The sequence below is a fragment of the Tachysurus fulvidraco genome, chromosome 12 (assembly GCF_022655615.1).
Source record: "Tachysurus fulvidraco isolate hzauxx_2018 chromosome 12, HZAU_PFXX_2.0, whole genome shotgun sequence".
NCBI classification, from domain to species: Eukaryota; Metazoa; Chordata; class Actinopteri; order Siluriformes; family Bagridae; genus Tachysurus; species Tachysurus fulvidraco.
Window position 1 is genome coordinate 15,712,898 of NC_062529.1, and position 144,179 is coordinate 15,857,076.

Genomic DNA, 144,179 nt, shown 5'->3' on the forward strand with positions numbered 1-144,179 from the left:
TGTGTGTGTGTGTGTGTGTGTGTGTGTGTGTGTGTGTGTGTGTGTGTGTGTGGTGTTGATTATACTGCAACCTCTCTGAGTGTCAATGCTGTGCTGGTGGATAATTAAATCTCCCCGGTGTGCTCCACTTCCCCTCCACCCCCCATTCTGCTGGGTTGGCCGTAATCCTGTCAGACAGGGAGCACCTTTGTTGCTGATTAAGGTTTGTCGCCCAGAGATTTTTATTGGCTGCCCAATGGTGCGTTGCATATACATTTATCAAGAACAATTGGCTAGCTAGCCAACGGTGTCCACCCATCCTGCAAACTGGAACAACAGTGCGAGAGAGAGAGAGAGAGAGAGAGAGAGAGAGAGAGAGTATACGGGTGAGGTGGGAATACGACTGGCACAAGCAAGCAAAATATTATAGATATTATCAAAGGAAGTAATTGAATTAAATGTATTTTTTCAGGCTCTGTAGCACAGGTGATATAACTGGGGGCTGCCTGCTTGACAATTGTTTGAGTGTAATGTCTTAATAACATGGTTCTGTGTAACTAGATCTCTCAATTATACAGTGTTGTGTTCACATTTACAAGCACATCTAGCTGGATTGGATTTCAATGATGCGTAGTGGCAGAGCTCTTTAAAGTTTTAAAGTAGATACAAAGAGCAGCTGGTGGTAAACTGCTCAAGTATTTACCCCCACACCTATGGAAAGAATTCTTTTACTGGAAACAATTCATTAAAAAATCAGGATTGTATTTATTCTCCCAGACATGAGATGTATTTGTAAATTATAATGTACTTCATAGACTGTCATATTATATATGTATATTATTATATATGCATATATGTATACATTATATATATAAAATGCCTTTTTAGATAGATAACCAGTATATTAGCATTTGAAATTGTTGGTCCAGACATGTCCCAGACATTAATTTTATTCTTTCCAGCTCATCATTGAGCAGAGGCTTTTGTGTGCCTGCAGTAATAAAGAATAATAAAAACAAAAAAAATCCTTCTGATAATAAATTTTCATTTAATAGAGAGAGAGAGAGAGAGTGTGTGTGTTGTTTTTTAACTATGGTGCAGGTCTAAGAAGGCAGATTAGGTGTACAGAGGTGACATTGGCTTAAACACTTTTCCTTTGATGCACGTAACTTCCTTTTTTAGAGGATATCTGGAAAAAAATTATGAAGAAATGAGGTCACCAAATCTGTAGAATACTGAGTTATATTTTATAGTGATGATAAACCTTTTGCATATAGCAGCAGCTGAATTTTGTCGTTTTTGCCACGGGTAATATGTCATAGTGTTCATGGTGTGACTAAACTGTAAGAAGACTCATTTTATAACATCTGAATTAAAAAGTGTATTCAGCATTTTCTTCTGCCTGCATGTCTCATTTCATTGCAGTTCTCTAAAGATGCAGATTCAAGCTTTGCCTGCTTCTGTGCGTGTGTCTTTTAAAATGGGACGTTTATTTTAGGACAGGTTGGTTTCAGCTGTAAGTTTTCATGGGGCTTATTGTGTTTTTTTGATTTTTCAAAGGTACAAGAGCTTTTAAATGCTGTTAAATGGTAAGATAAATGAATCTTAAATGTCACTGTGAATATCTAGAAGAGGGAAATTAGTTGTCCTTATAACATTTAATTAATAATGTCTGTTAAGTAATGAATAACCATGAATATTAATACCTTACCAGGAAAATAGCTGAAACTTAAATATGTATCTGTAATTCTTAATATCTTCACGTATATTGCAGTAATATTTGTCAAAAAAAAGCATATTTGTACTGCTTGGAAATCTTCTAGTACCTGACACACCAGTTTCTGCTGTTTTCTAAACTAAATCGATTATCAGTGTGCATGATTGTGAAATCATGGTGGCTCAATAAAACACCATAGTCTGTACTGTAATGTAAACAGAAATGAATAAAGGAGCAGATGTAACTGGATTTATTATTCTTATGTTTATGTTTATGTTATAGAAATCTTCTATACCTATAATGTAATGCACACTGTTTTCAGATGAGAAATGACCTTCAGTAATGTTACAGCTGCATTTCAGGGCTTTAAGAATAAAAGGTCATTTTCAACTCCCTACTAGCTTTAAGCCTCAACATCTCATTTTGGCGTGTTACATCCAATAATATAATAATGAAAAGAGTTTCAATATAGCTGCGTCTGCATTAGATTTATGATCATTCAAAATCTGTGTCTTTGATGGACACTATTTAGCATTGACTATAAACTATCCTTTAATAAGAAAAAAAAGTAATTTTTAAATTAAATTTGTTGCTAAGTCTTTCACCTTCAGGAAGTTATACCTTGAAAAATTATTTAACATCCATGTGCTTATATGTAAGTCATTATTTCATTTGAATTTCTTTTCAGAACCATCAAATATAACTATGCAATAAACTACAGCCACTATGATTTAAGAATACTTTATAGTAAATGAGCAAATAAGAAGATTGAGTTAAGTCCACAGATTTATATATGCGTTCAGTTGTACAAAGGTATAAAAGGATTGAGCACTGATGATTTGAAAACGGTGATAAATCAATAGATTTACAGATTGATTCTTGGGTATCACATGCTCCAATATGCTCATCTAATTCTATTCGAATGGAGTTCCTTTAATTTATGAATTTCCTTACTGTTTTATGCACCTGGAAAATTCAAGTAAAATTGATGAATGTGTTTGGAAATGGTCATATTTTATGAGGTTTATATCTTTATGCCTTTATATCTTTGAAGTATGTATGTATTTTTTCTGGAATGCTGTGAAAACAAATTTGTCTCTCAATATGGATGCAGAAAAACAGTAGAAGCACTATATGTGTGTAGCCAGAATGAATATTGCCGCAATCTTACCACATGCAGACACAAAGGAGGAAAGGGAGAGAGAGATAGAGAGAGAGAAAAAAAGCAGAGGGAGGGAACCAGAGAGAGAGACAGGGAGAGGGGGGGGGGAAGAGAAATGCTGAGATATTTACATATTTTCACATTCAGCAGGGAAGGTTTTTTATTAAAGCTTTTTGTGTGTGTGGATTGCATACACAATCACAATGTGCTCAGTTCAGTGACATCTCGGTTTAGAGTTGTGTGGGCTCTCATGACAGTTTATTAAAGTCTGTGTGTATCTCACTGATTCAAGATAAATGCAGTTTTGGAATGTTGGTCATAGGACAGAAAGGGGAGGAGAGAAAAAGGCTGAGTGTTGCATTGCACTGTCCGGCCGATCAGGCACGTTATACTTTTCTTCCCTGTAGCATTGTTTATGAGTTTAGGAATTAGTTTCTGAGCTTTGGAAACCTGAAACATCTCTTCGGAGTTGAAGATTGATGTGAGAGTTACCAGCTCCTCCATCTTCAGTCTTGCATTGCAGAGTCATTATGGCAGATGCTGCAGTGAGCGAGTCCCTAGATCATCCTTGATGCTCAGTCCCCACACTGCGGTCAACATTTTTCTTACCGTTTCTATTTCCTCCTGACCTTCAGGAAGAGCGAATATCTGAAGACACTACATTGCACTATTTCTTACGCAACAAATAAAGACAGGAACGGAAAAAAGGGAAAGACCAACTCCCAAGCAATAGCAGCCGAGACCCCGCAATTCCTCGACAACATCCTAATGCTCTCTAATATGCTTTCTTAAACATGCAGCTCTTTACTTGACCTTAGAATTCAAAGGGTAAAAAAGTCCTAATAACTGGAAAATACTGTGTGAAATTTTGGATAGACTCAATCAAAATATTTCCCAGGTCACAGTTATGAAGCGCATTCAGAATAGATGGAAACAAACGTTATTTAAATATAGGAAATTCCTAACATTACTGATAAGGAATGATATTTCATTCAAATCAGTTTTCGTACCTCATACTGACACTTAATGCAGCACATTTCTTTCTTAGTGCCTGAGATAGACGCATGCCAGGTCACAGAGAGATGCAGAGAAAGCCTCAGGGCTCCAAACGGCTGTGGTGTACATTTCTTTCACTTGTTTGCTCTGATGAATTTTTTTTTTCTTATTTTCCTGGGTTACACAGACAGCTGTTAGGTGGGAAAAATGTAGCACCAGAGGAAGTTCTCATTGTCCATATTTTGATTTTCCGTTATATAATATATAATTTCTTATAAAATATGTGTGCTATCATTTTTTTATCACCTACTGTGGCGAATAAAGAGATTATTGTGTACAAAAAAGACCAGCACTTTGTTTATTTCTCGGTCATTTTTCGTTTTCAAGTTAAAAGAGAAAAATGCCGAATATCTGTATATTTATATATATTTATATTTTTTTAATTTAAATCACAACGAATAGACTTCAAGCAAACCTGGGCGGTGTTTAGCAATCCGAGCAAGGAATCCGCTTTCATAATGTCTATAATAATAATTATTATTATTAGAGATTTTTTATATATATATGTTTGTATACATATGCATCTTATGTACAAGTATGGCACTTAATTACACGAAAAAGATAAAGAACACTTAACAAATGAAAGCCGTGGGCGCTTTGGTGGGTTTAAAATTAAGGTAAGCGTTTGCAGCAAATCCACTAAAGCTCTGGAATGGTTACATACATTAAGGTCAGCGGTGCAACACAGGCAACAAAAAATAAAGTATTTTATATATTATAGGAACATATTCGTCCCTCATATTATTCTATCTTATTTTATAGGGTTAGGCTGAATGTGGACTTAGTCGAACTGTTGTGCGTTGTACCTACAGTATAGCTAAAATGTAATGATGTGGGACAAAAAGCCGGTGGAAAATCGCGTAAAAACACCGATAACGGCACAATGAGAGATGTGCGTGGCCCGGGTTTTATCGTTATTTAGTGCAAAACGCATTTACTCTCTTCAAGTACCTACAACTAAGCGGCCCACAGGAGAGTAAATGCGCGGTGTACACTGTCCTTGTGCTCCAAACGGCACGGAGAAAAGTCGCATCAGCGCAAACGTGTCAGCCATCCTCCACGCCGTCCTTAAAGGACAAGAAAACAGAAAAAATTACCCACTCCTTTAACTGATGACACGTTATAGCGGCGAGCAGAGCCGTCCATCTCGTCCATGTGTGCTGGATACTTGGTTATACTGAACTACACATATGCAGAGTCACTGGACTGAGTGCGGCCGAAATTCGGTACGCTCAGGCGGGGCAAGTCCTTGTTTCTGATCTCGTAGATGGACTTTCTTCGAGCCTGCACTCCTCTTACGGCCGTTTTGATTTTCCTCCAGCCCAGATGATTGAGCTCGGCCAGATTGAGTATAACGCAGAAGCCGCTGACAGCAAACATGAACACCAGGAAGACCGTTTTCTCCGTTGGCCTTGACACATAGCACTCGACCTCTTTGATGCACGGGTACCGGTCGCACTCGTACACGGCGGGCACATTGAATCCGTACAGGAAGTACTGGCCCACTAGGAAGCCAATTTCCAGGACGTTTCTGAAAACCACTTGAATTATGTAAAACCTGGAGATGCCCTCCTGACGCCTCATTTTGGACTTGCCAGGCCGCAAATTTGGGTTGGGCATTTCTTTAACCTCCAAGCAGTCGGGTTCAGCCTCTTTATTGGAGTTCTCAGCATTTTGCAGAACTCCGTTCCCGATCGTGTTCTTTATCTTTTTGCTGTCCTCTCGCTTCAGTGAGTCTTGGTCCTTATCCACGGTGAGATACACGGTGGAGAAGCGGCGGTCCTTCTGTTTTGCAGACTGATGAACCGAGTAGGTGATGAAGCAAAGGCTCGGGGTGCAGACCATGATTATTTGAAACACCCAGTATCTTATGTGTGAGATTGGGAAGGCCTTGTCGTAGCACGCTTGGTTACAGCCCGGCTGTAAAGCGTTACAGACAAACATTGTTTGTTCGTCGTCGTAAACTGTCTCTCCAACTATGGCTACGATTAGGATCCGGAAGATCACCACCACTGTTAATAGGATCCTAAAGCATACAAGCAAATAAAGAAACAGAACATGACTAAGCGTCTGAACTTAATTATTATGTTAAAATGATTTTTTTACGATATAAAAAATATTTGAAAAAGCAAACAGCAGCACGAGATCTGGGAGCTGTCCAGTGCTGAAACTCAAGCGCATGTTGAATGCGGTGCGCGTAAAACTCGCCGCTCATGTGGTTAGGATGGATTTTCTTTTTTAACTCCCTAAAATGCAATTAAAATATTGTATAGTTTGAGCAGTAAATAAAATGTTATTTAGAACGGAATTATATTTATCTTTTTTTAAAAGAAGTAAAGTAGGCTGTTGCGCCCTTCTTTGCGCACGCCCAGTGAATGATGTTCACCTATTAAACCAGCTCCAAAACCTACTATAAATGAAATGATACTCACTCTCATCGACAAATATAGATGGCTTTTTGACTTACCTTCCGATCATAGTAGAGTGCTGCTGGACAGCAGCCTCTAGGAGCCTCTCGAGTATGGTCCATTCCCCCATTTCTGTTCATTCGGAGACGAGAGCGCACAGCACTTCGCACTCAATCCGCGGGGAAAAAACACTAGACTATTTCCTTTTTATTGTCCAATGGGCCCGATTTTTTCTGCCCAAAACATTGATCACGGTTCTTGTGCCCTGCGCCGTGGTCAGTTGTTATGCCAGGGGATCACCGGGCGATCCTACTTTTACTTGTCTTCCAGTCCGAAGTGCTGATTAAAATATGAGCCCTCCTATTTTCGATCCTCAGATCAAGTTGATAGGTCGCGCGGCGTGTGACTGGTGGGAGGTTGGATATAATGCCTCGCCAGTGCTAATCTCCTTTAATAGTTCTTCCTGCGTCACGGGGCACAAAGGTCTGCAAAAAGCTGTCCAAACACGAGACAATTCTTATTTACAATAATTGTGTAGATGATGGACCGCAGGAATGGTGACTCGCGTTGAGCTCTGCAGAAGCACCGGGTAGAAGAACAGAGTTTTGCACAATGATGCTGAAACTAAATAGAGTCAAGGATGCAGAGGGGGTGGCCAGTGAAGTGTTATTGGCTTAAACACAGGATGTGTCCTATTTTTTTCTCTGTCATACTTGTTGCTATCACGGCCACGAGCGCCTTCCCTGAGGAATTCCCCGTCCTCTTGGACTGTACTTCTCTAAGCTGTTTTTTTCTTTTTGTTTTCACTGCGACCATTCCTCATTCCTAATGCTTCTTAAGAAGCTACCGCGAGCTGCTCAGCGCGAGGAGCTCTGAGACTCTAATCGCTTTATCGCCGTGATGTGGATAAAAATAGGAACGTCATCTCCGGCCCCGCCCTTTGTTTCACCCTCAAATCCTGCACGATCACACCCAAATGTATTTAACGGCACTTTATTAAGGTACAGATAATCGTATCGGAAAATCCCTTTAAAGATTGGTTTGAAGATATCTTGGGTCATCGCCCATGACATGCGCATGCATGATACACCCAAAAATGTTACTAAACTGTATCTATCCGTATCGCTGGAATAATGGCGTCGAAGGTACACATTGTTGTTCTGTGAATATATTTCTTTTACGTATAAAAGGTGTATGCATTGTAACTTTACCGCTTTAAACTAAAACCATTTATAATTCATTTATGAACCTCGTTTATAAGGCTTGCGTTTCCAGATGAGAGGTACAGAAGGTGTATTCTCAAGGGTGTCACCCCACTGACAAGAGAAAGGAGTCAAATAGACTGTTTGTCTTAACGTTCTTTAGAGAAGCCTTACAAGGTATTAATCCATGTTTTTGTTTTGTGATCATCTTCATTGGAGCACAGTGTATGCAAACTGACAATCACTGACTACACAACTTCTGTGTCAATCTACTAATAGGACAGTAAGGCTGTAAATGAAGAAAGCTGTTTACTGAAACTTGTTTTTCCTTAAAAAGAATGAGATATAATTGTCATTAGATGACTTTATGCCTGAAATATTTTGTTACAGCCGTCCAGTGAACTCTCATATACTCTCGTATTAAAATATTTGTTTTAAATATATGAAGAAATGTATAAGATGCATATATTCATATTCTCCTTGTTGGTGTAGCCCATGGAGTGCCACAGGCCCCTCCATAACACTGCAGTTTTCATTTCACACAAACAATAAATCCAGATCATTGTTTAATAGGAAACCTGTACCTATAAATCCAGTGCAACATAAAACAGCATTTGTGCTTATAAATAATGCACTCTTTAGTATTTGTGCAGGTGACTGAGTGTAGCAGTTGATGATGTTTAAAAGCACTTTTGGTGGACAATGGAGGGTCCAGCGTCATCATATTCCTCTTTACTTATCCACATCTGCTTGGAAGGTGGAGAGGGAGGACAAAATGGAGCCTACAATCCAAAAAGATTACTTACATTCAAGAGGAACAATTATCTAAAACAGACAAGAGAGCCAAATGCTTACAATCTATAGAACAGGATAGAATAGAATAGAATAGAATAGAATAGAAATTACCTAAATTTTCATTGTGCTAGGGGCGAGAGGATTCACGGTGGTGCCACCAGAGAGGACATTGTTGGCATACAGATCCTTACGAATGTCAATATCACACTTTATAATGCTGTTGTATGTTGTTTCATGAATTCCAGCAGATTCCATTCCTGTGGCAATAAAAAGTAAGCAGTTTTGTGAGTCTAAACAAAGGAAAGCATCAGTGACTCTAGACCGAGAAAAAAAAATATTGTCCATTATCTTAAACAACCCTAAGCATATAACAGTTAAAATTGCTTTACATTCTCAGGTGTGAAATACATATTCAATATGTAGTACATATTCAGTGCACTACAATATACAAATTATATACACACTTCTTTGGAGCAAATATTATAATGATCAGCAAGCTTGAGCAGCTTATCAACTTAAAAACCCTCTTAGAGCAGTGCAATAGTCCCAGGCAACTTAAATGATTGCATATTTTTTTATTTTATTTTGTCATACCATTAGATAAAAATAACAGCACACTAGGTTAAGAATAATGACATCTTGTTTCAAATAGTTAATCCCATGACTTTAAAATTTCAAAATTGGATATTTTAACCCATAATGCAAGAATGATGTAAGATTGTACCTATAAAAGAAGGATGGAACAGAGTCTCAGGACAGCGGAATCTTTCATTTCCGATGGTGATCATCTGTCTATCAGGCAACTCGTAGTTCTTTTCCAAAGAGGAAGAGGAGATGGCTTTAGCCACCTCATTCGCAAAGTCCAATGCCACATAGTATAGCTTCTCTTTAATGTCCTGCACAATCTCACATTCAGCTGCAGAATACATTGTGATAGTTGTATTTCTTCATGCAAAATCTGGATATATTAAAGAGTAAGGTCTGATGCAAACATTCATGACATAAAGTGTACCTTTCAAGGAGTAGCAAGGAAGTTTCCAAAGGAGTACAAAGGAGTAACCACACTCAGTCAGGATTTTCATAAGGTAGTCTGTGAGGTTGGACCAGCTAGATCCAGTCTCGTGATGGCACAAGGAAGAGCATAACCCTAATAAATGGGCACATTGTAGATCACCCGAGTCAAGCACAATACCTAGAAGAGCAAGTATTTTTAGCACGATTAGACACAGCTATTAATGACATGAATCAAAACTTTTTCACTCGCATGAAAAACTGAAAAAGACCAAATTTTTCACTCATCAGATCCGCTCAGGCAGAGGAGCCTGAAGGCTTTTCTTTATACCGGGCAAGTGGCACACGCTTCTTGGACAATTGTCCTTATTTGGTCGATGCTCGTCCATCAGAAGGTGATACTGTGACTGAAGGGGAAGGGAGAAAACACTTGTTTCCCTTTTATGGCAATCTGTGTTAACTCCATCTGCCACAAAAGGGGCCAAAGTGGCTCAGCATATATAATAAATAATAAATCAAGCAATGGTATCACTTTATTCGCTTCATATAGTTTTGTCTGAATTTATGATTAACATAACTGTAACAATATTTAGGTGTTCTGCATAACTGTAATTGTTAAAACTATAGTTCTGTACAGTAGTTATGTCATATTTGAAGTGATTTATTTCTGTATAAATCTGTTTAGAGGAGACAATACTAACTTATATAAAAGGAACACTGACTTTTTTGATGTTGTAATATGTAAGATGTTCTTTAATAGCACAGGAACAACAGAGAAATGTTTTACTTTGAACTATAACACATTTATATGTGTCCCACATTGGGAACTCTAAAAAGAAGATAAAACCATTCAAGTCAAGTCAAGTCTAGTTATCCACTGGACACTTTTAGGAGAGTTAAAACTTTTTCTTATGTTTTGCACAAACGTTTTAACGTTTACCATCGTTGTACTTTTATGTAATTGTATTTCATTTTATTTTTATAACACTATACCGATATGTAAAATGTTAGGGATACATAATGTGGATAAATGCTGTGAAAGTCCTGTGAAATGCTGTGTAGTTCCTCTCTTTGCTCTCTAAACAACATCAAAGTTCATAGCAAATATTCCACAAGATTTTGGAAAATTCCTGTGAGATTCTGGTCCATGATGACAATTTTTCAGGTACAATTTTATGCTGCAAATGTCTCCTCTACCACATCCTAAAATCACAGAGATCACATTTTCCCCCATTCTGATGGTTGATTACTTGAAGCTGCTGGCCTGCATCTGCAGGATTTTATACATTGCCCTGCTGTCATATGATTGGATGCTTAGGTGTTGATAATAAAGTGCTCAGTGAGTGTATCTATGTATATATGTACTGGCATCACTAGGAACCATTGCTAGGACACACCTGACCATCTTCTGGGCACGGCAACTTGAGGAATGAATTTTATATGGCACTGCACATTTAGTTCCACTGTATCCTGTTCTGTGGGTTTTCTTCAAGGCTCCATGTAGGTAAGTCTAACATCGATTTATATAATATTTAGAGACAGTATATAATACACACACACACACACACACATATATATATACATACATACATACATACATACATACATAAAAGTACATAATAAATGAATGTACTTACACCACTGTGCTATAGTAAGTCCTGAGATTCCCTGAGCCAGCAGTACAGGAGAGTCCACTCCCTGTCCAGTGTGTGAGAGCCAAATTAGAAAAGCGGTATGAGGTTAATTGGATGCTCAGCATTCCATATCCTCTCTGAAAATCCCCCACATATCAGCTCAGCAAGACAGGCGGCCCTGTTTCCTCTCTCCATCTCACACTGAAATAGAATATTTCCAGCCTGGGCCCAATCTCAGCCCATGCCACATTGCCATCCCCTATGTCCCACTGTGTCCGCTCAGCCATGTCTGTCCACTGCCAGCTTTGCTTTACAGTAAGGGAAATGGAAAGAAAACAAGCACACACTTGAAACTAAACTAGATTTGGTCCAGTATTGCCTTTGTCATGAAATCTCTTTTAAAAAATATTTCCGCTTGAACATGTGCAGTTTGTCTTGTTTTGCAGTCTCATAAATATTGCATTTGCAGTTATCAGACACAGCTATAGCTATACATTTTCCTCAAAGATTTGGATTTACTGTGTCATTTCAATGAATTATTGTCACACAATACACCAGTCAATAGTGAGCATAATGAAGATAAATAGCATTTTGGAATGATCATGAAATATGCATGAATCAATACGAATGGTTTCACCTACAAATGTCAAGTGCTGCTCATATTTGTTGCTTCATATTCACCAATATCCTGGATAAGTCAGAATTAGGATTTGGAAGCTGGGTAGCAGTAAATGTTCTTAAAATAAATGGCTGAAATGTCTCAGAATAATGCATGATCTTTACTTTTATACTTTACACTAGTTCAAACATATTCACATGCCTTTAACCATGGATATAATCACAGTACAGGACATCTGTCACATATTAAACCATAATGAACATGCTATACATGCAAAGCATTACTCACAAGCTTGGTTACATTGTGCATACATTCCTATGAATACATCTTTACTAAAGTAATTCTGGAGAATTTATGAAAGGATTAGATTATGTAAAACTTGTGACAACATTACATGTTTTGTGACAGAAGAGAACAACACTTTGTTTATGTTTATGTTTTTGCTTGGGTCACTTCATGGGAATGAATCGATGGTACGAACGCCAAGTCACTTACAGTACTACATTAATTTGAGGGCATTCAAATATATAAGATACTTTGGAATGATGCTTTATAAGAGTTATATAACTTCTATGAAATGTCACATAATTTATATACTCAATTACTGCTTAAAAAGATTTATGCAATGCTTATGCACATCTTGGTCCAACATTGGTCTTTTGGAGTGGATGAGGAGAGCAGAGTCAGTCCATAGTAACTTCACTGCATACTTGAATGCCCTCAAAATTAAATGACAAGCCAACCAGACACCATCTAGTAGATTAACATAAGACAACTGGCTAGTTCAAAATTGGTTACATATAGGCCATACTTTATAATGTGTATACTGTGATAACCACTTCCTAAGTGTCTGGAGAACTCAGAAAAAATGGAAGGATAGAAATATAATCCTACTTTTCCAATGCAACTATGCAGGTGATTTAAATTCTGATTGCAAGAGCTCATTATACTTTGTAATCTGTTCTACATGTTCCTTCAGTACCCAAGCTAAGGATGTTGTATAGATCTAACCACATGGGCCAGCACAATGGCCTTCAAATAGAAGAATGGATTAAATATAGGTTTTTGGTGTATTCACTGGGTTTCTCTGTCACAAGCACAACAATTATAGGTTCACAGCCTGGCGGAGATATTAATATTACAGTCACTACTGCTGCCTAAGCCCTATGTGTGGGAAGAGAGCATGCATGCAGTGCATCAACATTGCTTGAGGGTGGGGTTGTCCCCCCTTCCATCTCAACCATTCATTCATTCATTTATTCATTCATTCTTCCAGTTTTCCTTGAGAGAAAAGAGTTTCAACAGACTGACTGTCAATCTATATTTTCCGATCTCTTGCCACTCATTCCAACGCCTTCTAGACATTTTGAAGGCAAGTGAATAAAATAATCCCTCCACTGCATCCGGTGGGACATGCCTCGTACTGTTCCACTGCTGCCCAAAGCACCTTAATCAATGTCAATGTCAACTGAGAGTATGCAGAAGCTCAGAAACTCTGGCGGAATCTAATTTCCACCATATGTAATTGTGACCTCATTTTGTCAGTCACTACCCACAGCTCATGCCTGTAGGTGGGGAGCAGGGAGCCTCATCCACAAACTGCTGCTTCACCAACACAGACTGGTGCAAACACAGTAACCAATCAAACTTGGACTGTCTTCCATTACTTGTGGATTTAAAATCAAAGCAAAACAAAAAACCTCCAACCTATCCAAAGCACAAATAAATAAAATAAAAGTAATTTCTGCAAGTTAAAGAGTTAGCCATGTCTCACCGTCTCTGCACCGACTGCATGAAACTGACTGTGTGTAAGTGAACAGTGGCAACAAATTCCATCTGCTCAACACTAATTTCTAAGAAGTGCTAGATTTGAAATTGGGGATAAGTGAAAAGAAAAATGTACTGCATTATGAAGGAGGAAGACTTTTAGAAGATCATGCATTCATGAACAGCTATATTAAGAGCAAAAAAAGGGAAATAAATATAAAACAAGCAGGAAGTTTATAATGAGAAGTCGGCTGCATGTAGGAGACACTATATGAGGAGAAACACTCTGGGAGAAACTTTTCAGTACCACTCACACACAAACACAAGTTTCTGTAAATTTAACTTCTTTAATTTTTATTACAAAAGTTTCCTTACAAAAGGCAATTGTTGGTCAAGAAACCAAATCAAGGTGAGGTAAAAAAAAAAAAAAGGCAAAAATATAAAATAAAAAAAAATTAATCACAGCCTGGTGGATGGTGCAGTGGACCCTGGCCAACAGAGGTGTGGAGTGTGGGTGGATTTGTCCTAGGGCTCGTCCTCCTCACTGTCCCCGCTGTCACTGTCTCTACCTGGGTGTTCAGGCATTTTAGCGTGTTCCTCTGTGTGCTGCTCTTCCACACCAGACTCCATCTCTATCTCCATCTCAGACTCTTTCTGCTCGGCCTTATCTCCAGTCACATCTTCCTTTTTCTCTTCTATAGGTTGACCTTCTTTTTTCTCTTCTTCTTCCCTCATATTCACATCAGACTCTTCCTCTGTTGTTACTTGCTGAGGGGGTGGAAGGATCTGCTGCTGCTGCACAAAGACAAAGAGAAAGGACATGGCTATTTAGAAGTTTCCTAAACATGGATAAAGATACTACAAGTTTGCTACAAACAAATCTAGTGCTACAGAAACTCCTGTAGAAGCTCTGCATATCTAAATAGAGGTTGCCCAGATTCTCCTCATGGTTACCCACATTACACTAGTGTGTGTTGCTAGTGAGATCATTTGATCATTTGTAGTTAATCTTTGGAAATTATGTTTATTGCTCTCAGATGCTATTGTGTAGAAAATACACACTTTTCCAGGTGTGAGCATATGAAGTGTGTCAACACAAATGTCAGTGTTTAAATACTATTTCAGCAATGGACAAATGATACATTGGCCTGGAAACCTAATTGACTATGCTGAATAACTGGAAGCCTACATAATATATAAAGATATAAATATATAAAGTATAAATATATATAAATATATACACAAATATATATATATATAAATATATAAAGCTAGTTATACCTTTAAGTGCATCATACAGACTAGGATTCAAAACTTTGGGGTTGCATCCCTGCTTTTCCCTGCTTACTGATCTCCATGACAAATACTTTTATGCATATGAACTTGACTTGTGAAATATTTATAAAGAATGAAATCCTAGATATGTATTAAAATGCCATTAGCACTCATTCAATTTGGAGGTCATCTTAAGCCCATTTTACTCCAGACCACCAAACAACTGTATTAATCAACTGTGGCCTCATGGTTTCTCGCTAGAAGCATGACAAAATACAATATTAATGCTGTACTTTGTACTGTATGGCAATAATCTAAATCAGTGGCTTCACAAACCTGCATGTTCCTGATTTTGGTTGGAAATGAATCTAACAAAATATTGGTCATTGAAGGCAAATATACATATGTGGATGTTTAAGATGGAAAGATGTGCAACTGTTGATTGATGAAGAAAAAAGGCAACAAGTTAATGTTATATTAACTGCTCCACACTCTGCCTTTGCTGATGCATGGGTCTCTCTGCTTCTCGTGTAAAAGGGCTTTAACAGGCCACATAAATTAAAGCAGCTCTAAAACTGACATTTTGCTCTGGTTTGGGAGTTTGAGAGCAGAGCTTGAGTTCACTCCACAATTTAGCTCAGCAGGTCTTCATTAGCAGCAATTTATCTCTCATTCAAAACACTGCATTTATGCTCACTGCTTAGGTTTCACCATGAAGAACTAAACTGAATATATTACAGATAAATCACATTTTTCAACAGAAAAAAGAATTCAGACGGTTTTATAATGAATAATATAGAATAGTGTTTTGAAAATGAAATGACCCAGTCGAGTGCTCACCTGTCTGTACTGCTGTGTTCTCTGCATCATATGCATGTACATGTTGTAGACCAGGTTGGCCATTTCAGGCATGTCCTGTATTACCCGAGCAGGCTCTTTGGAACGTTCCTCAGTCTGTAAGGAAAGATGGAGACAGAGAGGAAACTTTTAAATCATTTCCCCTGACATTATTGTCAAAGTGTTCTCTGCACTGTATGAATTTGATGACTACTTTCTCTCTATGCACAGTACTAGACAGGGCCAGATGCCTATTGCATTTATTTGAGTCACACTGGAAAAAATTATATTCTGTAAAAAAGCCAAGAGCTCTTGGAATTGTAGTGTCTGCTATTCAGCGCTGCAATTTATTAACAAAATGACATCCATTTTTTGGAGGCTACTAAAGTACATTTATGAATAATTCAAGAACTTTAGAAAAACAGACAGACAGCATGGACATCTTTCTAAACGTGATTTTAGTGTTCATAATCAATTGGTGTCTATTGCATTATAGGTCTGTTACAACTGGGCAAGGGAACTACTCTTTAAGGAAAGTGAACAGGCTGTGTGTGCGAGTGTGTGTATGTGTGTGTGCGTGCAGTGTCGGCGCCACGAGCGGGCCCTGGGGGGCGTGGCCCGGCCACTTGAGTCACTGTGCCCCCTTACTTCTCAAAATAATAACGCACTTAATAATTAAAAAAAATGTTTTACAAATTACTTTTATTATACCATGAATACTGGTTAAAGAATAAAGAGTATAAGTTAATTAAAAAAATAATAATTGTACTAACCCATAATGCAGTGCTAACAGTCAGTCAATTACATTCACGCTGCCACTACATCAGTAATGTAAATCAGTAGGCTAAATGGTCACCTTGTTCTACAAAAATTTCATTCCTCCTCTCATCGCCTGCAGCTCTTCTAAGGCTAAGATGCCTTTTTGCTTTAGTACGTTTGGTTATATGCTGGTGGCTAATTTGTGTGTGTTTCAGCGAGTCTTGCACTTTAGAGTCATGATAAATTATGAAAAATACTCAATACTCAGTATGTGTTGAAAGTGTGTTCAGTAGGACTGTATTTTGAATATAGCCCTTCCCTGAAAACAACAACATTTGATTTTAGTGTAAGGCTAAAATAATTGTTTGGTTATGTTTTGCTAGACACTTTAATTGGCCTTGAAGGATTTGACAGCTTGACTGTCACCATAAATCTCTCTACACATGCAGCCCTTATGTACTCACGGAGTTGTAGTACTCTTGAGGTCGAATGTGCAGTTGCAGCGGCAGTGCAGTCAGCTGATTGAAGGCAGGCGTCAGCTCAAAGCAGTTCTGGAAAAGGGAAACTCGAGCAAAGATGTATAGACCCAGCCTGGCCCTGGACATAGCTACCACTAAACGCCGCACATCTCTGCAGACACAAGATTAAGATGGTTGAACCGAAAAAGCAGGGAGGAAGAAAGAGTGAAAAGGAAGACAATTATGGGTTTAGATGCATTTGATTCTTCCACAGTTGGGGTAGTTTGCCTTTCCTCATGATAAGAGCAAGCTCAATAAAAGTCCTCATTAATGAAACAGGTTCAATTGGAAAAAGGCTGATAAGGCACTCAGTGCTGCAAGGAGTCGGACTGTAAGCCTTTAATCATCACACACTAGTCTTTTCTTCAGTTCAGCATCTTCTCTCGCACACACAGAGATGTACACAGACGCGCATACAGAGAGACACACAGAAGGACACAGACAGACAGACACGCACACACACAGACACACACACAGTCGTGTGCACACACAGACACACACACAGTCGTGCACACACAGACACACACACAGTCGTGCACACACACACAGACATGCACACAGACAGACAAGTGCACACACAGACGCACACACAGACAGAAGTGTAGCAACTGGGAGAAAGTGCAATATTATCTTTGAAAGTAGTCGGCCTATGAGACAATGTGAGGAGAGGAGACAGTCACAAACAGGGATCAACTACAGAAATAGTGTCCATTCAAAAAAAATCTGGGAAAAAAAAACTGAACTGTAATCAAATCTCATGAGGTCCACTAATCAGCATCCTTTGATCATCTTTTACATCTTATATAGATGTAAAAGATGTTATTCATTTAGACCAGATACTGAATGTGTTATGCATGTCTTTAGAGAGACCACTTCTATCAGACATCAGAGCATTTTATCTGCATTGTCATTCTAGTGATAATACAGAGGTGTATAGTGTCTGCTGAACGAAATCACAGCTTTTATATTAATTAAAAGTTGACTGGAGAAAATATCAAGAATGAATCAGAACTTTCAACATAAAAGCTACAAGCAAAACAACCAAAATGCAGAACCTTTCACTCATTCAAGTTGTCTAAATGTCATTCAATTCAATGTCTAAAATAGAGGAAAGGGAAGAAAAACAAACTTTCGTTCTTTAATGTGGCTTCAGGTCCGTCAGTCCAAACTAAATAGAATGCACTACCTCAGACTTTAAAAGTATCAGAGGTAAAGTAGTGCAGAGAGGACTGACAGTAAACGCTTTTGCTTCAGCTCGGCATGTTTCTGAAGACGATTATAGTCTTCTAGTGCTTTTAAGGACATTAAGCTAGCAGAGCACAGATACAAAGCCATAACTTATTCATTAGGCTAAAACTCCATTTCCAGGCTGCAGGTTCAGTGTGCTGTGCTGAGCATGTCTCAATGCTCACAGTAAACACACCACAAGACAGCAATAACTCTTCCAACGAAAAAAAAAAAAACACTGCGGCATTTTTTAAACACTTCGGATGTTTAATAAATATGCAACACTAACATAGGAGTCACTGAATGTTACATTCATGTTTACATTCAATAGCTAAATGTAAATCAAAAGGCTTTTCTGTCCCTCTCTCGCACACACACTAAGAAGCCTTTCGAGCCAGTGCTTTGATCGTGAAGCTTTGCATTGCTCCATATTTGCCAATCGTTATGTATACGATCCCTACAGTCCTTTTCATATCAGCATTATATAAGGTTTCTGAATCTGCATGGGGTAACAAGTGTACTGTACTATAAATTGGGGTAGATGGGGTAGTGGAGGGTCAACATGATAGCTTTAAAATTCAACAATTGTGTGCAAAACCAACATGCTTACCTCAAATGTCCTACAGCTTTGGTGCGCACCAGCGAGAGGATGATGTAGTCATTCTGCTGACCCTGAAACCTGTCCACTGTAGTTACCTAAAAAAAAAAGAACATCCCAGTATTTTGTTTAATGCAGCCGGCTGATCCTGCTTACCTGTTTTTCTATTTACTATATTAAAAAAATAAAAAATTATATATAAATATATATATTTTTTTAAACAAAAAAGGGCTGGGGCTTGCAGCTTTGCATGTATTAATACACACCGAGGCAGCATGAAGCAGGCAAAAACCTTACACAGTTATTTATCTACATGCACACCCGAGTTTTCCTGATCGGCTTTTTGACACGATCAGGAAAACATGCTTAGGGAAATCGAGGAAACACAGAAAAGAACCCAGGCAGGTAAACTAATCCTCTTTTAATAAAACCCCAAAAAGCACATTTAAAACACAATTCTGTATGCAGCTCTGTACAGTAATGCTGCAAGCTGCTACACTGCACAGACTCTCTTACACACACACACATTCACAACTGAGTGAAGAAAGAAAAGCTGCTGCAGATTGATAAAATCATTGTAGGTTATCAGAGCGCAGTAGTGCTGGCTGCTTCTGTCTGATCTGGGCATGATAAACAGAAAAAATGAGACCCCGCTAAAGTGTTCCCTGACAAATGGGCAGCACCTTTAAATAAATCTCAGGCTTGAACTATTTCCAGACATCCAGTCCACTGAGACAATCTACTGCTGGGGCCTTTTGGTGGACAAATAAAGAAGGGGGGAAAAAACAACACAGGGGGGAAAAGAGAAGGCCATCTATTTACAGCTCTCTGTTGCTATACAGAACAGGTGCAGCACCGCAAGCAACAACATGCCACTGTACAAAAGCAGGAAGCAGTGAGATCTGTAGGTTTAGACAGGCCATTTCAGCTCTGTCTACAGACATCCCCTCTGATGCCCTGCTTTTCTGAACCATCAACACAGTTGTTGGCTGAGGCAGCCATGCCCTACCCCTGAGGAACCGCCTTCAGAAACATGATGGACTAGATATGCCATGTGGTTATGTCCAAAATGCTTTGCCCTGCTTTTCTCCAGATGGTGCAGCATGGCAGAGCATTTTATTTGCCTTCAGTGAGTTCACCAACATTGTGGATTGTATTCTGCTCAAGGGCATGGGGAATCCATGTCAAACCTCAAACTTCAGCCAATGCATGGTGAGTCAAAGTTCAACAGCACTGAGCCTCAGCTCAATTATAACCTGCTGATGAGTAAAGGTGCCCCTGAAAGAGTCCATGAGAGCAGAACATACTGATAATACAAGCTTCTTCCTCTCATTAGCACCCTCAGACTGGGATTGGTGTAGGTGATGTCTCTCAGCAGATGGTCACTGAAGTAAAAGATTTATTGGCAGGTCTCCAGTAGTCTGCTTTGGCCTGTCAAATTTACAATGTGCAAACCTAAATGAGACTTGTTAAATGTTCTGTTTTCACAAACTCTGATTTAACAGTACCTGCAAATGTGTGCTTTTCTGCCAGAATACATGACTTTTTTTTTTAAAGTACACTTGATATATTAGTCTTTGTTTGTGTGTGCGTGTGCGCGTGTGTGTTGTGTGAATCTAGTTCACCCTGCATCTGCATTAGTGCATTGTTTCATCAACAGGCATCTTAATACTGTAAGAGGTTGAGTGGTCATGGCACAGCAGATTTTAATATAAACAATCCGCTCGGCGGTAAGCAGCTGAAAGCCGTATACATATTTCTCCACACTCATGTATATGTAAATATGGTGGTGTTTTTCTTTGAAGCAGCACACAGTTTGTGCTTCACTTTTCTCTAGGGCCTGTCTAGAGTCTAATAATAATCTCCTTTTCAAAATGATGTTTGTTTTCTTCTACCTTTCTTCTTCTCTGTAATTAGAGCACTTGTAGCAGACTCCTGAAATGACATTTGATTTGGTTTAGCCATTCTGACAAACTGTCAGCAGCGTTACGGACAGATGCAGGCTGGGTGACTGTTCTGCAGTTCAGCACATTCTCATCACGGCTCTATTTCTCTCCCTGTCACCAAAATGAATAAACCTGCAAATCTTCACTGGCTTCCTGTTTTTTAAGCACTGCATGAATGTTTACCTTATAACTTTAACCTCTGCAATTCTATGATTCTCAAATTAACTGTGAATATGTGAATAACTCCTGTGATAACTTCCTCCTGAGTAATGGTGTAACTGAGAGCACATGGTAATTTGATTTAGGACAGAGCCACGTTCTTTGACAGCCACTGTCAGACTACCCCATCCCTGCCCACACAGACGAGAACACAAACACTCGCGTGCACTCAATTCTGAACTCTGGGTTCTGTGTAACAGATTACAGGATACAGATTAACACCTACATTAGAGACATTCTGTTCTTCTGTTTCCCTAAAAATCTGATCTATCTGATGTATGCATGCAAAGTATATAAGCATTCAGCAGAGATAAACTTATTTGTAAGATTGTGATTACTTTGTTGGGCTGGCCGAAGAAGAGGTTGTTGGCACACCGCTGGTTGATGACGTCTCGGATTAAGTGCTTCTGGCCATTGTAAGTAGTGAGGATGCTGATGCGCTCTGCTGGGTAACCCAACAGCCTCATGTACATGTACAGAGCCACCGAGTATTCTGCCTCAGCAAGGTTCTACACAAAGGAAAGAAACAACACATTAACACATAATGAAAAATGTGACAAACAGCACCTTTAGATACAGCTGTGGGGAAAGAGTCATGTTAAGCTGTGGCAGCATGACAAAAACTATTAAGCCATCATTTTCTGAAACACTTGTTAAACAGCAGGTACAACGTTAAAGGTTCACTCTGCATGGTTAGTGGAAACCATAAGGTTGCTGAAAAGGTGGTATTCTAATAAGAATAAGGATTATTAATAAGAATTCAGGCAGGACCTGAATACATCATACACATAAACAAATCTGTTTAGAACCTTTACAAATCCCTGGCTCTAGCGTAATCAAGGCACAATCCCGTTTATTCACTCCATTTTGATTTGCCAGTACGTTTATTCCTGGAAACTGATCATGACTTTATAAAGCCTGTTACATGTGTGTCCTTGACAAAGCGTAATGTCAGAAAGTCTTTAGCTGTTGTATAACAGTTCTGTCTCTCTCACACCTTTGGATTTCACTTTGCATGTGTTCAAGTACAAGGTGATCGAGCACTGAAGTGTCACCGAGCACAGAGAGGATGAAGCTCTGGGCAAAGAACTGCAGGCATAGAGAACTTTGCTTGTGCAATAATTCCAAACTATGACATTTTAAAATATTGTTGTTTATTTAATTTCATATTCTGGTTGAGTTTCCATGTCGAATGCTAAGCAGCATGATCATGTTCTGCTTTTTTTTTTTTTACCACCGAATAAGAAAATAAATGAAACAATACAAGCTGTTTTATCTACAGTAACTGTGTACTTGTTGATGCTGCTCTGTGAACACTGTTGTGGTGTAATGTGCTGTCTGTCCTGCACTCTATGCTGTATGTAATTTGTTAGTGTACTAACACAGTACCACGGTCTGTGTTATGTTTTCATTTCACTGAGCACTGCACCAGTTATATAGGGCTGAAATGACAATAAACTCTTCTTTACTTGACTCAAGGAGAAAAATGATCATTATTATTATTTTATTACAATTTCAACCACCACTTAAATCAAAGGCAATAATATGTGTCTATGCACAGTAAGAAATATTATGTACTGTGTGTACGTGGACTGCAATGAGTGAATAAGTGATTGCGAAAACAATGGATGGTGCTTTTTAATGCTCAAATCACCTGCTGCCGAACCAGGCATTGAAATATAACCATGCGTTCCACATTGACAAAGCAAAGAGTGACAAACAAGATTAATAAATCTCAGTGGCTGTGAATTTCACTCTCACAAGGATCATCTGGCCTCTCAATCGCAAACAGCTGCAAACAATGCTGCAATTTCAATAATGCGGAGTATCTGAATAGGACAAGCAGTGACACTATTTTTGGAAGTCTGAATCACTTCATTAAAACAGATTCAATAAAGGACCACAGGGCAGCTATTAAAACTTCACACAATTAGAAATAAATAGGTTATGGAATCTTGCCACAGCAGATAAACCCCAAAGTGCTGAAAATGCCAACTCTGCTGCCATTACAGATGTGTTTCCATTACACACTGTGTATGTACTGTGTACAATGGTCAGACAATGGTACATGAGAGCCCCTGACTTACACTCTTCTATTAAATGTTCAAGATCAAACATGTCAATCTAAGCAATAACCTTTTTTTTCTGGGCACAAGCACAGATGTTAACTACACTCAGACAAGAATGCTTGTGGTTTTATACAAATGCGATCTAATGTGCTGTAACCGAAGAGCCCCCAGTAACCATGGCAACAGCATAGCTTTAACCCAAAGGCTCAGTGTGAGTGCAGTTTGAGGACAGACACATCACACAGAGAATCTTATAACAAGTTCAATTTGTGGCATCATCGATGCACTAAAGCATTCGGTACAAAAAAAAAACAACAACAACGTGCTCTTAGCAAACCAGCAACATGCTCTGATCCACATACACAGTGTCTACACACTCACACTCAATAATAGCTCTACTCTTAATAATATTAACCTTTAACAACCCTGTAACCAAGCCACCTCACCAATTAGCTGGCCACAGAAAAAAAAAGAATCAATATTTCACATTAGTGTTGGTTAAGTGGAGTCATAAGCCTTGTTTAAACAGTGACATTTACAAGCATACGAGTCTCATACAGCACCCGACGTGCTGAATCTAGAGCCATTGAGCGTGAATGAGATGGAACATTAGTGTAAAAGTACTTTGACTAATGAGGTGTAACTAATGTACATTAGAATAGCGGCTGGCTCGTTGGCAGAAAGCTGCTGTGGCCGGAGCTCCATGGAGGCCTGGTGGACGTTTGTTCAGCTGCTGCAGGGACTGACTGTGTAAACACTAGCTTCTCTATTGCTCCTCAAGTGATCCCTGTCTGATTTTACAGCTGCTTGAATGTGCATACTCCATATTTGGGAAAGAAATAACTCTCTAAATGCTTGAAAATAAAAATTTGTGTTACAATCATGCCACACGTGTCAAGCAATTTACCACTTTTTACTTGAGAACAATGAGAACCTTCATCAAGACCAAAAAAACAGAAGCTAGACATTGTCCCATGGGAGCAATTCTTTTCAAAGTTTCTGTTAACTGATGTAAAAATGTTAACAGAAATCAGTGTGTGATGTAAACAGAGACCTGGTAGAAGTAAGGATTGGGTTCAGACTCCCCGATTCCGTTGAAATTCTCCACGTTGATGAGTTGGAAGTCGTAGGCGAAACCTGCGTTGGGAGCCTGGAACTCTGGCTGGCTCTGAACATGAGGGAGGTTTCCTAGATGCTTATAGCGCCAGTTGTACAGATTACACAGACTGCAATACACAAACAGAGGGGTTTCATTAACATTAAGAGTAATTGATAACAAATGATGAATACATACAGATGTACTAAGAGCTAGATTACGAGGAAGGAACTGTGGTCACACATGGAACACATGGTCTTTGTATTGATGAAAAGAATCAGACCTGGCACGAGCTCGGCCCTGAGCGTCCAGGTCCACTGTGGGCACTCCTAATCTCACAAAGCGTGTGAACAGAGATTGCTCCATGTTTGAGTATTTCTGGAAGGCCATGTTCTTAATCACAGGAGGAAGCTGGTGATGATCACCAATCATGATCCAGCGCTTCAGACGACTGTATCCATCCTCAGGGTTCTGTTACAAGAAAAAAAAACAGAACTAAGAATGTTAATGTTTAATCTTGAAGGCATCTGATCTGCATAAGATCACATTTCAGTGATTATACAATCCTTCAATCCCACTGTATCGAATACTTTCAGACTGGAGTGTCCAGTGTTATCCGCAAAGGGCTGACGTGGCTGCAGGTTTACATTCTAATCCACCAGGAGCCACACGTGAGTCCCAATTAATTAGATGAACTTTTTATAGCCTCAGGTGTGGCACTCACACTGATCCTATCCAGATAAGATTGGACACCCCTGCTTTAAAGCCAGATTAACAAAACAGTTCCAATGTTTATTCCTGAAAACATACTGTTTGTAGACTTGTGATCCTAACAGCATGCCTAACACCCGACTTAATAATTAACAGATATTAGAGACGTATGAATCAGGAAACCACTTAATGGCATCAAGGATCAACAATCCTCAAACAGACACATTAAACCAGCCCTTTTACTGTAATGCACAACATTAAACTGAATCTTGTGGTCTCAGGAGTATTCAGTCAGTGCAGGGACAGGTGGCAGAGTGGAGAGTAGAACCTTGTTGTGATAACACCTGTCAGAGTGGGAGAGTGTTAATGCTTTATACGTGTTGCTTTCCAACAAAAAAAAAAGCCCCCTCCAAGGGAAGTCACATGCTCCAGCCATACACCCAAAATCAACATCTTTACTGAGCAGCTACAACGTCAAAGTCAAACGCCCGTCAATGGCACATCTGTGTTTACTCTCTGATTTGCTACTCTGGGCTGATTTAGAAACCTTAAAATAAACTGGCTGAGCCTTGCACATGCAAGCATGGAGCATAGAGGTCTGTTCTTATAGGGATTAACTCCCAGCACAGCAGTAATAAAGGACTTGGCAGGGCAAAAGCTCCTAATTGGGAGTTAAACTCAGGGGTCAAGCATTATTCAATCAACTATTGAGAGGCATTGCAGGAAAAATGAGCAGAGGGCACATTCATCGTGTGAGAACTTGATGCAACACCATGCAAGAGACCTAACAGAAAATCAGATTTAAAGCTATGTTGAGTTATGGCTAACAGGATACTGTCTTGCTGCCAGGCTATGATAAAGTGAGACAGGTTGAAGGTTGAACATGGGAGAAGGTTATACCTGCAGTAAGAGCGGAATGAAAGTTTCAATCTCCAGGATCTGAGCTGCTTCTTCCATTAGGATGTTGTCATACTGAAACAAATGAGCATGTCATCAAATTTCATATATGTAAATCTCCTACAGCCATGGTATGGAACGACAAACCTCCACCTAATTCCCTAGTTTAGTTTTAAAAATGATACTGTTTTGTTATATGAACCTAAATGAATAATCGCACTATTTAATGGGGATCCCATTTTTAATATGAAAACACCCTTTACCCCAGAAAACATTCATTAATTTCAATATAAGCTCAACATGTCTAAGTGTAAAATCTTACAAAACCTAACTGGATATCAAATTTTTCATTCTGTTTGAAGAGTTACCTTAAAGCCGAGCTCCACGAGGTCATGGCGTTTGAGAGCGGCATGCGTGCAGGTCATGGCAATGATTTTAGCTTCTTTCACCAGCAGGTATTTTGATCTGTCCAATCCACTGCGCAGCAGCTCAAAGGCCCGAAACTCCTGTACAAATACCAACAGTGCAGTCAGAACTAAAGTTTCTCACATCTACTGTAAATCTGCATAAAGAATGACTCTGCGATACCATTAGCTCCTCAAACATCTGCTGTCAATCATAGGTAGGCGCTAGCTATTGGATTTTACTGAGTTAAAAAAAAAATTGCTTAAAAAAAATTGCTAATACTGAGCTGCTATAACAGATAGGAGGAATAGAGCAAACCAGTGATCTATAGCCAGACACTACACAAGCAGCTGTGACTGAGACCACTGGATCATAAATGTTTGATGTGTTACTATTTTCAGTTTAATATTAAACTGATAAAATCATGCAATATTAATGAGGATAATTATAACCCTGACCCATCACTAGAGGACAAACAGCAGCCGAGCTACTTCCTGTGCTGATGCTGGAATGTGAGAAACAACATGAGACAAGCTCCGGACCAGCCCTGCTGCAGCATGTTTTTGAATTACAAGAGTCAGACATTTATTACAGTCATGTGTTGTCAGCATCTGCCTTATCAAAGAGAGATAACATAACTGACAGTGTGGTTTTGCTTATTCTTCTATGATAGAAAAAAAAAAAAAGCTTCTCACAAAAAAGACAACATGTCAGTACAGTGCTCTGGTATCAGCTCTGGGAAATGAACATGTGCAGAGGCTGAGATATTACTTCAAACCAATAAATCGGTTATTGCTTTTTGAGGCCAGTGCTCCCATAAGAGAGTAACGCTTTTGTTATCTTTGTATAAATTCAGGCCTGTCCCTGATGGCTGAGACTGCAAGAGAACAACATATGAAAAGGGCTACGCATTGAGTAGGTGGGGATGGGCGGCAGTGCCACTCTTCAGCAGACAAGAAAGTTAAATTCTCACTGTTCATGTTGTCATTATTGTCCATAACAAATGTCTAGTTAAAAGAATGTGCAAATGATAAAGATGATCTCATGCTTATCTGAAGCTTAGTCCACACTAGAGGTAATATTTTTATGTTTTAGTCACATTCCCATTCCCAGTTAATTGAATTACTCTGAATTAATTATTTTTGCTTCCGTAAGTTATGTGATGAATCCTTCAGATAGACAACGTTTAACTGCTGTATTTAGCCGAATCTATGTCAACTCTCACTCACACTGAACTAGGTGCACAACTCCCCCACACACTTACTTCCAGTTGGGTGAAGATCTTTCGGATGTGACGGTAACAGCCTTCTGCTATGTCCATGTCCTCCTGGTAGCTCTGCCCCTTAAAGACAGGCTGGGGTGCATTTGAGAAGTACTTATTGAAAGGGAAGTGTGCAGCCACGTCCTGTACGCTCACCTCACGGCCCTGTTTGGGCCTGACCTTGCTTATGTATTCCTCCCAACGTGACATAACCTGCAGGGAAAGGGGAAAAAAAAAAAAAAGAGAAGAGTGTGTATTTGTTTGTGCGCTAGATCACTGCCTCTGGCATTCACATGCACTATATCACTGCTGAATAACCAGAAATAATGATGCCCTGCTTAATTAGTAGCATGTATGTGTGATTGCAGTAACATGTATGTCTGTAGGATGCATGTCTGACTGCAGACTGTAGCGTTGTTTAGTTCATAGCATCGTTGTTATTGATATGAGTATAAGCATCTCATATATCAGCTGATCTAAGCACCGAGAAGTGGAAGATGGTAGAACACGAATTCAGTGAAAACTGAGGAGGAAAGTATCAAAAATAAATAAGCAAATAAAAGCCCTGTTTAAAGGACACAAGCATGCTGACACTGACTTATTGGATGTAAATGTCTGAAACCTGATCAGGCACATCTGCCGGGTTCTACAGAGGTTGTAATTGCTGCTCTCATCCTCTCAAACCCGTATCCCTCTCCGTATCCATCCATCCATCCCCGTATCCATCCATCCATCCATCCATCCATCCATCCATCCATCCATCCATCCATCCATCCATCCATCCATCCATCCATCCATCCATCCATCCATCCATCCATCCATCCATCCATCCATCCATCCATCCATCCATCCATCCATCCATCCATCCATCCATCCATCCATCTATCTATCTATCTATCTAAGTTTTTATCCATATTGGGTCAGATTTTTTACCAGCCACTTCACAGCACTGCTTGTTGACTTTATTTCTGCCCAGTGAGGAGTTACTATTTGGGGCTGTGCTACTGATTCAAATGGAAAAGAAGATGTCACTTTTTTTTTCATATTTCTGCATGTAGCCAAACAGAAAAGCATATTTGTGTTTTTTGTTTTCCTGAGTAATATTTTCCTGAGAAAATACCTGATAAAGGTAAAAATGGCCGGCTGTTTCACAGGTGTAGGACACGTCGCCTGGGACGCCGAGACTCTCCTGCAAGCGAGCCACCTCTCTGAGCAGCTCCAGCCTTCGAGCCAGAACATAGTTCACTCTTCCATACCTAAGGTGGAAAACAGTATAAAGTCAAAACTCTGATGAACAGATAGGAACACTGATAAAAATAAGGACAACATGAAGACGATAGAAAACAATGAAATCTAACAATAGCTGGGAAAAATCTCTATAGGTCTTCTGGTGTTTTCTTTAGGGGATCACTGTGTAGCAGCTAAAAGGAAATGCCAATAGTTTAAATCACTACAAAACTAAAGCCGAAATGTTTTATTAATCATTCAGCCTCCTCAGGACGGCTCATGCATGGTATGACGCACATCATAGCTCACCAAAAAAACACTCCATTTAACAGAAAATTCTTTAAAGTTATAAAGTAATAATTCAGGCAGTAATGTTGAATTAAAATGGATGAAACATCTTTAACTAGGTAAAAGTAGAAAAAACAAGCATTACTGTAACTAAGGAAAGGTGACTTCAAAAGCTAAAAAAAAAAACAAAAACAAAAAAAAAACTGGACAATAACAAGGTGGCACCAGGACAAACCAATCATCAAATAGCATGTTAATGTAATGTAGGTATTAATTATAACCAAGCTTCTGAGTGCATGGTTTAGTTAAAATCTCATGCATGTGTAAATACATGCATCAGACTGCCCCAATTGCAGTTAAAAAACAAACAAAAACAAAAACACACAAACCAATTTCACTTCTTGTAATTAAAAGTGACTAATTTTGGTTCTATTTTAATATTGTTAATACATGGAACATGTTTTTGTTTTATTGTTATTTGGCAATGTTCGGTTAGTGTTAAAAGTTTCCATCACTGTTTACAATGTTTTTTCATTTTTCATGATCTGTACTGCTGATTTGATTCCTTGTGTTTGCCTTCCCCTTGCCATTGGTTTGGAAACTCAGTGGGTTGTGAATGCTGTTATCCCTCGTCATCTGCATCTGTCTGGCTCTCATGCAATCTGCATAATGCAATTGTGCCCATCCAGAGCAGATGCAGTCTCATTTATCATTGCCGATCTTGCATCAACAGGCCCCTCTGCTTTCCATTACCAAGCCAATATCCAAATTTCAACCTTGCTTCAGTGGATACTTCACCTGCTACTGTAGGCTTTTCCCTAAGAGCTACTGATGTAATAAATCCACTATCTGGCCTTCTCAGAAGAGCATAGGTTTCCTTTTGAGTCCTATCAAATTTTCATCGTCATATCGTCTCAGACAGTTTTTCCGTGCTGCTGTTACTCCTGACTTGCTCATTAGAGATCGAAATCTTATACGGATTTCTATAAAGCTGCTTCTGGACAATGCCCTGTGGAAAAAAGTGCTGTAAAACTGAAATGAATCAATATCCACTGAAGCACTAATAGACAGGCTTCTTAGTTCAAGTGCATTCTGAGAAATCCAAAGAAATGGAAGAATAATTCAGCATATTAAAAATGCCCACATTGAGACCCCTATAGTATCTGTTTTTTAGGTATATGATTGGTCTTATAAGATCAGCAAAATCTGACTTTGAATTGAAGTGGAATATTAAACATCCTACTGTGGAGTAACACAACGTCACATCTGTATCACTCTCCTAATATCGATATTAGGATCTAAAAACCTTAGAAACCTCTTTTTGGTTCATGTAAATATTGGGGAAAATACAAAGCAACAGCAGTCGTTTGTCCCACAGGGTCATATCTGCATGGGCAACTTTTACTGTATTTTATGAACACCTTTAGCCTCAATTAGATGCCCTGTGAATCTGTTTAAAATGTTATCCGTTAGATCTAAATAACACATTCATATATAGTTATTTGCTTACTTTCTACATGTATTTGTTATATATATAAAGAGATACATGTGGCACAAATACATGTAGAAAGTATATATATATATATATTCTCTGCTTACATCCACCTACATAGAATTAGATACGCCAAAGATGTCACAAGGAACAGAGACTGAGTCGTTCTAAGTTATTCAAATTAGTGACAGCAGGAGTCTGACTTGTGTAAAACACAGCACAGACAACACTCAGGGCACTAATTAGGAGCTCTAATAACAACATCAAACACTCCATAAAGGGCTGCTGCCTTCATCAGGGGAGCAAGAATGAAGACAAACATTGTACTAAGGGGACATGGTGGTGCTGAGTGGTCTTTAAGTTTATAAGCTTTGATCTGTTGTGTGACCAGCTGGGGTTCAATATCCTGCCTCCACGTCTCACCTGCTGAAATCCTTCTCAGTCTCCAGCGCCTCCTCTCCGTGACCCAGACGCAGGAGGTGCCGCTCATCGATGTCCAGTGCCATGATCTTCTCAAACAGTTGGTTCAGTGCCTGGGTGAGAGAAAAACACAAATACACACACAAGCTGGGTTTAGTATTATGCAATTTCAGTGAACATAATCTAATTCAGTGAACAGCCCCTAGTGGAAAAACACATACAGTATTTTCCATCATGAAGTGTACAGAAACGCAAGATTATAAGTAGTGGACAAAACCTTTGGATTTTGCATGAACAGTTTTAGTGTGATTGATGGCCACAAACACACAGCCTCAGATATATAAATATTCCAGACCCAGACAGGCATTTTAGTCCATGGAATGATCATTTTTCTACAGCTGCCCTTTCAAATCCAATCAGGTGATGATTATAACAAAAGGATGCTAAGCCACCGGAAGCAGAGGCATAGCTTTACCTGATTGGAGTGAGTCACGATCAGTGTCCTTTGCTCAGGGAAGTTGTGGTAGAGATTGGAGATGATCTGCACGGCTACGTCCGTTTTGCCTGTACCTGGGGGGCCTACAACCTATAAAGAGTTGGTTAAAAACAAAAAAGAATAGTTAAAGACAAATACAGAAGAGAGCACAGCATAGTTCATAAAGAGCTACAACTAGTAATAGATGAATGACCTCTTGCAAAAAGAGATGAAGCATATGCAAGGTCAGGCAGTCTGACTAATGCACAGAGGAAATACGGCGTTAATTACACTTAACCATTAATTCCAGGGTAAATCGGATATAAACAGAGCGCTTTAAATCCAGGATAAGCCTTTATAGGCGTGTTAAAGAATAAAACATAGACAATGTTAAATTCCTACATCAGACATGTCATGACAACTTTACGACTGTCATATTACAACAGCTCAAGTCGTGTGGTACTGAAAGCTGATGCGTATCGGATATGCATCAATGTGACCTTAGTCTAAACAGTCAGATCAGAATTCATGCACACAGCTTAAATTTCACCTCTACACCCTCGTGACGGGCTGTGAATTTTCACACAGCCTCCATAAAAAGCAACAACTTCAGGTTAAAGATTCTTTGTGTAGCCTCAAATTTTCTTTGTTTACTTCTGGACATATCATCTTTGCTTTATGCAGGAGAGACATATGACAAGCATGATATGCATAGTGTCATATATAGAACAAATGATAAAAACAATTTGAACAGAAAAAAATTAAGTGAGCACATGAAGGCTTGCAACATGTTGAACATATCTAAAGACACCTGACAATTACATTTTATATGATGCTATTTAGATGTCCCGATTGTAACCGCAGCATTGCGCCATGCAAATTACAAAATCATGAATGCTTCCTCAAGGGCTTTGCAAAAGATCTAAATGTAGATTACATAAAGTACACAATGTAATACAGGGGAAGGGAACCCAAGGCCTGTTGCTTGGCTGTGAAATGAGCCCACGCATGCCAGCAGATTGTGGAGGTGGAGAGAGACAGGGATGTAGGATGACTTGGTTTATAACCCTGTCGATAGCCTTCCTGCCATATTCACTTCCAGCCAACTGCACAATAAATAACAGCCAACAGTCCCTGCCAACAACCAATCAGCAGTTTGAGGAGGCTTCTCAATCAGCATCCTGTTCAGACACTCCGAGGCCAGCAAGGACAACATGGCTCATTTACTGAAGTCCTCTCACAGCCATTATTCACTTCACCATCATTCCGCCGACATTTACATAGATGATAAGAATATCGCTGGGAAATTGCCTTGATATACAGTTAGAAAATATCTAAAGCAAGAGAATGATGCAGGCTAAACAGCGTTTTGACAGTGGAAGTGACATGAAGGAAGAATGACTGAAAAGAGTAATATAAAGGTAATGTTTTGATCTTACCATGGTGAGGCCTGGCTGCATTCCTGCACGAATAGCCTCAATCTGTGTTGGGGTAAATGGGATGTTGTTCCTGTCGAAATACACAGCACAAGTATCAGGAATCACATCTTAAGCTAATACTTGAATACTTGAATAGGTGAATTTCAATTTCAACGAAGAGCTGGGAGGAGTGGTGTAATATCGATATTGCATGAAGAAGAGGAGGATTTTCAGTCCTCCTGAACATTGGGGCAAATAAAACGCTCTTGAAATTTCTTATGTAGCTGGTGCTGTTCAGGGTAAAAATGATGGCGGGTTAAGAAAGTTAGTGTACTTTTTAAAACATAAAACTTAAAGAACCCAATCAGAACAACTAATGTACTATATATTTCTAGATCTTCAGCTGCATCCAAGATTTATTTGGTTTATTTAGAATTGAATATTGAAAATATGGCACCAAACAACAAATTAGCAGCAGAATCATTAAACACGTTCAGACAATTCAATATAAGCTTGTGATTTCCTTTATATCATTTTTATTTTCAGTTGAGCTTCTCTCACCGTTTGGGTTGGTTGTAAGGATAGGGGCCACGGTTTGGAATCACATGGGGTTCCACTATCAGTGTGTTATCTTCTTCAGTTTTCTCGCTTTCCTCGTCTGCTTTTCGCTTCTTCCCTTTCACATTCTTTACAGGGAACTTGATTCTGAACATAAGCAAAAGGTACAGTTTTCACTTCAAATTTAGAAATCGAAATTGCACCTGGGATCAAAAATATTATAATTTCCACTTTGAGAGGCACATAAATAGGTAGAAGCAGTCAGATTGTAGCAGGATGAATGTTTTCCTGACCTGAATGGTGGGACCTGCTTGGCTGGGTCTTCCTCTGTGACCTTCACTGTGTAACCAGGGAAACAGGACTTAAGATTATCAATAGACAGGAAGGTGTCATTGAAGTCCAGGGACGAGATCTGATTGGGCATTTTGGAGTAATGAGCACTCCCAGGGTCACCATATCCCAGGATGATGTCATGCAGCCAATCAGGGACAACACACTCAGTGTTCATTAGGTGGCGTATTGTCTCTAGCACAGCCTGCAAAGATGAACATAAAATTCAGTGATGGTCAAATCTTAAATAAGAGACATTTACTGGCTATAAGTACAGTGGAGACAAAAGGGAAATATAAAAGCAAATAATAGAAATTGACATCCTGACTATGGAATTTTTATGTATTTATCATTTAACAATCCAAAACATGTTTTTTAAATGAGTTTAATTTCACAAAGGATTCTGAAAATTATTTCATTTATCAACAGGTTACTGAATTGAAAAGTGAGGCTGGACTAAACCTGAGAGACGAACCTTGAAGTTGTTCTCCTTGGGCTTGCGTCTCATTATGATGTTGAAAGTCTCGTAGGGATCCTCAGCACCATTCTGGATGCTGTTGGTCATATCCTGTTGGTACTGATTCGGGTCCAGCCACACTCGGAATGTTCTCGAGTCACCCCTTAGTTTGGGCTTTGGATCAGGACCTTGAGTCAAACACAGAGAAGATTCACTGAATGTGCACTATATGGCCCTGGCATAATCATACATATCATTTCAAAGCTGGTCCTCTCTTTGAGGCTATAACACCCTTGAACCTTTTGCAAAAAATCTTCCACTAAATTTTTAGACGGTGGCTATAGGGATTTGTGCCCATTCGACTACAAGAGCATTAGTCAGGTTTGGCACTGCAGTAAGGTGAGAATGCCTGTAGTGAAGTTGCTGTGTTCAGTGGGGTTGACTACGTGCAGAACACACAAGTTCTTCCACACAAACCTTGGCAAATCATATTTTTGTGTAGACATTGTTTTGTGCAGTAGAGCACTGTCATGATTTCAGCCTTAAATCCACTTTAGGGAAAACCTAAATCTATAGCATACAAAGACATACTAGACAATCGTGTGCTTCCGAATTTGGTGCAACAATCCGGGTTAAGGCACGCACATGGGTGTGATAGTCAGGTGTCTAAGTACTTTTGGCCATATAATGTATAGTATACTCCAAACAAATGAAATTCAAATACAGTACATAAAACCAATAGTGTTTACATAAAAAGAAAGATGCAGCCGTAAGCAGTATCTATTATTTTATGCATATATCTTCAGGGAAATTTCATTGCATAGAGCTGCATTGCCATCTTTCATGTCCCCTCTGATGCATTTTCACCTCTGTATTGCTGCCAACATGGGGTTGTAAGAGTGACTTTGGCTGATAAAAATAAAACAAAATCACAGCAGAGGAGAGATTAAACTTACCTTCCTCAATGACCCGGCCTTTATCATCCAGCATGCCTTGCACCTCGCAGCCCCTCACATACACTAAGCCTGTCTGCTCCCTAAAGGGCTGGCGCCGGTCAAAGCGTGTGCCGTAGGGTAGGGTGGGACGCACGGTGATCAGAAAACAAACATCATGCTTACGCAAACCTGAAGAGAAATAAAGAGTGCAAGGAAGAAAAGAACATGGAAAAGAAACGGCTCAGTCAGCACACACTGACCTTGTATACATGGAGCCTGTAATTAACCAAGCTCACGATAATACTGCAAATCTTACATCTTACACAAAGAGAAAGGGAGAACAGATTCATAAAATGACAAGTAAAAGTGCTGGGAACATGCTATTGAACACCTAGCAAAGAGAATCATACTATGACTGATTTAACACACTGCATCATAAGTAAAGCATGACAAACTATGACAAAAACATCATAAACAAATGAAAAACAGACAGGAATCTCATCTGAGACCAAGGTCTGTGATGAAAACTGAATGAAAAGCATGGGGATTAATCTGGATTAATTCATTTCATATGCAGATTCTGAAAAAACTAACAAAGGTTCATGTCAAAATTTGGATTATAAACATTTCATGTCCGCATTATTATAGCAATGAAAAGCTTCTCAGTAACCAGGGAGAGAATGCTTTTCTGCTTGTACGTGTTCCTGTCATTTTCTTATCTGTATTATGTTGTGAACATGAATGTAATGTCAAAAAAGATCTAAATAAACAACATTTCCATAAATAACACCTTAAATCTGTTTAAAAAGTAGATTTAATGGATTGTTAAGAAGAAGGGAAATGTACGTATGAAGAAAACGGACAAACCTTCCCACTCAGATTTGATGTGGTTTTGCACATTGAGGTTCAGAGTGACATCAGCACGGACTCGAGCAGGCCAGTTCTCTCCAATGTTAGGCTTTGCCACTTCAACGATGGAGAAGGACACAATAGTCTGTGCCATTCTAGCCCAGCCACCAAACACCACTCCACCATATTCTGACTGCCTACAGCAGATATGAAGCAGTCTTAGTGAACACTCCAAGGACTGCTTAACTGGTATGAAAATGTTGTTAATTAATTACCATGGCTTCATTCGCAACACAATGTCTTCTATGTCTTGTCTGATCTCGTAGGTAGACTCCAGACGGAATAGGTTGAAGTTTCTCAGCAGGTAATCGTGAAGAGTCAAGAACTGCAGATTAAGCTTTGGCAGAGCTAAGCAACCTGTACAACCATCACAGGACATTTAGAAAATTTTCTTGTTTCACATTTTATTGTGTTTGATATTGTTTCACATTGAAAAAAAGATGTAAACCTTCGCCAGAGTAATACTCGGTGGGGACAATGTTCTCATCCCAGATAATCTTCTCGGTTGGATAAAGAGGCATCTGGTTAAGTTGCTCAATCTGTGAGATTCTCCGCTCATGACGTGACACCTGTGAATGCAAGAGACAGAGAAAGCAATTGGGTTAATTTAAGACCTAAGTTCAGAAATCCTGTGTTGATCCTCTCTACATACAGACAAATGAAATTTAGAACTGTGAGGAATTAGGTCAGCGCACATTACATCAGGTTCATGATCAGCCTCAACTCTGCAAAGACGCCAGCTGTACCAGAACAATACATCCCATAATATCAGACCCTGATCAGACTTGCTATTAAGATCATTCAAAGGTGATCCAATAACAAGAGAACAGCAGCGAAGGCTGTTCACGTGTCTCAAAGACATCTTCATTGAGCACCAGGGGTGCGCAAACTCTGCCAAAAGCATACCAACAAATTGTAATGTACCAATAGCTATAATAGTATTCAATAGTATCACTACCATAATCTATAATACCATTTCCTTTAACTCTGCCATTCAATAGGTGAACAATCTGCCAAACTCAAACTCTACCCTTTCCAAACAACTCATTCTAAACCAAAATTAACAACATGTCATTTCTTACGTTTTGAAATAGTCTCCTATTATTACTTATATGGTCATAATAAAGAATAAAGAAAAGCGAGCAAAAGAAATAGAGTAAGCCACTGATCAGCATACATTTAAACATTAATGACCAAAGCTGTCAAAGACTTTGCACATCCAACATGCCTGCTTTAATACACACAGCAGTGAAGCTGGACACCACAAAAGTAGCTCGTCACTGTGGAATACTTGTGAGCCTTACAAGACTGGTCACTGGTACTCTTGATGTTAGTGACACAATGGTGTTCATTATAAACATGCATGAGGTGCGAGTAATGACATCACAAGATGAATTTGACTCCTTCTGCACCTGGCTTGTGTGTGTCTGTTTAAGATTGATGTCTAACCTACAACTAAAAACCATCAAGACCTACAAGAAAATGCACGGCAGAACAATGAACGTCCTGTTCCTCAGTCTGGTGACGTGTGGAAATAAAAATTCACCTGGGTGACACTAATTTCTATGGTAATTCAGGAATGGTACAGTGTGTCTCAGACAGAAAGGTGCACTGTGTGCATGTCTTCCCCACCCAGCCTGGGAAATGAAAAAGTGTGTGAAGACAAGTGAGAAATATGGAAGTGTGAAGCTGTCTCCTGAGTGTCATGTAAGGCATCAGGCATCTGCATTTCTCATCTGTGCTCTTTGCTAAAAAAAGAAAACGAACGACAACCTAATAAAAGAAACATGCAACAAACATCACATAACAACCAGTTACTGATTTTTCCAGCCTGTGCCTCCATGTTATATACAAAAATATAAATCAATTTCTCTGAGAATAATGTGTTGGAAGATCCCTTTGAAGCTTAATGATATACTTTATCACATGCACGACCTGCAATAAACACATAATGAAGTCTTAGCCTTTGAGATTTGTATTGCCGGGGGTAACCAGGGCCACTTAAATGAGTGGACGGACATTTTCTCTAACAATACAGCGAGCGAGTTAATTAACAAAAGTGTCTCCTGAACCTCTGGAGGACAGCTGGAGAGCATAATTGTGGCCAAAGCAGGACAGAGGTGCTGTGCTGATGACCGCAGTGAAAACAGCTTCTTATGCAAGTGTGTGACGAGCTCGAGAGGAAATTTATGGGGCAATCAGAAAAGGCCTGAGAGAAACATCCGGTCATTTCCAGGCACTCTCCAGACACAGCACTTAGTGGCCAATTCAGCCAAGAACATCAAACTCTAATTGGATTTAAAAAATGAAGATGCAAAAAAAAAAGGATCTGCATTTCAAAGTCGACATCAATTAATTTCAGCATGCACAATAAAACACGAAAAAACTAAACTATCACACTGTTATGCAGACTTTGTTAAATTGAGGTCAAATATTTATGTCTATTTTGAACAATTGTGATCTTAAATGAATTACAACTAGATTAAATAAAATGATTTCAAACCTACCAATAGCTCTAAAAGCATCTCTTTGTCATAGGAGGTGTCCTTCCCTTCTGGAAGCTCAGGTAAAAGGCACAGGTATGACGCCACCCGGTGAAGGGTATTGGGACTGCAGGAAATCGGAGAGAAGAAAAGAAACTTGAGTCAATACTGAGTAAACTTTCCACAAGGACTGTAACATGTGTAAGATGAAAAGAGAAACTTTGTCAATAAGGAGAATTAACCTCAATTTAACCAGATTTTTTTATTTTTTGTTAAAACAGGTATAACATTTGCACTGGGAAAATGATGAATAAACGTGATCAATAAAAAAAATAACAATTATATATTAAATAATGAGAAGATAATGGACAGTACAGATAACATGGTTTGAGATTAGTTAGGCCTTTTTTCCACCAAAGGAAATCTTTTTCGATCGGTCACCTGCATGCACACAGTGTTAAGAGACAGCAGGCTTTACAGTGCGGCAGCGTTATTATGGTCTGACAAACGCAGCTGTTTAAAGAGTTTATTGTCAGCCTCTCACAAATCGATTAAATTAATGAGGCACAGCTTCCCATCTAGTTGCAATGAGCCTGTGCTCAATGACCCGAGTCCTGTCACTTAGCAAGCCAATAAACGGTTGTTAATCTCAATGCACTGTGGCTGTTTAACTCTGTGATCAAATACAATACAGGAATCGAAGCAAGGGGGCGAACAACATTGCATATACTTCCACTGGTTCCTTCCTTTAGGGTAATCTGATAAAAATATTAAACCTAATAGCAAACACTGCCTATAAATGATAAAGAACTCAGGGTTAGTTCTATAAGCTTTACAAATCTGTCTTAGAATGAACCCTCACACACACACACACACACACACACACACACACACACACACACACACACACACACACACACACGGAAGGTAAGGGTACTCTGTGAGCATGATTGGGTACTCTGTGAGCATGATGGTCTGTTAAAAAAACCTGATCCAACTGAGCTTCTGAGATCTAGTCATCTGTGAGTCATCAGACGAATACTTTTCATACTGAATGGCACCCAAGAGCTCAGCAGTCACAAAGAAAAGAGATTTGTATGCTGTGTGTATGAGTCTGTGTGCTTCAATTTGCATTTTTATGAGATGCATGTTCAGAGCATGGATATATAGAATCCATTGCATGAGCCCTTTCTTTATAAGTGATTACAAAAAAAACAAAATGTAAATATAGCTGCAAGCAGCGATGGCGGGCCCCCCACGTTTTTTTATCGCTATACGGTGCCTCCCAGAAAACAATGCACGGTGGGCAAGTTTCATGAAGTGGGTAAATATCAGTGGATATTATTTTATATCATATCATAACTATTTTATGTTGTTACTGACCCATTTGGGGACCGTAGGTAAATGAAATCCCACATTTTAGACAAACGAGGGCGCTAGTGAGCCACTTAAGAGACACACCTTTGTCTGACCTTTTTGTCCACACTTAACAGCCGACAAATGTGAAGTATGTGTCAAATTTTAATTTAATCTAAGCACGCCATAAGCCTTAAATATGCCTGAAATAAAAGTAAATTTGACATGATGCCATGGCAACGGTGTGTGAGATATCAAAAATCCGTTCGCAATTTCGCATTAGATTCAATCGCATGAATCCTCTAGGAGGGGTATTTAAAAGTTCATTGCATGCAACTTTGCCCGAGCCTAGTGTCGCACGACTCTGACGTGTGTGCCAAATTTCAAGAGTTTTCGAGCATGATAAGGGGCCCCAATTGGCCAATGTGTGCAAAAATAAAATAAATAAATAAATAAATAAATAAATAAATAAATAAATAAATAAATAAATAAATAATAAAAAAACCCGAGGCTGCACAAAATCTCACTGAGACGTTCTATAAGTATTGCTCTCAAGTCCGTCGACAAGAGTATTACAGTATAAAAGAAATGAGCTCACCTGCCCTGAACCAGTAAACACAGTAAAAACAGTATTCCTATGAACCTTGGTGGATTGACAGTGAATTGCACTCTGTCGTTCTCAACACCTGCTCCGACTAGCAACTATGAATGCTTTCTTACAGCTATTGTGCAATTGCTGGGTTTATACACTTTGTTAGAAGCGGATTAAAACAGATTTTATCTTTGGATTAATTCTCTCCCAAGGTAAAGAAAAGGTTTAGCACCATCAGTGGAGGCTCACACATGTGAATCCAGCTGTTTAGCTAGACCCAAAGCAGCCATGTACTGAGGGAGAGCATGCTAACTAAACCACGATGAGATATTTGAATGAAGGGTGCATTGGAAACTGTTGTACTAACTAACAGTAAATACTGAGAGTGTTCTTGATATTTCTTTTCTTACCTGAGGTGACCAAAATGTTTGGTGAGCGACTGCCGAGTGTCCACAGCTGCTACATTAGAGAGAGCAAAATCCTGCAGCTCAGGAAAGTGTGCGAAAGCAGCTCTCTGTAAAAGAATCATGCAGCTCGGTATGATATAACATTTATGATATGTATCTAAAACAGCATGAGCCAGCGTTAATTAACTACACTGGAAAAAAAACCCTAAATCTGGAAGCAAAGCACTGACTGATGTTTGTTTGTAGCCGGTATAGGAAGAATAAACTATCAAAGCCCAGGTTATGCAAACCACCTTTTAAATATTGCTAATTAAAATGAGAAACATTAAACCAGCTTTTACGCACTGCAGGGCTCGGTTTGAAAAACAAAAAACAAAATTCCTCTCAGCAAAAGTAAAACTCAAAAGCCACCAAGCTAATTTGAAATGATTCAGTGTTCAATGGTGATTTTTGTAAATTATGTAGAAAAGTGTGTCTGGTAGAGGTTTAGAAGAAGAAGAAGAAGAAGTTTTATTTATATAACGCCTTTCCATAGCTCAAGGTCACTTTACATTTCACAAATACAGTACATTCAGACACTTACATATACACAACACATAATACATATAATTGCATTATCCGAAATGCTTGTTAAATAGATATGTTTTTAACTGGGACTTAAATGCACCCACAGATGTGATGTTTCGTAGTGTAGGAGGCAGCGAATTCAATAATTGAGGAGCATTTATACTAAATGACCTTCCACCAACAATAGACAGACGGAAAGGAGGGATGGACAAGTTTAGTGAAAATAAGCATGTTATTTACCTGCAGTGAAGTTATCCGGTCGTAGTGAAGAGTGGTCATCTCTTTCTGTGTGAGAGCGTTGCCGGTTTGGTCATTGATCTCAAAGCCGGTGTAGAACTTCAACATGTCCAGCAGCTACAAGAAAGCAAACAGAATTATAGCACAGCTGACCAGTTCTATCTAAAGTTATAGGGAACTGAGCCATTAATAATCAATGGCTCATCCACAAAACAGACTAATATTTAAAATACGTGGGTTGTACTGCAAGTACACACAAACTCTACTATAAGTTTCCACCTGGCAGAAAAGGTGACCTTCTTTCTCTTGCTGTATGAGACCAGACAGGTGGCAGCTGACCACCAGGTGAGAGTCGTCCAGCACAGTGTTGAACCAGCGGCGTGTTGGGAGAAGTGCCTGCCGAAAATAACGAAGGTTTAGGAACTCATCTCATAAAAAACAACTTTTAAAACATCTTGGCACTTCCATAGACTCACCAGACAATAACTAACAATGACAGAGTTAAAAGCATTACCAGCTACAATTTAGTTGTACATATGAATAAACACATATAGGTAGGTCAGGCTTAGTAAAATATGTAAAAATAAACAAATAAAATAAAATAAAATAAATAAATAAAGCCTGATGTAGATGTAGGTTTGGCACAACTGGCAAAATATTTTGTTATACAAATTCAAAAAAGGTTCTGCTTAAAGCAAAATGCAGTGCAAGAGCCAAAATGCAATAGGTGTTCAGCTGGTTAACAAAACACATGAACGTTAAATAATTTAAAACAAAAAGAAACAGCACAGCTTCAACTTCCTCCATGTTTGCTGTCACGTGTTACAAAATTGTGGCTATTGCAGTGGAAAAGTGCATACAGCAGAAAAGCAAATCAGGAGTCTTGGATCTCTGTAGTTATTGGTTAGTCCCTTACAAAACTCACTTGAAGTTCCTTGTGGTGAATTTAAAGATGAAGTATAGTGTATCACTTCCCAGCAACACTACCTTCTGTTGTTAGGGAAGCCGTAGCTCAGTGGATAAGGTTTTGGGCTACTGATCAGAAGCTTGTGAGCTCTGGGCTCTTGCTCAAAGTCCCTAACTGTCAAATGCTAACCTGTATAATTGAGATAAATGCCAGTTTCTCTCGAAAGGCGTGTTTGCCAAATCCTGTAAATATTCTGTACATTTCTTTATTTAATTGTTTGTTAGTGTGGTGTTTGCTCTGTTTGTGTTAAAGCATGAGCTCAGGTCACTGTTATGTCTTGAAGCAGTTTGGTCCCAGAGGAACTTACTGTTTATTTTTCCTTATTTTGTCTCAATATTCTAGTGCATTGTTTAGGACATGACTTGTGAATCTCTGTGATATTATCACTAAAGCTCTGCCTTGCTCGGTTTCAATCCCGGCCCAAATCCAAGGCTCTTAAACTTAAATCATAGAGGATTAGAGCTCTGCACATCGTACTCTCACAACACACCTGATTCAAGGTGATCGGCTGGTGATGAACAGTGAAGTGTGTACTGTGTACTTTTTATGACTGTTTAGAAGTCTGATCAAATATAAACTTGTTACGTAGTCTGCTGTATTGTGATGAATGTGAACTAATTCGAGTTTAATATCATACACCACAAGTAATGGCATATTTTACACGTTGTTGTTCTTTCGGCTGTTCTATCATCTGGTCTGCATATTTGACTTGGCACAAGGTTTACGCCAGATGTTGTGTTATATTTTACCAGTGTTTATTTATTTGTATTTAATTAATTACTTTTTAATTGTATTTATTTATTTAACTACAGATAAGATGCTCAGTTCTGGGAATCTGGGTCAGGTGGCCAATTCAACAAGCTTACCATTTCATTTGTAGTTCATGTACTTCATTCATCATATATGTAACATCACATTTATTTTCTTTGAACAACAGCAATAGCATCAATAAAGCTTCTATATCTTCAGCAGTCTGTTACCATAACGACCATAATACCTCCAAGTCAATCATGAGCTCGATGAATCTCTCGCAGTAGTGCACCTTCTCCATGGAGATAGGGCCTATAACAGGAAATGGAAAAAAGAAGTCAGGGAGTATAAATAACACAATGTGGATGGTGGGAGAGCCATGAAGACACAGATAGTGTATTTGCTATTGTTGAGACAAGTGTATCTCACAGCCAGCAACTCCATAAAGAGCAGAGAGACAGCGAATGACAGGAAGGATTAAGAGTGTGTATGCATGCGCTGAACAGAGCAGTGTGTCTCTATCTCGCATACCGCCCTGTCTGTCCTGTGGTGTCAACATGAATTAGGTAGCCAGAGAGAACCAGCTGTACCACCTGCATCACAGAATGGTCAGAGGATGGGAGAAAGATTTAGGCTCCATTGTAAACGAATAAAAAAAAAAATCACAGGAGCCGCAATGTAGAAACCAGACAGTCTGTTAGAAATGATGGGTCATCACAATACTTTACAAAATTTCCCTACATGACCTATTTAAAACTGGTTATGTATTTCAGGGATAAATGAAAAGCAGCACAGGACAAGCAGATTTTGTGTCTAGAATATTAGAGCCTTATTCGTGGTTAAAAAAAGTTCATGCTGTAACTACAGCACCAACTACTCTGTCTGAATCTCACCACCTGCTGCACTACACACACACACACACACACACACACACACACACACACACACACACACACACACACACACAAGTCAGGCTGTTTTAACTAGGAAGATTAATTAGGGCAGATTCCAAGTCAAAGATGCAGGTATGTTGAAACACTGATGAAAAAGAGCAAGTCCAGCACAAAGCCAACATTTCTGATGTACTAGTGCAGTTTGTGTTAATGCACTTGCCAAACAATAACTATACATGGGACTGGGCTGCACAATGGTGAATCTATCCATCTAATAGACTAATTAATAAAAAAAATGCTTTGTTTACTCCTGACTTCACATCACAGGTTGCCTGCTGTCTGATAAAGACTTTGCTGTGGAAAAGCTGGTAGTGTCAGAATCCGAAGACTTACCTGTACCTGATGATGGGATGGAATTCAGCACTCTGAGAAACTTCTTTATGAGTGTAGAGAGAAAGGACCGTTCCCTTTTGGCTCTGCCGAAGAAAGTTGTGTGATTTTACTAGGATTTTACATGCCCTTATTGATAGACTTTAATTAAGATAAGACTAAGACAATAAAAGAAGCTTCGTACTGTTCGGCATCCTTCGCATCCATTTTCTCATAGTTCTTCTTTATGAGATTCCAGAACTTCTGCAGTTTGGGGACTTTTTTCATTTCGTGTTGGAGTCGTGACTGTAAAATGTTATTTTTAGATTCAAATTATCAAAGATGTTGTTAGAATGAAAAACAAAAGCACTACAAATAGGTTACAATGATCACCAGAGTGCATAATGGGTTTTTATATAAATAATATCTATTTGACAATACTGTGTGTGTGTGTACATCATTATATATAAAAGAGCTGTTTGTTTACAGTAGATAATGTTCACATCTGTTACAAATGCATAAACTAGAGGACGGTGAATGTTTAACACACTGCTATTTCTATCAGGATCATGAGTGTGCTGTTGCTCACCGGCAGGAGGCACATCCACATGGGCAGAGAAATGAGCTGCTGCACCTGTTCTCGGATTATATCTACCTCCTAAGACAAGAAATACACCCATTAGGATTGGACAAAAACAGAAATATTCCAAATGTTTTAAGCTCATAGGATCATTAAAGCTCTCAAATTCTTTATTACATATTACAACAGCCTGATAGTCACTATTCTCTTGCAGCACAACACTGCCATCTACTGGACATATCGAAAATAACGCCATTATAAAAAGCGCCGGTTTTAAAGGTACTGATACAAACCAGACTGTTGAAGCAGTGATCAAGGAAGATCAGCAGAACCGTTTGTTCCCGTAGTGACAGTCCGAGCTCTTCTCCAGTTAGACAGGCCTCCATTACACACTTGAAAAAGTAGGGGAAGTGAGTGGGCTCTTTTTTAAAAACCTGAAAATAGACAGATGAAATATGTGATGGCTCATATTTATTCTCTTCATAGACTAGTAACAAACTTCTTAAATTGAGAGTCTGAAGAATTGAACGTGACCAACCAGCTGAGGTTGCCAATCGTAGCTTTACAATAATTATTATAAAGTAAAAACAGCAAGGCTGTACATAACTGAAATGAACCACTGATCCCATAAATTAAACTTTATCAGTTTTATTTATAGTTTTATGTACTACCACCACCATGCTTTATATTGTATCACTCTAGCTGGTCATTTTATTCTGTCTCTTTCATGAAAGACTTGTTATTGTATAAACTTTTATCACAATAGAATTTGGCTAAATATTTGATTTAAAAAGACAAACGTAGCCAAAATGTTGTTTGGTATAATGCAGAACATTACACGGTCCTGTTTGACTGATTAAAGATGAGCTACACTGCTGCATCATTATTTAGTTCACAAATGAGCTAAACAGCCTTCACTAACCAGCAAAAACTCCAGCCCTATAAAACATCTCGCTTGCTCAGATCCACTGCACTACATGACTAATCTGAAATGATTTCCCTCTGCACACGCTTCTCATCCCTCTAAACTAACACAATGTAGACGAGAGAAGGAAAGAAGGAGATACCGACGTGTGCTGTTATTCCAGTTTCCATGGTAACAGCAGCACCACTCATTTTTTATTCTATTACATATTATTCTTGATAATAACCTTTTGTTCTATGTGTGTGTTCTGTAAAGCTGCTTTGAGACATTGTCAATTGTAATAATGAAAATAAATACATTTGAATTGGTGGGTTTAGATTGTGGGTGATTGAGTACCTCACTAGCATTTCAGCAATTAAATATGAAATATGAATCTAGAAAAGAAATATAGTTTTATCTAGTCTGGCCAACACCTTCAAAAGAACCATAAGCACATCTGGTTAGTTTGAACTAGTTTGCATGTCATCACTAATAAACACATTCTCATAATTGATTTCAAACATACTGTTAAACAAACCCATCATTTTTTTTACCACCAGAATCAGACTATTTAGCTTGATATGCAAGACAACAGATAAAACAATGTAAAAAACAAAACAAAAAACAAAACAAAACAACCATCCTATTCTAAAGCCCAGTATCTGACACTCACCTCCCAAGCAGGAACATTTTCTCTGAACTTCTCATTAACTATACAGCAGATGGACATCAGATAGCTATTACTGGACACCTCTGGGCTGTAGTTTATCCACAAATAATTCTCAAGGTACTGGCTGGAAGACAAACAAACAACCAAAGACATGAATAAAATATGAGTTCATTTAACAAAGTCAGGTACGCAGTGTGAAGCGACAAAGACATGGCGAATCGCAATCCTACCTAAATTCCAGCAACATGATTTTTCTGATTGCAAATCTGAAGGAAAAATGAAAGACGTGCTTTTAATTAAGTTCAAAGGCAGCAACAACAGAATAGAAGGTTTGTTTAAATAAAAATCATTAATATTCGATGCAAAGTCATTGTTGCAGACTTACTTTGACTTGAGAATCTCATTTTGATAGACGTCTTCAACGACCTGAAGAAAAGATAATAATATTAAAAGGCGATTATTTCACTTTGCCCTAAAAAAAAATACTGTAAACATGATGAATTTAAAGTCTCTTGTACTATTGAGCTATGAAAAGTTTATGTGTACACATGAACAGCAGGCATAATAAAGCACAGAAAATGAAAGCTTTATACACAAACTGCTCCATTATTTAGAAAGTGCAGCAATTCTTACAATATATACAGTGATGTTCATCAGCACTAGAATGACATAGTTTGTATAGATGTCTGATGTTTACACTGTTTATCAGGAAGTGACACACAACAAACCGTAATGAGTCACATGATGTTAGCGTTCTTTGACAAGTCATGCGTTGCGTACCTTCGAATCAAACGGTAGTTTATTCTTTGCGTGGGGAGCCCAAAATTTATTTGAGAGCTAAAAAAAGAGAAAAGAACAGAAAGAAGAAACAAAGTGAATACGTTAATCAACAACCTAATACAAAAGGGATGATAGAGAAAATATGTTGTCGTTACATCAACAGACACTGCTTACAGAGGTCATGTAATGAACAGCACTTACATGCTTTCTCTTTAGTGCAGAGGAAAATAAAAACGTATAAAGTTAGGTTCTTTAACAGAATATGCTCTTAGTCGGTCTGTCGACTTACCGATCTGCATGACAGCTTTCACACTAAACTGCCAGTGAGAAATGTACTCTGTCAGTCAACTGCACAAATACGACTATGCTTGGTTGTTATTGTCTTTTGCCTACTCGATGTTCACCGGCACCTCAGTGGATGATCCGATAAGCACATCTGCTTTTGACACAAGTTTTATGAAAGATGCCCTTCCGGACACAACCCTTCTCATTTTATCTGGGCTTGGGACTGGCACTGAGAGTGGCTGGGTTGGTTCCCTGTCTGGGATCCGGTGTCTGGACCAACAGGGAGATAAAGACTTTCCCTTCTTCACATTATCATTGGAAAATTACTCCATTTATATCACTTTGTAAATAGATGGATGGTTTTTTTTTTCCATTTTACCCAAGTGCAAGTTATTTTCTGTTGTCTTTAAAGCTAAATTAATTCGTTGCAGCATGGTATATTGAAGGATCTGTGTTGTGCAACAGGGGGTGGGCTACCTCAGTCGTGGCCGGCCCAAGACTCGAACCCACAATCTTCGGGTTATGAGTCAGACTCTCTAACCATTAGGCCACGACTGCCTAATGCACTTCATGGATGCACTTCATGTTCTGATTTCACTCGGCTCACAGACACTAGACATCTCATCCCCCTTCTGAGGCTCTTCTAGACATGGACATGAGATTCCATGCTGTGTGGCCCCTCAGCTGAGCCACCAGGTCGCCTACAAGAGTCTACACCTTAAGTATGGCTCTTTCCTTAATTGGGGTAGTACGGTACAAAGTTTCAGTACATTTACTGCACAGACACAGCGTATTTATTTTAGTCATTAAGAGTGAAGCCTAGGAAAAGCACTGAAGCTTGAAATACAATTTCTAGCAGATTTTTGGTTTGGTGTAATGAGTAAGTGCTTTAAATATGGGAAAAGATTATAAGTTTAAATACATTTTTTAATGGCCAGTCAGCTTGTAAAAACAAAGTGTCATTCAGCACTGATGCTGACATACTGGCATTGTACTGGCAATGTGTGGATGTATCAGTGTGTGAAACAGTTCACCAAGCAAATATATGCCAACAGTGGTCTAATACAAGAGTATAGTTAGAGAACATCTGCCTTTTCCACTGAGATATATGTGTGACATTTAATTATCTATCATTATATATATATATATATATACACACACATATTATGGGAAAACATTACACACTACACAGAGGCACAAAGCTCACTGACTCAATGCCCTACTTTACAATGCACTGTTCTCAACACTACTCCATCGCACAATATCCAACAGCCCTGTATCATCTGTGGTGGCCTTCAAGTTTCTGGGCACTACCATTTCCCAAGACCTGAAATGGGAGTGCAACATAAACTCCAACATCAAAAAGGCCCAGCAGAGGATGTACTTTCTACATCAATTAAAGAAGTATGTATGGTCTGCCACAGGAGCTGCCGATGTTGTTGTACACTGCAGTCTTTGAATCTGTCCTGTGCACATACATCCATCACCATCTGGTTTGGTGCAGCAACAAAACAGGACATGTACAGACTGCAATGCACAGTAAAAACAGCAGAAAAATAATTGGTGCCCTCCTGCCCACTCCACAGGACTTGTACGATACAAGAACCAGAAACCAGACAGGAAAAATCACCACTGACCCTTCGCACCCTGGACACAACCTCTTTTAGCTCCTCCCTTCTGGCAGGCGCTACAGAACTTTGCTTACTAAAACTGCCAGACACAGGAGCAGTTTCTTTCCCCAGGCCTCTCATCACCCTGATTAACAACTCAACATAATTATATTCCCTGCTTCATATCTATAAGTACCGCAGTGCATTATCACAACCGTCAGTCATCACATCATCCGTATACGTTACACACACTACTGCTGCTGTATATTGTACAAAAAGCATAATATTGCACAATATTAATTTGCACTACCATGTACTTCTCACACTTTATGTACATAACATCATTTATATATTCTGTATTCATATTTGATACACATACTGTATCACATCATCTGTATTGTTGTCTTGTATAGTCTGTATTGTCATGTCTTGTATAGTATAGTGTTATTTATGTCTGTACTTTTGAGAGTCACAAACAGCTGGAACCAAATTCCTTGTGTGTGTCAACATCAACACACTTGGCCAATAAACCTGATTCAGATCCTGAACAAGGGAGGACCAACAAAATATTATATAATATTCAATATACTGTATTCCATCTATGTATTCCATTTATTATATACAGTGTATTCAATGTATGGTTTATTTATTGAGCTTTTTTGTTTCATTATGCAGTTTATGTATATTAGTATAAATCCAAAACGAATATATATATTATATATAATTATTATTATTGATTAGTATTACACGAGCTTTTGTGTCACGTGGTCTAATGAGTCGTATTAAACCGAATCTATACCGAACCGAGCTTTAGTGTCACGTGGTTTAATTTACCCAATCAGATTTGAAATATCATCGATGGAGAATTAAACCGTCACCTGTGTAACATATTCGGCGTTAATCTGATCCACTGATGGCGCCGCCGTCTTCTTCACCCGCGCGTCCTTCTCCATCCTAAAGACATTCATTCAGCTAATTTACCAGATACAACACTATACACTTACAAAAAACACACATATAAGCTCAATGCAAAACTAGTAAACTGGCTCACTTGGCTATCGTTAGCTAACAATATTTGAATGGAATAAAGCGGACGTTGTATCTTAGTTTCTCCAAGTTAATAGCTGTAATAGATGTTAGTAAATTACCTTCAAGCCTGAAATCTTGTTCGTTAATGTAAAATATAATTTAGTAAAACTTTTAGTTGCCAAATACTCGTTTTACCAGGACGTCATTAATGCGTTGTTAGCTCTTGTGCTAACGCGTGAGCAAACAACTGCAGTAAGACTTCCTGCTGTACGTTAGTACATGTCGTCAAAATAAAAGTCTCATGATACAGCGATATAGAGTAATAATAAATATAATAATAATAATAAAGTAGAGTTTTTTGTAAAGTAAGTCTACCTTTATTGGAAAAATTATATACCCTGAAAAAAAGTGGGAAAACAGCGTTAATTTGTACGCTTTGCACTATTCATAGACCATTACTGCACACTAGCGCCATCGGCTGGTCAAGTACAAAATAATACTAGTATCACATTTACTGTAAAAAAAAAACAAAAAACACTTGGCCCTCAAGTAGCATAAAATGTAGATCTGGCAACCAAGAACTATCTGTCTGTCAGTCAGTCAAATTGATTGATTGATTCACTGATTGTCATTATAAATGGATGTGCACACTCATTTAACCAATTCCCCCCCACACACACACTTAATATATACATGTTGTAATTTCCCTTTGAAGGTGGAAAAGTTCTGACACGATTTATCTTGGTTTCATCACAAAAACCTGCCATTGTGGCTGCATTTCATAAACTCTGGCTTATCCATGAATTTAACCAGCCACTGCAGCCTCTTTGTTGCACTCCTCACAGTTAGGGACCATTTACAGTCTGGTGGACGATCTTCATGGTGAAGTTGTATTTTTAAATAATGGATTTAATGGTGTGCTGATTAATAGCTGAATCCTGATGCTATTTGTTAAGGTATGTTCTCTAACTAACTCCAGGGCCTTGGAGGAACCAGTTTATATTGAGTTGTTTAAGTGACACTTTTATTGTACACAAGTAGACTTCATTTAATAGCAGCTCATCCACAGGGACAGAGCCACAGCATTTATTTCAGATGTTCTCCAAATATTAACCTTAATAAAGTAGTGACTCATTTTACATTGTTCTGAAATGCCAATGACTTCTTTTGAGTCACATATCTGACAGATATAAGCAGATTTGCAGTTGATTTGCACACATTTCTAGGTGATACGCAACCACGTACCTTCCACAGTTATTAATCCACCATTGATCATAAATGGGAAGGTAAACAATCTGTAACAGACATCTATAAGGGAAGAATATATCCTGCACCCTACAGAGGAGGAGAAGGCAAGATAGATTGGGCTGGTTACCAAAAAAACTCCTCAGCTCTCATGATGAAAGTGTAAGTGTAGATGTAAGGAACCACTGTTCTATTGTAAAATATACTGCAAAGTATAATAATAAATGTATATAATAATATAATAAATGTAAGTCTCTATGGATACGGCTGTCTGTCAAATGCTGGAAATGTAAATCTCTTTACGTGACTCCAAAACAATAGGGAGGCCTTACATGTGGTTCCTAAGGGACCATGGTGGACGGAAGCAGATCATCTCCACATATACTTTCAGGATAGTTAGAGACTTGCAGAATCGAATCAACAATGCAAACATCATTCACAGAACACCCATCATAGCACAACCAATCAGAATTCATTCAATTATCTAATGAATATCCAAACGTATGGCATGGACTGCATAAAATCTTTCAGATAGCAGCAGCTTCAGGTAACATTCACATCAATCATTAGATTGTGGAAAAATATGATATCTGTAACTTTTACTGTGGCATGATTGTTGGTTCCATATGACTGGTTTGAGTATTTCTATATCTGCTGTGATTTTCACATGCAACATTACAGTCTACAGTTTCTCAGAATGATGCAATAAAGAAAAAACATCCAGTGAGCATCAGTTCTGTGGTCGGAAGCACCTTGTTGACGAGAGAGGTCAGGGGAAAATAAACAGACTGGCTGGAGCTGACAGATAGGCTAGTATCTCAGAAGCATTCTGTACTATTGTGGTGAGCAGAAAAGCATTTAGAAAGAAAAACACACTGATCCTTGAGGTGGGTGAACTACAACAGTAGAAGACAACACCAATCAGCAAAGATGGGGAAGCCGGAGCTAGAGTGGGAACAGATTTACCAAAACTGGACAGTTAAACAATGGAAAAATGCAGCCTGCTCTGATGAGGCTCGATTTCTGCTGAGGCACACAGATGGAAGGGTCAGAATGAATCAGCATGAATCCATGAATTCAACATGCATTGTGATCATGTGGAGAAGGTTTTCTTGGCACACTTTGGGCCTGTTAATACCAATCAATCATCGCTTGACTGCCACAGGCTATTTGGGTATTGTTGCTGATTATGTACACCCACAATTTCCCCCTTCTTCAAATAGCTACTTCCAACACAATAACGCACCATGTCACAAAACACAAGTCATCTCTAACTGGTTTCATGAACATGATGATGAATTCAGTGTTCTTCAGTGGTCTTTCCAGTCACCAGACTCGAATCCAGTAGACCACCGTAGTGATGTGCTGGAACATGAGATTCACAGCATAAAATTACACCTAAAAATTACAGAAATTTCTTGATGCAATCATATCTACATGGACCAGAATGAAAAAAAAAAAGGATTCATGACATGAAAGCAACAAGAGGCTCGACCCAGTATTAGTTTAGTGTTCCTAATAACAGGCTTGCTTGGTGTGTGAAAATAAAATATACATTTCTAAAAATTTGGTTGGGGATTGGTTGGGGATTTGCTCTAATGCACAACACCCGCAGACACAGGTGGCCTATTTGGAGATGCCAAATCTCTGTGTCCATCTGGGACAGCAGATCTGCTAGGGGAGGTAGCTGCCAGGGTGCTCAGACAAGCAGAGAAAGCAGCAGTGGAAAGAAAGGAAACCATCTCCAGGTCACACATACAGCTTTTTGGCCTAGTTGTGAATCCTACACAAAGTGCAAATGATCAGCAGAAGATATAAACAGGTGGCGAGGCCGGACATGGATCAGGGAACCCGTACCCAGAAATCTGTTCAGATTCGACAGAGAGAACCACAATCAGCAGTGTGTTAACTTGGCCACATAACTTTATTTTCCTCCATGAAGATAGCCAAAGTTTTAAAGTAACATATCTGAACTCTAGTGCATATTATCTCTTACACTGAATGCCTGGAATATAAAGTGGAGTCATTTCAAATAAAATCTTCTTCATGACAGAAAAAAAATAAAAAGAATTAAAAAATAAAAAATAATAAAATAAAATAATAAAAAAATTATACTGTACTTTTGGTACTGGACTGATCACTTGAATAATTCAGAACAAACACCGACAGTAAATGTGCTAGTCTCAACACCACTGAGGATCAATTATCTGTAACACACAAGATTTCTATTCGCTCGGTATGTTTCATTTATAGCCACAAGAGGGCACCATACTCCACTTAATACATCAGTATGCACCCACCAGCACCATCTATTATAACCATTATCTGTCAAAAAAGGGATTTAAAAAAATTCAAGGCATTTGTTTGTTCCTATATTCCTAAAAAAGCTACTAAATTTACTACATCTGTGTGATATTTCCACGACCATTACAGCGTATTGTGTAGTAATTGTGGACCATTACTTATGCTGGGCAAAATAATATTTATCAACAAAACAAATATTTGCATGCATCTACATTTGTTAAAATTAATAAAAAAAAATGAATCATTTGCAAAGAAAGGCAATAATCTCATGTGTAGGCAGATGATGTGCTGACAGAATAATAGGGATGAGACAGCAGACGTGCCATCTCTGCTCGTGTCTCATTGACTGACAGCCGGTTATTGTAGCTCTGGGTGGCACTGGACTATTCAAATTGTTGTAGATGTCACTGACACTGAATCTGCTGCAGGAGAAACACTGTTAGAGCTTTACGGTACAACAATACAGTCATAGGTAAGCGTCTTGATGGTACATGACTTATAACTTACTATTTATGCAATTTTATGAATTAAGTAAAGAAAACTGAAGAAGTGAATAAAAGCAAGCAAGTCTCATGGGTGCATACAACCTGTGTGTACATGCACTTATTGTACATCCCAACCCCCGTCTGGCTATAAATAACAACACAACAACACTAACTATTAGTGTGTGATTTTGTAGTATAACGGGCAATAGTTTGTTTTCTTGCCCCATTAATTCACCTGCCCAGTTGTTAATAACAACTTTATTGCAAACTTAAATAAAAAACGTACAGAACAGATCAATAAGTGCTAACGTGTGGCCCTCTCATGCAAGAAGAATAGATGACCAATTGAGCACATCAATATATTTTCTGATATTTGTGTGTGAGAGAGAAAAGCAATTGAATGCAGGAGAAATTGATAATAGCTCTGTTTCAACACACTAAACAGAAGTGAGTATAGAAGAGCTAACCCTGCAATCCTCTTCTATTAATCGCACCTTAAGAATCAATAGGGGCATAAAGAGATTTAATGTCTTTGGTTGCTTGCCTCTGATTGCCCATTACACAATAATAACACCTTTCTAACATGCGGTATATAAAACAAACAATTCCCTCATTCACAAACAACACCAGGCTAGAAATCTGAGAGCAAGAGCAAGAGAGAGAGCGAGAGAAAGAGAGAGAGAGAGAGAGAGAGAGAGACAGAGACAGAGAGAGATACAGTTGGCCTGTAAAGTCCTCATAATGACCCCCCTCATGGCAGTGACAGCTGCTGTTGGGCCCCAGTACAGGACACACTAGATTACTGGTACAACCCATTACAACCAACACACAACACACAGACACACACTCAATGAGCATGCTCGGCTTCCATGTACATTTATTGCGATTAGTTAAATGTTTGGTGGTCTGGGAAACAGACCACCAACAGTCCAGAAGCAAAACTTTGCCAAAAAAATTCCTTTAACAAAATTTGACACTTTAAAATAAGAAGCATATAGAAAACAACATAGAAAAGTTTGTTGTTACTTCAATTTAATGTATTTATCTTGCCTACTCGATTTTCCTGTAAATATCATGTTGTAACTGTGGCATGATGAACAGTCAATCTGCCTTAAGATGCTTAAATCCTTGCTAGCTAAGTACGATTTCATCACACTTAGAGTGTCACACTTTGATCAAGTTGTTGGATATCTGCTTGCTATAGGACAAGCCTAATCAACTCAGTAATCATATACCATCTGTCAAAATGTCTGCCAGGTTCCTGCACCACAGTATGAATGAAATCTTTCCATTCGATTTTCTCTCTTTTCACTTTTGCCACAAATCAGACTTTAAAATGGTTTTAAAAAAATGACTTTTTTTGAGGTTGAGATACCTGCAAAAGAGGTGCGAAGTTCAGTTCAGGAAAACTCTGTGTTTAGACCATTTATAGTATGAAATGTGAAACGTTTTCCCAGGCCGCCACACGGACATGTATTGTTATTCAGTTTATCACTTACACTTACAGGAACGATATCCAAACACAATCTCTTCTGTTTTTTTCTCCTCTAGGGTTTTTCCTTGTGTTTGTGATGTGTATGAAAGATTTGTAATCTCCGTAGATCTCGTAAGCTTCATTAAAAATATAACCTACCACAGTTTTATGATTGTCTGACATGTAGCTGTAGAGCGAAGTGCATGAAGAAAAAACAACAGAGCAGCGCTGGAGTATAGAAGATACTTCAGTTGGAGAGATGTGGATAAGATCCCTTGTGCTGTGAAAAAATATCATCTTACTAATTTCAGTGTAAATTGTAGGATAGATACGATACGACACGAGAGGCTACTGTCCGATCTCGGATTTCTTGATTCTAAGCACTCTGCATAGTTATTTTACACAGTCCTCTTGTGATATTTGTGTTACTGGATGTGTATGTATTTTAAGGTGTTTATTCAGTGTATACTATATTAAATGGCTTATGGCTTATAGTAAGTCACATGTAGAAGCTGTACAACAGGACTCGGTAAATGGATTATAAAATGTCTTGAAGTCCATAAACCGGTCATTTACCACCGGACATTGATAAGCTACTACTATTACTACTACCAGTCCAGCCTGAAGTTACTATGTGGTTCTTGTTCTCCACTATGTGCTGAGCCAGCAGGAGATGTGAAGGAGAGTGTGGTCCGGTAGCTCCAGCACAGGAACCAGCACCAGCGCTGGCCTTTTCTCACCCAGTCTGCTCTCTAAGCAACCCTGCAGTCCTGTAAGACACACACACACACACAGACACACACACACACACACACACACACACACACACAGACACACACACACAGAGACACACACACACACACACACACACACACACACACACACACACACACACACACACACACACACACACACACACACCAAAGGTTTAACATGTCATCCCAAAATGCTCTAATTCAAATTCCACTCACCTCAGGGACAGGCATGGTCAAACAATAGCTGTCCCATTGGGGCTGCCCTCGAGAGGCAGGCTGCATTTAACCCTTCGAACGGGAATCATCCTGAGATTCTTACAGACTGTAACTAAACTCCACACAGACCAGAGACAATGTCTTCCATCTAATTAATGTACTTTCTCTGATATATGCTGGAACCTCTTCAAGATTACACATTATAGATTTTATCCATAAGATTCTGTTCATACTACATGGCTGTGTAAAATATATATAATATTAATCTTCATTAATCTCCTTCATTAAACTCTATACATTATAAATAAATTAATTTGAAATAGTTCCTTTGGATGATTTAAAAAAAATTTTACTATTGGAAAGATAAGATAATAAGATAAGCTAATATTCTACTGATTTTCTCGCATTTGTGTGTGTTGGTGAGAATGAGTGCAATCTGCACATTAAGCTCCACAGAGTTATTACTGTACCTTACAGCTAGAACTGCTAAATGTGCTAATAGAGGCTCATTGTGGCAGAAATAATTGTGAAACATTGTGGCCGTCAGGACAGGACGGACCTGGACAGCTAAGACACCAAATTGGACTAGCTTAAAAAAAGAAATTCAAATCTGCTACATTTCTTCAAAACAAAGGCAGACAGTGTATCTACGATGTACAGAATCATTTCTATTGTAAGATGTGCAGCAAAGATTGGAAGATGGAAAGAGGGATTATGAGGTGAATAATGTCTGTACATCAGAAATGCATTTGCACCACAATGATCCTGTTTCCCAAACCAATTCTTTAGGAAGAATACAAATGTCTCTCTTTTCCAGTTCCTGGTTTCTTTTGGAATAGTCTCAGCCATTTTAATGTGGTTTTTGAGATGTAATTGGGCTGGAAATTTTGCTGAAACCTGGCAACATTGGTTGTGACGACAGAGATGGGAATACATCTGCTGTGCTGTTGAATAAATGTATATATAAAGTTGTTCAAAATGAGCTGGTGGACTGTACACCGGAGGGCTGTCAGCTTTAAACTGCTTATTACAGGGTTACTCTAAAAATTCATTAGATAGGAGCTTATAGCTTGTCAAATGCAATAGCATCTTGACTTATCTTCGTTTGTGGCAATGTTGTTATTAATTAATGTCCCATCAAAATCTATGACCTGAATGACTGAATGTCTGCATTTGTCTCCCACCTCACCCTCATCCGCTGGGTATTTACAACTTCAGTCTGATTACAAACTGGAGTTCTGACTGACCTCGTACCAGGAGGTGACAGGATGGCAATGCATATTTATGAAGTATACTTAAGTTAAATAGCTGAATGACACCATAATGTGAATAATGACCTAGACATTCAGAGGTCCTGTGACAAATGGGGGACATTGAAAGGGAAATTGAAACAGAAAGGTGAAAGCTCTTTTCAACACCACTTGATAAGCATTCTGCTCTTTCATTAAGAACAAAAGCAGTGTGTCAAGCAAAGACTCAAAGAGCCCACACTGGGTAATTAACTCATATGCGCTGTGATTAAAAACAATACAGGTGACCAGGGGAATTCTTTTTTCCTTGTTCGAGTGGAAAAAGTAGTTTCTTATCTAAGCATGTGGTACACCCTGGGAATTTGATTCCTTGTGAGATCAACAGTGGAACAGTGCACCATGAACCAGGGACATCACACAAGCACTAATGTCCACAAAAGTGTTGTTTGTGCCCCTTTTATTCCAACTAAAATTAGCCATTTAGAGGAACAGACAATGTGATGTGCAAAAAAAAAAACACTACACTTTTACTTGTATCAGTTGTCTGTTCAATGCACTGGGATCCCAGTCGTCTCCTTTAGCCTTTAATTACCCTCTCTAGAGCCATTACACGCATCAGCACAGCCACCACATTAGCAGAGGAATTGGAGCCTAAGGCTCCTAGCATGGGATGAAAAAAAAAAACTATAAGAATTCTTTTAAATCACTGCATGGTTTTTTTTTTTTCACCAATGAGCGCAACCTCAATAACAGCAGTGAATCTGAATATTTTATTTTTAAAATGCAACACTGAAAGGCATTGAGACTCTTTTTGTGTGAAAATGCCAGCTCTGGTGGGACTAAAGGGCTTCTAGTGGGGTTTAGCTGTGCTACAGTGCACTTCAAACTATTTCAAATGAAGTGGTAAACAGCCGTGCAATTAGCAAGCATTGGCTCATGAAAATAGTTTAGGCTGAGGTGAGTGATTATTGTGGCTGGAAGGACGAGCAATCAGGATCTAAGCTGTATTTACGGACTGAGAGCTGGAGCAAAGTTAAAGCTTGTTCTTAACAGAATAAAAGATTTTGTTACTTGTTCAACGTCAGCGACAAGAACAAAGGGGGCAGGTGATCGAGAGCAAGACGTGATATGTGTAAGGGCACATTGTGCTGTCATTCATGGTAATTCAATTTAAATTAAAACCTCAGTTTAAAAAGTATTAATGTAAGAAATTAACATTCATAGATCTCATTTGTAAACTTTGAAATAAAATGCGAATATGACGTGCTACATGTGGGTCAATGCTGCTACTGCTCTGATTTGGATGCTCTTACATGTGCCAGAGCCATCGCTCTACAACAAATAAATTCTGTATAAGTGCAGTTACATCACATTTCAATTACATCACAAGCAGCATAAATAAACGATGAAGACAGTTCCCTTTTAATTCTTAACCATTAATGAAATGTTAAAGGCTATGAATAAGTAAAATTGTAAGTGGTGGATTGTTGAGGGTTTGTTTCATACTAGTGTTTCCTGTCACCACTAGCACACTGGACTCTGAACAGATGAGACACATCTGGTTTAAGTTTGACATGGGGAGAATTAAACACATGCTTCTTTGTCCATTAGGTTCTCATAGTCAACTTTTTTTTTTAACAAGTCATGTTACTTTTTTCTCTACCAATCAGACCAAAGAGGGAAAATAAAATGAAAGAACCTGTGGAAAATCTCCCCTGACTTAATGTCTCTTGCCCTGTAGCTAGTCTTTATTTCTGAGTTAAATTCACCTAAATAATGTAGAATAATAAATGCACGCAATTGGATAAGCAGATGCCAAGCTGGTTCTCAGCCAGTTTTTTTCCTCGTATGTTTATTTGCTCTACTCAGTACTCTGCTAGTCTGCTAAAATACTTAGCTGGGTCTTCATCTGTACTGTAAGCCATTACAGAAGTTATGAAAAGCATTACAGGCATAATGACAACATGTTTTATGATCTGTATTCATGAAATTACTATCCTGAATCCTCATATCAATGTTCAGACTATGGCCACTGGTAGAGTTCTGATGTATCACACAAAGCCTTACATCAGTGGTTAAAACACACGTATATTTAACTGCTCAGGATTTCTTAAGCGGGGGCTCTGACCTGTGAAGCGCTCTGTTCTAGGACACGAGTGTCTACAATGGAAAGAGAACTGATTCCACTTCAATGACAGGTTAATAGAAGCATTCAAACATACGCTAGAGAGCAATATCCTGCATAAACACGATCATGAAGGTCACTGCCAATAAAAAATGCCTATTAAGCCTTTCAGTCATTCAGGTCATTTAATTCTCCAATAGTGCTAATACAAGGTGACTCCACTTTGCTGTTCTTATGGAATGAGTGGAAGATCATCTTGACTTACTTGCTTAAACCTAAACCTAGTGCAATGCCAGTAGTGTCAGTAGTAGGGTTACTATCACAGCACCACTATTCACCTGATGGGATACCAGTGAAGACTGTTTACAAGCCACTTCTGAATGGGAAACTGATCGTGTTCAGGAAAATCTGTGTCACCGACCACTTTAATAGAAACACCGGCCACTTTAATAGAGACACCTGCACATTAATTCAATTATTCCATCAGATATCCAATCAAAGCAATGCATAAAAGCATGCAGATAGAGGTAAAGAGATTCCATTAATGTTCATAACAAACATCAACAAACAATCTAAAGCTCCTGACTTGTATTTGCACAATTTCCTCATAATCGATTGATTATTTGTATGAACAAGCATTTATACGTGTATTTCTTTTAAAATAGAAATGTGTGTGTTTGAGTGTTCAGAAAACTCAGCGTGTTCTTATTTCTATTCATCATCTGTGGCCATAATTTTCTTTCCCACAATAATAAGTTACAGTTAGATATAAAAGTGTCAGTAAAACCTCAGCTTTGGCTTACTTTCAAAACTCAAAGAGAATCAAACTACTGTGCTAAATTGATGAATGTGGTTGTTGTTCTTTTCTATGGAACACGAGAGCATGTTTGGAAGGTGAGAAAACATTTATTCTAAAGAAACATCCAGGAAGAGGATGATAGGCACAAAATAAATGTGGTGTTGTTTTGACATTGGACCTTAAACATAATATTGTACAACTGTGCACTGCACAGTGAAATGTATTTTAGATATCCTTACTGCATGCTTTTTTTAACAATATGTCCCCTGTTGTTAAAATAGCACTTGATCCAGCATGTCAAATTTATTTATTTATTTATTTATTCATTTATTCCTATTGTGTTCCAACAGTTGCCAATGGTGGCTCAAGTGGTTAAGGCCCTGGGATGTTGATCGTAGGATCGCGGTTCAAGTCCCAGCACTGCAAAGCTCCCACTTGTGGGCCCTTGTGCAAGGCCCTTAACCCTCACTGTGCCAGGGTCACTGTATCATAGACCCTGGCCTCCAACCCCAATCTCATCAAAAGAATTCCCATGTGCAGTTATGTATATGTGACAAAATAAAGGCTTATGTGCCCCAATTCATTCATTAATCAACCACAACACTAAACTGAGGTGATGAAACTGTGTTAATTTCGCCACTGTTACGCCTATGATCTGAATACCCAAGTGCTACCCCATGAAAATGCCTCATAGTGCTGCCATATCTTGAATCATTTCTGTGTAGCACAGTGTGCACAGTGTGAAAGAAAAGTGTAATTGCTTGAAAGGTATGTGCTGAATATTTAGCATTCAAAATGCTGATTTAAATATACGCAAGCATGCTTACCTGCAGAGAGCTCAGTGGCTAACTTATTGCTGTCCTTGTAGAAGATTCTGGTGCATAAAGGAGACAGAGTCTCCTCCATCTGCTCTAGAGCTTGTTGGAAGGAGGTGCTCACAGCCCCCAGAATGCCCTCTGTGTCCAGGCACTCTGATGTTGTGCATGACTCATGCAGGGACACATTCAGGGACAGAGTGGCGTAAAGGCGGGTACTGGACTGCAGCACCTGCCAGTGGATAGAAGCTCCTGAGATCTCAGAGGTCATCTGACAGGAAGTCCTCTCTGCAGGCTCGTCCTGCACAGCAATGACATGAAGCTCCACTGCAGCTCCTCTGGGCAAAGAGGGCATCACAGAAACAACCAGAGGGGGGCATTGAATCTCTTCTACTTTACAGCATACCTCCTGCAACACAACATACACAGAGTAAGTGAAGTGTGTGTGCGTGTGTGTGTAAACGCAATAAAGACCGTGGCGTAAAGACCGTGATAAAATCAGTACGTCAATCATTCCAGGGTGATGGTCAAATACGCTCGCCTGTTTTCTTAACATTAAGCATCCACATTGAAAATCTTCTCCCAAGGGATATTTAACAAAACATATTAGACATGCAAGGGCCCTTGTTCACCACCTCGCCACACACCTCTATCAGAAATCTGCCGTGATGGCTTTAAATGTTGTAATCTGTAGAGGTAAAATCTCCTTTCTCTCGTCTGGGTGTGGGCCATTATCGCCTCCGAAACGTCTTGTGCTTGCGCTGGCTACAATGTACCTCTCAAATAACACTGTGGCTGCCTCATCTGCTAATGGGGGAGAAATGAGCATTTTATAAAACAGTCATTTCTTCTGGAGTCGATAGGGCAAAAACACTTAACCCCCTTTTCAATTTGCCGGATCAATTTTCATCCACTTACACCCCACTCTGTGAGTGCAGAATAATGACGGGTTACATACACTTTATTTTGAAATTCACTCAAAAACCGAAGAGAAATGTCTTTGACAGGAGCAAGAGTGGCATTTTGAAACCATTTCAGATGCCCCCAATATGATCCAATCCTCTGTCTACATGAATGCAGCACTTATCTCGAGATTAAACTTTAGCAAAGGCCTAATTGTGTATCAGCAGAAATCAACAACAAATCGCTCTGAGTGCATGACAACAAATAAATTCTAGAAGTGTGTGAGCATGTGCGAGTGTGTTGTGTGTGTGTCCAAGTGGCTGGTTGAGGTGCTTTGGTTAACTTGGATGAGCGCCGGCTCCTGGCGCTGTGATGATGTATATGTTCTGTTTGTGTGTTGATAAATGTTGGGTGAGCGTGTTGTTTACGTGACTGGCTGGAGGGGTTGAGCTCGGCACTTGTCAATAGTCATTGAGTGGAGAGGGAGGGCTGAGGATGGATGGAGGCGTTAGATGTTGGAGTGAGGCCTTGTTCACCCAGGCTTAAAGGCCAGCCCTCAGGCTCTCGCTATGCATCCTCCACCAGCTACGCCCTCACAGGTCACTACCTTCAAACACTCTAAACTTTCAGACTCTGACTTGTCTCAGGCTGTTAAATCATTGCTCCCCGTTCCCTCGCTTCCTCTTTATTTTATTATTTTTCCTCTCCACCTCTCTGTAAGACGGGAGCACGGCTTTTTTTTAGACCGCATGTGAAAGCGCTTGGCCGCCTAACACTTGTGCTTGATGACAAAACATTTATTAGATTAATCCAATAAAATAAAAAAGGTGACCAAATTTGATATATGGCATGTCTGAGAGCTCAGGGACAGCACGAACGCAAGGGCCCCTTTTAATGCACTCTGTCTATTAGTTCATTACAGCTTTCCTTTCCCGCTTGTTTACTCTCTCCGGATTTCTTTACTTAGCGTGCACGATCGTTTTCAGGACTCTGTGATCAGAGTGTCTCTTCTTGCTTTTGTGTTTGTTTTCCCCCATTGCTTCTTCTCGTATGCGTTCGCTCTCGCTCTCTTTGCTCCTAGAGCGTGAAGTGTGTTTGAGACCGAGTGGAGGAGGGAGAGGCGTGCGAGTGGAACAATAAACACCATCATAAGGAATTGGTGTAAAGCCGTTGAACAGCGGGGAGCTGATGGGGGCTGGATGCTTAGGCAGTTCCCCTACATTTCCTGCCCAGCGGGAGGCCTTCGTCAAGTGGACTCAGTAGCTGCAGTTTGTATAATATTCCCTCCCGCTCACTCAGAGCTGGTCACTTGCTTAAAACTGAGCTGCTGTCTGAGTAGTGAATATGCCTTGGAATAGACAGATAAAGCAATTCCAAGTAGAAGAAGTTACATTTTCAAACATTTATGGTTGTATCTTTAAATCTTTAAAGTATTGCAGTATCTACAACTTCAGTCCATATCACGTGAAAACAATTCAACTGTAGAGTTATATCTCTATACACACACACACACACACACACACACACTTCACTATTGCAACACACACACAGATCAACTTCACCGTGCTCCCAATTAACCCTGTGAGCTTTCTCATCCACCTGATTAGAGAAATTATGAACGCACCGCAACTACATGGCTGTCTGCAGTGACTAGAAGCGCATGTTGTCATGTTTCTATTAAAGACTCTTCCACTTGGATCACTCAGAGCCGTGCTGGAGGTGAATGCGATAAGCGTTTTGCGCCGAATCCTCACGAAAAAAACAAACAACAGATTCGATAGTGTCACATGAGTGCACTGCATTTTCTAACAGAAGTAAAGCATCTCCTTTGTGCTTAGCCATCCAAACAAACAAGACAGAACATCGGCTATGTAAACAACTGTTAGCGATCAATCCAAACCAGTCACAGCGCAGTAATGATCGGTTGTGCCTGAACGATGGTATTGAAAATAAAAAAAAAAAACACATAGCATTAAAAAAGGTGTGATTTCAGTGTCTAACGGTATCATTACTAAAGCATGTCTTTAAAAAAAAGTTCTCTCATACACTCTCATAACACTGGCTGATAAATAAATATGCAGAATCAATTCATTCTGTCAGAATTCACCTTGCTTAATGAGTGCAAGTATAAGTTGCTTTAATGTTGACATTCTCTACTAGATTGTGAAAACTGGAGGATTTCAGAATTGAATTTGGTATTTTATTTGCTTGTCTCTCACTCACTAGTAAAGCTATAGCAGTTTCAAATCTGCTTACATCAAAAGTAAAACTCTCTGAAAGACAGCTAGATTAAATTGTAAAGCTCTTCGTTTACAGCCTAATCTACTTATGAAAAAAACCTGACAAATTTGAAAGATTTTCCAACAATTCTGACATGCACATGAGCTTCTGTCTCAACACCATCTCATAACGGCGCTCAACAAGCCGCTTCGTCGTCTGTTCACTCAATCGATTGCTATTCGCTGAACACGACTGACAACGGTATAGGGAAATAATCGCTGATTCATTCAGTCCTGTTCTGTTGACGGTTTATTAGGGCATCTAAACATGTTAAAACCTTGTACAGTAAGTGCTTTTCTCTTCCCTGGTCCACTGTATGAAAAAAAAATCAGACTTATCTAACAAAGCTTTAGACAGACTGAGTGTATTCTCCGCTGTTGTTGTTAAACTGGCTTCTTACCCAGTGTGATCGTTGCAGCAGATAAGCAAGGGAAGGTTAGACAGTAGCCTAAATAAAACATTTTCATTCCCTTTTGGTAAAATATATGACGATTTCGTAAAGCACGTTTGGGAGAAAAACTCCATTATGGTCTCATTTTAAACACTTCCGAATGTTTTCTAGGATTTAACCATAGCTACACTGATGTGTTTTCCCAAGCCACCATACTCTGTAGCTTAACACTTGCCAAGTTCACACTAACCTTTCACACATCTAAGATAACCTTCACTTCTGGCACTGGAACAAACACTGTGTCTCAAGAGAAAAACTCTGCAAACTGTCCTGCCATTTTTGCATTAATGATCATTTTCATCCCAAGAGAATGGCTAAACAGTAGACAGGTGGCTGATTGAACACCTTAGACGGCTCACTCGATGTCCCACTAACTCAAACTCTCTTCCTGTCAATCCTCCGTTCCACTGAGCTACCTGATGGGACGTGCCTCTTTCCCCTCAGCAACTCAGGCCTGTCATCATTTCAAACTTGTGCGTTGAGGTCAGCACGGAGGCCAGGAGAGGGCTAAACGTGGTGACAGTACATCCTTTATTTAAAGCTCTACTTCCTGCTCCCTCAGCTCCACTGATTACCAGAGGAGGAGCAGCCGAGAGCGCGAGCCCGCAGCCTTTATTAGCCATGTGGAGGTGGAGATCGCAGAGGGAGCAGGCAGGGGGGGAGATAAGCTGCTCTGAGGTTTCAGCGACGCTCCAAAAAAGGGACTGGGGATTAAGCAGGCTCTAAGGAAGACATCTGTCTTGGAGCCAGATTCTGTATTATCAAAGACGTCAGCGTTTCCCACAGCATCAACTTTTCATGAGCGCTCATTCTGGTAAATATGAGCAACTTCTACCTTCTTTTTCAGTGGGCTGGCACAGAGGGATGGTAAATTCCATCAGACAGATATACTCAACCTTTTATTTTCTCTATAATAAAGGCATAAATATTCCTGATTTAGAATATCATCTGTGGTTGCCACTTTATTAGGTATACCTATGATTCTGTTTGAATATCACAGAAAATGCTGATGTGCACTCACCACACTAAAGCTGAAAATGATCCACCTACCGAATAACATCTGGGCTGTAGTGATCTCTTATATAACAGAAGTCAACTGAGTAGCAAATGATGGGCTACAGTCAATACAAAGTGTACCTTATGAACTGGTCAGTGAGTGTAGAAGCCTGCACTATATTACACTTTAAGCATGATCCAAATGTATTATTATTTTTTTTTTTTTACCCTTTTCTGGTAAATAACCAAAAAATGTTGTTATACTGGACATCTTAACTAAAAGTAGCCAATTGGTTAATGTTAGATAGCTTGCATTGATTCTTGTTGATTAAATAACAAGGTTCATATTCTGACCAATCACAAAGAAAGCTAATCATTGTCCTATATTTGTTTCCTAAGCATGCTATAACATTGCAATCAAATATAATTTCACTGTACCACTATGCACATTCCCACTATACATACACTTAGTAATGTATAATTATAATGTATAATGTATAATTATTACTGTACAATTATGATTCCCTTAATATTATTTACTCTATTAGTTAATGAAACTACTTGAACTGGCAAAGCACACAATTCTTCTTTTAATCTCCTACCGGTAAGGACAGATGTAATTACTTTCTATGACAGCTGTACCCATGTTTGATGCACACAAATATTACAGGGTTTTGACTGATGCCTCTTGGCCCAAATCTGCAAAAAATCTGCGTTAAATCTGAAAAATGGCAAACTCCTCTGAATATCGTGGAGTTTGCTTGATTTTGCATCAATTGCTGCAATTGTAAAATCCAGGATTGATTAATACCCCATTAGATATGTTACCATAGTAATTTAACAAGTAAAATGGAGCTTGTTTTTCAGCCTCATTTCCCAATTTTTGCAAACAACCACAAACGTATTAATGAAGGTGATGGTTCACATTGGTCACTGTCATTGTGTACACCATCCCATGACTATAGCTAATTGTGTTATTAAGCCAAAATCACATCCATGAAGGATTTCAGTTTTAAATAAATATTACTGAACAGTTCAGATGATAGCCATTGTTTTGAAAGATGTTTACATGACTGATCGGAGGAACTGCACTAAGAATGAATGGACAAGAAGAATAAGAATAAGAATAAGGAATGAGGGGAGAAATGTCATGTTGAGTTAACATACCCCACAGGGCAGGGCTGATGATGCTCACCTGGTCTTTGGGGTCCTGCATCTTATCTTGCCACACCTTTCTGACAGCTGGTATGTGTGTAAGGTCTGTGACATAGCAGTGTGCCTGCAGTGTGTGTCCCAACGTGAGACTAAAACTCATGGCACGCAGCACTTTCTCCATGTGGCTGTAACACAGCTGGGCCTGACAGCCTGGACCCGCCCTCAGCAGCTGCATGGTGCAGGGGACCAGAGCGATCTGACCTGCACAGAACACGGCCTCATCCACCTACAACACACATCATTAGCAAAATCACTCGGATGATACTGTATATAGACGGACGAAATGTCTATTCGATGACAAAAACATCTAGACAGCATACAAGTAGTCATTTGTTCAAGCGACCCAAGGGAGACCTGTCTGAGGCTTAGAATTATAAAATGTCTATGAGAGTGCACAGATTTCTTTAACTTCACAAGTGCAGTTATTGTGTATTCTTGTGTTAAATAATAATAAGCTTTTCCACCTTTATAATCTTTCTTTGTTCTGAAATATTCACAATTATACAGTACCACAATGCAGCTGAATTCTCAGCTCTGATTGGTCAGAAGGCATCAATTCATATTCTATAATTAACTTCCTGCAAGGTTTATATTAATGTCAGCAATCCATAATTTTTTTCTATAATAACTTTCACATGGATTTTTATGGCAGTCCCTGTCTGGCAGCTCGACCATATAAACAGAATTAAAAACACCTAAGTGTTTTAAAACCATCAGAGGTAAAGTTCCAGAACCTTGCAAACTTGTCTTTTTCCCATTGTGCATCCTGGTGTTCATGTACAGTACATCTGGCCATCCACATGATTTAAAAGAAAATGTGATTCTTCAGACCAGGTCACCTTCTTTCATTGCTATAAGGTCCAGTTCTGATCCTCACATGCCCATAGTACTGTAGGTGCTATCGATTGTAGTCAGGGGTCAGCATGGGCATGCTGAACACTCTGTGACTAACATCTGTGCTGTTCTGACACCTTTCTATCATAGCCAACATTAACAGTTCTCTTCCCACAAACATCAGTTTGCCTTGGGTGTCTATGACCATGTTGCTGTTGCACCAGTTGTCTCGTCATCCTTCTACCACTTTTGGTAGGTACTAACCTCTGCATACTGGGAACATACTGGGGACTCAGTCGTTTAGCTCTCCCTTGTTAAAGTCCCTCAGATGCTTACACTTGTACAATTTTCATTCTTTCAACACATCAACTTTAAGAACTGTTCACTTGCTGAATATTACATCACTTGACAGGTGCCAGGATAACAAACTAGTTGATATTATTCAGTGTTTTTAATGTTATGGTTGATTGGTGTATGCCATCTTATTAAACCATCTGAACCTTTTAGAGCTGAAGTGTTTCAAATTAAACATGGATGCTAAAAAAAGGAATAAAAAAAACACACACTGGTAAAGAGTGTGTGTTAGAATAGCACAACATCAATTACCAGGTCACACTCAGAATACTACATTAGCAGCAATTTCACACCAGCAAAACATCTGTCTATCTGTGTGTACACTTGATAAACGCAATTAGGACTATGATAATTAGTCGAGAAACTTTGACAAAGGAAGTTCCTTGGATCAGTAATCCTGGCTGTAAAAATCCATGTGATCAATGCTATAAGGTATGCAAGAGCAGAAGGGAGGTCAGGCCCTGAGAGACATATGGGATGAACAAATGAAACTCAGGCCTGAGCATAATGGTCAGGGTAAATAGCTGTAGGTGACATGGTGTTAATTGGAGCTTGGGGTAAGTATTTATCAGCATGTGGGCAAAGAGAATGGTGACCTCTGTAGGGATCATAGAAGACCAAATCAATTGACACATCCCATGAAACAAGGTCTTTAGCCGATTAGCATAGGCGCATGGGCATCGCATTTCCCAAACAGATTACTAGCCTAAGTCTAGGGATCCCGTATTAGTAAAGACTTAGACACCCCATTTGTTTGGGTCGAGATACGACGTGTTAAATAATAAAGTAAATATTCCTTAGCTACTGCAAAGTCTAAGAAACACTAAATCTTAATATAAAGTCAGACATATCGGCATATGTAACTTAACCTTTCAGCTGTCTGTTGCAAATGCTACTGTTAACAAGTGGGTGCATGTAATAAAATCAAAGGTGGAAATCTAATTTGAAAACAACAGATCAACAAAAAAAGTGCTGTGCCAGAGGGGGGAAATAGTCACATCAATTTCCATAGAGTGAAATGGGTTTCCCAAGATTCCTAGCTCCTGGGTTCACCTGTCAGCTTTGATGAATCTTCAGCATCTGCCTCTGCTGCTCCAAATTACCGAGGCAGTGCTGGAGACGGGGTTGGGGTGGGGAGGGTGGTTTTTGTGGTGGTGGAGAGGGTGCAGCACTGCTTACGAGCGGCAGGATCAATCATCGGATCATTTACCTGCGAGCATTATTTGGCAAAACCGCAAGAGCAATAGATCTACACCAGCGTAACCTAGAAGCACGTCACAGAGACATCAAGAACAAATTGTCATTGGCATTCCATTTATGAGCCATCAAGTGGAATCACATGGCACAGAGTGCTGGATCAGTTTGGACATGCGGTGAGGAGCTCTCAGTAGAACCGGAGCTCAAAAGAATTCACAGGAAAAAACGTTACATTAAAAAAAATGGCTGTTATTTGTTGATTTGAATATCAAAAGGCGGTTAGAGCAAGACTTCTTGACTGTTCGAAAAACAAAAACCCTCCCATAGGTTTGCAGGCAGGTGTGTAATGATCAATTATTAAGGGCCTAGCTCAGGTTACTACGGGCTGAGCGGGTGGGGCACGAATTTTCAGAGCAAACCTGCGAGTGAGAAAGAGCAAGGGAACAAGCAGGAATACTATTTACATAAAATTAGCAGTTCAAAAGAATGAGTTCACACACCAATCAAACTTGTTAATTGACTGCCAATGGTGTGTCGCTGGATATACAACACAACTACATTATTCATCTTCCCCGTTGACAAGAAAGACAGTCCAATTTGCATTGGCGTCCAAAACCTGATCAGCAGTCACAACGGCCCATGCATTTTTAATAGAGCACGGGGAGGCTATTAATATTCATAGGGGTCAAACAATTGCATATTTCATTTAACTTTCTATAACCACCGGTGGTTTTCAAAATGATCAACTTCTGATGCATTCGACCACATGGTGCTGAAAGAATGGGAAGGATTTAAGTAGTTGAAGCTCCAAGCACTAAAGTAATCAGGCTGCATTTACAAGTATAATTTTCTCCCTCCGTTTGAAAGTTTGCACACTAAACTGATGCATTCTGTATTTGCAATACTGACACTATTATCTAAAAATCATAGTTGCAAATGCATCAAGCAACTCAATGAAGCAACAACAATAATTTACCCCATGCTTGAGAGTAATTCCCCATCCTGGTGCACGCTGGCCTCTTTAGCATTAATCAAATGGGTGGTTTGGCTTCATGCTTTATCGACCTTTATTCCTTGGCTTGAACACCATCACTTCTCATAATGCCAATGACATGTCAAAAGGTCAGGCAGCCCCAAGGTCTCTGTTGGGATCCAGGCACTAACACATATGTAAATGTTCTCTTGGAGGCAGCACCCAGACCTCGTATGACATCTCCCAGCACTCCAATACACTCAGAGCATTTTAATTGTTGGCTTCTGAAATCTCCGAGGCACAACAACTTTACATATTTGTGTTTGCGGCATGTGAAAAGGCAGTGGAGGTGACCTTAAAGATTTTGCTGAGCGTGTTAATTTTGGCAGACAACAGCCTGGACCATACTGGCTAAAGTGACCTGCTATTGATGATCAGTCAACTTACTCTCTCAAGCCAAGGGCATGGTGAGGAAAAAACACATCAGCGCACTATAAGATATGCTAATGGTTTCATTTTGCCACTGAAACCTCATGCATAATTAAACCCAAGCAACAGGGGCATAAAACTGTGTGCACACTGACTGACCACTCCAAACCATGCGATACTGCCGTATTAGGAATGTAACCAAACATGAATACGTTACTCGGATTGAACAGGCAGTAATGTTCACAGGGTGTCGGGTTAAGATTAGAAGTGTGCATTGGGACACTTCTACAAAAAAAGCTGCCAGAGCAGGAGGATTTTACTGTTCGATATAAAGCACAGCGTACAAACAAAGACTGTATTCATGTACAGAAAGCTGCAGTGCTACAACAGTAGCTTAGAGGTATAATGGTTGAAATTTTATATATTTATAGAAAATACTCCTAGAAGGAAAAAGTGCTCATCTTTAATTGAGATCAATTATGAATTAAGCGATGTAGCTTAAGTTGAGGAACTGTCAGAGCCAGAATTCACACACCATGCTGGCTGTGCAAAGAATTTGTTCCTCTAAGGTAGTCAGGGTCAGAATACAGATACGGACAAGTGTTAAACAAATAAAGATACAGTACAGAGTCTTGTGTACGCTTTTAAATGGTAAGAAGTTAAAATGCACTTTGATCAGAAATTGTCTTCATATCATAGTGGACAGCGTTATAATCGTGTAAAAGTCAACTTATGTGAAGCAGCATTTAAACCCATTAATTAAACCCATATAACATACACAGTATTTATAGAAATGAGGAATTATTTTTCCAGTAAGTTTATAGCTATGCAACCAATTTGTGCACTGGAACACGGTTCAGATTTTCGATTCCATCTCGAATAGGATTGGCGTCTATCTGCTCCTTCAGCCGTTAATGCATTCAAACCGAATCCTGTTTCAAGATGGGAGATGAGCACTGATGGGCTCATGGTGAGTTATGCCCTTAGGAAATTCTCATCCTCTGACACCTAATTTTAAACAAATACAAAACAGCCGAGGCTCAAACTCTTCTTTTTGAACCCGCATCTCAAAACACCCCAACCTTGCTTTAAAAGTCTTCTCTTGTTGTTCTGTTCTGTCATTTCCTGTGTAGCTTGTGCTCTCCAGCAAGCATAACCCGTATATGCTCAACTGTCACACAATATCAGTGTTAAACAACAACATAAATAACAACGCGAAATGCACAAACAGTAGCGGCCATGAGGAACATTGTTCAGCGTTTCCTGTATTTTTTTTTTTAAACTACGACCACTACGAATGTAGCTGCATGATAAAAATACACTTTGGTGAAATTTAGGAAGGAGATGTGAAGTATGATTGTAGGCGAGCTGGTAGCCTGAGAAAGCTGGTGAGTTTGTGATGACACTGGCCTCTTTTTCACTGCTTGCTGCATGTAGTTGTAAATACCCAGCTTCCCCGGCTGTCTGACCTCGACATGCCCACTTCCAGAGATGCCAGCTCGGATAAGTAACACTGTCATGTCGGTTTTTGTCAACTTTATGCTGATTGCTCTCCTTTATCTATGGGCTGTTTGGAGTATAACAAGGTCAGATAAAGAAGATAAAGCTGATTTGACACATCTTATACAAGAGGGATGTTTCAATGCTATTGTCTCATTTTATTCTATTTTTAGTTATATATCAGTGTTATCGTTCATGTAAAAAAATTGCTGATCTAACTGAAGATAAAAAAAAAGAATATGATTAGTCAATAAGAATGGATAACATGACAACCTCTGAGGCAGTGTGTCTGAGTGAGAATGAGGGCATGTTTCCTTTTTGTGTTAAGGCAAAACGCCGCCATCGAACTGTCTCGACCTCTGCGTTTTTGACAAATTGGTTGTGAGGCTTTTACGACTGATGCACAGATCGCAAAAATCATTTCTGCCAAGATTCCTCTATGACCTGCCCGTGGGACATGACACGCTCCTCAATGCGCCGCTCTATCAAACCTGATCTTTCCAGGACAATGCAAATGATGACAAATTCCATCATCCTGCATTATGCGCTTTGCCTCTAATCTCCCTAATTCAAGAGTGCGGGGAGGGATCTGCACTATCAGCTGAGGGGCATGTTGTCTGACTGAATGATGCTGAAGCAGCACTGTTTAGCCCCTTGTTCAGACACAAACTCGCTGGCTCATCTCCAGTTAAATTATTAAAACAGCGTAATATCGTGATCATGAATTGGGTGAAAATAAATAAAAGTCATTCCTCACTAGTGCCTAGCTCCTGAGTGTAAAGAGAACTCCACAAGTCAGAATGGACTTTTAATTTAATTTTATATTTAATTGACATATCTACACCATGAGTAATGATCACACACACACATTTCACGCATCAACCTGGCCAGTGGGAGTTCCCAGCACCGTGAGGAAATCCTTAAGTGCACTCAATGTTCCCTAGAACGCACTTCTCACAGCATGAGGACGACCTCAACAATATTACAAGCAAACAAGACGAAAGTCAAGGAAACAGTACAAAACACAGAGACCTTCCCTTTGAAGCAGATTGTCATTCTGCAATATTTCAATAGATGGCAGTATGGCTGCATGAAAGCAAGGCACAATGCTCCCTCTGCAGGTCCCAGATCACTTAAACCTTTACAAAACGTTTTTTGCCTACATAAAATCATTACTACATGAATTAGTATTTACTCATAATAAAAGTAATCTGGTCACTGAGGGTGATGATCTAATCGCTATTGGTTTCATATTAACAGTTAATGCTGACTTTTGCGATGATTCGTAAATCAGCAACTTTCTTGGGTTCAATAATTCTGAATGGGATTACTGCTTTATTTAAAATTCATGGACATGGCATAAAGTTGTGTCTGGCTTGTACACTGATTTGATAAAAAAAATTGTATCATAAATAAATACATGCATACGTATAATATTTATTCCATATTTTTATTTCTCCAAAATACTTAAAATTCTGTTTTCTATCATTTTTATTGGTAATTATACATTAATTACCTATTTAGTTATTACATATGGCTGAATATATACATGGATCGGTACATTTAAAGTTTATTCGACAGAATGTCAACAGTGACGTTCCTATCGCCTGGAACTTATATGAATAATAAATCTCTGTAAAACGTAACGTTGTGCTCCTTAAAACGAGACATTGTCTATTACTCATCCACAACACTTTTATATCTGTAGAATGGGCCGAAATGACAATGGATAATGAAAAATGAATGGCCGAGGTTCAAAGTTACAACTCAAACGAAGCCCTCAATGAGAAATTAATGACAACACGAGTGGCCAAAAGTAAATGGAACATAAATGTTAATATCATTGAGCCATCAGTTTTAGCTACTGCCATTAAAAACTAACATCTCCTTAATAAATTAAGACAAAACTGCAATGCTCGGCCACTGTTGCATGAAGACCCAATGATCATGTTTCACTGAAGGCACTTACTGTCAGCCGCCACATAAAGGAATGGTGAGATTACAGCGTTTAAAGGAGCAGAGAAAATGGCCTAAAAATAGATTGTGAAGATAAAAGAGTCAAACGGCACCGGTACGAGACAAATTCCCTACTTCCAAAAGTACTATGGAGGCCAATCCACCTGTGTTTTGACCATTCACTGGAGTAACCTTTCATGTCTCACCCTATTTGTCCAACACTGAATTCGAGCCTCTCTTTGGCTGTGCGTCTTCGCGTCTCTTGCCCACATGTTCTGTCAGATTTGGCTTCTCATCTTGGACACAAACAGTGACGTACAGGGAAAGATGTCCTCGTTTCCATAGTAATAGGATGGTCATATGAGTCCTCTTTTGAATCGTGATCAAACTGGACAGTGCATGCTGCTTTTTGTGTGTGGGATAAAATCCACCTCTTTACCCATCCATCCATCCATTCATCTATCCATACATCCACCCATCAGTCTACACATCCATCTATCCATCCATCCATCCATTCCATCCACACATCTATTCATACATCCACCCATCTGTCTGTCTGTCCGTCCATCCATCCATCCATCCATCCATCCACGCATCCCTCCCACCTGAATTTGAATACTCTCTGCCTAAATCACGTCCTCCAAATTGGGCTTGTCTCCTGAAACCCTGAATATGAAAATTTGTCACTGGCCTGTGATGGGTGGAACCTGTTTTGCAGTGCCACTGCCATGCATCTCGCTTTAGCTGTGTGTTACCGCCGTGTGACAGTCCTCGGAGACCTGTCAACCGAACGGAAGTGTAAACACATTCATCCACATTAAAGCCTCCATTACTGCCACGGAATTTTAAATGCACAAATCAATCTGTCTGTGTATATTCCGAGCCGAGGCTTTTTACTGATGAAAACAGTATTTAGAGTAGTACAGCAATGAGGGGGAGTGGAGAGGGAATAAGCTTGAGGGAGTGCACCTGAAAGGAAAACATCCTCTCTGCTAGGTTCGGGGGGTGGGGGGGAGCTGATGGTCACTGTCCTGACACACTCCAACGTGTGTATGTGTGGGCATGAACCAAGATAGTCAAGCACCTATAATACATGAAGAGGTGTTCAGAGGCAATTAGGCTCAGTTGTCAAGGCAGTTCTATTAATGAAGGTGTGTACGGCAGGAGCGGGCGATCTTCTCTGACAGGTTCGGTCCTTCCTGTGTCCATGCCAGTTACAAACTAATACCAGCCCTATCGATGGCGTGTGTCAGAAGCTAATGCATGTAACACGGCATATGATTCCACATGACTGCTGCTGTTGAGCTTCACCTTCAATGGTGTCAACGAAGTGCATAAATAATTACTTGTCCTCTCATAATCCAGTCCACTGCCCTGCTACAAAACATACCAGCATTAGACAAACCCGTAGCCGCAATCTGGTTCAGCATGTTAATAGATTTTTCCAAACATTAAAGTGTGCAGTCAGTGATTTTTCTATTAGTTTGCTATAGCTACATATATTTAAACAAATCCAGCTCTTTCGTTGTGTGTTCTTTCTGAAGCCACACCCAAACAGCACATGACCAGGCTAGAATGCCTGAGAGCGAGAGAAAAAATGTTTCTGGATTGACAGGTAACATGATTGACACCTAAAGAGAGCAACTCAGTGATTGATTGAGTGTTTTTGGTCCTGGGGTGTTGAATAGACTTAAGATTTATATCTAAGCAGAAACTTAACTGAAACCACTGGAATGCATGGAATAATGCAACCTGTGTTTGGACTGCGCTGTTGAGAAAAAAAAAAGATCTACATTCATGCATTTAGGTCTGTTGCATTCATAAATATATATATATACACTAAAAGGTCTCATATTGCTCAATTGCGGATCATAGATTCACTGTGGTGCTAAACTGAAGAATTATTTAAGAATAACTTCTATTTACCCAAAATTTCATTTCTGCAGATTTACCCAATTTTAAAATATTTTATAAAAACAGAAAAAGCAGAGAACAGCTCAATAACGGATCCTTTTTTACTTAATTTATTTTAAAATAAAAACTAAATTAATGTAACAAACAGATCCACAAACAATCCAGAGTTTAACCCAGAGGACTAAGTCTCTGGTCCTCTGATCCCAGTGAAGGGAGAAACATAAGGACAATAAGACGTCATCGTCAGGATGCGTGGATGACGACGAGCAGCTCCAGCGCGGTCGTGGAGCGTACACAACACAAAGGGTCAGACCCTTAGCCAGGCTCAGGTGAGTCAGTGTGCTCGAACCCGGTGACCAAGTTAATGGAGTCTGTGAATCCAGGCCCAGGGCCAGGAAGGGGGCGGTGCTGGGTGTGTATTTCCATTCCTTAGGCTACTGTCCCACTGCATTCCACTCTGTTCCAACTTCTTAAAGTGTCAGTGAACATGAGTGACGAGCTCAGCTGTATTTTGAGGTGAAGGGTGACTAAAGAGTATGAACATGATGCTTTTAGAAAACGTTTCCCATCCAGGTGATGAGTAAGGGGACGTTTCTGAATGACGGCGTTCCTCGTCTGTCAAAACACAGACCTCTCTCGCTCTGTCTAAACTAACAACGTGGAAAGGGAAGAGCTACAATAGTTACAATAGCTACTGATGAAATACATGCATAGAGGTGAGACAGGAGTAGGTCTAGCTTTCGAATACGCTGCAGTAAACCTGTAAAAAAAGAAAGAAAGAAAGAAAGCTCATATTTCCTCAAACCAACACCACCACAACTGTTTCCTCCTCCTCCTTTTTCCAGTGACAGCTTGTTCTTTTTATCCGAGCTGATAGCATCCTTGCGTTGTTTCGTCTTGATCGCTGAAGAGCCATCCTACTGTTCTAGCCTCCAGCAGTTCATATTATTGGTGCATTATTTCACGCATGCCTGCCTCTTTTATCAACTGCTTCTGAAGTAATGTTAATAGACTAGAAAATTGAGACATTTATGAAGTATAGGCCGTGTTTATGAAAAAATCCATAAAATCTGACAGGGATGAGGTGAGATAAAAGCACTGTTTTAATAGATTATGTCTATGGAAGATCGTCAGGGGCTGATGAGCACCTCCTCTGGGATTGCTCACTTTTATGGGATTAATTTTGTTGTATTAAAAATGCAGGTAAATGTCTTAATTAATCTGTACACACCACACTTCTGTGTTCGAACCCTCTGGACCTGGTGAAGCTTTAGATGTCTTGTTGTTTGGAAAATCTCTTTGTGGATGTGCTTTAAGTATGTGTGGAAGGGACAAACTAAAGTATTCCCACTGAAGATTACCCAGACCCTTAGATAAGATCTCTGCACTGCTGGTCTCATGGGTTTTCACATTGCCATGACACAATGTGATTGTACACAAGCCCTTAGCGCAGCTTTGTTCACCCTGTTCTCTGTAAATGGAGATGGATTTCATCATCCCTGACCAGTTTATTCATTTCTACCCTATAGAGATTTTTTTTAGATGTCACACTTTTCATGGCTGCTGAACATGACCTCTGATCTTCCTAACAAGCAGGTCAGACAGCCCACCTCATTGTTTTAATATGTTTAACCCCCGTAAGGAGATTATTCAAATTGTATCACCGCAGAGGCCACTTCCTCCCTTTGACACTAATTGCGGACGTCAGATTCACTGTTCCCAACTGTGCAGCGGCCCATTTTGACACTTTCCAAAATCCAATGCAAATCCAATTGTTGGTCCACATGAGGTTTGCGTGGAATAAGCTGTCACTCCTAATGGAGAAAGAGAGCACACGTATTCCCCAAACAGGACCTAGTGCAGCTACGTCTTCTCCTAGACTTTAAATTGGATTAGTAAATAGAATTTCAAGGGTTCAGTCCCTTGGTATGGCATTCATCATGATTTTCACTCGGCTATGTTTCAGCAGCTGCACCTTCAGCACAAACCTGCTTTTGTTTGGTCTTATATTGATAGGATGCTGAAGAAAATTTGAATCTGTAGATTGAGTTCATGATGAGGTTCTAGAGAACATCAAGCAGTAGAGTTTAAAGGTGTGCCTCAGTGGGCAATTTGGGACTCATGCTGTTAACTAAGACTTTGGTTAATGAAGGGTCAACTCGAACCATCTGTCAACATGCAAGCTTAATCGTGTGTTATGAGGGAAAATTGATTTTTTTTTTTCCCTTTTTTTTTCCACTGCAAAATCCTTCTATTGCACTGTCGATCAAGCAGCCCAACAATTCTACAGGGGATGTGTTGATTCATATTTATAAATCCCCTGATCACGTGAAATTTGTAGCCGTATCCTCTCATGTATACACATCGGGAAAAAACATGTTACTATTTCCTAACATCTTAATATGTATATTCAATTACTCCATTACTGACTGATCAACAAAACATTCACATCTAAAACAAACCAAATTATGAACAACTAGCTGGAAGCTCTGAGCTCAGAACAATGACGATAAAAAAAAAGAAAATCGTGCACTCAAAATCATTCATTAACTTTATCATCATTATTATGTAAAACCTGACCTGAAACGAGAACCTAATCAACGGTATAACGGATAGAAGGAAAAAAAAAAAAAAACATAAACAAACAGCAGATTTTTTTCTTCCCTGCCTCAGGGTCATCATCTAAATGATCTCAAAACATATTAAAGGTGCCTGGAGCAATACAAAACAACAATATAAAGGTTAACTGATTTCCTAAATCAAAGCTGATAAGAATCTGTCACACGGCCAAACATGACCGTACTCCTAGCAATCAGAATAATAGTTCAGCACAAAATCTATCTAGGGCTTAACACGACTGAACAGTTCGTCTCTCAGGAACGTTGTGAGCCATCGCATCTTCAGCATGAGGCTTAGCATTAAGAAGAACTCGAACTCAAAATGATCTGCACAACAGAGTACAGTGCCATGGACATTCATAATAAAGCCAATTAGTGCAAACTCTTAATATCCTTTTTAAAATAATGCAATTAAAAAAAAAGTCTTCCTTCGGCCTACGAAATATCTTTACATGACAGAACAATGGAAAAAATATGACATTTTAGGGGAAATAATTGCAACGCTGAAAAGCACTCAAGCTAAGCTAAGCTATTCTCCTCTCCTTTAAATGGGATTTAACAATTAATCACTAATTATTTCTGGGCAGAGGAGGAGGGCTGCGAGTGCAATTCCCTCAGCGACTCTGCAGCATAAAAGCTGTCTGTAAAAAACTGTGCTTGCACCATCAGCACCAAAACACTCTTTCTCATTAAGACTGCGACGTGGGGGGCATCGCATCTGCATGGGCACAGCAAGGGGGTAATTGTATCAATATGGGAAACTGTCTACTGCATTAGGACATTGTTAATATAGTTTTCCAATTTAGCAAATGTAACACGGAGCATCGGATGTTACCCGCGACGGGGTGCAGAATGCACATTTACCCATGATTGAGTTGTTGAATCGCTCGATTATGCTAGTTGTCCGTGATCGCGTCAACAGAAATGAATAGATGAGAAAGACAAGACATCGAGTTTTACGGTGATTACAGAACTCTGCCACACTGATCAATGTGTTTATATGGACTGGGTAAAGATTTACAGTAACAAAGCCCAAACCCACCGATAACATAGGGGACCTTCTTGTGTGGCTTTATTATGGGCCAACAGTGACCGTGTCATTAGTGTGTGTGAGAAACCAGATCTGGTTGTGGGGGTGAAAGTGGTGCACATGTTCTCACTCATGGGAGAATGTTGAAGAGAGATGAAGGCTGCGGTGATGAGATGGACACTTGTGTTGTTGACAGTAACTTGACAAGTTTAATCCTGTTCCCTGAATGGGTAAACAGTAGTGCCAGCCATGCGTGCAACCACACTAACACTTCCTGCATCAGTCTTTGGAGTTCCATTAACTATTTGGTTTTGAAAGCAAGGGCAAGGTCAAATAAAGCCTAACACACAATACGGCAAAGCTCATATTAGACAACAAATGTACTGTAGCGCACACACACACATGCACAGAATAGATTAATGCACTATGAAATATATTTTTCCACTGTACACATGTATGCTTCTGATGATCTTAAATTTTACACTATACTACACAACTGTGTCTGTATAATGCCTCAAATATCTGTATTCTGGTTTGAGCTGGAAGTGGGCGTGGCCTAAATAAATGATTTCTAGCTCTGGCTGAAAAAGAAGTTATTTCCTATTCACAAAATCTGTAACAACAAATTAATTACAGTGCCCATATGATTCCCCCCCACCCCCCTGTTTTGATCACCTGCCAATTCCCATATCCCGAGCCAGCACACCCCATCACACAACAGCTACCAACTGGTGTAATTCCACCTACATGAGCTCACAGACACCCACGACTAGCTAGCGTCGCTCTGAATGACCACAGGGAGAGAGTAATGCTATCCGTCCCACCCAGCGAGCAGAGCCAACGTTGATGCCGGGACTCCCGGCCACAGACGGTTCTCATCAGGATTCACGGACTCATAATCTCACCTCCATGAGGGGAATGCTTTGTGCTACTCGATGACTGACTTGAAATAATGGTACGATTTTCTAGTCTGATATTTCGTTTAATTTTAAAAAATGAAATCATGTTTTGAAGAGGACAGAGCACACTGTGAATGATGGAAGACAATCAGGGAAAGATAAGAGTTAAAGCAACAGATCAAACTTTCCTAGCATTGCTCTCAATCTACAGCCAGAAGGCAGAGGTCAACACAGTCCATAGTCGATGGAGGATAGAGGAAATCTGCCGCTCAACTTGGGTCAACCAGTGGACTAATTTGACTGGAAAAAAAACCAACAACTTACTGTATAGCACACATTCTATTTGCATCTGTATTTGTTTTAGTCAAGAACACATTATCTGTTCAGTCCAAATAATGTATTTATTTATTTATTATATATTTTTTTGCCTCCCTATCCTGAGTGCATCTTTTGGACAATATATACAATGTACATACCTCAGACAGAGAACTTCCTCCTTTCACTTTAAGTAGAACATGAGGAGATTAATGATCATACAGTCACAGAGTATTACCTGCACTGCCTGGCTGTAGGGCCCGATGTTAGCCGGCGCCCAGTGAGATATGCTTTGCACATGCAGCGTGTCTCTGTGTTGGAAGCAGTCTTCTTCAGGAGCCGCAGACCAGTCGTGAAGCAGCACATCCATCTGCAAGAGATGACCCACAGGCAGCCGAGCCTGCACACACACCCTGCAGAAGGGAGGAACTAGGATTAATAAACAGATAGGCCACTTGAATAGACAGATAAACACTTTATTGACTGAGAAGTGAAATATAGTATTGTCAAACGTTTACACCAGCAAAAAGACATTAATAACGTTCAAATGACTCCAAAATTCTAATGAAGTGAAATCAGCTTTACCTGGCTGGAGGACAGTGTCTGAAGAAAAGGCGATATACAGCGTTCACTTTCCCAAAGTCCTCCATGTCTCTCACATACAAGTGAACCAGCACAATGTGCTTCAGCTGCCATGCCTTCTTCTGTAATTCTCCTACCAACAAACACATGTTGTAATAACTCATCATTCATTTACATTCGTTAGTTACTTTATCATGCTCAGGGTTGCGTTAGATATCGGGAACACTGGACACGAGGCTGGGATACACTCGAGATTGAACGCCAGTCCATGGGGCACCAAGCCCATCCACATCCACACACTAATTCATAGTCTGGGCAACTCTGACTCGACAGTCCATCTATAAGCATGTGTGTAGATGGTGGGAGAAACCGGACAAGGCAGAGACAACCCACATGGACATGACGAGAACTTACAGAACTCTACACAGACAGTAACCTGAGCTCAGAATAGAACAGGGGACCATAGAGCCATCGGTTAGACATTGACGCTACCCGTTGAGCCCCAATGCTGCCACCATAATTCCTTACAGAAAAATATTAGATTTGTGTTGCAAATAATAATCATCACATGTCTAATCTCTGGTTGAATATAAAACCTAGAAGGTGAGAAGAAAAAAATATTGAGATCTAAAATATTGATTTTCGTGGCACAATAGTACAGCGAGGAAGACTGTTACTGAGTCTTGAGGCAAGGCCTAGATCCCTGTAATAATTTCATAGAGCATCCAGTTTGTTTTCCCTTTGCAGCCCCTCTCTGTACTTCACACAGTGAGCTCACACAAAGACAGTCATTAAATATTAACCTGTTTAATATTGTCTCAATACTGTGAAGGCTGTTTGGAATGTACGACGATAAACATTAAATATGCTTTTCATGTTATGCCTCTCTTAGGGAAAAATGTTTTCTTTTCTTTTCTTTTTTATATGAAAGCCTGCACTTTAAAAGTTCTGCAGGCAAAAAAAAAAAAAAAAAAAAAAAAAAAGCCAAGCACTCTTCTGCCTGTGTGTGAGAGCATGTGTGTGTTTTGAAGCAGCAGTTTCATTCTTCCAGTTTAATTTGAAGTGTCTGTCCTCGTTTGGCGAACGCGCACTGGTTGTACAGTGATGGACAGGGTCCCTGACACACGCTGTGCTCGCACCCTCGCTTAAAAGGCATGAGCGAATAAAAAGCAGCCACTTATGGCCAGACGCACCTCTTAAAAGTGCATTTTGCTAACACAACAAGGGGAAAAATGTATGAAAGTGACTTTGGAACAAAGGATTATTTGCTGTCTGCAGTGTGAAATTGTTTCGAGTCGGGTTGAGCTTTAGAAAAAAACCCTAGAAACTCCAGCAACATATCCAGAAGCAGAAAACTACTCTGTCTTTTTGCCTTCATTTATTCTCCACTTCACCTCTGATAAGACTAATCGCAAACCCTCTGCTCCTGATGCTGCTCTAACTATGCCAGGCTGGATTTACTGAGAAAGGATCGTGCTTGCTTGTGCCATGTGCCAAGCTTAAAACTGCCACACTAGGCGATCTTTTGTGACTTTTGGATCTGTGAGCCGGAACTGTAGCTAGTTACCTTGCAGCACAGTGAAGGCATGCTGCGTCTGACTCTGGATATCCGTGTGCTCGGAGGAACGGCCGCTGATTCCAGCGATCCACTGATAGCCTGCAGAACTTCTGGCTGAGCTCATAAATTGACACTCTGGAAAAAATAAAATAAAAAATAACAACAAATAAATAAAACAAAACCACGCTACATGTTATACACTCTAGTGTCCCAGAGTTCAACCAAACCTCTATTTAATGCATCTGTAGTGCACTTGTGATTACCTTGAACGACAAGGTCACAATCTCTTATACCATTGTCCTGTTGATTTCTTAAATCTGATTGGTCTGAAGGTGTTTGTTATTTTTCTATAACAGCATTTCTGTGTGTAGTGCCAGCTGTAACTCCAGTCACAGATTTTTCTTAAAACGCTTGATCTAAAAACCCGTACGGTCGAAGTTCTACACAAGTGGCGGGCAATTTTATCCAGAATAGGATGGTGTGGAGGCAGGTTTATATTTCAGACAAGCAGAAGCCATACCTGAGGCTAATGAAAGCCAAGATCTACTGAACAGGTGGAATCAGGTTTGGCTCCTGCTTGTGTGGAATGAAAAACATCACCAATAAAGGGCCTTTGTGGATAAGACTGCACACCCTTGTTGTACCTAATCTGACACTGATAACATCATCAAACCAATAAAATCGTTGCTATATTAATGATATGTTTATATAACATTTCTTGAAGGAGTCTTCAGAGTTTTGTAAAGACCTGTAAGTTTTCCATGATGTGAAAGTCTTGGCGCTTTCTGGTTTCTCTGTATGTTGTATGATAAGCTGCATTTTTTTTTTTTTTTTTTACTTATTACAAGACCTCCTGTTTTTTATTACAAGACCTCCTGAGTTTTTTTGTGATCGCTTGATGTGGCTTCTTAATAATTTGTAATGCAACTTGAGTTTTTTCCCTGAAAACTACCTGAATTGCTAAAATTGCTTAAGCTTCTGCTTATGATTCTTCTTTGTAAACTCCTACCAGTGAAAACACATATGTACAGTAAGTACTTCCTGTGACATCTGTACTCATGCTCCACACACAGGAACCGAAGAGGCAGAAGGTGTGTTGTGAAAAGAAAAAAAAAAAAAAAAATTGCAAGCTCCTCTGAATATCACAGATATTTTGTGTCCATTTCCATAAATACAAAATCCAGAAATCTTGAAGAGACTTGTATTAAATTCAAGAGAGAGGGAATGAAGCTAGGCTATAGATGGCATGGCTGTTTATACCTGCTATAACTGAATGTAACTGAATCTCATGGATGCTAACCAACATTAGATTAGAAAGTATAAACAGTTTAAAGCACAATGTGTCGTATTTTAATAAATAAAGAATCGGAATCGATGACAGGTTGATGGTGTAAAAGAAAGAAACACATGATGGGGCATGCTTTTAGAGGGAAATAATCAGTGGTGTGAATTCAGCTCAACATGAAGCGGAGTTATTTTTAACAGCACAACGTTGATCATTTTGCATAGTGTTGTTTCAGATTTGTCAGTGATTACAATTTGTTATGTTAAGTACGTCTCAGTGTTACTAATAACAAATAGGAAACGGTCAAGTTAACTGTTAACTTGTCTTGATGAGACACAGCAAAGAATATTTCTGCTGATCCAATTACTAATATTATCCTCTGAAGTGTCGTGACATCCACGTGGGAGAAACCGATGCCCCTCCGTGTTCACGTGTGTTTACTAATGAGACTTTTGTTAAAATTGAGTTTGAAGTTTTTCGTTCTCAGTACAGAAATCTGCACAGAGAGTTGTGTCCATGGTAACCGTACACGTAATACTGATCGTGTAGCTGCAAATGCAGAAGTGCATCTTAATGAATTAGACTAACGAGCTATAAAATACAAGTTTTAGAAATCCTGGATAAATACTAAGTGACTAATTCATTTCAAGACGTCATCTTCTAAAGGAACCTGCAGCAAAACCCACAGCCACAAAATGAAGCAATCAAAACATTCCACTTACAGACTGAACTAACTATAAGTGTGATTTGAGACTGTATTATTCACAGAAAGCTTTAAAAACAAGAAAAGATGACACTCTGTGTATTATGATGTGCACTACAGATAATCAGAAAACACTTGTTATATAGAAAAGCCAAGAAATAACCATAATGAAACATGATGCGCATTAAACCAGAACCCGAGCCGTGTCTGTACCCTGAAGCACATGACACACACAACATGCACACGTCTCAGAGTGACAGCTAAGGTCACCGTTTGATGCAAATTCTTCCTGTACGTCTTGGGCTTTATCAGCACAGGCCGTCTCCTCAGTCATCATGTCGATGGCGCTTCGGCAAGGACAGCTAGTGAGGGGCAGCGCGCTCTCCGTGGAGCCCTGAAACACAGTCCAAATAGGAATAAATCAGGCAGAAGGAAGACAAACACAGCTAACCTCTATGCCTATGTAATTAGTTTTTCAATAACCCGGCATGTGCTCTGTGTGTGTCATTTTTTTTTTTGACGTGCCAGACACAAATAACCGGAAGGTGAATGAACATGAAACTGGAATATGAAAAATATGCTTAAAAAATGAGCTTATTCAGGAGTAATAGGTGACAGCTTGCTCTTTTGATGCCTTAAATGCACTTCAGCTGTCACTCCAAAGCTCTGACTTGTGCTCGAGAAAGCACAAGAAAAAAAAATCCACTTACTTTTAGACATCCGTATTCTTTTCTTTTAGACTGCAAACAAGAGGAGAAAACGTTCGCCCCTCCCTTCGTGTAATGCTTGACGAAAGTCTACTAAATGCAGAGCAATAAATATTTCATCTCTCTGTAATCCCCTGCTGTCACCTGCAGTTGGCCATATGATAATCGAATTAATTGTACTCCAGCCTCTCTGAGCTGCACAGAGAAGAGCTTGACTAGTATTAACTGAGGGCACACGCTGCATCCCCACCCCCCAGCGTCCTTCCTCCTCCTCCACCTCCTCCTCCCCCTCCCGGGCCGCTGTTCTTTCCTCCAGAGTGTGGTGTCAGTGTGAATCTGTCAGGCTGATGCAAAGTGTTTCTGACTCCTCTGGACCAGGCCTGCAATCTCCCAGCTCTACGCTGCAGGAACCACCCTTGAAGGCTAGCTTTTTTTTTTCTTTTTTTTTAAAATCTGAAACTAGCCTCAAAGATTTCCCCTCTTCATCCCTACAACCCTCAAAACCACAAAAAGCCTGAAGGTTGGTGTTTCGTCACCCCGTGATCTAATACACACACTCACTCGCTCTTACTTGAATATGAAATTCACACCTGTCATATATTTTGGAATTTCAAAATGAAAGAAAAAAAAAAATACACTAAACACACTAAAGCCCCAGATAGTGTCATTTTATGATGCTATTTTGAGACTATCGATCTCACCATGCAGTATTGCTGCTAATCAGGTCAGCTCCCTATGGAAGGCTTTATGGTGTGTGTAACACGACTAAACTCACTTGTTCACACCTATAAGGGTACTACAGTCCCTAGTTCTTTGCTGGAAAGCTTACAACTCTTAACATAACCCTTAAACCACCAGAGCATCATGTAAAGAATAAAACACTAAATGCTGCACCGTTAAAGCAAAATAATCAATGATGGGGTGGTGGGAAGTGACCCTGTTACCACGCTACAGCTGATTATTTCCCCCAAAATAGATTTCATAATCTTTATTTATGAAAGGACGTCACATCGTACCTTTTATTCTCATGGTGTAAATTTTTACTGTATTTCAAGTCATTTTATACGTATATTTATGTGTCTTGCTTTCTTCAGAAAATACAATTTTATATTTTCTATATAGTATTTATTATTCCTGTTTCTAGTGTATATGACCTGTGAGACATTCTGTATGTAGTATGAATGCTACATTTAAAAATAAATAATATTTGGTTAGTCAGATTTATGAAACGTTTTTGTGTATATTTTATAAAAAGATTAAATTTCTCATCAAAATTTCACATTTTTGTACAAGTTTCTGATGACAGGAGTGAATGATGTAGCGCGAGCGTGATCAATTCACGCAGTGTTAACGTAAACCAGTCCCTCGGTCCTACGTACACATCCTATTTCCTCTCTGCCTCACTTAGCTTCCTTATAACACTGAGCTACATGTAGCCACTGAGCTTTCACATGCCCATGTCAGGGTCTTCATCCGAGCAGACGTGTGTGTTGCACCAGTCTAATTTTAGGCTGCGGTGAATATTGCATATGTCAAAGTAGGCAGTTTCAGAGACATGGATGAGAAGGCATGAAAGAAAAATAAAAGAGCATGTGCCTCTGGAGTTAGTTCTCATTAGTGCCTCAAAGTCATTCCCTCTTTTCTACGTGGATGGCTTTGAACATCATCCCAGATGGTTGGACTTTTAACAGATTTGCTGCAGGTTTAACAGTAAAAACAACATTACTAAAATATTATAACTCGAACGTATAACTTACTACATATTCAAAAGGAAAAATATCGAGCTGTAACTAAAATAATTTATAAATAATTTTATAATAAATAATTAAAATAATAATGTTTGCATATTCATTACTAACTCTTTCACTTATAACGTAGCAAGCAGAAGTGCAAACAAGAAAAAAACAAGGGCCTAAAATACAGACTAACATCTAACTATATAAACATAAGATATATAACAATATGTTAAATGTGTACAAAAAGATTTGGGCTCTTTATTGAAGCCAAAGAGATTTTAAACTAGAAATTTTGAGATCAAGGACCAAAAATCCAGGAGGAAAAGGTTTGATCCTCCTATAAGCCAAAGCTGTAAGCCCAGTGAAGCTCTACATTACAAAACAACACACTTAACACCACTCTTATCCAACCTAAAGCACACAGTCTATATACTGTTCAGTATTATTTATCTGTCATGTACAGTATTGTACTGTCTGTTTACACAGTAAGTCTCTTTCCTTGTCTTTTGTCTTGTACTGTTGGCACACAAGCTCCTTCGTTTTATTTTCAGCCCTTAATTCTTAGTTCTTGTGCCTAGAGGAACACTGTTTCATTTCTCTATGTATTGCATCAGCTATATGTAATTAAAATGCGAATAAAAAGCTTCTTGATTTGATTTGACTTGTCGTTATCTCCTGGGATCTGATTCAACTCTGTGTGTGTAGAAGGAGCTGGATCAAGCCCATGATTTTTGTGTTTTTGGGTTCTTAAAAAAAAAAAAAGGGGGGGGCAAGTTGTGGCCAAATGGTTAGAGAGTCTGACTCGTAATCCTAAGGTTGTGGGTTCGAGTCTCGGGCCGGCCACGACTGAGGTGCCCTTGAGCAAGGCACCGAACCCCCCAACTGCTCCCCGGGCACCGCAGCATAAATGGCTGCCCACTGCTCCGGGTGTGTGTTCATGGTGTGTGTGTGTGTTCACTGCTGTGTGTGTGCACTTTGGATGGGTTAAATGCAGAGAACGAATTCTGAGTATGGGTCACCGTACTTAGCCGTACGTCACGTCACTCACTTCTGCAGCAAACAGACCACATTAGGTTTAAGATGTTTTAGATGAAATTCATTTAAATCATTTGTCCAATCAAATAGCCAATTGAGTATCAAAGGGCAATTTGCTGTATGGACCCCGCTTTAAGGAAGCACTAATGTAAGGCATCACTCACTGTAGTTTTGTCTTCTGTGTGCATTTGTGTAAATCGCAGGTACGCGACTGGGGCAAAGGCGTCATCTGAATGTATAACCGTCTCCATCGCATCACTGCAACAACATGCACATTAGCACAAAGCTGACACAAAGCTGTTTTGTAGTCTAAAGACAAGTGTGTGTGTGTGTGTGTGTATATGTGTGTGTAACTCACATGACTATCCTTTTCTTGAATAAGGGACAGTCAGTGGTGAAGGTCTCGTACTCGCCCCCTTCGCCACAGATATGCACGCCGTACTTCGTTGAAAGCTGATCGAAACAATGTGTACAATAATACCACATTATCTCAGTGACAAAATCAACTGGGATTAAATAAAATCTGAGAAAAATCAATAGGAGTGTGACCAAAATGTATGGCATACAAATAAAGGGATGATAAATAGCGTTTGTGGATGGTTATATAAATATCTGAGTGTGTGTGTGTGTGTGTGTGTGTGTGTGTGTGTGTGTGTGTGTGTGTGTGTGTGTGTGTGTGTGTATGCTGACCTGATGCAGATAGGGTTCCATCTCAGCCAGAGTCTTTCCTAAATGTGTTCCAGGATCCAGACCTGCCAACATATAAATCATAGACAAAGCACAGTGATTAGAAATGACAGCAAGAAAGCGCTTGTGTTGACTCTGTCTGTCTCGCACTCTCCCAGCCTCTCTCTACAACACACACTCATACACAAAGCACACAGACACACACACACACACACACACACACACGTGCACACACACACACATCTTGGCTCCAGCTACTATTTATTTGACTTTGCAAATTGTGTACACAGATCTCTCTGAGTAAGGTTAACGGCTTTCAGTCTCACTGAGAAGTGTGTTTGCTGCCTGGTTCCTCTGAGACCGTAATCGGGGAGAGAGAACCTGTTTATTTGTATTCCCCCCCTTTAAGTTTGGCACAGGCAAATGAGTCAGGGATCACACATGTGCTCAATAAACAGCAGAATAGGAGTGAGAGAATGATCAATGCATGGAGCGGTTTAAATACTTCGTAAAAACTATTGTACAGTTTCACCAGAGGCTTTTTACCCAGCATGCTCAGAAAGCATCTGAGTGTTAACTTGATTGAGTGTTAAATTAGAACCATAATAATCTGTTCTTATAACTGAGATGCTCTGTCCAGCTCATGTGCTCAGCGTGCAACCATCCTGCCTGCTTCTCATCTCCCTTTTGTTGTAAACAAGTCGTCCGGACTGATAAACAAATACATGTGTACTTCAAGCCAGTATCTACTGCTCAGGAAAGTGCAGGCCAGTTACAACACTGCCATCAAAGTACAAACATATCTGACATGTACACACACACACACACACACACACACATACACATACACACACAAAATTCTTTTTCTTTTATTATTCGTTATTTCTTTTATTATTCCTTATGTTTACCCTCTATGTTTATGTTCTGTAAAGCTGCTTTGAGACAATGTCTATTGTAAAAAGCGCTATACAAATAAACTTGAATTGAATTGAATTGAACACACACACACAGAGAAATACACAGAACACACACAAACACACTCTGTCTCTCACACACACACACTAACCGCAGACATTTAAAGATACACTGAACACACACTGACACCCTGAAAAACCCTCTCTCTCTCACACACACAAAAACACACTCTGTCTCTCACACACACAGCCATTTAAAGATACACTGAACACACACTGACACCCCGAAAAACACTCTCTCACACATACACATACCACAGACACAAAAAGATACACAAAACACACACATACCTTGTCCTTGTGAGTAACAAAGAAAGCTTATGAAACACTTTTGTCTGACACCTTGAGTTTTATTTATCAATCTTTTAGTAAAACTGGTATAAATGTTTTCATAGGCCACAACAAACTGAAAGAAAGATTATTTAGTAAAACTCTATAAATGTTACTTGATGTATTCCATCAAAGTAAAGTGAAGTGCATAGAGAGAGAGAGAGAGAGAGAATGAGAAAGAGATAATAATGATGATGATGATGACGCCTCCTTGCTGTGAGGTCAGACTCTAGGCTCTGGGGAAAATGCTTGCATTAGGCAGCATACTATCAAAGTTGAAACTTCTAGCACTCTGAAATGCTGCAGCGCTGCAGGAAAACAGCAGAGCGCCAACAGGGGAAAAGGAGTAGGGTCCTCTAACGTACCCCTGAGGCACTCCGCTCGTAATTAGTATGAGAATATCTAATCTCCTCTTCCTCTCTCATCTTAACCCTGCACAAAGGTAATAAGGGGAACACCATTAAAATTCAATAACCTTTTTAATTAGACATGCCCTTTTAACAAGTTTTGATGATTGGCTTCATTTTGCTACGCGGGGTGGCTTTTTTAATATGTTCATTAAGATCGTTCCCTTAAATAAAACATGATGCGAAATTCAGTGATATTCACTGCTACTAATGTGATTTAAAAGGCACTTAAATACAAACTGAAGTAATTGACAGTAATGCAGTTGAACAGATAACACACCCACCATGATTTTCCCAAGAGGGGTCCAATTCCCAATATCCTCACCCAGTGTTCTCAAACTCCACTTTAAGACTTTCTTTTCTCCAGTGTTTATCTGTTAACACAACCTCCTGCATGATGCTATCCAGCTAACTCTAATTAGCCCAACAGCTGCAAAACAATTTTGTTCATGATGTCTGATGCTGAGTTCGTGACAAAGTGAGAACCGGGATGTTTCTGACCTCTGGGAACTTTCTGCTACAGTAAGTAACAACAATTTGACAAAAACTTTCCAAACCAGCACCTTTCATTCAAAAACCTTTTAACAGACTTTGTTTCTGAATGTTGTGATGTTATATTGTGATGTCATCACCTTGGTACAAAGCATAAACAAGAAACAAACACTACACTATACTCTCACGTTGCAGAATCCACCGTAACCGCACAACACTCGCACACTTAACACCTTATTCAATAGTCTCATATCGATACTTATTTTATGATTATGAAGTTTGTCTATTTATTTTCACTTGTACAGCTTCACACTTTATTGTATTGTATTTATTGCATTTCATTTCATTATTATCTTATTCTTATTTTTATTTATTTATTTATTTATTTATTTATTTTCAATTTCAGATTCACTTTTAATACTTTTTTTAAATCTTCACTCGAAAATCTCCTCAAAAATCTTTTTCCCCATAAAAACCATGTGGTACGATTGTGTATGTGTTTATGATTGTTGTTGTGAAAAATGAAATTAAAATTTGATTTGATTAGAAATACAGCCACTTTGCGGTTCGTTTCGCGGTTCAAGTTTCGCGGCCTCAGTGATTTTTCAAAAATATTCATTGAAAAATAAAAATAAAAACGGTTTCCCAGGATGCCAGACAAAGAGAGAAAATCTCTCAGAGGCTTTGTACATACCCACAGCAACTCAGACAAGGCACATGATTGGTTCCCGGTGTGAGATCTGACCTGATCATCGCATCCTCTCCCAGCTTCTTCCCTTGTTGTATCTCGCCACTCTCGTTCATGCTGTCAACTGTGTCCTGCGTATTGTGTTCGAAATTAACTTTTCGTTAAGCCCTTATAATGCCTCCTAAGCGCCGTGCCCCTGCGAAAGATTCCTCTTGTGAGCCCAAGAGGAAGAGGAAGATGATGACCATCACTTAGGGCCAATCCTACTTCGCAGATTTTCACCTATCGCAAGGGGTTCCGGTCCCTATTAACCGCGATAAACGAAGGATCACTGCATTTTAAGCGTTTAAAAAGACCTGAGGTTGTGATTAATGGCAGACATATTTTCAATTACTGAAACAAATTCATAGAAAAAAAAGTTGAAGAAAAGCTGATAAATGTATATAAAAAAAACAAGAAGTCCAGTTTATAAAACAACTGGACTTCTGTAGCAGATCCTCGGTCACTCATTTATGTCAAAGATTCAGTAAAAGACAGCTGACCAGACCAAAGACTAGCTACGTTACTAGATATTAATAGAGAAAGAGAAGGATTTTTCAGTGTAGACTTTATTTACTTTCTCTGTTCTAAGCATTTCCTCACAGAGGTGTTTTTTTGGTGCGGTCAAAATGCTTGATTTATGTATTTTTTCCCCAAAGAACTGAGGAGCTGCCGACTACATGTAGATTTTGAGAACAAACTCCTCATCAATACACAATTGTCAGACTGTATATTTATAATCACACCCTAAAGCTGCGTTGAGACAATACCCATTATTAAAAGTGCTATACAAATAAAATTTAATTGAATTGAACTAAATGAATTGGTAAAATGGTTAGCAGAAGATTCTTCTTTTAAACTACCAGTGAAGACACATGTAATACTTACTGCGATAGCTGTACTCATGTTCAACTTCAAGGAATCTAAGAGAGAATGTCCGCTGTGATTAAGTCAAAATGACACGTCTGTGTCAAATCTGTGTCATTTTCAAAAAAGCTTCTTTGAATATCATAGAGTTTCTTGATACTGTGTTTTCGTTTCCTGCTATTGCAAAATCACGACTTAATGGAGATTAGCACAACAATGACACGTCTCAAACTCGAGAATGTGTTGAGAATGCTAACGTGTCTCCTGGTGTAAGATTCAAATCGGCTATGAATCATCTCCACGGCACTAGTCATAACTTATAGCATGAACTTGTCAGTCTGAAGCAAACCACAACTGTTACACATGTAAAGGTAGCTGTTGTCATTGTTCAGACTTGTAATTAGTTATACAGACATTTATTATGTTGCCATTTAGGAGTTTTGTTTCTTTACTGTCCTACAGTTTGAAGCCACAATGTGGTCCGTCAGCAGGATCCCGAGCTCTCATTGCTGCGGCGCGGGTTCGATACCCAGACACTGTCAGTGCTGGTCCGGACTGTTCAGACTGAGTGCTGTACAATTGCATTAAAGTTCACTGCACACCATAACTGCCAATCAGAGAAAGTCAGGCTAATGTGCTTGGTGATATACTGTATACATCTCAATTCTCCTGCTCCTTTCATGTGAGATTCGCACTGCTTTGCTCTTTCTCCTCTGTACCTGTTATTACCTGACCTGAAGCCAATTACCTCAGCCTATTATGCCACATTAAACGCAAATAAGCCCACTTCAATTCATCTGCCAGCAGCACAGCCTCGGTGCACTTCAGACAGACAGCACTCCAGTGAAACCCAAAAGAAACGGCCTGGCTCTAAAAGGCTTTCAGCCAGGAGCCTATAAAACAGCAATTAAAGTCAGTGAACTTTCAAACCAGCATATTGAGCTGCACTGAAATGGACTCGAAAGCGTCGATGTTTGCAGAACCCTAGAGAAAGGGGCTCCAATTTGACTTTTATGGCGCAAATTTCAGTGGAGACAATAGTAGGATGTAGCAAATGGAATTTAGAAGGAAAAAAAGAATGAACATCGATGGCAGCACTCAAGGTTAAATTTAGCTTCACTTTCCAAATGCAATGGGAGATTAATCACACATCAAATATCACTAATCATTTTCAGTGGGTACTAATAAATAAGACAACATATATAAAGAAGATTTGCAAAAATACTGAAAAACACAAACAATCCACAGCATTCAAGTTCATTTCGATCACTTCAGATCATTTTCTTATTTTCTTGGATAATTTCTTATTTTCTCACAAACAAAATACACACAGCTATAATTAACCTACTTCAGAAAGACAGCCCTTCTTGGGTGATGTATTTTTTTTTTAATTGAATCTAAATCTGCTAGGAATCTGCTCCGCTGTTATAGAGGACCAAATGAAAGTCTGTGAGATTCCAGATAGCGTCAGAGCGGCGAGTATCTACCTCGCGCACGTTGTCTGGAGATCTGTAGGCTGACAGCTCAGATTTAATCCCTACATTCAGAAAGAAAAGCAAGGAAAATTGGATTCATGATGACTAACACTTAAAAAAAAAAAGGCATCTTGTGCATAGAGCTGAGCTTGTTCATCCTTTGGATAATGCTCTCAAAGACTAGTGAAAACAATAACTCTTTATCATCAGCCCATCTCATAAAGAGAGAGAGAGAGAGAGAGAGAGAGAGAGAGAGAGAGAGAGAGAGAGAGAGAGAGAAGGTAAGAGGGAAGACAGCAGGTAGAGACACAAGATCGTAGGATTAAGGTAAAGTTGAAAATTTGCTCAAGCTCTTATCTGAAATTCAAAGGCTCTTCACAGAATCACAGACACATAATGACTACAACTCCGCCACATCAAGGATATAATCTTTTTTTATCCAATGAATGAAATAAAGAACACGCATACAATTATAACCTCATCTGATGCTTATCTCTCTCTGAACTAAAAGGACGTAATCCCTGCTGGTTAAGTCTAATTCGAAGCTCTAACTGAAAACATAGCGCAAACAGTAAGAATAAAAGTGGTACGTTTAAAAATTAAAGCTTGCAGCTTAAAATCCAAAATCTGTCTGAATGCAGATTTGGAGCTCAGAGAGCAACACAGCCATTTTAAAAAGATTATTGGACAAGTCCAGCTAGTGACTAATCCCCCTTCTGTTGTCGCACTGAGCTGAGAATCTTAGCAGGACCTGCGGCTGTCTTGACTCAGGTCAAGGTTAACTTGAACAACCCGGGGGTGCACTTCTCCATTTACTGTCATTTTGCTCAGCTAATGCTACTTTAATTGTTCCCATCACTGCTTTTTACTGTTCCTTGCCCCACAAACGTCAACAGAAAATTATGATCGTTTTCTTCAGAGTAATTTGGCTGGATCCACTCACACATCAATGACAGCGTGAAAGTCCTCTCGTTGATTAGAAAGCACCTGGCCTCACGTTTTGAAAGCTCTTTGCTCTCAGAAAGATTTCTTTGCTGTGGTTGTACCACAAGCAGGGATCTTTAGTGTGTTAGCCTGGGATGGCGGGTTATGTGGTGAGCTTTTAGAATAAAACTTTTAATTACGTACAGCCGTTTATGCTGACATATACACTATATACACATCTTATATGAAAATACACACTATATGACCAAAAATATGTGAACACTGGACCATCAAACTCATATGTGGGTTTTCCCTAAGCTGTTTTTCTCTAAACTTGGGTTAAAACATCCAAGGATTGCCGTGGATAGAGTGGAAGAGCTCAAGTGTCCTGAGCCCTGACCTCAACCCCACTGAACACGTAATAGATAAACAGGAACACAGGCTGTTCTCTAGACCTGCTTATAAGTACTAATGCTCTTGTAGCTTAACAAGCAAATCCCCACAGACATGCTCCAAAATCTTTCCAAAGGGTGGACTAAATCTGGAATAGGATGTCCATCAAGTACATATGAGTTTGATAGTTTGGTGTCCACCAGATTATGGTCATACAGTGTATGTATTAAATGATGAACCCTTGATGGTACCACCACAGAATCTGTACAGCTACATTGTAGTATTTGTAGCGTAGCTACTTCATTTTAATTTTAGGTCGCAAGTATGTAAGCATTTTCTAATATAAATTGAATTGATAGGCTGAAATGTGATTTTTGTGGGGGAAAAAAATCAATGCAGCATCAATTGAGATTATGTCAAAATCAGTAGGCAGAAATAAGTGAATGGAAATCGTTTTCCTGCACACAGCCAATTAACTACCAGAGACAACGCAGCATCTGGGAATCTTCACCTCCACAAACGTAGCAATTAACTAATTACATGATGGTTTTGATGCCGCCAGTTTGTCAAGCCAATTATCTGTATTTTTTCAAACACAGGGACTGCGAATGAAAATTTACGAAGGCCTCTCAGGTTATCTGTATAGCAGTGAATAAAAAGCACTGACGAGGCTTCGACACACTGACAGGTTCCCCGATCGCATGCTGGCGACGCGTGTGGGCAGCTGTTTCAGAAAGACAGCGTATCAGCCGTGTCAGAATGGTCTGTCTTCCTACAGCACGCCAACACCATCTTAATGTGTGTTATGACTTGCACATAACCTGTGTACACCAGCTGCTTTCATGGACAAGCCCCTGGTCGACACCATGCCGAGCTTGCCTATGTCACGTCACATTTCACTTTGACTCCTGAAATGAGAAAGGAGGATTCTTTATTCCTACCTGTGGTCTGATCGTGCAGCAGAAACGCCTATCTGTCACCTGATATCCGCACACAACACGCCTAGCTGCTTCAGCACGCTCTGGTGAAAGCTACAATTATAGCAGCAGGGCCTGATGGCCCCACGGCACTGTGAGACCATTCCACTCGCACTCATTTGTAATTACAGACACCCAGAGGCCCGGTGAGGAGTCGGCGACGAAAACATCTCACTCATCTACCTGTAGTCGACGTGAGAACTCACACAAAGTCAGTTCTACTAGTTTTCCTTTCTAATTATTAGCTTCCAGAAATGCAGGGAATCTGCTTTCAGGAGCCTGTTTTGTCAGAGTGAGGTGAGGAGGGCATGTGTGTGGCTTGGGGCAGATTTGGAAAGCTTCTTGTGTTGGGTGATTTCGACATTCCCGCAAACACACACACACACATGCATACACACATGCACACACGCACACATATTCATACAAAGAGTCTTTGTGCTCAGGAGCAAAACCAAAACAATCTCATCAGCATAATTACCTCTCTTCTGCTCCTACTTTGAGTTCACGCAGGAAGGTTGAAACACGGCACATTGCCACCACACATATCAAAGCACAGAGTTATTCACTTTTATAGACGGAAAAAAAAGGCTCTCGAATCACTAGAATAGAACAAAACGGATCCACCTATGACAAGTTGGGAGGGGGATTAAGGACAGGTGAATACTATTCTTTACTGTTAATACATAAACCAGTATTAGATCTGTGCTGCTTAAAAACATATAACCTCCTCAGCTGAAAAACGCTCTGAATAGTGTCCTCTTACTTCCAGCTACAGTCTTTTGTCACATTAACAGCGTTTTAAATGTAGATCCTGTAGGTCAGAATAAATTAAATATCTGATTTGGGGGAAAAAATAGATGGACAATATACTTGTATGCCTTTTCAATTTGTGACTAAGTGACAACAAGCGCATAAGAGCGCATAAATAACATCATGTGATCGTGATTTATGGCTACAAGTAGCACAAACATAAAAGAATTATTTTCAACTTAATTATCATCCATCATTTCCCCTGTCAAGCGATTCACATAATACCCTTAAACCAAGAACTAGCCGCAACAGAAAAGTTTTTTTTTCCTCTCAGCAGTTCTTAGTGAGTAACCAGATATGGATCTCGCCTAAAGGCAGAGCATGGAGCAAGAAAACAGGTGACAAGACACTAACCTTGCCTACATCACCCTGTCATTTAACGGCTTAAATGAGACATACAAGATTTTAATCTGATCTACACGCCCTGCATGCTCTGAGGTATGCACAAACTCCTCTTGGGGAAAAAAGCAAAAAAAAAGCACACACCTCAGCTTCCAAACAATAAAGAAGCGTGAAATTACTAAGGGCTTTCATTAATGTGCAAGCACTCATCTATGATCATGCATCAACTGCCAAGAATTCGCTTCTTATCTCCTCCCACTGTGCTTCACTTCACTGCTTTGCTCCCTGGCTAACACGTCAACGCTTCTGCTGAGCGCTGATTGATTAGCTGAGCAGACTTAGGACCTGCTCCACACTTCTACAGGCCTGTAGTTTTAATCTGGAACTCATCACCCACCGTACGCCGCCACCTTGATGAGGAAGGCCTGAAGGCCAGAGGAGATCATCTCACTGAGCAGATCAGCTTGCTCACGGCGCCACAAATACGCCAGAGGCTGGAGCTGCAACCTGGAGCACCTGCATCACGACAGAAACAGAAAACAACAGAGAAACAAACAAAGAGAGAGAGACAGAGAGAGAGAGAGAGAGAGAGAGAGAGAGAGAGAGAGAAAACAACAACAACAAAGAATAATCAGTGGAGACAGGACGGCGGAGACAGAAAAGTGAGCTGTATTCAGGGAGGAACCTATGACAAACTAAACTACTTCAAAGGCGATTAGCACTTTTTCTTCACCCGGGCAGTGCGCCACTGCCATGCTCATGTAGCACAAACACGGACGCCCCCTGAATGGCAGCGAGGCCTGAGTGAGAGTTAAGAGTGCAATTAGAACAACACAGCCGCCCTCATGGCGTCCTTCCTCTCAGGAATGGAGACAGGTTAGGTAACCTGAGCTCACAGCTACAGAGCCGTCTGTTTACCCCGAGGAAGTAAGCGCAGAAACAATAGCTGACTGACAGAACTATGAGCTGATACAGAGAAAAAGAGAAAGACAGAGAGAGAGAGAGAGAGAGAGAGAGAGAGAGAGAGAGAGAGAGAGAGAGAGAGAGAGCACAATGATAGGTCTTGCTATGTTGTGAGTGGAAGGTAAAGCTAGGAGTCGTGTATGTTGAGACTAATTTCCATGCAGTGGTGATTCTCTCATCAGATTTCACATGCAGAGTAATTTGCTTAATTCGCTAATGTGAGTCCACATGATGCTGCAGGTTCACGAGTGAAAAGGATGAAATAAGATGCGGTTTACTTACACGTTTTCCACCCGAACTCTCTGGTAGTCAGACAGAATGGCTCCAACTGATACAGCTTCAACACCTTCCTTTTCCTGAGCAACAAACACACAAAGATAAATACTGCATATTTAAAGGAGACATACGTGGTAGCAGTTGTAACTCTACTGTTCGGCAGTCGCTGAGATCCAGAGGAACCGATGACAGTTAGTCATGCAATTGAGATATTTTTCATGATTGATTGCAGATAGAATCATAGACAATCATTTAAAACTTAATGCACAATCACCAGAGAATTCTATTTGTCTATCTGTTAAAGCCAAAAAAGCAAGCAGTAAAAGGTTATGAGAAAAGATACTGTATAGAATCCAAGGTTTGAAGAATGTGAGGATTTTACAGTATCTGCTATATTAAACGTATAGAGTTATTCCACATCTATCAAGAAATAACTGTTTATAGGCAAGACAAAGGTTGTTATAAAGACGTACGTTATAACAGAACATCAGATCACATTCAGACATGTTATTTCTGATCATGAAGGAACATATGTGAAACCTTTACACATAAATGTCATGTTGATATAATTTCACTTTCAATTCACTTCATTTCAAAATTTCACTTTTATTTCTTTTTATTTCTTCCTAAATGGTTCATTTAAAAAGAAAAGGTTTTGTACTTAACAACAATCAAACTAATCCCAAGCTACAGTTTCATTACTCCCAGTTTATGGAACACAAAGGCAAACTGTGGAGCTACTGCTAATGTGCAAAGATATTTAAATGCATGACAATAATAAATCTGTTAAGTAAAATTAATACTGTTAAAATTATGAATTCCGATAATGACTGCAGCATTCACAAGCTATAGACACTGGACCGGCTGTCAATCACAAAAGCAGGAAGTATGACATCAAAAGCAGACAGTAGCAATAGAGGTAAAGCAATATTTATTCTCCTTCCTTTGCACAATGATACCCGGTTTTAAAGCAGAGATAACAGAGCTCAATAGCAGGTCTCTTCCTCTGTCAGATAGGCAGGGGGGATGTTTATATATGGAAGGGGTAACAGGGTTTTCCTGACTCCGTTCACGTCCCCTGCAGGGTGGGGAGACTTGGCCTACGTCCTGTCCTGTCCTTATCAACAGTCTCAAAGAAGCACTGACCCTCGGCAGTAAGCCGGCCCTCTGCCCTGCTCAAACTAACCGCTACACACCGGCAATGCAAGAGGCATCATCTGAGCAGTGCCCAACTTCCCCAAATACCCTTTCCCTTTGTATAGCCTGTGACGTACAACTCAGCTCTCTACTCCTGTACACAGCTGGAGCTTGGAGGATTTAAACCATAGAGACAGCAGCTGCATTCCTATAGAAGCCTAGACTCTGTGCTAGTGCGCAATTAGCATTTCCACAATGATTAAACGTTTTATTCGAGCCGGACCATAAATTCTGAGCCACCACACACTCCGGTGGGACGATGAGATTTCCACCGAGCGCTGAGATGAGTTCATTTTCAGCTGCAAAAAGAGAACAGTTTACAGGCACATCGAGTCACACACAGACACACACACACAAACACATGCACACACACACACACACACACACACACACACCACACACATACATACACATACACATACACATACACACACACATACACACACACACACACACACACACACACACACACACACACACACACACACACACACACACACACACACACACACACACACGCACACACACACACCACCCTGCAGCTTCATTAGGACATTACATGTGCTGTAATTAGAATGGGGGGCAGCCCCACGCGCAGGGATGCACAAGTTGGCAGTAAATTACCTTGTAGCCATTATCAATTAATGGTGCTTAAGATAACCCTCCCCTCTCCCTGTGGTCCTTCCTGCAATTTTTCTCTGCCTGATAAACATGCTGATTAAAAAGAGCAACGTGTAAACCTTTGATACTTTTTTAAATGAAATCCATGCCCTGCCCGAGGCTGACGCTTGCCTTCCACACAAACACGCCAGCTAATCAGATAAAGAATATATATGTACGCCTGTGTATGTGTGTGTCAGGGACATGGAGACATTACAGCCTCGGGACTGGCTGAAACATGGGCGAGTGAAAGCATGGCGAGATCCATGCCGGCATGCACTCGCTCTCTCGTTTACACACGTGCACTCTTACAGTCCACATAGGCAGTATTTTAAACCTGGAAAAAATAAAAGAGTACCGTGTAACTAACGCTGATGACTTGGGTGTGTATTCATCTATTTTAAAGCTTTTCATAACAACAGAGTGTAAAATTTACAAGTCAGGGACAGGCAGGAGTGAACAGTGCTAAACTGTTATATATAATAAAAGAGCACTTCTGGGTTAAGCAGTGGATTTGGGACACAGCAATCTGTAACCGTACTGTAAGACAGCAAGGTTACGACTCTTATAGTTATACTGACGTATTCCAGTGGGAACGTAGCAATGATTTATTTCAGACTCACGATGGATGGAACGTTAACATCTTTAACCAAAAAAAAAAATAATAATACATTTCATTTCCTTCCTGTACACAGTTCAAATGATGAAACTCTACTGTATACTGGCATACAGTCAAAAGTGATTAAAAAGCAAAACTTTCCCACCGAGACCAAAAAAAGCTTTACAGGGAATGCAGATGAGTCCGAGTTAAGGACTAGCAATCACAACTGCCACGAACACACAAACACCATGTGTCCTGTGAGTTTTCAGATATTCACTAGAAACTGGATATGAATAGAAACTGAATATCGCTCGATAACAATAGCGCTACTCTGCGTGCTCCTGAAACGTTCTCACACCCCTTTCTTTCCACTCTTGAATTTGGAGACCTAGACCATTTATAAACAAACCAGAGTATGATGGAGCTCGAGCAAGAGGTTATTTTTGGAGACCTCTTTGTTTTCATCTCGTCCGAATCATCGCTGTGAGACTGACAAGAATGAAGGAGGCTAGGGTTACTTATTTTACCATAAGGCACACAATCTCAGCCACTTAAATTTCACAAATTTTATACATACTTTCTCAACCGTTATGGAGGAAAGACGGAGAAACTGCGGAGCAGGAGCGTAAATCAGCCAGGATTGATACTGCAGAAGTGTTCTCTGTATTCATTGCACTGTTCGAACATAAACTTTGATTTCCTACAGTTGGAAATCTCTATCGACCTATATTATTTTTGACAGTAGAAGTTCTACAGAAGAAGAAAAAAGAAAGAAAAAATGATGTCAGACTCCTAAAAGCTATTACAGCATCTAATCACAGTGTTTAAATTTAGTTCTGGCCAGTGCATCGTTTCTTTCCCCCTCTCCCTATATTACCATAACGCAGCACAGCTACTCTATAATGAAGTGGCAGGAAATAGCACTGTAAAGCAAGCCATCCTTTAATCTTCCGTCCTCTCTTCTCTCCGGCTCATTTTTCAAGCTTTGGGCAGGAGAAGCAGAAATGAAGCATTGCAGCTGGGAGCAGCGGAGCTCCGAGGCCCAGAGCCCTGTCAATGAAGCTCCTTAGCCCCTAACACTCATTAACACGACTCGCTAATTGTCAAATTCATTAAATCAAAGCCCCAAACGTCTTTCATAAAAATGAACGCACTGAGCTGGATGATAAAGATGTTAAGTGATTAAAGCTTGCACGTGTTCCAAAAAGAGAAATAATTACCCAAAGCAATGAGGGAAAAGTGACAATTTACACGCAGGCCAATTTGTTGCACAGGATTTATAGGCTATACAAGCCAACGTGGGAGCAGCACATTTTTACCCCGACTTGTTAAACTAAAACTATTCAAGTAATAAAATGATTATTTTACACAATGTTTCAATCATAGATGTTTATTACACCTATTTAGACAATTCAGGAATAAACGATCCTTAGACTCCTCGTTTTAAATTGAATTTAATTTCGATAAACTTCTAATAAATATGTCTAAATATTTTTTTATTTAAATACTCAATATAAACACAATTTACACTTAAGAACAAGGAACTTAATGCTGTAACGCACTTTAAACACTGATATCTAATGTCAGCCATTCACATAATGTTATCTAAAGCCTGAAGCCAAACTAGAAGATTTATAGCATCCTGGCCTGAATATATCAGAGACTCCATATATGATGGCAGATTTCAGAGAATTTTTGTCCTGGGTTTGTCCTTCAGTCATCAAACGCACTGCACTACAAGATTTATCCAGAATTAAAATATCATACATCACATAGCACACAGAGAACAACAACAGTGGACAAATCAACACTTTCGCTCGCCAAGATCACAATTATTATTGAATGTTACTGAATGAATCACCACTATTGAAGGCATTTTGAATCAGGAGGTAAAAGTGTGAGTCCGGTTCGAAGGGATTAAGATCAAGATTCGATTTTCCACGCTCCATATCACCAGATAATCTAGAAGATTTCAATTAAGACTGGGCTAAAATTGGGTCACCTTTTACGACTGGCCTCAAAATGGTCCTCATAAAATTCAATCATATTTGGGGTCCATTTCTTGCCTATTTGAACAACTTCAAGCATGGAATCACCGCCTGTACTTCACTCTTTACAGCCTGACCATGCATACAGAGTTATACACGTATTGTTTCCCCCTGGCAGCTTCCTCCACCCAAGCCCTTAATTTTCTTTTTAATGTATTTATTTATTTATCCTTTTTTTTTAAATTATTTGATTATATTATTTTAATTTGCTGCTTCTTTTAGGTTATGTGTATATGTTTTTGTTATGTCTCATCTATGTTGTTGCAAAATTAATAAAATAACAAATAAATAAATAAATAAAATAAAATAAATAAATAAATAAATAAATAAATAAATAAATAAATAAATAAATAAATAAATAAATAAATAAATAAAAACTTTCTGATTATCTGAAAGTAGCCCAGACATAACAACTTAAGCCAAACTAACCATGCTTTTTAAAAAATAAATAAATAAATGAGCTGCACAACCTCACTTATCTAGATCAAACTGGTTCGTAAGAGAACTTACAAAATTTTCTATTCATGAAAATCTGGTAAATTTAGAAAAGTGATCATATCCAACTCATGCTTCTGAGCGAGTTCATTTACACCCAAGATGACTAATTAATATAAACCTCTACTGACCGGCTTCAAATACTATTATATGAAACGAGTGACTGCACTTTTAGATACAGTTTAAATAGCTCATGTATTTCTATTACACACACAAATGTAATGTTTTTATAATTAAAATTCTCTATTCAACTCTCTAAACTCTCTATTCTCTATTAAACATATTAACTAGAAAAATATTACATTTTACGACCATAAATTTAGACAATTGTTTAAATAATTAAGAAAAAAAATTTATATATATAATATTTGCATAGACGCTAATCAAAGAAAATCAGTTTTTCAAAAAACTTTGTACATACAGTAGAAATGTTTTAGTTCACGCAACTTTACACCAGGGTTCGTCAATTAAAAAGAATAATGAATATTAACAACATGCAAAAAATCTAATCATTGTAATAATAATATTGATCCATAAATGTTATACTTTTCAGACAGTCCTTCTCTACAACATGATCATTCAGGAATTAACAGTAGGACTGAATCTACCATTTCTAAATCTATTCTATCACAGCCGATTCAGTGTAATCAAATATCGAATCGTTGTTTTATAAAATTATAATCGTATCTTGTGGAAATCTGTAGATTGTCATGTACACTCAGCCAGGCTTAAGCTCCACACAGCATCCTGTTAATGCTGTTACACACACTGGCCCTTTCACTGAGCATGACTAGGCAGGAAGAAGCAGGAAATTAATTAAAGTGCCTTGAATGACAGTATGCTCAAGGGCACACAAGACCATCATGCTCTTACCGTGCCTCACACACACACACACACACACACACACACACACACACACACACACACACACACACACACACACACACACACACACATATTAACCCCACCCTCTTCTGTATCCAGTGCATCCATCAATGAATGAGCAGGCGAGACATGGTTTTAATGGGTCCTTCCATTATATTAGCTCAGGCCGTGTCTGTAATGGGATTGGTTCCCTGCGTGCATTGCACTGCCTGGATAGAAGGACCTCTGTGACAATACAAGTAAGGTCAAGCAAATTGTGTTTCATAAAATTTCCCAAACACCTTCAGGGCCTGACATACACACACACACACACACACACACACACACACACACACACACACACACACACTCCTAATACAGCACTGCTGTCTGAGGTACACAGAGAGCCATTGTTGGACGCATGAGGACCCTCTTGTTTCAATGACCTTTACTTAACAGGACTGAATCCTCCCATGACAAGGTGACACACTACAGCATGAAGTACACAAACTGAGAATCATGGGTCAGTGTTCAGGGTCAAAGACCAACTATGAACGACTTTTAGTAAAGATCCTACAGTTAAAAAGTCACACTAGTATTCTACTGGTCTACACCAGTCAGTATTACCCCAAGCGTGTGGCAGACAAGGACAAAATCCAGCGCTTTTACCACAGGCTTTACAATAATACATTTCAAACCTGTAAGTAATTGTGCACTCCTTATGTAAGCACCTAATAAATTAGTAAAGTAGCCTTGAAATTTTACGGATCCCTGGTGGGGCCGTTGCTTGTCTGCCTCATTAAGCACTTATTTTAAAATGACATTGAATGAGTGTGTACAGTTTGTACAGGAACGGTGGCAGGCACACCCAAGCAAAGCCATGCATGTCAACTATTCTAGTGAGATTAAACACACACATTTTTCAGTGTGCATACTTTTTCAGCTCATCATGAAATTATTGCTTATGTTTTGCAAGACAATGCTAACGTGAGCCTGACACATCCGTACAGCATTATGAAGAATATTAAATTGAATGTCTTTTTTTCCTTCTGAATCGCAAACTGTATTTAATTGGGCATATAAAACCTACCCAAAAATATTGGGACCAAAGGAAATCTCCAAATCTCCATCAGTGAACAGGTACAAGATAAACTTTATGTTAAAACAATTTAAAACTGAAATTAGGGATGATGATGGCTTCCCTATTCAGTCTGATTCCTCTCAAGGTTCCTAATGTCGTCTCAGGGAATTTTTCCTCATCATCGTCACCTCTGGCTTGCTCATTAAGGGATAAGTTTAAAATGTAGAATTTTTTCCTAAATTTTTGCTATATACCTGTGAGGCAGTTTTGTGACACTGTCTGTCTTAAAAAGTGATGATTTAATCAATTTTTCATGATGAATTCGATCATCACAGTCATTCAGTGAATCTAAGGGATATATGTAAGAATTTTAATTTCTTGATCCATCCCTCTTTTGCTTTAACGGCAGTGTGCACTCCAGCTGGCACGGACTTCACAAGTTTGTGTAAACCCCGATGATCCATGTTAGCTCAAATCCGTTAGAGTGCCGTGTGAAAACGTGCTTCAGTGGAAGAGATGAAACCCAAGGAAAATCTGACCTATTTTTCCCCTAAATGTTAATGACAAAGTTATATTCTTCCATTTAACGAACAACACAAAGTGTAGAATTTTGACTATGGAAGAAAGAAGATACTAAACATTTCTTTGTCTTGGTTTTATTTTTTTTTAATTGTAAAACCTTTGATCCAGAAAAACTTACACATTTATTTATTTTTAAATAAGTAAGTAAATAAGTAATAAAAATTATTATTATTTTTTTTTACGTGTGTCCTCAGACCGCAGTCTAAGAAATGGGAGTAAAGAATGGTAAAGAGAGAGAGAGAGAGAAAAAAAAGGTTACATGACAATTTGAGGACGTCCAGATGGGTCTAAGCTGAAAAGTTACAACTGTAAGCATTTAAACAGAAATAAATATGAAACTTTGGATATAATATTTTATTATGATTGTCATAATCTTAAGGTCATATTATATGCATGTGTAATGTTATGTTCACTCTTATATCTAATGTTATGTCTGTCTGTCTGTCTGTCTGTCTGTGGCTGTAAAAAAAATTTAATTGAAACGCTACAGTATGATTTTATTAAACCAGTTGCTGAGATTTTGTCACTTAGCCTTAAAATAAGAAAAACTATTTCCAATTTCATAAGAAATTAGAAGATTAAATTTCACATATATAATGATTTACACTGAGTAAACTATTACATTTTTTTTTTTTTTTGCTTTCTCAACTACAAAATGACTTGAAATGGCCACTACAACATATCACACCTTTAATTCTTGTTATTTCACTACATTAAGATGTTCTTTTCCTGGTGAAGTCTCTGTACACGTCCTCTGTGATGCGAACGTCTCAGATTAAAGTCACGATTACACAAGCCAGGCAGGTTCAGTGTGTTGGAATGTGATATACAGCAATAGCTTACACTGACCATTGTGTTCTAGCCATAACAGTTTACTTTGTGGTCGCGCGAGCCACAAAACAATGATGACCTCTCTGAGAAAGTTACAGCACTGTGGGAGGAACAGAGGAACCTTTCAACACCTTACATTCGCAAAACTGTTGCTTTCCTCCCTTTTTTTTCTGTTTTTAGAAATGAAGACATGTGAGCTGAGAGGTCTGAGGTCTCCTAGCCTGCAGTGCACACATGAGGCTAGCCGTGATTCATTTACACTGACAGAGCCGTTTTCACAGACAGGCTCGAGCATAAATATGCCATGCTGCACAGCTGGAAAATGTAGAAATTCATCAGGGTTAAAAAGTGGAGAGATTAACGTTTCATGAGTTTCCTCTTAAATGTATATTATTACGTAAACACGGGGCAGACGTGAGGTGGGTTGAACCTGCGCATGGCCAAAGCAAGCACAAAGCCAGGGTTTCACCGTGCTCTCATAGCTGAGGGAAGAAAAAAAAAAGAATTTCCAGACTAACCTGCATGGAAAAGGAAAAGTGTGAGCTGAGGGAATGGAGTTATATAGCAACTAATGCTTTCATAGTTCAGAAGTGAGAAGAGGAGGATATCTGGACTCGCAGTGCTTCTCTATTAAATGTTAACTGTCGTCTGATATCATCTCCTCCGAAAAAACAAACCGATCACCCCTTGTCCTGACATGACTTAAACCAAAGTCATAAACACGTAGGAACTGGCATGTATCCTTCTCACACATCGGAAGAATATGAAAATGAATCCATCTCTGTCTGAAAACTCACCACAACAATACTGCTCGACTTTGGCCTGGCCAAATGCTTTCCTGATTAATACTCATCACTCATTATACCAAAGGGGAAAAAAAAACAGCACAAAGATTCATCTTCGGAATCCCTGTCAACAGCTCCGGCGGCTCAGAAGTCTTCCTCCCCCTTTCTCTTCTTAAGCAGACAGAAAAAAAAAGCAAGGCCTCAGGTTTGACACACTGTCCAGACTCCAGACTCTGTTTTTGTAAGGCTGCTTATGGCTTCAGCAGCAGGAGGGTTAGGGTCTGCCACAGAGATTTCTCTCAGGGAATGCTTTCCTAAACAAAACATTGAAAGTCATCAGTGTGTTTTTTTTTTATTTATTCGTCAGAAGAAGTTGGTGGGAGCTGATTGAAAGCTATCACTCACACTTTATGTGAGGGGGAAAAAAGAGCAGTTCGAGCCAAGAACTAATGAAGGAAGCGAGCGTCTGTGTGATCTGAAGCTCTCGGAGCTTCACAGACTCTTTATTTCTGCCTTAGTAAAACTATGCTGTTGTTGGACGGGCTCCAGGTCTGAGCGTTTTATTGGTAAGCCCACATTCCCGCAAAGGCTGCTCTTGCTATGTGCACTCAAACTTGTTTATCTCTGTTTAATAATTACACAGAACGCCAGATTTATTTTTTCTAAAGTGAAGAGAGTCTCAGGGCATTTTCTATTAACTCGAAATTCACCAATAATTCAGAAAGTCTTTCAGATTACTTTATCCCGACTTCCACATTTCCTCTGGATATTGATTGTAGCGTATCAGCCTGAAAGCTGCAGTGGCTCAATCACAATCTTCTAATGGTGCAAAAAAAAAAGAGTCTAAACCTGGGTTAGAGATCTGATGCAAATAACTCCAAGCTACGTCTACGGCTCATCTTAATAGCCGAGCTCAACTGATAAAAAAAAGGGCAAAAAAAAGCAGAATCTGTTTCAACAGTGTTCGAGCTGCGTTGGCTGCTCATGCCCTCAGCAAACCGAGATAAGGCCTATCTCTCTCCATCATCACTAAACAAGATTGAGCAGAAAAATACAAATTACAAAGGCTGTAGGCAAAGCTCTTTATCTGCTGTTTGGTGGAGTTTGATCATGGCTGAGGAAATAGCTGTGTGTGTTGAACAGATCCTGTCCCACCACTTCCACTTGGGCATGAAACAATGCGAGTGGCTACTATCTGAGCCACGCCACTATCCTTCCGCATGTGGAAAACAAGCAGAAACCTCACCCAGTCCTAACACCACAGAAACTGCTCTGTCTGTTGAAACATGATAAATTCAGAAAACAACAGCATGCGCAGGAGCTGATAGGTATAAAGGCATGTTCATCTTGTGGGAGGATCTGTGCTTTACCCTGCTTCACAGGCTGCACGATTTACACACGTCCATTCATTCATTTATTTAATTTCATCACCTGATGGATCGATACGGTTAATTTTATTCCATAACAGCTTGTTTTGGTTTCCAGTGCATCCTGAGTTCAGCAGAATTTCAGCAATAATGTGACAGTAATCACAAAGAGCTTTGATTTAGATTTTTTCTCCACACCAGCACGCAGCACACGGGACACCTCGGTGCAGGCGTACAATCGATCAGCGTGGCTCAACAGCTCGCTGGCCTGCGGCCTCACAGCGGGAGAGCTCCACCAGCGCCAGCCTTCTGAAGGCTCCGGATAAAAGTTAGCCCCTAGCGCCGAGGCCCAGACACGAACAGACGAGCAAAAGGAGGAAAAACAAAAGCGTGTTTTGGGCCGGCCTGATGGACCCTGCTCTCAGGAGGCCCCGTGCTCGTCTGATGATGTCGATAATGGAGGCCGCTTGGGCCCAGGAGTGCACTTAAACACCAGGATTAGCTCGGCCAAAACGCCTGTGTTTTTAATACACGCCGACGGAAGGAAGTGTTCGGCTACAAAGCGACGGAGCGCTGCTCTTCTGTGGCTTTTCATGACAGGTCAGATGGTGGAGGAGGAAGAGGAAGACACCGGTACATCCTGGCTCTGGAAATCAAATACCAAGATAATTTTTTTTCTAAAAAAGAAATATGGGCAAGAGAGGGACATGAATTTTCTAGAATGTCTAGTAGTAGGAGTCTAACCCAGATTTATAGAAGTCAAAATTGAGACCAAGTCATTAATTCATGTTTTACATACAAGAGAGCAAGCACACTAAACCGCACAGAAACCACAGAGTTCCAGGCTTTTTTATATAATTAAATAACTAAAAATGCTGGAGCTGACAAGCAGTAAGTTTCACTACATATTTTGTAACTACTTTTGTAACTAAACTTGTTGTATGGTCTTGAAGTGACATAACCTTAGCAAAAAAAAAAAATTTAAAAATCCTTTACCCTTTATTGGCAAACCACAAAAACTGATGCTATTATATTTCTTTATCCCACCATATTATTTGTAGCCTTGCTTAAATCCCTGGATGTGCAAGAGGGTGAAATGTTCAACCTGATTAAAGTCCTCTAAGAGTTTCCAGCACCAGCATGTGATGTAGCAAGTTAAAGAAGTAAGCGATGCTAACAAATCATATGACAGAGGACCTCTACCTACAGATCAGTAGGTAAACCTACTGACCTCCGACCTACAGATATGTGCACAGGCATGAGAAAGTGACATAAGCACAGGGTTTGAGATGTCCACATGTAAAGTTTTGAAGATCCTGTAGCCTCATTCAAGTTGTCTTTTAATCGATGTCAAGATGTAAAAACATTATTTGCTCTTAACGTATCGATATCACTGCTTCACAAAAGAAAGTAAACATGAAGGAGTTAAAACTAATTAAGAACCCTGAGTGTTAAACACCATCTTCTTATTTCCGTTCTTGTATCTTAGAGAGTTTTTAATCCTTTTACGAGGACCGGCCACTGATTTATTAGACACGCACTTAAAGTAAGGAGTACATCAATCTTTGGCATATCCCTGAAATCAGCACGCACATAAAGAAATGAAAGATCTCTCCACTGATAAAACTGTTATCTCTCTGTCTAAAAGCTAGGTTCAGAGATCAGGCTCGTCAGTGCACGGCCCGGCTACGTCGTGTCTCTCAGATTACACACATCAAAAGCCTGAGAGCCACCAAGAGGAGGGACGAGAGCAAGGCCACATTGTCACCACACGATTAACATCACTGCTGAAAAAAATGCTCCCCCCATCCCCAGCCACCCCCATTAACAATACTGCCAAAGAAAATGATACCTTCTTTTGATTTCTGAAAAGGCCAAGCAATTCTTTAGGAAAAAGGGGGTGAAAAAAGAGCAACGCTGCATGAAGTGTGGGTCAGACGCAGCTATAGGTGGCACTGTTGCATCACAGTTCACGCAAGATCTCCTCACACACTTCACCAAGCGAAGGGGTGTTTCAGTACACCACCTAAAAATATTCTTTCATCTATGTTCAAGTGTCATTTCCCCAAAAGATTTTAATAACATCTAATTATTTCAAACTGCTAGGATGGATCTTTCAAAATATCACACTTCCCAAACAGAACACATTTTTGATGCTAAAACTGCTCTTTTCCTGGGAGAGTGATTCAACAGTTAATTATCGTAGAGGCTGTTTTTTTTTCTTCTTCTTCTTTCATTCCATCCACCACAAATCAAACCCGAACTCGCGAACGCTGAGTGAAAAACATCTTGAAATGCAGCACACAGGCAAACATAGTGGGTACGAACTCACTGATGTTAAACGAGCATATAGAAAACTTATAAAGTAACTCATTTGTACATGCAAAAAATTATTTTCAGTAGTTCATCTAACCGTCTTATTTTGATTACTTTGGGATGAAAGGAGAGGGTGATATAATCCAGTCTCACACCTTAAATTCAAATTCTAATTCAAATTTATTTGTCGAGCGCTTTTAATAATTGACATTGTCTCAAAGCAGATTTACAGAACATAAACGTAGAACAGAAGGTTCATATAAAGATTGAAATAATACAAAAATTCAAGATTAATATTAGACATATTTAAATGTGTTTGTATTTATCCCCAATGAGCAAGCCTGAGGCGACTGAGGCGACTGTGGCGAGGAAAAACTCCCTTAGATGGAAGAGGGAGAAACCTTGAGAGGAACCAGACACAAATGGGAACCTCATCCTCATTTGAGTGACACCGGAGGGTGTGATTATAAATATACAGTCTGACAATTGTTGTAATGATGAGGAGTTTGTTGTCTTTAAGGGCCACGTGTAGTTTTCATCACCTCTTAGTATGACCGAATAATTCATGAAGCACATGAAGTCCAACTGGAGCTGGTAAACCTTACTAACAGTGAAGCAAAACCCAAGGACAAGAAAGTGAGACTGCTCTTGTAGCATACAGCAATGTGAGTGATAGAACTGATATATCTCGCTATGACAAACACGATAATAACAATTTCCTATTTTCTTTCCTTCAACTATTTGTCTTGAAATAAAAATCCTAAACAGAACGGGTGACCAGAGACTCAGGCAGCGGTGTGTGCTGTTCCTCTAAACACGGACAGAACAAATAGTGTTTATTATTATATGCAAGACGAAGTCCACTGATCATCCAAAGTATGGTAAAAAGTATAAAGACGGCAGGTTGAATGGCTCTCGGTGGCCTAACAACGACGACAACAACAGCAGCAATAACCTGTGGGACATCCAGTAATGAGACAGCTTAGAAGCACGCTTGAAGAATACTACGGTGGCCCACGCTGACCAAAATAATGCAGAACTCAGCAAAAACAGCAACGGTGAAGAGGAAATACCTTTTGTGGATTGTTAAAGCAAGAACAGCCTGTAAAGGAAAAAAGAAAGATGCGGGCCTGAGGCAGATTCATAAGCTCTGCCCTCTGCGTTGTGGTCATGTCCAATGAGAGAGTGACGGTGAACAAGCAAGTTTGAACAGAGACGTACAGAAAGAGCATTTCCCTTTCCTGTTTACGTCTTGTCAGTCCGTCTATCCCCCTATTCCAAAATAACAAGCAGTAAAAATTTGATGGTGCTCAGGTTCAAGGCGTATTAAAGGCACAGAATGATCTGCAGTGTCCAGTGCAGGTAGGAGACGATGTTCACTCTGTCAGGAAAAGAGCTCTGATTAACTCTCTCATGGCAGAGAGAGAAAGAAGCATGATGACGTGAACAAAGGCAAGAGACCTGACTGACATCTCGTAACACAAGCTGGTCATTTTATATTAGAGCCTTTAAAATGAATACTGCACATGAAATATACTTCTGTTTCCAAAATGTCTTCCACAGATTTGCTACTCAGTTTACAGATTAGGTTTCTATATTGTTTTTACTTAAATCGTTCTCACGGCTGGATCGCGACACTGTCACAAGGTTGCGACGGACATGTAATTACACGCATAGCACCAGGTGTGTTCATCATGAACGGGAGAGATGACTTCATGTGTGCTTACATAGTAATGGAATGAATCTTTAACAGAGCATATTGTAAATAAAGGTACATTTTGTAATATATGTATGGAGGCCTTTGAGATATCATGTGCATTTCACATCAAATTGCACATCAGTCTACAGTCCATACAACAGCAAATGCACAGTGGCCTCCATAATCCTTTAATGTTACAACTAGGGCTCCTCCTATGCGCTGACGGCCCAGCAAAACTAGGAATTAGGGGAGAATAGCCTTGATATGAGAGGTGACCCAAAACCTGATGGTGCTCTAGAATTCATTGTGGAGCTGGGAAAAACTTGCAGATAGTCAGCCATCGCTGTGACACCCCCTTAACTGATCTGGGTTGTATGGCAGAGTGGTCAAATGGAAGCCTCTGCTTAGTGCAAGACAGATAAAAGCCTGCTTGGAATTTGCAAACAAGCAGCTAAAGGACAGATACTCTGGTCTGGTGAAACAAAGACTGAACTGTTTGGCCTCAAATCCAAGAATCATGTCTGAATGAAACCCAGCACTGCTCATCACCTGTGCAATACCATCCCTTCAGTGAAGCATAGTGCTGGTAGCATCGAGCTGTGGGGATGGGGATAGCGCTTTCAGCAGCAAGAATTGGGCACTGGCCAGGGTAGAAGAAAAGCTGAACGCAGCAAAATACAGAGATATCCTTCTTTTTGCAGAGCACTCAGGACCTCAGACTGGGCTGACAGGATAATGACCATAAGCACAAAGCCAAAACAATGTAAGAGTGGATTAGGGACAGTTCTGTGAATGGCTTTTAGATGCCAAGTCAGAGCAAGGATTTCATATCTGGGAATACTTGAAAATAGCTATACACCAAAAACCAAAAGTCCCCATCCAACCTGACAGAACCTGAGAGGATCTGTAGAGAACGGCAGAAAATCCACAAATACAGGTGTCCAAAGCCTGTTGCATCATATGCAAAAAGAGCTGAGGCTGTTATCACTGCCAACAGAGCTTTAACTAAGTACTGAGTTAGGAGTCCGAACGTAAATATATATATATTTTTTAACACATACATAAATCGTGCATTACAAGAAACTACTGTCAACAACTTTTAGTTTTGGATCCTGGAATATTAATGCAAATGAAATTAAATAATGAAGTAAAAACAGATCTTGGCCTTAGACTCAGATTGCTGGGCTATACACAGATGTTTTCAATTTGTCGATATTAACTGCTAAATGAAACCGAATCGAAAGTTACATTCATGCAGCTGATATAAAACCATATTCATTAGATTGTCCTGGGAGGCAGACTCTGTAAGTCACCACAGCTGAAGACTCAAATCAAATGGCCGGTCTTGTGTAACTACAATCACAACGTTCACAACTTAGGACAAAAACGCTTGTCGTGCCTCAGCATGCCTTTAGCACATGAGTAACCTGAAACCTGCCTTATTGTAACTTGCATGTACTTGGCGGGGTTGTCTTTTAAACCAAAACAAAAACTTATTGCCATAAAGAATAGGACTTTATAGATACACACTATATTTAGTACTATTATATAATATATATATATATATATATATATATATATATATATATATATACACACTATATATGAATGTATGTGTGTGTAATAAATAAAAATATCTACAAGTATATACACATTATAGCTATTATTAGGTGTAATATTATACATTTATTAGCTACACCTGCATCAGCCAATCACGTGTCAACACTACAATGCATAAAGTCATGCAGATACAGGGTATGAAGACGTAACTCAAGAAGTTAACGTTCACATCAAACATTAGATTAGAATGGGGCAAAAAATGTGATCTGAGTGTCTATGGCATAGTTGTGAGTTCCAAATAAGTTGTTTGGATAGTTGATCCCCTTTCATTTTCACACAAAACATCCAGCACATTTTACATACTATGATACAAACAAACAACATGGAAGATAGAAACACTTTTGGTTGATGAGAGTGGTCAGAGGTGACAGGAAGGATACGGTAAAACATTCAAAAAAACACTCTTTTCAACCGTGGTGATCAGGAAAGCATCACAGAACACGCAACACGTTAAACCTTGAGGCAGATGTGCTACAGCAGTCGGGTTCTGCTCCTGTCAGCCAAGACCAGGACTCTGAGGCTACAGTAGGCTACAGGCTCTGCTAAACTAGACAGAAGATTGGAAAAAGACCAGGTGATATTTCAATTTTAGAAGTTCTAATTGCAAACAAAATCATTTTTATCCCCCTGTGACCTCAATCCCACAGTCTGGGAGCACTTGCAGATCCTGTTTTTTTAATTATCAGTAACAAATACTGTAATGTGAGAGTCAAAGTGAAGTATTAAGATCCATGAGCAACAAGCAATAAAAATACAAAAGGAGGCTCTTGGGAGATGAGACAAAAACAAAGATCAAACCACTGGAAGAAAAAAATCAACGGATATTTTTTGTTTATGTGCTACACAACAGCAAGGTTAAGTTACGTGGCAAAGTGAATATATTTCTATAAAACTTCACCTTTTCATAATGCATACAATTCACAATTAAAATAAAATTGTGATGCCATATTATAAAAAAGATATATAATATTGTTCCAAAAAAAAGAAAGGTATTTGGTGGGAAGGTGAAACATTTGATATAAAAAAAGAGAACTGAGCAGATGAAAGCAGCTTGTTACAGATGAAAAAAATAAATTCTCTTTATATAGAAAGAAAGGGAAGAATCAGTGCAAATCACTAAACCTTTATTCTATGATGAAACATATCTATCCTGATGGGCATGATCTCTTCCAGGAAGACCCTGTCTCCAACCATAAGGCTCATGGAATAGTTTTATTAGTATAAAAGTGATGTATATTGTATTGTTACAGTACGGCTTCACAACCGGATTTTGGATCAGCTTGTTAAACAGAACTCTCCACCACCATTCCCAAAACACAGACATGATGAGAGAAATGATGAGCTGGAAGCTTGGTGTTTGTTCCTTAAACACAGTTCCATCCACGTCTACAGTAAATGAAGCTGTTCTGGCAGTTTGTAGAGGCCTGACACCTTACTGACACACTTGTGGTGGTTTTTACTTTAATTTGTCATGCATGACTTCATACGGCTCCTTATCACTTCACTGTGGCTTCCTCGTTTTACTTTCCTCTTTTAAAACTTTCTCATAGAAGGTCATTTCCTGTATTATAATAATAACAACAACAACAACAACAATAATAATAAGGTTAAGGCTCTTTTTTGTTGATTGGGGAATTGGTGTTCAACCCATAGCATGGCCAAGCTGCCACTGTTGGGCCCTTGAGCAAGGCCCTTAACCCTCCGTGCTCCAGGGGCACTGTATTATAGCTGAACCTGTGCTCTGACCCCAAACTCCAAAGATGGGATATGTGAAGAAAGAATTTCACTGTGTGTAGATGTGACAAAAATAAAGGATTCTTCTTCTTAAATGTATGTTTAATGTACAATAATTACCAGATAAATCTGATTGCCATAAAAATATTAAGCCTTTGGACTGGATTAAACCATTAGGAGAATTTAGGAAATCAAATAAAGCTGTTTTAAGCCCAGTAATCAGATTAATCATTGCATCTAATCCTTGATCTTTTAACTGTTTAAGATATAAGCAGATACTATAGAACATCCTGGAAGGCTGGAAAAAAAGTGTTTTCAACTGTCCAGTTTCCATGAATCTGTGCCTGAATTTGTGCCCATAATAGGCTCAGGTTCCTGTTCTTGGCTGACAGGAGTGGAATCTAATGTTGTCTTCTGCTGTTGTAGCTCATGCACTACAAGGTTTGATGTTTTGTGCATGCAGAGATGCTTTTCTTCTCACCAAGGTTTTCAAGAGTGATCCTTTATTTTTGATTTATTATATCCTTCCTGCAGCCCAAATCAATCTTTTTATCTTGAGGATGGTTCCCCCTTGAGTCTGGTTCCTCTCAAGGTTTCTTCCTTTGCCAATTTAAGGGACTTTTTCCTTGCCACTGCTGCCTGAGTCACCTCAGACTTGCTCATAGGGGGATAAATACATACACATTGTGAACTATATATATATCTAATAATAATCTTGAATTTTTTATTTTGTTAATTCTTTTTCTTTTATTATTTGTTATTTCTTGTATTATTCCTTATGCTCTATGTTTATGTTCTGTAAAGCTGCTTTGAGACAATGTCTATTGTAAAAAGCGCTACACAAATAAACTTGAATTGAATCTCAATTATCAAAATGTCACTCACTCGATGTTTTTTGTTTTTCACACCATTCTGTGTAAACTCTATAGAATGAAAATCAGTAGAGATCAACATGTATCTGAAAAACCCAGTCCAGCCCATCTTGCACCAACAACCATGTCATGGTTAAAGTTAGACTTTTTGACGATTATTTGAAGAGTAACTGAAACTCATGGCCTGTACCTCCATGCTATTATGCACTGTGATGCTGCCACAGGTTTGTCTGATTGTGTAACTGCATAAATGATCGTGATGTGACATAGTGACGTGACATACGGCTAAGTATGGTGAACCATACTCAGAATTCGTTCTCTGCATTTGACCCATCCAAAATGCACACACACAGCAGTGAACACACACACACAGCAGTGGGCAGCCATTTATGCTGCGGCGCCCGGGGAGCAGTTGGGGGGTTCGGTGCCTTGCTCAAGGGCACCTCAGTCGTAGCCGGCCCGAGACTCGAACCCACAACCTTAGGATTACGAGTCAGACTCTGTAATCGTGTGTACAGGTGTTCTTGTTGAAGTGGATGGTGAGTGTTGAGGTTGGATGGTAAGTGTTGAAAGAAATCTGACTGCCTCATGAACACACATGCAGTCACATTACATGTGTGGGTATCTAAACATTCTGATATTTAGGGTTAACAGCTTATTTTGTAGCTGTAAAGATATTCAGTGTCATACAAAACAACTTGATGCATGCAGTGGAAATGAACAAACACACGGATGAAGATAAAACTTTGGAATTGACTTTTGGTGGCTGACTACTTGTTGACGTGTGAATCTGAAATACTTGGGAGTCGCTTGATGCTTGTGGCTGAAAGCCTTAAAGTTCTTCCCCTTGCAAAACACCTTCACAGGGATTACCTTCACAAGCTGAAGTAGCTGGTACAGGTCTTCCACCTCATCAGCATCATTAGGGCTGTATTCTCTGCCCGTGTCCACACTCGAGCCTTCTATGGTCCTCCTGTACAATGGCAGATCCATAGCTTCTGCATACAGCTCAATAGCCTGGTGCCCAACCGTTTGATACATGTAGCTGTCGAGCTCATCTGGGAACCACAGAGTGAGAAGAAAGCCTTATTATTAATATTTTAGCAGCAGTTATTTAATGATATCAGATTTATGATCTTACCTGTGTGAGCTGGTCTGAGGTTGGCCAGAGCTACTATAGTGTGTCCTGCAGAAACACACTGCATCATGTTGTAACAGCTGTCTTTGCCACCACTGTGAATAGCACAAAAGAATGAAATGAATATATTTTGGATTAAATGGCAGGTGATGGTGCATGAATATGTAGCTTCTGTGATACATTTGTAAACACATGCACTTTTATATGTAACTGAACACGTGACAGCTAAAATAATAATGAAAATATAACGAACATATCATCAGACAAAGAGACACCTCGTTACCTTATCAGTGCAACAACTTTCATTTTCATTAATCATTCATTCATTCACACAACATTCAAATAAAGTTAAAAGAGTCTGTCACTGTCAATGTGTTACTACGGAGACACGCCGGTTCACTCAGGCTACATCCTAAACCACTTCCTACTCCCTACTTAGGAACACTATATTCTGCCTACAGCCGCAGGTTATTCTCCCTATGTAAGTGTACTCTATGACCAATAAGAAGACATTTGGGATTTAACCCAATTTGTAAACACGAGCCGACGACGTGAAAGCCGTTTCTTCCGGGAGAAGGAAGGACCCATAAAAGAGAAAAAGGCTGACTTATGGAGTGCCTGTTTAAAAATACAAATTAAACAATCGCAATAACATTTTAGTAAGAATAATATGTGTTGGGAATTGTGACGGTACATAATTGCAATATATGTATTTCTATAAAACAAATGCAAACGAATTCAGAAAGAGAGAGAGAGAAATAAAATCATATAGATAGATAGATAGATAGATAGATAGATAGATAGATAGATAGATAGATAGATAGATAGATAGATAGATAGATAGATAAATGCATGCAAATGGAGAAATTCAAAAAAGTACTCAAACAAATTCATATTAATTTTATTTTTATTTCATTTGAATAACAACAATAATTTAATCGTAAAAGTATTATTTATTATTATTGTTGTTGTTGTTATTATTATCATTATTATTATTATTATTAGTGTTGTTGTAGTGGTGGTGGTGTATTTGCAATATTCTATTTTATTTAATAGATTTAATTGTAATATTTGTAAACAGAATGATGACAGATTTGTTATATTTTTAATGAAGTCAATAAAGCCAATAATCATCCGAGTAACAGTAAGGACTGTAACTGCCTAACTACACAATAATAATAATAATAATAATAATAATAATAATAATAATAATAATAATAATAATGTGTATTATTATTATTGTTGTTGTTGTTGTTGTTGTAATTCTGAAATAAATCTAAATTATTCATATACACCAGATTTAGCAATAGCATATTATGGGGAATGATGCACAGTTTGCAGAGCCTTGTGGAGTTATGGCATGAACGGGCCTATGCGCAGCAGCAGCAGCCGCCGCCTCTCTGGTGCTATTCACACAGGCAGTGTTTTCCTCAGAGGGAATGCTGTGGCTGAGAGGAAAACCTTTGATGCTCCTTTTGCTCTCAGTTGTTGTGCCAGAGCAGAATAATTGCAGTGCCTTCGTGTGCTTTCTTCACCTTGTGCCCCTGAGCAGGCCAAAGGCAACTGATTTTGTCGGAGTGTACAAAATTGAAAAAGACATCTTCACAGTCCTCTGTATTTTTTTCCTTTTCTTAATGTAACCTTCTCTCTTGGTTGTTCTTATTTCTATGTTCTTATTTATTTATCAAGTACTCTTTGAAAACTTTGTAATGATGACGATAAAAGTTTATTGATTAGTGGGATCAATGCTTGGGGCCTCTGTACACTTTGTAAATTGTAGGATTATCTGTGTCTTGAACAGAGACTCATTTTCTTTTGGATCTTACTGTAAATATGTGTTTGCTTTGCATTTAATTAACTTAGATTACTCCAACACCCAGTTTGCACCTTATACAATGTGCACTTTAAAATCACTGTTTTGTTGTCACCAAAAATGCTCCAAATCTCCAAGCATTTTCATTATTCTTATTTTATAAATCCGTTCATATTGCAGGTCAACTTGTAAAGAATTTTGTTTTTATTTGTGTCAGTATTCCTGCAATATACAATAGAGTGTTACTTTGTCTTTTAGGTGCACAGGGAATAAAAACCCTTGATGGATAGCGCATCTGAGGCACAGGCAATGAACTGAATATGAGGCGCATAAATATGGAGGCAAGGCACAGGGAATCGAATGGCACTCTTAAAGGAGCATACGAATACAACAGTTGATTTACACAGATACACAAACTAATTTTTGTCAGACAAGGACACAAAAACTTTGGGTGTAATGACAAAGTGAGGCCTGAAATCATGGTGCAGACATATTGAGCAGCAGGGCAGGCCAGTCAAGGTTGAACACAGAGACAGGAAAGAGTCGTCACACACCGGCTTTCTATTTATCTTCCTTTTAGAGGACAGCCGATACAGATTCTATAAAAAAAAAAAGGGACACTCTGACATAGTGTGCTGTTTCTTTCTGCAGCAATTTTGCACTTTTTGGTTTTTGTCCCATTTCATATTAATGGAAAGCGAAACATTGTTGGCCATCTGTGAACAAACATGCTTATTTATTGTCTTATATTAGAGCATCTCTAAATTCTGAATGTTCTTATGTAAACTTGGAAGACTTGTCAGTAACACTTATAAATGCTGCTCAGCAACTTTATCCAGTAAACTACTGATGGATTAGCATTGGCAACACAACACAGTGCTGGGTGCTGAACTTCCTTCGGTTAAACTCTACCCTAAAACCTCTAGGACTTACTCATAACTCCTGGAAGCACATTTACATCATTAGGCAACTATTTCCTCTACACTAAGGTTGCACTTGTACTGTAGCTCTACCTAAGCACAAAATGCTGCAGAATCCAGATACAGTACTGACTTTCCACTACACAGTTTTCTCTAACTCTTCATGTGGTCACTAACACTGAGCAGACCTGTAAGGTAATTTGCAGGCTGTTCAGATGCTTTTCGTTACAGTATTGATGTGGCTGATGGTGACCTGGCAACCTCTGGTTTCCTGCTCCATGACTTCTCAGCAAACAGCAGCATGCAGCAGGCAGTGATGGATTCAACTGTACATTATCCTCAACAGGCTATGCATGCTAAAATACCAGATGCCTCACCAGTCCAGCTAATAGCACCAAATAGTTCAGGCAAAGTTTGAAATTTACTCGGAAATAATTGCTTAGATTTTGATTGGGTGTTTACTGGTCATTGCAGAGAGCCAGACTTTTCTCCTATAATTCAGCTGAATATAAATCATGAGCTTTTGTAATGCCTTTAATAGTTAATGCAGTATTTGGATCTTGCAAGTTCTCCCATTGAAAGAAACAACAAGCACAGAAATGTAGCAAAAATGATCAGCACATTATAAGATGTAGTGAGTGAGATGTAAAATGAGATGAATTTAAGTGTTAAACCTGTCATTAAACAGCTAGATCGCAACTTTATGAAATGTAGCTAAACATATATATATATATATATATATATATATATATATATATATATATATATATATATATATACACATAAATGTGTGTGTGTGTGTGTGTGTGTGTGTGTGTGTGTGTGTGTGTGTGTGTAAATATTCAACTAGCATCAAACAGCATCTTAATCGATGCAGTAGACTGCAGATATATCAGCATTAGAGGGATACGATAGAAGAGCTACACTTATCTAGCATACTGGATAGAAGAGTGAGTGCATTTTAAAGTGTGTTAAAATTGACAGCATTTTGGAAAATAAAGTGGGATAAATTTAGCTAGCATTGTGGAAAAGAGAGTGTAAGAAAGGTATTTAAAATTGTGAAAAACGGCATGATATAAATTTTAGTTACACTAAAGAGAGTGAGTGTGACGGTGAGATAATGTAAGCAATTGTGAAAAATTATGAAAAATTGTGAAAAGTTTAAAAATTGTGAAAAATTGTGAGATAAAGTTAGCTATCTAGGTTGCCAAATCTGACCTACAATATATACACTAGCATTAGCTAATTAGTTAGCTATCTATGTGTAATGTTAGCTAACTTTGTGGATGAGAGTGAAGTTTAGCACATAGTTTTCTAACTTTGACCATTATATCCTAAAATAAGTATGTACCATATATTATTTTTGTATGAACTACATAAGTTAAATAACTATTCGCAATGTTAGCATTGTAAAAAAGAGTTGTATGTAGCCTTGTGTAAAAGTAAATTAAAGAATTCTGAGAGAATTAGCTAATATTGTGTAGCTAGATTGCTAACACTGACCAATGTAATTATCTAGGTGTAATGGATCAGAAAATTAAACTGACTGCCCTGGAACTGATATATTATGCTTGTCAGATAGCCTAGGATAAACATATTTCATTGTAACAAACTGTCAGAATTTTCTAAACGAAAAACAAATAAAAAAAAAGTTATTGTTAGCTACTTATATAGAAGTTTGATTGTTAGCTACTGTAGGAGTGTGGGAATTTGATCTAAAACAACATGAGAAATATAAGAAATGATCATGGTACTGATGTCTTTTGAGTGGGCACACTTCACACTCAGTGGTGCAGAGGGTAGAGTTGCCGCCTCACAGCTCCAGGGTTTGTGGTTCAATCCTGAGTTCAGGTTACTGTCTATGTGGAGTTTCACATGTTCTCCCTGTGTCCTCATGGGTTTCCTCTGGGTTCTCTGTTTTCCTCCCACCTCCCAAAAACATCCCAGTAGGTGGGTTGGCTACTCTAAAGTGCCCCAGGTGTGAATTAGCGTGTGAATGTGTGTGTGTGTGTGTGTGTGTGTGTGTGTGTGTGTGTGTGTGTGTGTGTGTGTGTGTGTGTGTGTGTGTGTGTGTGTGTGCGTGTGTGTGTGTGTGTGTGTGTGCATGTGTGTGCACGGTGCCCAGTGCTGGACTGGTGTGTGGTTACTAAAAATGAATGAACACTGTGTTACTAAAAGTTGGCTTCACTTTGCTCCCACTCTCAAAAATGCCAAATAAAACATATTGGGTGTGTGTGTCGATTTTACATTTCATATTAAACTACTGCTCTAATAACTAAGGTTAATAGTATAGTTGATCTAAAAGCCTATGGAAGTACCTCAATCAGAATTCAAACAGCTGACCCTCAAGGCTAATGTTCTGTGGCCGGATACGTATAATGAGGCCTTTATATGTTTTACCCACATCAAAAGACCTTTGTGAACAACACAACCAGGAATCTGTACACATTTTTACAGACAATTAACAACTGGCTTTTGTAAATTGAGTACTATGTCCTTAATGTCTCAAGCTAACTGAATCTTGATTAGAAATTTGAGGAAATATGTTAACAATGGAACTGGCATTGGGTCAAATTGTGCTCCATTTCAGTGGCTTGCACTCAGCAGCTGCTAATGACGGAAAATAATAAGCCTGTGTACAGAGCCTGGTCCTTTAACATCATTTACTATAAAACCAGCAAAGAAAATGATCACTGATATACCACTGAGCAGAAATGTACATGAAAGCCTTCTTTGTGTGTGTGTGTGTGTGTGTGTGTGTGTGTGTGTGTGTGTGTGTGTGTGTGTGTGTGTGTGTGTGTGTGTGTTTGTTTAAACACAGCATTTGTCTTCCATTTCTACCATAAAGGTGATCCAGACACACACATGGGCTTACATACGTCTTGACTAATATAAAGTTTTATTATTTATTATTAACAAAGGAGATGCTCAGTTGCAGGATCAAAGTGTCCTCAATGCTTTCATTACACAGAAATTGGGCAGCCTCTCAAACAGCTACTCTTCTCAGTAAATGTGATTTTCCAAATATTGTCTTGATTTGAAAGTGTTTTGTTTTGCTTGCAAAATCCCAGAATCAAATTATGGCTTTTTTTCCCCCTCTGTGAAGTCACAGCCAAAGGGATGTGGTCCATTAACGTACAAGATCCTATAATTTCCAAACAGCTTGAGAAAAGCACACACACTCCATGCCAGCCATCACCTGACCCAGCTGCCAAATACAATTCCATATGTTGCGCCTGAATGTTTCACAGAGACGCACTCTTCCATTTAATCCAGGTCTTATCTTAATCATCGGTGGAAGCCTGGAAAGGCAAACAAGTTCCCCTGATTAACATTTAAAGTCCTGCTCAGCCTTCCATTGGCAAGAAAATCTCCATTCTTTTAAGGCCCAAGTGTATTCAAGAATGTAGGATTATGTTCCATTTTTCTGTGGTGTTTAAAAGTGATGTAGAGATTCAACTGTTTCTAAATGTCACACAGAAAGTTTTGATACGGTGAATGAATAAAGGTCTAAACGAAATAAAAGTGTGCAGGGCTGTGTGTCGTGCTATGCTGAAGTGTTTTATTTCTCTTTATCTCAAAGTGTACTTGTATTTGTATTTATTAAATAACTATGCATTATACTTTTTATCCAAATGTAGTTACAAATTACTCTAATCTGTGAAACACGTTAGTTTCTGTAATAACAGCTAGAAACAGCTGTTTCCTCACCAGACTCTATTTTTTGATGGAAAGACAAACATCTATCATGAAGACTTCCCCTTGGTGGAAAATGTACCGACTGTTTAAAAAGCACATGCACTCCTTCCAAGGAAAGAGTAAAAAAAAGTCTCTTAAAAATGATTTTACATTCATTTATTATTTGCCAGATTTGTCTTTCATATTAAGACTTAATGGCTATACAGTATGTGGCTGCTATCTTGACTTTCATAACGAATCTTTCCTTTTTTATCTAACTCATCTCTTTCATAAACAACTATACACATAAACAATTTTCTCCTTTCCTGACTTCTTTCAGTATTACCTGTTTGTCCAGGTCTGTCTCTCCTTTGTCTATGAAGTGAAGTATGATGCTGTAATTAGGACGTCTGCTCTGTGATACACAATATGCGGACGGTTTAACTCACACCCGACAAACACAATTTTAATCTGGAAAGTAGCATGCAATCAGAATATTGGATCTGACATCAGACGTAGCCACAGAGGCTATCCCCACACACCCTCCTCAAGCTTCAAAGCTCTTCCCGGGCCTGTTATAGCTTTCCCTCATGATGAAGTGTGACAGTCCACAAACACAAAAGCCCCGGTCCTCTCGTGGGCTGCTCTGCTTTTCTTGGAGCACCTCGACCAGCGCGATGCCAAGTCAGCTTGTCTGTTGTCAGAATGGACCCCCCGTATCCAGGTCCGTGTGTGTGTCAGTGTTTGTGTGTGTCTGGGTTGCCTGGGATGATGTAATCGGTATTTGGTGGGGTGGGGGTGGGGTGGACTAATGCCCACTTCCCCTCTCTGCTGTCTCTGTCTGCAGCTCGGTTTTTCTAGCGATGACTCTAATGCTCTCCAGATCCAAACAGAAAACCACCTGTACAGCCCCTGAAATAGTCTAATTTAGGACCTTCCTAAAATGAGAGTAAAACCTGTCTGAGTGGAACAGGGAGGATTCTAATTCTGCAGCACATTTTGAATACTGGGATTTAGTGGATATAGGAAACACAATACAAAATACCTCTTATTAAAAAAAAGGGATCAAAGGAAGTTTATCATGGAGCTGCATTGAAAAACCTGTAGTTGTGTTAACTGCAGTTTTTCGAAAATGTCCTTACAGTAATCATAGGTAATCTCTTGTTTGGCATCTCTATGGATATGGAAAGCCCTCAAATACCTTCAGAACAATGCCCAGGAGTGTTGTTTGGTATATTTATTTAGAAAATAGAGGTAACATTTTCTATAGTAATTCATCATTAATAGCACAGTAAGTCTACTATAGTACAAACTCAAGTCTGCTTTAAAGGATTAGAACACTATTATAACTACTCCTTGTGCCACTTTGTTGAAAGGCTATCAGAGAAAAGTTAGCACTCTTAAGAAACTCTGACTTTCTGAGGAGAAATTACTTTGGAAGGCCATTGAAATGGATTTTTTTTTTTTTAATTTACTCAGAACTTGGAAAAAACTTCTCAGTATCCACATGAATGTAGCGTATGTCTTTTCTGTTATAGCACTCCCATAAGTCCCTTTCATTCCAGACTTTTAGCACTCAGAAAAGTAAACATAGGGAATGCTGTTAAATTAAAAATAACAATCATAATAAGAAAGTTTGAGTACATTTTGGAACTTGGAAAACAATGGTCGATTGTGAAGGGGATGAATTTTCATTCCATACCTCCTGGACAGGTAATACGATACCTAATACAAGTAAGCCTTATTGCTACAGTTAATAAGCCAACAAATGGCTTGTTGTTAATATAACATGCTAATCTAACCAATGCTGTTTACACAAGGTGAAGAAACAAGCTAATGGTTCTTGTAAGCTAGCTTAGATACCCACCCAAGCTGTGATTATGAAGTCTATACAAATGATTGTCATTTTGCTGTGCTTTGAATTTTGCCGGTGAGCTTGTATTTTCTTTTGGAATGGAGTTGTGAGAAGTGGAGTTGAAATTTTCTTCCCTGTGGTCCAAGTTGGAGGAAAGATATGGAAGGTTCCTCTCAATGTGTTTGGCTAATCAGACACTATATGTCCTATCCAGACAGCAGTAGATGTCACCTGTGTCCTGCACTAAGCCAGGCCTGTCAGTACAACAGCAGCAAGCAACACCGGCATTTGTCTTGTGGTTTGAGTCACGGCTATTTCTCCACATGCCGTCCAATATCAACATAGGACCTATAAATATCTTGCATGAAGTGTGCCTCCACTGGGACAAAAATAAGGGAATCTGTGGAAGAAGAGAAGAGAGAGAGAGAGAGAGAGAGAGAGAGAGAGAGAGAGAGAGAGAGAGAGGACAAGAGCTCTTGATCTGTTTGCTGACTGACTTCTTAGACACATCTGGGCTCTGTCGTGGAAATGAGGAGCAGCACACTTATAGTAGACTTGGAAACCACCAAAGTCACATGGAAAGCATTATTTCCTCCAATCAAAGTTATTATCCATCTGAATCACCAGCCCAAGTGCTTTGAAGATATGCTCTAGAAAGCTCATCCTAGCACAGGCAGACAAACTTTAATCCATTTCAGGGTTCAACTTGGCCATGTAGAATTACCATTGTAAGTTTATGCTGAATGCGTCATCATGGAAAGCTGCCATGTTTTCCATGGGCTCAATAGGTTACCAAAACACTTCCCCACACCCTAAACCTAACTCAAACACTGAGCTTAAACCTAACATTAAACACAAAACTTTAGCCCCAGTGTGTGATGAAAAACTTTCAATGCATTAGATCCTGCATATTAATGCACTATTGGGGAACAAATACTTCTCTTTATACTACTATACTATAATATACTGTAATAAAAAAGCAGCAGTCCTCAAATAGTGCAGCAGGTGAGAAATATATGAATAAACACTGTCAGTAATTCAGCAACTCCAGCTATGATCCACAGCAGCTTTTTTAGTTGCAGCAGCTTCTCTGTTGTGGCTTATCCAATCACATGAATTTATATGAGTTATTTAACTGAAGATTGCTCATCGGACCAGAAACTAATTACAGGGCTGGAGACATTATGGCAGAAATGAGAGGGTTTTCACACACTTAGATTAAATACATACATTTTTCATTTTATTTACCCTCACTGATCTGATTAGTGAACTGATGAGATTTAAAGAAAAAAAAAGTCAGTGGGCAAAAAACAGTGTTTAAAGGTGAATGGAAGACATTTTACTGTGTTATATATGTTGCTCGCTACGTCCTTTGTAAACAAGGAATTTAACCAAAGATAGGCAAACATTACAAAATTAATTTATTATTAAACAAAGGTCATTGTCATCATATTTATCATCTAAGTCCCATTCAGAGTGTCTAGTGTACACTTACAACATACAACATACAACCAGTCCAGTGAATATGTAACGATAGTCTTAACAATCTGTCACCAAGAATATTAACTAAAAGTGACCCACTACAAAAGGGCTTCACAAATCTTGTATAAACAATATTTTCTATTAAAATGAAAGCAACGGATTATACATTCTAAGAAAAGAACCACCAGTTTGGTCACCAGTTTCAGGTCATTTTATAATATGGAGTTTAATTTGTTTTATTAAATGTAGGCTTTTATTCAAGTCTTTTTTACTTATTTTTGCGGCAGTTCTGAAAAAGTGAACAGTTTTACAGCTGTAGTGATATTTGGTAAAAGATGGCCTCCAATCATTCCAAACCGCACTGAAGCTGTGAGTAACCGTTAATAAAAAACAAAGGCCAAGGTCCTCTCTGCGAATCCTACCGACGTGTTCATGTTCTCATTCCAGATGAGAAACTGTATACGAGTCTGGATATGACCTCAAGTTTATAGCCTGGACCTGTTGCTCCTGAGCGATTGATTGTCACTGAGTGAAAACAGCATGGCCCCATTGGAGCACTGTCTCAGCAAGAAGCTAACGAGTTTCTATCGTCCGCTCTGCTTTGAGAAGCACATCAGCGTCCACGTACTCCCTCTTCTGTTTTTTATAGGTGAATTCCATACACTGGACCAATCTTCCTTGCGGCAGGAGTTCTGTGATTAAAGTGTATAAAAAAGCAGGCAGGTCCACTAAAGTGGCGTGATTTACTGAGCTGTCACCCTGGTTCAGGCAGGGCAAGAAGTTCAGACCTCAGCAGGAGAGTCCTAATGAAAATGAAACAAGGAGAGCAATAGAAACGTGTGTGTGTGTGTGTGTGTGTGTGTGTGTGTGTGTGTGTGTGTGTGTGTGTGTGTGTGTGTGTGTGTGTTGGGAGGGGTTAAGGCTGGTTGATATGGCTTTTTGTGTTGAGCTCCCTGTGGCCAGTAAGTCACCTTTCCATGACCTTTCCAAGCCCTGACCCTGATTTCCTGTCAAGCAGGATTCATCTGGATGCTAAAACTCTTAAGGATACTGATATCTTAAGAATGGACTGGCTGCAACTCACACATCCTGGTGGAACACGCTTTACTTCACATGTATTATTCACAAATTCACACACTCACACTGTCCCCACAACACCCACTCTATCCTTAATATAACCTCTCTCACACTGAGTTCATAGTCAGGCCACGTGGATATGTGCCCAAAGAAAAAGTATGGGGCAAAGGCATGGGACTGAAGGCCTGTAAAGTTCTCAAGAGCTTCCAAGTGGGAGGATCCAGACTTTGTTTAGGCAAACCGTGAAAGGGGGAAGGGTGAGCAGACATGTATGCAGATGTCCCATATTTAAGCTACACTGTTATTTCTGTCATTGCAGTCAAAGGCTAAGCTGTGAGGGAGTGCAGCTGGAGAGAGAAAAAAAACAAGAGAAAGAAAGAAAGAAAGAAAGAAAGAAAGAAAGAAAGAAAGAAAGAAAAACATAGTCGAGAGAGAAAATGGAGGTGGAGCTTAAGCATGTCCTAACATCCATAATAGGAATGATGGCCATGCTATGTAACTAGACAGAGAGAGAACGAATCTTCCTTTCCCTGGCTGGGAATGTTAAGGTTTATAGAAAGTCCCTCCTGTAGCAGCAGTGAGAGGAGAGGATGTGTGCAGCACAGCCAGGCCAGATGCGCTCCAGACAGGCCGCAACGCTCTACTCTGGCCTCTTGAGGGAAACGATGTTGGCCTGGAGATAGCTGATTCAAGAGCTCGGTATCCACCACATCCTGCAGCAGGCACGCAAAGGGAACCAGCGCTTACAGACTTTGTACCAGCCAGACCCCCCCAGAGCTTTCACCACACACACACACACACACACACACACACACACACACACACACACACACACACACACACACACACACACACACACACACACACACATGCCAAACCCTAACATTGCCATACCAGTTTTCATGTTTGTCCAGCTCTGTGATGCTGTTTCCCATCAGCACTTCTCAACCCTTTCCTTTTTCGCTCGTCTCCCAAGCCTAGCAATGCTACACTTCCACCATTTGTAATCATAACAGTTTCCTGCACTGGATATGACAACTATAAATATACAAAGCACATGAAAAGGAAAAGATTGAAGGAAACTATGATGGCATTTTACAGTGAGATCCACACACTAATGCTGCCTGCTTAACCCTCTGCAGGGCTCATTTTTCACCCTAAGTAACCCACTAATTTTTACTGCTACATCGTCCTCCGTTCACACCAAGATGCTGTTTCATATTCATGTTGCTCGAGCCTTGATATATGAGCTAGGACTGTGATGTCAGCGAAAACACTTTCAATAATTGCTATGAGAAATATCCCCAACCTTCTAACACCTTTCCACGTCTAGCCCCACTCCCATCTCCTGAATCTTCATCTATCAGCTCAGCCGCAACACTTTAAGTGATACGAGTGATGTATGGCTCAGTGCCATCCTTGTGTTCTACTCCTAACTATTTACATTCTATCAAGTGAGCAGGCCACCAGCCTGTGGTGCATAAGATTACCATAAATTAAAAAAAAAATACAGCCCATGAGCTAAGCATATCAAAGAGCTTAAATGATGAGCCTGAAGATGTGTTTTAGTTTAATGAATAAAGTATTTGGCATCTATATAGTTCAGACACCGATACAACACTGTCTCATTGCCGTGTCATGTACTCAGGAGAGAAAAACAACACATACATGTTAGGACATGTTAAAACTAGTTGTGCAAGATGTTTGTTTAAAGATGGAAAATGTGTGGAGGTACAGATCTCAGGAAAAAAGCTGATGTATAGAGATGTCATCGAAAATAAAAGTGTTTGGAGGACAAGTTGCAGTCTCAGTGTCATGGTCTCTGTGGTTTCAGTCCTTTCCAATGTCCTCGCCTCTCAGAAAAGGAAATGTTCCTTCCTGTCATGGAATTGTTCGAGTTAAGATGAAGCGGATACATGTCATAAATAGGAAAAGAGGCAGCCGGCGGCCAAGCTGGGGTAGTAGAGGCCTTGTCCTATTCAGCAAGTACAGAATGTGGCATCAGATGTAATAAAATCACTCGTCCAGACCAATGGTAGACATATAGGTCACACACACAACAGGTCAGCTACTTCACCTGCTGTTGCTTTACATAATATGAGAACCGATGTCTTAATTTCATTTTTCCTCCATGGCAGGCAAATTCCATAAACACTTCGAATCTCTGAACCCAACACTGTCCCAAAAGAGCAGAAACAGGCTGAGACACTCCGAAAGAAGTCAATTAAACGTCTATCATTAACCTCCTATGGCTTACTGTCAATTATCTGTCCCATTAACTCAGTAATACAGTAGTGGGTATGCGCTTAACACTGAGAGGAAGCAGCATGGATATTGCTCAATAAAATGAGAACAGAAATGATGACTTTTAAATAAATTCAGTTCAATTATACTGAAGTACTCATTTAAGGCCATTTGCACCTCTGGTCCCAGCTTTTAGATGATTCATGCTCATAATAAGGTATATTACTGCTGCCTTTATATAGATTAGTCATAAATTTGCCATGCTTATATGACTGTTTAAAACCCAGCGTTCAGGAAGGCTCTTTATATCACAATTATCATATTAATGATGTTTCACTTTCATACTGAACTGGAAATACTGTATCTGATGAGAAATTAATGATGGCTTTGAACTGAGTAAACCATGTAAAACTCACTACAAAAATATAGCATGGATGTAGTCATCAGTAATTAATATATCCTATCTGATGAGTGCTAATAGTGAAAGTGCAAAAGCTTGGAAATTGTTTTGGCACTTAGGAATTTAGCCATAAGGCAATATTTATGCTTTTGTGCTAGTCGTAAGAAAGTGCAGCTTCAAACCTCAGAGCATTCAGAGAAAGGAAAACCTCTAATGCAAAACTTTCACAAACGAAAATATGATTTGCAATCTCAAACTGTTTCATTCATGCATATTTCCACTGACTCTAAGTCAGTCTAAACAACCTTTTTTATTGTTTCCATGTTTGGCTTATGTTTTTGTTCAAGAATCATATTTGAAAAGAGAAGGAAAGCTTTATCCTGAACCTCCCGGACACAGTGTTTATATCGTAACTCACCACAGACATAATGCAACCTAAACACACATTCAGTACTATGTGTGGAGAGCTGAATTTCCCATTCTAAAGGGCTGTTATCTGTTTCCTGTACTAACAGGAACATTTTTTTAACTTCCTCCTGTACTCTTGACCTCTTTGTGAAGGAAAGGTATGGTCAAGACCACGTTCCATCATCGCCTTTTGCTAATGTGTTCTGAAACCATGGAACCTGCTTTGGCTTTAGTTTTAAGATGATTTGGCATAGATCACCACACATACTTACCATGGCTCATTAACTTCAAGTGTTTTTCCTATCCCGATGATAATTCAGCTTGCCAAGCCGTCCATTACCGAGTTGAAGATTTGAGTAAATAACCATGAGCTGATGGCACAAACAATCACGTAAATGTGTATTTTGGGTAAACCAGACCTTCAGAAATGTGAGCCAAATATAAATAGCCAAGCCTTTATTTTCTTTAAGGCATTTAAACCATTCCTGTGTCAAATTAAATGAACATTCTGCTCTTACAATGCTGCTTGCTTACAAAAGAAACCTCAAGTATTTGAGATGGGATGTTTAGTTGATAGAAGTTTTCTTCCACACATTTCCCAGAGCTGCCCATCACAGTTACAGGCTTGAAAGTTACTGGAGTAATTACTGCCTTGTTCATTCATTCATTCATTCATTCATTCATTCATTCATTCATTCATTCATTCATTCATTCATTTAAATTATCAATCATAAGCATGAAATAGGTTTACAGTCAGTAACTTAAATGTGACCCAGAATAGGTTTTATATTATTTACCAGTGTTCTCTGCCAGTCAGTTAACCTGCTCAAAGTTAAAAAGAGGTCTGCCTAAATGAATTACATGCGCTAATGATCTGGATCATCAACGTCCAACCCAGTGATGTCCAGTCTTATCCAGAAATGGTCAGTGTAGGTGCAAGTCTCCATCCCAATTAAGCAGGAGCCACACCTGAGTCTACTGATGGCCAAGGTCAGCTGATTAAACAGGTAGACTCAGGTGTAGCTCCTGTTTGTTTGGAATGAAGAACCCACATGCCTTTCTAGATAAGACTGGAAACTGGCAGATTAAAAAACCTTGGACAAATTAATAGTTTTGTTATAGTTAAACCCTTAAACAGCCACGATCAGATGATGCTTTCATGCTCATACAGTAACTACAAACCTTTCCTGCTAGTTGCCCTGACATTACAGAATTATTAACAGTTGGAGCTGAATTTGATTAAGTAAGGAATAAAACATGATGGAGTATGCTGTTACAGAAAACTAATAAATAACTCCTGCTTAGATTCTGCCCGATGCCAAGTTCAGTAACTCTTACGAGCCCAAAATCGATCATTTTTCCAATAAAATACTTCACATCCCGAAGTATCACATCCCACAGTAATTTGTCAATGATTACATTTTCCACATTACTTACAGTAGTGAACATGTCGTACTCTTTAATCAGTTATAATTACGTTTAATGTTGTGGATCTTCCATGAGCCAAGTTAGTTCCTGTTATTACATATGTTAAACACCCATTGCTTCAACAGTCTTTTTTTTTTTTATAAGACAAAAGAAAGCTTGTCATATTACAGAGAGAAAGCTCAATGTCCTAAAAATTCTGCATTGCCTGAAAACTTACTGACCCAAAGCGATGACACTGAAAACTCCTTCCATGAATGTTAAATAAATGTCTCCACAGAAAACTTCCGCATATCAACAATGAGATGCTTTTTCTTATGGAATAACAACATGTTTTTACTCAGTGTTCTGTGAGGTTACATTGTCAAAGAAAATGAATCAACAAAATCTGACAAATCAGCTGTGTGAAATCTACAGCTCTGTGGTATAACTAAACTAAACACTAAGCAGTAATGTTTACTTTAGTGACATGTTTATTCAGAAAAAGATAATGCACAGTGTGGAAAGTTCTCGTTTCAAGTTAATTTTATGCACTACGTGACTTGTAAATGTAAGACCTTTGTAGAGGCGGTTAGAAATATGCAGACTGTGCTGACAGAAATATATTTTGTGTCCTTTTGGCTGCACTTCTTTGGTCAGGAAGACAAAGAGGAAGCATTTGTACACTTGCTCTCTGAGTCAGACAGGAGGGGAAGAGGTTGTGGGAAACACAGGACGACTGTTCTATGAAAGACGGATGTAAAACTTTTTTTACGAAGAAAACAAGAATATAACCGTAAAATGTTCCAGCAAAATTTGGACTCTTTTTTCGAAGAGGGCTGAAGTCAATACAGGATTTGTGTTAATAATCTACAGAAAACTCCAGCTGGACTCAGGAAGCTTCATGTTTCTCTCATCTGTCAGAAATAACTCATTCTAAATATATCTTATGTGTCTTTCAAAACATTTTCTCCACACACACACACGCACGCACGCACGCACGCACGCACGCACGCACGCACGCACGCACGCACGCACGCACGCACGCACGCACGCACGCACGCACGCACACACACACACACACGCACACACAAACCCACATTCCACTGGTTTCTGAAAAATAATTGATTCATTTTTATTGTGCTTAGTTACCTGTTTAATTAAGAATCTAAATGTAATTACTATTAAAAAATGAGCCCAATTAATTATTTTCCATAAATCATTTAAATCAACTTATTGGTTTTGCATTGTGCAAATTAGGGAACACGTTTTCCCTCAGAATGACTGGTGTTTTCATTTTGCTAAAAGAATTTTCAGCTGATGCATAAAGGAACAGCGGTTAGTGCAATCAATCAGCGATTACGATCTTGTTTGCAAGTTTTCCATACCTTCTCATTAGTGTACAGCATTTCTGCAGTAATTTGGAGCAGCAGAGTAATCCTGCGAGCGCTTTCGGCTGGAGTTCTGTTTCCTGTGGCCCGCGTGTACCGTGGCAGATGCCCATATGTAGGCGAGTGGCCCGTGGAGGCCCACATTAGTGTCTGTTGGCCACGGCCCCAAGTCCATTCCGCCTCGGAAACTGTGATTATGGAGCGTGATTGCAGTGTCTGCAAGGATGATAAGAGGCCGGTTTAGTGTGCCAAGCAATTTAATCGTTAAAGGGAAAAAAACGAACACAAAGAAAATTAATGGTGCTTCAAATGCTGCCTGAGTTTTTTTCATATCGATAATATCCATCCAGAGCAATTTCCCACAATTGGTGGCATATGGCCTTGTCCTACACTCCACATTATGCCAGAAAGAATCAAATCTGTGTGAGTGAAGGTCAGCAAATTAAATGTACACATAAATGAGTAATGCACATGGGTAATGAGGCGCATAAGTAAACATATATAATGAGCTGGATAAATGATAAAAACAGGCAGTAAAGGTGTAGCTCTGGCCTGGAGCCGAAGGGAATATTAAAGTGCAATGCTTAAAAGATGGTGTTCTTGAGATGTAAGATGAGAGCTGAGAGCATCTATGTCCGGCACATGCAGTATGAAAGAGCCTGCTGGGCAAAGTCCTGCGGGGAAACGTGCCTATGGTGGTCTCTCCTGCACCAATGTTTTGAGGAATGCTTTTTGCCTCTGCAATTGCTTTAGGCAAACCCCCATCTCTCTGTCTCAGACCTCTCAGTGCTCGCTCCCTTACCCCTTTCACTCTATCTCTCGTTCTTTTTACCTCCTTCTATTTTCCTTTACCTCTAGATCTCCTCTGAAGGTTAGGGCTGCAGCTTGGACCTGAAGTCTATTGCTGCAATAAGAGCAGATAAGCTTTTTGCCAGACAGAGACACCACATGGGGCTGCACCTTGCCTGAGGATAAGGGCAGTGTTGCCCAGGGCCGTGAGGCCCACGGCCGGGCCAGATGAGGCTTTAGTGACCCCGGCCAGAGTGAAGCTGACAGGTGAGAGGCCACTGCTGCGTCTAATGATGGCCGCCGCAGGGCAGGGTGGGGGATGGACCAGACCAGATGAGACCAGAAGAGACGAACAGAGAGAGGAGTGACGCAAGCAACGATAAAAAATCTATAACCATGGCTATGTGCCAAGAGGCTGTCCATCCAGTCAGTAGAGAATCTGGCCTTCATCTACGCATCCTGATCACATGACTTCAGGACAGAGGATACACTCGGTCTGCTTGAGGGGTTTTCAACATCTAGGCATGGTGCAAAAGTCATTTTGTGCTTACAGCTGTTGGATGAAGGGTCTGAGTATCAGTGTCCTTGTAATATACTTTATACATTTTTTTAATAAACTTTAGATCAGAATGTAGATAAAAAAAATTGTTCCAATTATTGTGATGACATAAAACTAAAATATATTACATTACAATATAACATTTAGAGTTGGGAAATGTATTGAATGAAACTTTTGAATAAATCTGAGGAGAAACATGCATTCCGATGTTTCAAGACAAGTGTATTGCATTATATAATGAAGCAATTAACATCTTACCATGCTTTGGGGTATGTATAGTATAGCATCTTGATTTTGGATAGCAAGAGTGAAGACCTGAGTGACTGTAAGAGGGTTTATTAATGGGGCTGGAGAGCAGGAGTTTCATTCATAAAGATCACATGACTGGATGAGTTTCAAGACGAGCAGTGAGAAAAGTGCCACCTGCATTTATATCTGTGGGAAAGACATCATTTTACAGGATTAGAAATTGTGGTCGAAACCAGGGATGGATCACTGACAGGGCATACTGGGCAAGTGTCCAAGGGTCCTGGCCATTAGGGGGTCCTTAATGAGCAAAGATCTAAAGTGAATGATTATGCCATTACGCTGTCAAACAGAAGACAATACGTAAAAGACAGGTCGATGAACGTAAAGTCATAGAATCTAAAAGAAATTCAGAAATATTTTCGCTGGACGTGCTTGCTTTTAACTGGAGCTAGATAAGTGGATGAAAAAATGGATAACCATTATAAACGTTGAGTTAATCATTCATATTCTCTAATGGATCGTATTAATAACAAACGCTGTACTAAAATGGGCCAATGCGAACATGCTGTCACTGCTGGACATTGAGTTGGAGTGTGATAAAGAGCTGAATTTTGACAATTTAGTGGATGAATCTTACCCTTTTTTCAAAGGTTAAGGCTTCTTATTATCACAAATGATGCTCAAATATTCATAATGTTCCTGTAATGTAGAACAGTGCATTTTATTTTGAATGCTTTGGGTGCCAGGGAGGGGCATTCAGGGCTCCATACCTTGGTTAATGTGTGGCTGTATGTAGCGAGCAGCCCTTCTGAGGTTTCTGCTCAGAGTTTCTAATCCATCCCTAGTTGAATCACACATTAAACAATTTCAGGTGACTGAGAAAAACTCCAGGTTTTAGTGAGCATGTGCCCTGTGTAGCCTCTGTAGATTTCTGCTCCCGGTTGAGAGGAGCAGAACCTGAAGCAGGCCTTCTGTTATAGACCATCCACTCTCATCTAAAAAGCCATACCTCCTAATTGATTACCATTTGCTGAATGTTTTGCACTTTTTTGCACCATTTTGTATAAATCCCTGGAGACCAGCAGTTTCTGAAATACTCAACCAGCCCATCTGGCACTAACAACCATGCCATGGACAAAGTTGCTACCATTCTGATGTTGGTGTAAACATTACAGTAAGTGGAGCTCTTGACTTGGATCTGAATGATTTTTTGCAAATAATTTCAACAATGCATGAATGAGTGTATAATGATGAATACGTGTCTCATTAATGTATTTAGATACTGATATATGCAAATACATGTACATTCTCTACATTCCCATATTGAGATCATGTGTCTGGGGCCTTGGCCTTTGTGTCTTGTGGCAGTTCATCTGTCTATTTAAGTCGATGCAACGAGTCGAGGTGGTCCGGCGTCATCGACACTGTCTGGTCTGTCCTCCGAACAGGGACCCAGAAGTGTACACAAACAGCCACCCTACATCTGCCAGCTGATTAATCAAGGGTGATTCAGCGGTAACTGCAGCATACCAACTCCTTCCTGGCTAGTCCCTGTGTATTTATTTAGAGTAACCCATAGCCAGTCATGCTTGACCCAAAACTATCAGGAGCAACCATGGCTGCACCCGAGCATAAACAAAAAAATGCGTAATGAAGTAAGAAGGAGGGGGTAGGTGGGGTAGGAAGGGGGGGGGTTGGAGATAGGGATCTGAAACTCTTAAACTCAGACACAGAACAGAATATAGCTCTCCATGTCCTGCTGTTTATTTCTTTTCTGACATGGGAAGGGAAATCATTGACCTCTAAAGGATGGGGGGAGCCTCCATCCATCTTCTCCACTGAAGTCTTTTAGCTTGAGGGCATCAAGTCACTGTTTGTCCTGGAAACCTCCCTTCAATACATATTCCACTAATTAGAACAAGGGATAAATCATTGAAGCAGCTTAACGAGTGATGTCATCTTGACAAAGGAAAATTAAGAAATTGTTCCTGGACATCACAGTAATAAATACATCATGGAAGAAGTGAAGCCAACATTAAATTAAAGTTCCCATTTATAGACAAAGATTTTTTCTTATGAATTAGAATCAGGTAAAAGCTTAGAGATAAACCCATTGCAATTTAAAGTAGCTCACTATTTGAAACAATAACACACTGTATTGTGTAAAAATGTGAATTCAGGTTCCCCGATGTGCCAAGTTCTTTCATTCCCCCAATTATCTGCTCATGCTTGCTAGTCAAGTGCAACTACACTGATCAAATGCAGGGTCTGAGCAACACTCTAAGTGGTCCTGCAAGAGTGAAAAACATAAAGAGTAAAGATGAGGCCTCTGAAACGGCTTATTGATCGCACATGAAGGTAAGGCAACAGTAAGAGTGTTGGGAATCTTAGGAGGCACTCCCATGTGGCGGAGGCCAGGTCCATCATTAAAACTAAACTGAACCGAAGAGAAAAAAGGAAAGAAACAGAATAAAATACGTAGACAAAGAGCCCAGTCTTGCTCAAGCCAGGAATACAGAGCTGATTTCTTATAACCCTTAATAGCACCTCTTATTATTTCAAAGATGATTTGGAAATACTGTAAGCAAAAAAATATTCCTGTTAATAAATAAACGCATAGTGAATTGAACTGAAGTGAGATGATGTATAAAGCACAGTGTAAAGTTTTCAATAATTCTATATTACTAGCAATCAGTCATAATTTAATCAGTTTAAATTTCTAGCAAAAATGTTAATACTTTTAATCAGGCTGATTTCGTTATACCTTTATATAGGTGTGTTGTTTAAAAATGTACTTGTATCACAATCTGTGGTTGTGTGAAATACAACCTAAAAAGACAGAGGGAGAGGGAGAGGGAGAGAGAGAGAGAGAGAGAGAGAGAGAGAGAGAGAGAGAGAGAGAGAGAGAGAGAGAGAGAGAGAGAGAGAGATAAAGAGAAAAAAGAGAAGGAGAGATTTGAACATCACAGCTGGCTGCTTGGCTGTTTATTCATAAACCTGCAGGACCATGTCAGAACTATTCAAAGGCATTTTAAAGGCACGTCCTGAGTGAAGTTTATTTGCCTGTGTCAGTGTGTATGTGTGTAGATATATATGTGTGTATGTGTGTGAGAGTGTGTGTGGCTCATCTACATGAGTCAGTGAGCAGGGTGGCAGGCGTACCACCTGGGCTGAATGCGCGTCCTGCTCAGCAGGCATGAGCTTTTCTCTGGGCACAGCTTGTAGGGGTTTGACCCTTTCTCTAACCCTACGCACCCTGCAGATCACTGGCAGCGCTGACTGTGGCTCAGAGGGAGTCTGGCTCAGCAGGAGCACAGCAGCTACAGACAGAGGAGGAACGCAAACACAACAGTAAACAACAGCACCTTTGGGTTGGGTTGCCGCCTGGCCTGGGAGCCTCGGAGTGTGACGGACAGACTGGTGTGAAGTCATGGCATCCCGGAACAAGGAGAATTTAACATCCTCACAAGTGTTAAGGACAGCTGTTACTAACTAAGGCCAAAACTTTTAAACAGAGCAGTCTCAGTCAGGATAAAATTCAAAGCTTTTTGTGCACTGAAAAAAAAAAACACCCCAAAAAAACATTTTACATTGAATGTCAACCACAAGTAAAGTTAAAATCTTAAAACCTGATTTTAAAATCTGATTATCCCCAAAGGTGAAAAGGGGATAAAAAAAAAAGCTTTTTATTTACCTCTGTGGCTTTGGCACAAAAACACCATGGACATCTGATTACAAACTGAATTGATTAGGCTAATATCCATTTCTCTACAGCATGTAACTAATCAACAACGATCAAAGCCTGACATCCAATGTGTGAGGACCTCACACTCATCTAGCGAGCTTTACTCCTCCTTAAAGACTCTGACTATTTTACCTCTGCATTTCCTAAACTGGTTAATTTTTGGGGGTATGATTATTATTAGCTGCACTAATATATCTTCCCCACAAAATAAAGACAGTGTTGTGAGTAAAATCTACAGTATGTCAAACATTTCTCTGAAATATTGCCCATCAAATATTTGAAGGGAGTCATATTTAAACGCATATGGTGTAATGTGTTTTTGGTTATGTTAATCGAGAAAATCCACATCACCAAAGGAATTTTAAAAACAGATTATGACTGCTTTTTAAACGTCCTGATGCTACTAAGTCTAGAGAGAAATCACTAAAATGTTAATACTAGGAGACAGCTTCTGCTAACAAAAAATAAAATAAACGCAGGTCTTTTGACATTAAGGTTTCGTCTGATTTTGATGTTGACATGTCAGTTGCATCAGGATGCTCCATTTTTTTTTAGTCTTGGCAAACCTGCAGAAATGCATTATTAATCCCACAACGTAAAGAGAGGTATTATTATGTTAACCTTGAGGTATCGGCGCTTGATATTTTAACAAATCCAAAGTTTTATTTAACTGAAGTGTGGATTGTCAGCAGTGGTGTCATAGAAGAGAAAGAGGAAAGGCAACATTAAGAAAGGACACAGCTTTCAGAGACAGAAGGGAGACTTCATGAAGTCACTCCGTGATCTGCTGTCAGTGGTAAGTAGACAAGTGCTTACAGTTAACACCAACCTAATATATCTATGCATATTTATGACTTTCTATGATTTCTTTTTAATGTCAGAACTGACACATTTGGGAAGCCTATGTCTTTCAGACTTTCTTTCTTTCTTTAAAAAAATAAAATAAATAATAAATAATAAATTTCTTTAAAAAAAAAAGTTAAATAAATAAATAAATAATAAACATATATTATTATTAATAATAAACCTAAATTATATATAAATAATATAAAAAGTTAATAAAAATATATTATTATTAATTATACACCTAAATTATATCTAAATAATATTTGAAAAATAATTAATTCCTTTATATATGTATTATTTAATAAAATCTTGCAGTACTGCTTCCACGTATTAATACTACAAAAACGGTGCTTAGAAATAGTTCCATGCTTTTATAATGGGAAAGCTCAAGGGTAGCGAGTGAGGAAAGCTGCTGCATCTCATCACAGAGGAGGCGGGAAATGACTTTATAGTCTCTACAGACCGAAACACTGATTACTCCCTAAGTCTGCCTCTCGCATTGGCGACCAGCTCCTCACTTCCCATGGAATCTTGGCCCAGGGTTGAGAGTTAAAAAAAAAAGAAGACGGAGGTGAGTGTGAGGGGGTTGAGATGTAAAATGGATGTACTGAGGCAAGTTTCTTTAACATATGAGCACATTCCTGGAGTTCTGAAACTGAAGTTAAGTCTTAGTTAAGTCAATCTCAATTGGTCTGAAAAGACAGAGAATAAATGAAGGGCTAAAAGCATACAGTATGTCCATTCATTTGTCGTCGCCATTCAGATGCTTTAATGAGAACTACAGAAAAATGGACAGGGGAAATGAAATACAACAAATGTAAAAGGAAGAACAATAATTCCGGCTGTAATCTAGAGAGAGAAAAAAAAGTCAAATAAATATCAAATAACTTCAAAGCTTTAAGTAAAATGGCTTTTTCATGCTGCTCTTTCTTGGCACTAAAAGTTTCAGATCTGCAGCACTTTCTAAGACCCAATGCATTCTTCATTAGTACTTCTTATTGTTTTTTTTGGTCCAGTCCGGTTTTATATATTTTGTATTTTACTGGGCAAAACTTTTGATCCCTGTGTATTTTGAAAAAATCGATAGCTTCTTATATACACACCCGTCAGTCATGAAAGCATCAACTGTGCTGAGAGTTATGGAAGTGATTGGCATGAATAAACCAGAGGATCCAGAAACCATAACCTTCAGATGAGTTACAGTATGCCATAAAATTTCTGCACACCGACTTTTAAATTCAGCACTATGGGGAAAAACCCTGTAAAAATTATCTACAGATATGGGGCTTAGTAATGCTGCATAATGCTTAGAAGTAATGAGTGTCATCATGTAGTTAAGGGCATCAAAAGGATTTTTGTTAAGTATTGGCAGATTCTTATTGTTGAATAAGTCAAACGTGTTAAAATTACCCTGTGAAGTGAAAACTAAGGATAGGCACAAGCCGATGCCCTTCATTTATGCTCCTATCTTAATTAGATTCTGGCTGTGTTTCTGTTTACCTCTTGTGCTCTGTCTCCCCTGACTCCCAGAGCATAGCCATTAGCAGCGGGAGAGTGTGTGGAGCTGAGAGGTGGACATGAGGGTGGGGAGCGGCTGTGTGTGACAGGCCCAAGCCTTTTGGACTCATCGTTCAGGGAACAGATGTTGGTGGAGACGGCGTGATTATGGCAGCGGCTGTGGTGGAACAGGG

The 144,179-nt window shown here is 39.4% G+C and overlaps 4 protein-coding genes across 4 annotated transcripts; all 4 read right to left on the reverse strand.

Moving 5' to 3' along the window:
• Positions 1 to 2,422: 2,422 nt before the first annotated feature.
• On the reverse strand, positions 2,423 to 7,204 carry gjd2b (gap junction protein delta 2b). The gene is made up of 2 exons (XM_027172091.2): positions 6,382 to 7,204; positions 2,423 to 5,940 (listed from the first exon to the last, which is right to left on the reverse strand). The coding sequence occupies exons 1-2, from the start codon at positions 6,450 to 6,452 to the stop codon at positions 5,097 to 5,099; spliced, it is 915 nt and encodes a 304-aa protein (XP_027027892.1). The 5' UTR covers positions 6,453 to 7,204; the 3' UTR covers positions 2,423 to 5,096.
• Positions 7,205 to 7,676: 472 nt separating this feature from the next.
• Positions 7,677 to 9,551, reverse strand: LOC113659283 (actin, alpha skeletal muscle 3-like). Its single transcript, XM_047821826.1, has 4 exons — positions 9,332 to 9,551; positions 9,044 to 9,235; positions 8,431 to 8,576; positions 7,677 to 8,306 (listed from the first exon to the last, which is right to left on the reverse strand). Exons 1-3 carry the CDS (start codon positions 9,399 to 9,401, stop codon positions 8,431 to 8,433), a joined length of 408 nt encoding a protein of 135 aa, XP_047677782.1. The 5' UTR covers positions 9,402 to 9,551; the 3' UTR covers positions 7,677 to 8,306.
• Positions 9,552 to 13,677: 4,126 nt separating this feature from the next.
• Positions 13,678 to 50,434, reverse strand: aqr (aquarius intron-binding spliceosomal factor). Its single transcript, XM_027171981.2, has 36 exons — positions 50,276 to 50,434; positions 50,006 to 50,081; positions 47,233 to 47,289; positions 46,838 to 46,878; positions 46,683 to 46,718; positions 46,456 to 46,576; positions 45,172 to 45,312; positions 44,888 to 44,956; positions 44,504 to 44,604; positions 44,323 to 44,405; positions 43,284 to 43,348; positions 41,599 to 41,715; positions 41,323 to 41,436; positions 40,519 to 40,622; positions 38,185 to 38,287; positions 36,126 to 36,246; positions 35,893 to 36,034; positions 35,636 to 35,814; positions 34,790 to 34,957; positions 33,852 to 34,021; positions 33,340 to 33,581; positions 33,050 to 33,193; positions 32,510 to 32,579; positions 31,071 to 31,181; positions 30,599 to 30,708; positions 28,289 to 28,424; positions 27,172 to 27,381; positions 25,871 to 26,008; positions 25,506 to 25,577; positions 24,178 to 24,365; positions 23,853 to 24,024; positions 21,068 to 21,238; positions 18,577 to 18,662; positions 16,686 to 16,851; positions 15,466 to 15,579; positions 13,678 to 14,145 (listed from the first exon to the last, which is right to left on the reverse strand). The coding sequence occupies exons 2-36, from the start codon at positions 50,078 to 50,080 to the stop codon at positions 13,876 to 13,878; spliced, it is 4,407 nt and encodes a 1,468-aa protein (XP_027027782.2). The 5' UTR covers position 50,081; positions 50,276 to 50,434; the 3' UTR covers positions 13,678 to 13,875.
• Positions 50,435 to 55,050: 4,616 nt separating this feature from the next.
• Positions 55,051 to 120,195, reverse strand: dph6 (diphthamine biosynthesis 6). Its single transcript, XM_027171983.2, has 15 exons — positions 119,912 to 120,195; positions 119,632 to 119,723; positions 119,364 to 119,548; positions 99,745 to 99,818; positions 98,897 to 99,015; positions 89,785 to 89,846; positions 89,453 to 89,547; positions 89,259 to 89,352; positions 85,887 to 86,010; positions 83,638 to 83,763; positions 82,074 to 82,203; positions 81,727 to 81,901; positions 67,450 to 67,695; positions 61,637 to 62,033; positions 55,051 to 56,434 (listed from the first exon to the last, which is right to left on the reverse strand). The coding sequence occupies exons 1-15, from the start codon at positions 119,938 to 119,940 to the stop codon at positions 56,316 to 56,318; spliced, it is 2,067 nt and encodes a 688-aa protein (XP_027027784.1). The 5' UTR covers positions 119,941 to 120,195; the 3' UTR covers positions 55,051 to 56,315.
• Positions 120,196 to 144,179: the final 23,984 nt, after the last annotated feature.

Bases quoted from the DNA above. Each gene is read 5' to 3' on its own strand.
- gjd2b (XM_027172091.2), bottom strand. From the start codon at position 6,452: ATGGGGGAATGGACCATACTCGAGAGGCTCCTAGAGGCTGCTGTCCAG. The intron at 5,941-6,381 runs GTAAGTCAAAAA...TGTATGCTTTAG, and splicing joins CACTCTACTATGATCGGAAG to GATCCTATTAACAGTGGTGG.
- LOC113659283 (XM_047821826.1), bottom strand. From the start codon at position 9,401: ATGAAAATCCTGACTGAGTGTGGTTACTCCTTTGTACTCCTTTGGAAA. The intron at 9,236-9,331 runs GTACACTTTATG...TGTATTCTGCAG, and splicing joins TCCTTGCTACTCCTTGAAAG to CTGAATGTGAGATTGTGCAG. The intron at 8,577-9,043 runs GTACAATCTTAC...TTATTGCCACAG, and splicing joins GTTCCATCCTTCTTTTATAG to GAATGGAATCTGCTGGAATT.
- aqr (XM_027171981.2), bottom strand. From the start codon at position 50,080: ATGGAGAAGGACGCGCGGGTGAAGAAGACGGCGGCGCCATCAGTGGAT. The intron at 44,957-45,171 runs GTTTGTATCAGT...TTCTTGTCTTAG, and splicing joins ATCACTGCTTCAACAGTCTG to GAGGTAGATATAATCCGAGA. The intron at 33,582-33,851 runs GTTCGTCTCTCA...TCATCTTTGCAG, and splicing joins CCAAGGAGAACAACTTCAAG to GCTGTGCTAGAGACAATACG.
- dph6 (XM_027171983.2), bottom strand. From the start codon at position 119,940: ATGAAAATGAAAGTTGTTGCACTGATAAG. The intron at 99,016-99,744 runs GTAAGTAAACCG...GTCGTGATGCAG, and splicing joins AGAGTTCGGGTGGAAAACGT to GTGCTCCAGGTTGCAGCTCC. The intron at 86,011-89,258 runs GTGAGTGATGCC...ACTGTGTTTCAG, and splicing joins ACACAGAAGACAAAACTACA to GGCTCCACGGAGAGCGCGCT.